Source organism: Papio anubis, chromosome 11, assembly GCF_008728515.1.
Source record: "Papio anubis isolate 15944 chromosome 11, Panubis1.0, whole genome shotgun sequence".
Taxonomy (NCBI): Eukaryota; Metazoa; Chordata; class Mammalia; order Primates; family Cercopithecidae; genus Papio; species Papio anubis.
This window is the reverse complement of record NC_044986.1, coordinates 76419246-76561402: the sequence shown is the minus strand read 5'-3', so window position 1 is coordinate 76561402 and position 142157 is coordinate 76419246. Positions and strand designations below refer to the sequence as shown.

Here is a 142157-nt window from a genome sequence, read left to right as displayed (position 1 = left end):
AATTAGCTCAGCAGGGGTTTGGTTGGGATGAAAGGCATGGGGTGGGAACTTTAGAATAACTTCATGCCTGTGGCAAATTCCCTAGAGTAAGTATGACTCAGGCACAGTGTAAGAGGCAATGTGACAGACACCTGGTCCCTGGCCTATGAGGTCTTCTTCCTTCCTACCATAATGCCTCCATGAGGAACGTTTGGAGAAAGAAGGAACAAGGACTGTGTTCTGAGTTTGGTTCACTTCGGCTCAAATGTGGAACAGTGTGGGTAAATTAATAATTCAATGGGAAGAAGAAATCAACCCAAGGGAACAGGAGAGTTTACAACCTCAACAGCGGAGTCCCTATGATATGGGAGGTTTGTCAGACCCTTATCATGTGACTCTCATGGGACGGGATGAAAAGCAGAAGCCAAATAATTTGCTGTCTTAGTCTTTTCAGGCTGCTATGACAAAATAACATAAACGGAGTGGCCTACAAATTAGAGAAATTTGTTTCTCACAGTTCTGTAACTGGATTTTGAGAGCTGGGTGCCAGCATGGTTGGTTCTAGGTTGCCTGGGGTACAAATAAGCCTTCTCCTGCATCCCCTCACATGGCAGAAAGGGTGAAGGAAATTTGGGGTGCATGTGATAGGGGCACCAATCCCATTTATGAGGGCCCTGCCTCTGAAAGGCCCCATCTCCTAATATCACATTGGAGGTTAGGAGTTCAACATCTAGATTTAAGGAGGACTAAAACTACTGACTCCTGCTTACTTGCGAATCTGATTTCTTAAAAATGAAATTCTTGTGCATTAGGAAAAAGCCACAAGTAAGGGTAAAAGATAAGTGACAGAGTAGAAAATATTTGCAATCTGAATGGAATGAACCACAGCTCAATAAGAAAGCCATACGAGCCCCAGTAGGAAATGGAAAAAACTAGATGGATAGGGGGCCGGGCGCGGTGGCTCAAGCCTGCTCAATCCCAGCAGCACTTTGGGAGGCCGAGGTGGAAGTGAGATCAGTCAGGAGATGAGACCATCCCACAAGCTAACACAGTGGAAACCCCGTCTCTATTAAAATCCTAAAAAAAAACTAGCGGTAGGTAGGCGAGCCTGTAGTCCCAGCCTGGGAGGCTGGGAGACAGAAGAATACGTGAACCAGGAGAGGAGCAGGTGAGCTAGAGATCCGCCCTGCACTCCAGCCTGGTAGGCAGAACTCAAATCTCAAAAAAAAAAAAAAAAAAAAACTAGATGGATAGGAATAAGTAAATGTAATCAAAGAAATGGAAAGTCAGGAGAAAGGTTGCTCAATTGTACATGTTTCAAAAAATAAACACTTTAAAAAATGCAACATTGTATTTTGGCAAACAGATGGCAAGAGAGAAAGGAAAGAAAAGAAATAAATAAAAAGTTTTTTAAATCCAGGACTGGCAAAGATATAAGGAAATAGACATCTAACACCCAGTTGTGGGTATAACAATTACAAACTTTCTGGGTGAAAATGTGGTTCTTCTTGAAATGTAAATGTCATGTTTGCCTAGTTTGACCTTGGAGTCAGAGGTGGCATCAAGACAGAGACAAACACTCTGCTCCCAGGCCTAGGGGATAGGACCCCGGGAGGGCAAGGTCAGTGTGTGCTGAATGGACTGGGGGATGGGGTGGGTGGATCTTAGGAAAGCATCCATTCTGGGCCACCAAAGCAGGAGGAAAGCATCCATTCTGGGCCACCAAAGCAGGGCTTCTCTCCTGCCCCAGGGTTGAGGTGTCTGCCTCTAGGGTGTTTTCAGGAGTGCCCACAGAAAGGCCCTGGGACACAGGGTCTGGCTGGGAGGAGCCCCCTCCTTCACAGGCCAAGGCTGCAACTGCGGAGCCGATCACAGCAGCCTGAGAGGACAGGAATTCCCTTCCTCGGAGTCTGTCAGAATCCCAAGTTACCAGGAGGAAACTGAGGCTCTGGCAGGGGAAAACACTTTGGAGGACCACCCACTCAGAGAGCAGGTTGTGTCTGTGGGCAGGATGGGAGCTAAGAGTGGGAGCCAGCTGGATCTCCCTCCACTTCCTCGAGATCTGCTCAGGACACTGCCTGGTTCCCGCTGCTCTGGAGGGACTGTTCCTGAGCTGTGAAGTCCTGGGATCCTGGGCTGTGAAGTTCTGCGATTCCTTTAGTTCTGAACTGCATGTATTCTCCAGCAGGAGGGGCAGTCCTGGACTCCCGGGCTCTGCCCAGGCTTCCCAGGAGCCTCTCTGGGAAGAGTGGGGGCCACTGCCTTTCCACTTCCCATGGCAGTCCCTGGCCCTGGCCTCCTCCAGGGCTCTGCAACCCTCTCCAGGCCCCCTGGCATGGTACCCATGCCCTCCTAGGGAGAGTAGGTGGGGTGGGGTGGGGTGGAGGGCTCGACCTGTATAGATGACCCAGGGCTGTTCCATCTTCACCCTTGGGCTAAAAGTAACCCAGCAGCAGCTTCAGGGACCCACCTCCCAACCCCCACCAGGCCAACCCCACTCCCACTTCCTGGGCTTGCCCGGCCCCTCCCAGCAGGCACCTCCAGCTCTCTCCACCTCCAGCACTGAGCTCTACAAAGCAGCTCTGAACTTAGTTCTCTTCTATGTCTTTGGTTTTCTGTTTGTTTTCATCTTTAATTGTATATTTCTGCTCCTCTTTTAAAAGAAAGGAAAGAAGCCATTTTTAAAATTGTGTTTGGATTTTTGCATCAAAGCCTTCACAGTTTGAGATATTTTAATTCGTTTTGATCTCATTTCTATTTCTCTGCTTTCCTTGTGTTTCTTTTCCATTTTTAACTTTCTGAGCTGCATGTTGGTTTTGGTGGCTTCTGGATCCAAAATGGCTTATGGGGGAGTCATAAAATGCCTATGTGGTTGCTTTTCCTCAATTTTTCACTCATTTCTAGTTTCATTGACAGGTTATTAATAGAAAATAATCTCTATTATTTGTACTTTTCAAAAACATTTTTGAGATTTTCATTGTAGTCCAAAATGGTGAATTTTAGTGTTATATGATCACCTGATGTTATCAGATTTGCATTTATTTCAATTTGTTAAATATTTAAAATTATATAATATATACATGTATATTTTTAATTATATATTTCAGGTATTTTGTGAACAGGGATTTTTAACTTTCCTTAGGGAAGCAACTGACAAGAGAGAACAAGAAGTGTGAATTCTGAGGAAGGGCAAGGGATGGTTTTGGGCCTCATCACTCACTCACTCACTCACTCAGCTCTTCCTTCCTTGCGCGGCCTTCCTTCCTTCCTTCCACCGAGCGCCAAGTCCCACCCCGGGCCCGTGGGGCCTGGTAAGGAGCGCAGTTATTTTGTGTGGATATAAGTGTGCTCCACGCCAGCAGCCAGAGGAAACCTTCCGGGCAGAGACACCAGGGTGCTCTCAGGATGGGGAGGGTGCTCTGGGCCCACAGGAGTGGGTTCAGCAGAGGGCAGGGTGGAGGGTGTGACTCTATTGTCGCTGTGCCCCCACGCCTCTCCAGTGATAGTCTGCCCTGTTGCCAGGCACAGAAGTGGTTCTGGGCGCACCCTGGTCAGTGGTCTCAGTGTTTTGGCCCAGCTGGCCATGGTGGCTGCAAGAGGCTCTGCAGCAGCCTGGGAAACGGGGGAGGAGCTTCAGCCTCGCATGAGTTGCTTTATTGGTGAACCCGGCGGACTCCATGGAGCTTGTGGCAGAAGCAGGTGAGCACAAGTTTCATTCAGCCTGGATCACCCTTGGAGGTGGTGAGGGTGTCATGGTAATTGTGTGGTGACAGTTCTCTTGTTTTTGACAGACTTGTTTAACCAGGAGATGAAAGACATTCTGTGCAGAGATCAGGGACGTGTCACTGCAGTCCAGCACTGGTTCAGTGGAATGTAAAACCCTCACCCAGCTTCACCTTGGGACAGAGGAGGTCAAAGCCCAGGAGTGCCTGCTGCCCTGGACGGGTCCAGCTTGTGATCTGGAGCTACAGAAGGTGACTTGAGGCTCTTGAAGAAAAGCTGGAGGGAACTGCTTCTTCTTCTCAAAGCCACATTCTGTGCCTTGAATGGAAACTCATGATCATTGGTGGAGAGCATGGGAGGCTGAAAGAAACCTCATCATCTCCAGACAAGAGGCACAGTCCTGAGGCAAGGAAAACGGACACAGTGATTCCCCGAGTTTCTGGACGTGGATCCTCAAGCAGCTGATAACCCAGATGGAGCGTGATTGGGGGCATTTGCCCTCTGACCTCCAGGCATGGACACAGCCTCCTCTGTCACTCCCCTCCCTTCATACCCCACCTCAGCTACCAGCCTTTCCCCTGCCCTCTTCTTCTCCATTCCCAGAGCCTATGTTTCCAGTGAACTCAAATGTGGAGTTTGTGGGAAGGAGACGTCCTCTTCTGTCCCCTTCTCCAGGAATCCTGGGTGAACTCCTGAGCCAGCTTCCATGAGGGGCTGCTATCCTCCTTATCCCCACTCAGGGGCTGGAGCCCCCACCCAGAAAGTGGAAAGGAGTTGCTTTGTGGCTTCTCATTGAGCCACCATATGACCCTGCTAGTCCAAATGCCCCATTACCACCAGGCCTTACATGATTTCTCACGTTTTCCCAAATGTGTGTTTGAATTATTTATGAGGGGGCTTCAAAATTCATGGAAAATGTATATTATGAAAAAACTGTGCATGGACTTCACATTTTTTTGTACCAAAATAAACTCACACCAACTTGTTATAATATTTCTGAATAGGGTCTAGTTTGAGGCACTGGGAAGGATCAGACATTGGCTTGACAAGAGCGCCTATCAGAGCAACATGAATTCTGTGAAAATTGAAGTAAAAACAAACATTAAATTCATGGTGAAGCTTGGGTGGAAGAATGGTGAAGTCATGGATGCTTTACCAAAAGTTTATGGGGACAACATCCCCCCCCGCAAAAAAAATCAGCAGTTCATAAATGAATAACACATTTTAAGAAAGGAAGAGATTCAAGACCAGCCTGGCCAACATAGTGAAACCCCATCTCTTTTAAAAATACAAAAATTAGCTGGGTGTGGTGGCATGCACCTGTAATCCCAGCTACTTGGGAGGCTGAGGTAGGAGAATCACTTGAACCCAGGAGGCAGAGGTTGCAGTGAGCTGAGGTCACGCCAGTGTACTCCAGTCTGGGAGACAGAATGAGACTCTATCTTTAAAAAAACAAAAAAAAACAAAAAAAAACAAACAAAAAAAACCAAGATGATGTGGAAGATGAAGCCCACAACAGCAGAATATCCATATCAATTTGTGAGGGAAAATATTCATCTTGTTCATGCCCTAATTGAAGAGGACCAATGATGAGCAGCAGAAAAAGACCCAACACCATGGACAGATCAGCTGCAGACAGGAGGGGAGATTTAGATGAAAATTTTAAACAAGTGGGATTAAGATCCTGAAGCATTTCTTCAAAGAATTGTAACAGGAGATGGAACTTGGCTTTCCCAGTACAATGCTGAAGACAAAGCACAATCAGAGCAATGGCTACCAAGAAGCAGAGGTGGCCTAGTCACAGCAAAAGCAGACAGGTGAAGAGCAAAGGTCAGGACAACAGTTTTCAGTGATGCTCAAGGCATTTTGCTTGTTGACTTTCTGGAAGGCCAAAGAACGGTGACATATGCTTATTATGAGTGTTTCAAGAGAGCCACAGCTTTAGGAGAAAAATGCCTAAGAAAGCTTCACCAGAGAGTTCTCTATCATGACAATGTTCCTGCTCATTCCTCTCATCAAACAAGGTCAATTTTGCAAGTTTCAATGGGAAATCACTAGGTATCCACCTTACTGTCCTGATTTGGCTCCTTATGACTTCTTTTTGTTTCCTAATCTTAAGAAATTATTTAAAGGGGACCAGTGTTTCTCCATTTAATAATGTAAGAAAGACTGCCTTGACATCAATTCCCAGGATCCTCATTTCTTTGGAGATGGACAAAATGGATGATATCATCACTTAAACAAAAGTGTTTTGACCTTGATAGAACTTGAGAGAAATAAAGTTTATATTTTTTATTCTTGTCTTTTAATTTCATTTTCCCACAAACTTTTAAAAGTCCCCTTGTATTTGTTTTTAATTTAAAAACCTCTTTTATACGTGTTTTACTTTTCCTCAAATGATAGATCAATAGTATTATGCATAGATGAATAAAATTTGGTAAATAATGGTTATTTAAATTATTCTCATTAAAAGTTCTAGAAAACAGAAGAAGTTAATTTTAATTTTATGATGTAGTCCATTATTTCCAAAACTATGCTATTATCTGGGAGTATTTCAACCACCAGAAACATTTGAAATATGAGAACACTTCCTCTCTGCCAATGCTCCTGTGTTGCTCAGTGATAAGAGAACAGTGGAGGCTAGTTGTCAGTCTCCATAAATGTAAAAGAATGGCTTGGCTGTGCTGACATTCTGAAGGGTAGGTGGCTCCTGGTCTGGGCCCAGCAGGGCTGCTGCCCCCTGGCTGTCGAGGTCCTGGCCAGAGCTGGACTGAGCTTAACTGTTCAAGGCGGTGAGAGATTGGTACAGGCTGGGAGTCCTCCTCACCAGGGCATCTGGCTTGCTGGACCCTCAGACTCTTCATCTGGGGTAAAAAGCCTGCCCCAGTGTCATCACCATCTGTACAATGCATGTGCTAAAGGCCTCAGGGCAGCCTGGGCAAAGCGCTGCGGTGTCTGCAACTTGAGGACTAGGGGTTGGGATGCCGTGCTGAGCCAGGATCAAGCATGCCCAGGGATAGATATACACACCTTATAGGTAAAGAACAAGGCTGGAGCCTCAGGGTGATACAGTGAGCAATCCTAGGACCTCAGGTTCAGACCAGGTCCACCTTGCAGTGTGAAAGGCCAAGTGAACCTCACCAGGCAGGGCCTGATGCATAGCTATGGTCACTGTGGACAGAGCATGCTCTGGCATCTTCAGGGAAACCTGAACGGAGGCTCTGGGGTCAGGGGGAACAAGGTTTGAAGCAGGCTCTAGAATCTTCAGGCCATGCAACCTCTGAAAATCTGTGGAACCTCACTGAGAACAGTGAGTTTCCCTAGCTGTTACAAGGGAATGAAGATGGACCCTGCCTTGCAGTGAGCTTGGGAGGGATATGGTAGACAGAAAGAGTCTAGCTAGTGCCTAGGACCTAGCAAATGCTCAGCAATGGATAGTGCTTCACATCATCCTTCTTCAGGGACACAGAACTGAGCTGGCCTCTGTGGACAAATAAGGATGAGACAGCCAGAAGAGCCATGAAAAAAGATGAAGACTCTGTTCCTATCAGACTAGGCCATTGGGAAGCAGGGGAAGTACGGGAGAATTCATGCAGATACAGCCTTGGAGACACCGAGAATTAAAATTATGCCTCCCGTCCTATCTTGGCACCTGATACAAAGCAGCTCTCCGTGGATGAGGAATCAATGAACAGGGAGAGTGATGTGTGACATTTATTTGCACATCCTTCAATTGGCTGCAGTTTTAAATTCAGCCAGTAGAGGGCAGAGGTGGCTCACGCATTCTCTGTGGACTGATGAGCGGGTTCTGGGGAGTTCTGTGTGTTCCCATGGGGGGATAATAAGCTTCAGGGCTCAGGGAACCCCATCCCTCACCATCCCTCACCAGGAGGCCTTTCAGAACCCCCGAGAGATCAAGACTCTCCCCAGCTTTCCATCTCTCTGAACAGGGCAGGCCAGTTGAGACAGACACTCCTCTATCAGTCTGACCAGGTTTCCGAGGGCGTTGGTGTGCCTGCGCCCCATCTTGTCCCAGGGACTGTTCTGCCTTTCTCCTTTGTTCAGGGTTGGGTAACCTTTTTTTTTTTTTTTTTTTTTGAAACGGAGTCTTGCTCTGTCGCTAAGGCTGGAGTTGAGTGACACAATCTCGGTTCACTGCAACCTCTGCCTACCGGGTTCAAGCAAGTCTCCTGTCTCAGTAGCTGGGATTACAGGCATGCCCTGCCACCTCACCTGGCTAATTTTTGTATTGTTAGTAGAGATTGGGTTTCGCCATGTTGTCCAGGCTGATTTCGAACTCCTGACCTCGGGTGATCCGCCCACCTCGGCCTCCCAAAGTGCTGGGATTACAGGCATGAGCCACTGCGCCCGGCCGTTTGGGGAGTACTTTTCTTAGGAGGAAAGGATAATGCACATGAGTGCTTATCCCATACCGTTCCTGCAACCGGTGTCTGTCAGCTGGCAACTAGCTGTTTATGCCTGTTTTACAGACGTAAGAACTGAGGCCCATTGCAGGGTCACCGTTATCAATAAGGAGCAGAGCCTCATTAAGCATGGAGTGACATTTGATGTGAATATACATTCTTTGTATTTCCCCTGCCCTTTGGCTTGGATGCTAATGGCTGGTTACCTCGATGAAGGAAGAAAAAGGGTGGCTGGCTCCTCCTCCTGTGGTAGAGAAAGGGATGGCTGGCATCAGGCTCCATTGACCCAGAAACAATTTTTTGGGGGGGGGGGCCAAAATGCTCCTCTTTTTGGGAGAGGGTTGTGGGATTGGATGCCAACCTTCGCATGGGACCTTGAAGAGCCTTTCTGCTGGAGGACACTAGCCCACGTCCCCCCTGTGGCAGAGACTCCCACCTCCCAGGGTGCTATAATGCTCTGTTTAGGACTGACCTGTCTACCTTGACTACAGTGGATCTGTAGGTGGGTGCAGGCCTCATGACAGGTGCAGCAATGCCACATCTAAGTGTAGGTCGGCTCTCTGCTGGCCTCTTGCTTCCCTCCAGCTGGTTTCTGGGTTAGTGCACTGCTCCCTTCTCTGGTTCTTTTTTTTTTTTTTTTTTTTTTTTTGAGATGGGGTCTTTCTCTGTCACCCAGGCTGGAATGCAGTGACGCAATCTCGGCTCACTGCAACCTCCGCCTCCTGGATTCAAGCGATTCTCCTGCCTCAGCCTCCTGAGTAGCTGAGATTACAGGCACACGCTACCACGCCCGGCTAATTTTTGTATTTTTAGTAGAGACAGGATTTTGCCATGTTGGCCAGGCTGGTCTCGAATCCCGACCTCAGGTGATCTGCCTGCCTCAGTCTCCTAGAATGCTAGGATTATAGGTGTGAGCCACCGTGCCTGGCCCCCAGGTTCATATTTATCCCTAACATGTGTCCTTGAGTAGCTGTGTGCTACCGGGCCCTATAGGGAAGGGCCAACTGGTCATATAAGCTGGAGTCCTTAGTCCTTCTCCTTCTGTGCTCCTGCTGTTCCTAGGACCAGGATGGATGCCGATATGGATTTCATACAGATTCCTTGTTTGTCCTGTGGATGTCTGCAGGGCCATGAGCAGACAGAGCCAGGGCAGTGGGCACAGCCCCAGGAAGAGTGATGCTGGGTTATCTGGATGAGGCTTTGTGGTGGGAGCAGAGATGGCTAGTGGCCAGTGTCTCTGCCATGGTCACTTGCCATCGTTGCACTCCAGCAGGCCCAAAGGTCCTTTGTGAAGGTCCCTCCAGGCGTGGCTCCTATCTCATGGCCTGGAGTAGTCACAGCCCAGTCCATGACCCTTGGGAATATCCATCCCAAGGGTATATGTATAACACAAAAGATGGCAGCAATAAGCCCAAATATTTCTGTTATCCTTATCAATGTGAACTGGCTAAACTCACAAATTAGAAGTAGAAACGGGGTTTCACCATGTTGGCCAGGCTGGTCTCAAACTCCTGACCTCAGGTGATCCACCTGTCTTGGCTTCTCAAAGTTCTGGGATTACAGGCGTGAGTCACCACACCTGGCAAATTTTATTCTTTCAGTTTTCAGATGATCGGCCAGGTGTCTGAACACCCTGCATTGAGATGCTTCCTTTGTCCCATTCTCTGTTTCTGTATGGATTTCTGTCTACATCTGGACTTGCTCTTCTATTACATTTATCTGTCTGTCCATACATACACATTTACTACACTGTTTTAATAAATGAAGCTTCATAACTGAATTGCCTTTAATAAATGGTACCAGCTCCAATACCAATTGCAGCAGAAGACATGTCCCCTGTATTAGGTATTTGAGGGCAAGATGGATGTTCTGGGTGCTCGAGCTGAGTTTGTTTCTCTATGCCAGGCCTCCTCTTTACTCTTAGAGAAAGGTACCTCATTTTATAGATATAGAAAGTGAGGTGGGGTCAAGGAAGATCAGTCCCCAACTGTGCCAGTTCTGAATTTTGCAGGGTTAGGAGCACCCAGCCTCATGTGCCCATTTGTGAATGAGAAAACTTGCTCCCGGTGGAGATAGAGACATGTAGAGAAGACAGATCTGATGACGCATTATCACTCAACCACTCACTCATTCACCACTTCACCCCAGCACGGACTGACCATGTGCTCAGGCCAAGCCTTGCACTGGGGCAGAGAAGGGGCTGCTCCGTCCCCTGGGATCTCACGGTGGGCTGGAGGGAAAGGTGAGGAAGCACCAAGGGACAGGAGGATGTGACTGTGGTGGGAATGAATAGAGGGAGGAATGGGGCTGTGGGCAACCAACATGGGGCCTCTTGGTTTTAGCCCAGGCCCCCCTTCCAATGCTGAAAGTAGGATGTGTGCCCAGGACTTTGCAGCAGGAGGATTATTTAGAAAAGTGAATCCAGGGAGCAGAGTGAGGGTCTGAGAAAGTAAAGGAGGAGACAAAAGCTAAGGGTATACTGTAGAGATGACTACATTGAAGGCAACTGAGGCTTAACCCAGTGTGATCTCTAGGATAGCATCTAGAAACTGCATCACGGCAGGTGCAGTGGCTCACGCCTATAATTCCAGCACCTTGGGAGGCTGAGGCAGGCAGATCACCCGAGGTCAGGAGTCTGAGACCAGCCTGAACAATATGGTGAAACCCTGTCTCTACTAAAAATACAAAAATTAGCCCGGCGTGGTAGTGGGTGCCTGTAATCCCAGCTAGTCGGGAATCTGAGGTGAGAGAATTGCTTGAACCCAGGAGACAGACGTGGCACTGAGCCGAGATCGCGCCACTGCACTCCAGCCTGGGCGACAGGGCGAGACACTGTCTTCAGAAAAAAAAAAAAAGAAAGAAAGAAAAAGAAAGAAGGAAGGAAAGTGCATCAGATTGTGCATGCCTCTCTCTCAGTGAAAAAGGGAGAAACATTTAACTCCACGTTCCTGTCTCCATTGGTTGAGGGCTGTCCTATGGGAACAGGCAGAAATCCACCAGGGATGCGTGGATCTGGTGACGGCCAGCACGCGTGGACTGTTTGCCAGACCTGTGGCTGGAATCTGGAGCCAGGTGAGACCACATGAGACTGGACAAGGGCTCTCGGCCTGATTCCCAGGTATGGGACTTGATGGCCACCTAGCTGGCCAGGATGGGAAATGCAGCAGGGACCACGGCAGCGAAGGAGGCTGCTCCGGGTTCCCCACCCCACAGAGGAGGCAAACCTGAGACAGGGCAGCCCTTTCCCCTGGAAGTCCCTCCTTCAGGGACAGACCCAGAGGCTCCACAGAGCAACCCAGCCACAAGGGAGGCCTGCGTGTCCCCATGTGATGGGCTTTCATTGCACTGGGCCCCAAGGAGGTCACGGCCTTGGAGTGCAAGAATTCCTCCCGCCTCCTGAGTCCCAGGACTACCTGCCTCTTCTGTCCCCTCACCTGGGCCATCTGCCCCCCTCCACCTCCTGCAGGCTCACCCCTTTGTTCCCTGCTTTCTCTTTCTCTGCTTCTCTCTGCCTGCCTCTTTGTCCTCCTTTCTCTTTCTGTGACCCTGTCCTCAACAACTCTTTCCCTTCCTCTATTGTGCTGTTTCTCTGTGATTCTCTCCAGCCCCCTCTCCCTGTCTCAGTCCTCTCCATCTCTCTTGCTTCCTGTCTCCATTCCTCTCTTCTCTTTTTTTCTCTGCCTTTCCCTCGGTGTGTGGATGACTGGCCAGCTCTCTGGACATCTCCCTCCCTCCAGCTCCCTTGGTTCTCACTGTGGGTCCTTCTGTCTTTGTCTCTTCCATTCCTCTTCTCCCCCTGGGCCCAAATCAACTTCTCTCCATGACTCCATCCTCCCATCTCCATCCCTCTCTCTCTCCCCTCACCCCCCACCTCCTCTCTCCCTTCTCTCTCTCTCACTGTTTCAACCCCTCTTTCTATCCTCCTTGTCTTTCTCCTTTTCTCTGCTGTTCCCCTCCCTCTCTCATCCCTTCTCTCGTCTCTCTGCCTGTCCCGTCCTCTGACTGACCTCACCCCTGCATTCTCTACTCCTCTCCAGTCCTGCTCAGTGAGCCTCTCACCACCAACCTCTGCCCATCACACAATTTAAAAATTACAGGAAGATGGTGGGGGGCACAGGACTTATGGAGAAATGTCTACACCCAACTCAACTTCCCTTAGAGCCGCCTGGAGTTGGTGCTCCCGGGGGCAGCTGGCTCAGTGGGGAATGGGCTCTGACAAACCCTGAGTCTCGGCGAGGCTCCTCAGGGGCTTCACAGCTGCTGCTGGGCCCCCTTCTATTCCCTGTCAGGAGAAGTTGGCCACCTCATGGGGATGGATTCCTGTCCATCTGCTCACAAGGCACCACGGGCAGTCACTAGGAACACAGTGACTATTTCTAGAATGAATGAGCACAACCTCCACCCATGGCTGGATACAGGATATTCCCCCATCCCAGAAGGCCCCCTCGGGCCCTTCCCAGTCAACACTAACCCAAAGGGTAACCCTGCTTCTGTGGCCAGCAAGGCAGTATCTGCCGGAGTTTGAACAGTGTATGAGGAGTCACACCTGGTATACCTTGGGGTGTGAACTGGTCCTCCAGGAAGCGGACACCCAGAAAGATAGGACTGCAAATGTTTATTAAGGGAAACACTATGGAAATGAGAGAGAGAGGAGGGAGCACGGGGCATGGGGCATCAAATATGGTGGAGACTTTTCCAAGGTATCGTGGCCAAGGAGACTCTTCAAATTTCAAAATTGTCCTGTAAGGTAAAAAGATTTCGGTTTATTTCCAGGTGACCTTCTTTTGACCAATGTACATTTTGTCTTCTCTGAAATATCTGTGCGCCTGCTGAATACGTCTGTGTGTGGCCGCATCTGTGTCTGTATGTCATGGAGAATAATTATCCACAGATCGCAGATGTAAATCTCAGAGTTTAACTGTGTATGCATTTTTAGAATGTCTTCATCTCATAAGGATCTGAATTCTAATCTTGGAGACAGGGGCTTTCCCTTATCTTTTGAAAGAGAAACTGGAAATCCCAGAGCCTGAGCTATTACACCCTAAGGTTTATTAAATGAACTTCAATGAACATCTTTTGCTGATCTTCTGACTGGGAATATTTTCATTTAACCAGCGGGAGGGGTGAGGCTCTACCACCTACCAGCTGTTTTGCAAGATACTTTCCTTATGAGCTTGGTCTCCCTGCCCTCACCATGGCCTCACAATCACATCATTCCCAGCTCATTTCTGAGAAAGCTGGGGCTCTGAGCCCTACTGAGAGTTGGTGTCTGGGCCTAGGCAGCAAAGACACAGGGAAGGGGAAACACTTTGCAGGCCAAGGTTGGGAGATGCAAAGCTGAGAGTCGTGGGTGGGAAGGAGAGGGTGCTGGAGATCAGAGGAGGCCAGAGCAGCTCAGGATTGGCCTTGAGTTTCCGGCCAGAGTCAGCCTCATTCTGAAGGCCAAGGCCGCAGCTCCACTGAACCAGACCCATCCTCATTGCTAGTCTCCTTGGGCCATAAAAACTCAGGGACACAGGTTCCCCTGACAGAACCAAGCTAAATTTTTCCCCTGACAGAACCAATGCCTAGACCTCTAGGCATTCATTTACCCTGATCCAGAGCCTTCACACACCCAGGGAAAGAATCATCTTTCTGCCGATAATGGACTAAAGGCTGTAGGGCAACAAGGAAGTGCTGTGGGGGTAATTCCCTGTGCACACTGTGCTATCTGAGCTCCCACGGTGGCTCTGTGTGGGCCTCACGCAGCCTCCACGCTCCTGCTCACACTGCTTGCCTGGCTAGGAGGAGCCTTCCAGCTCCATCTGAGTTCAACAAACCCCCATGTGACACCTCCCTGCTTCATCTTTCTCTTCCACAGCCCCCTGTTTACTCCCAGGAGATTCTGTCTCCTCCTTCTGCACCCTGCGTCCCTTCACCTGTGCTTCCACTGGGTGGTCAGAAGCTCTGTGCCCTTCAGTGTGGGTCTCTCTGCTGCAGGACACAGGATGCCCTGCCAGTCAGGGACGGGTCTCATCCCTCACAGAGCTGGCCATATGGCCCAGGTTCCATACACGCCTGTAAAACTGCTTTTTCTAGCTTCTATAAACAATCTCTGGCTGGGCGCAGTGGCTCACACTTGTAATCTCGGCACTTTGCGAGGCCGAAGTGGGCAGACGGCATGGCTCCAGGAGCTTGAGACCAGCCTGAGCAACGTGGTGAAACATGGTCTCTACAAAAGGTAGAAAAAAAAATAGCCAAGCATGGTGTTGCACACAGGTAGTCCCAGCCACTCTGGAGGCTGAGGTGGAAGGATCACCGGAGCCCTGGAGGTGGAGGTTGCAGTGAGCCAGAAGTGCACCCCTGCACTCCAGCCTGGGTGACAGAGTGAGACTCTGCCCCAACCCTCCAAAATGAAAGAAACTCTTTCCTCATCTACAGAAGATACCTGCTGCCAAGGTCATAATGAGGACATAATGCAAATGACTTGTAGTCTCAGAAACTTGAGCAAAGTGACCACATCCTCAGCCAGCGCTACCCTTGTATTGCAAAGCCCTGCAGTACAATCTGTGACATTTCTATTCATTCAAGAAAGAAAAGATGAATCCATTTTGCAACTCAGTTCATACTGTTCAGATAAACACACCAAATGGTACATGTGGAGGTGGTGGTCGAGGCCACAATGGGTAGGGAAGCTGGTTGAGGTCCTGGAGGAGTTGGTTCAGATAGCTGAGGCCAGCCAAGAGGAGAAGATGGCAGATGTACTACAGGAGACCCTGGTGGAGGAGGTGGCTGAAGTCCCAGGGCCCACGAGTGGAGATTATTGAAGCAGCTGAGGAGATTCATGTGAAGGTGGTTACTGAGGGGCCAGACGCCACCCAGAAGGGGTGGCTGAGGATCCAGAGGTTACTAAGTGGAGATGTAGTCAGAAGTCCCAGAGGCCTTACAGAACAAAAAGGTGAATGATGTCCCAGAAGAAGGCAGCTACAAAAGATGGATGAGGTCCTGGAGGGAGGACACATGCTGGACGTGGATGAGGTCTGGGAGGACCAAGAGCTGCAGGAGGTGGATGAGTTCCTGGAAGATAGACACATGTAGCATGTTGATGAGGTCCCAGAAGACTTACAAGTCCAGGAGGTACATGAGGTCCTGGAGGACCAACAGCTGCAGGAGGTGGATAAGATCCCAGAAGACCTACAGCTGCGGGAGGTGGATGAGGTCTGAGATGACCACCAGCTGCAGGAGGTGGGTGAGGTCCCAGAAGACCTACAGCTGCAGGGAGCGGATGAGGTCCCAGAGGACTGACAGCTGCAGGCGGTGGATTAAGTCCCGAAGGACAGACGCATGCCACGGGTCAATGAGGTCCCAGAGGACCAACAGGTGCAGCAGGTGGGTGATTGAGGTCCCGGAGGATTGACAGCCGCAGGTGGTGGATGAGATCCGGAAAGACAGGCAACTGCAGCAGGTGGATGAGGTCCTGGAGGACTGACAGCTGCAGGAGCTGGATGAGGGCCCGGAGAACACTCGAGGGGAGGAGGAGGTTGAGTTTTCAGGGGACTCTCTAGTGCAGGATGTGGTTGAGTTCCCAGAGGACAGTCGAGTGGAGGTGGTTGAGTTCCCAGAGGACACTCCAGTGGAGAAGTTTGTTGAGGTCCCAGAAAACCTCCAGATGGAGGGAGTGGTTGAGTTCCCAGATGACATCCAGGTGGAGGAGGCGGCTGGCAGCCCATCAGTGATCCTGAAGGGCCAGCCATGAGATCGGGCAACTAGGGCCATTCTGAGAAAGGATGAGGAGAATTGACCTGCAAGTCAGGAGGAGAAAATGTTTTGAAATATATGAATATGATGGACAAAAACACCAAAACCAACACAAGCTGCACCCTATGCCGCAGGTGATAGTCCCTTGTACCTTTCCCTCCTCCAGGTTTCAAAATGGCAGCATCAATGTCCCCCCCCAAAACAAACCTCCCTTCAACTGAGTCCTGCCGATGGCAGGGGAGTGAAGAAAAGTCATGGGGACAAACTGTTATCCCCACACACCACTCTGTCTGCAAATGTAGGCAGGCTGGGGGCCTGTCCCTGGGAAGACAAAGTCATAACCCAGTAACAAAGAAGCATGTTTCTGACACAGGGGTGTCTATGTCTATCCTCATTCCTCCCTCACCACCATCACCAGAGCATGTTCCTTGCATCAGATAAACAGAGAGAAAGAGAAGCATGAAAAGCCCATTGTCCACACATGAGTCGCGGCTACTCTTAAGAGAATGGCCTCCAGGCTTTTCATGTGCTGTCTCTGATTCTCAGAAATCTGCAAGGTCAGTGTGACCACCCTGCTGCAAATCTAAGAAAACAGAGGCTCCCAGAGGAAGGAGAAATTTCATCCAGCATCACACAGCTGGCAAGAAGCAGAGTGGAAGTCCATTCCAGCTCTGCCTGCAAGACCCTCTCGTCCCCCTTCTGCTTCCCTTCTTGACAAAGGGTCTTCCGCACTTTGGAGGTGCCATCTGTGGGCACAAAGAGCTCTGGGGAGATGGGGATTCCTGAAGAGCTTCAGGGGAACTGGGAGAGGGTTTTCTGATAGAATAATCCTACATACAGATATCAGTTTGGCACGGCTATCATATTTCTTTAACTTCTAGGTAATACCAAATTTTAAGTGCACTATGACATAAAGGATAATTTTGTCCATGGAAAAATGAGGTGGGAATTCTCAACAACAGAAGCAGTTTAAAACTGTGTTTGATTTCAAGTGTGTAAGTCCCATGATGTGTGATCAGAGGATTCAGCAGCTGTCGGAGACACAGAAGCCACACGAGAACCAGCTGGGCTGAGCATCAGTTAAGGCCTTCATTGGGAATTGTGCCTGTAGGCAATGAGTGACGTCCACTCTCCATCACCTCACAGCCGGGGCACATTTTCTATTAAAATATGGAACCTCTGACACTTAGAATATTAGATCAAGGGCAACACTGGGTGAGGGTGGGGCCGTTTTTGCTCAACACAGTTAAGAACAGACGGGACTGTGATGAACTATGGAATTGACTTTGCCAAAGAACATTCAAAATTGCACAAAGCACATATTAACGTTGGATCAATGAGTTTTCACTTCTGGGATTACGGCGGATATTCTGAAGGTTAATTACCTACCTTATTGCAGAAAAGAAAATCCCAGCAACAAAAAGAAACCCTGCATATTTTGGGAAGGGGACTCCACACCATCGTGAGTAAAAGGGATCGGCAGGGTCTACTGGGCCGTAAGACCGACTGCAGTGGAGCTCAACGGCATCCTCTCGTTATTTCTGGAAACAGAACAGTGACAGCCCTGCAGCCCTCAGCCCTTAAGCCTTTATGGCTTCCTGACTCATGTGTCTCTCTGGAACTCCTTGCTTTTCCATCATTTCCCATCTTGAAGATAGAGAAAAAGAATTGACCTGAAGAATTAAAACACCATGTTTTTTACTAGACACTCAAAAGTTCATCTTAAAACAAAAACATCCTTAAAATTTGTCCATCACAGTTACCTACCTGTGCTGCTTGCAGGCAGCCTTCCTCTCTGCCGTCTCCCTCTGCAAGGCTTGGGCACAGAGCTGTGGGGAGAAAAATACATACATGTCCTGACTTGGCCCAAAAGCAAGGAGGGGGAAAAAAAAAACTTACCCAGTTGTTGAGGGCCTTTCTTGCAGCAGAAGGGGCGATCTGAAAAAGCCAACACCTGAGAAAGTGTGTGTTGAGAGAGTCTAGGGGCTGTGGCACCATCTTCATGAGCGCTTAAGGATCCTGCAACTGCAGAGAGGAAAGCTCCTTACCTCGCATCTGTAGGAGTCCTCTACCCACCGCCGCAGCTCTTGTCTGTCTTGAATCGTTTTCCTATGATTTAGAATCACTTTCATCAGACAAAGCATCATCTTCAGCATGATTTTAAATAATCTGCCATGTTCCTGATGTCCTCACAACTGACCCCTTCCACAATCTATCTGTACATAGAAAACGTATTTCACATGGTTATAAAAGTACAGTATGATCAAAACTGTGGCTGTAATGCTTCCTCCTCTTTTACTTAATGCCTGCTGGGTTGTGAGTTGACAATTTCCCTACCCATTTTCAGTATGTCCCTAATTCGTCCTTCATTGGGCATCTTTTGTCATGAAGCTCCATTCTCCTGGAATTAATATCCTTGCCATATTTCACAGGGCAGACACAGCTGAGCTGATGAACAGGCACAGTCCTTTTGAAGGATGCGTTGATCCTACAACAACACGCTTTCCTAAGGATGATGACAACTCACACCACCCCTAGAACGGCTGGTATGAACCGAGTTTCCACACAGTCTGGCCGGCATTGCAGTCAGGAGATACTTAGGTACTTCACGTGTTTTGATCACTGGTAAATCTTAAGGTACTTTGTGTTCTCTTGTGTGAATTCTCTCTCTCTGGATCTCTTCTGACCATTTGTTTCCATTTCTGTGTTAACTGGGTCTAAACATTGTACAAAGATTTAAAACAAAACACCCCAGCGGGGCTTTCCCAAGAGGCTGGTGTGGGTTTCTGAACTCACTTGCAGATGGGTATTTTTTCTAGAGCCAATTTCCTGGTTTCTTCCACCTCTGACAGCTGCCTCTCCCTTTCTGCTCACTCACATTCTTTCATTCTCAGTTTCCTTAGTTGAGAAGGGAGACAGATGCACGCACATGATCCGCTGGCCTGTGTGGAATTCCTTCTTCCCTTCCGGCATCTGAAGGCCGTGATTCAAAGGTCCCCTGACAACCTTCCCATAAATGAGCCAAGTGATTGTCACAACTGGAGGGAGAATTAACACCTTCCATGGAGGGACAAAGGAAAAGCACACTCTGGCCTGCTGGTAAGTCACCTGTCATTTCCAGCTCATCTTCATCGCTCTGTATTCCTACTCTTTAGTAAATATGAACTATTAAAAGCTTCTATGAGATGCACTATGTGTGCTTCTAGGATCTGCCTTGTGCTTGACATAGCGAAAGCTCATTTTAGTTCAGTGTGGAAAACCAGACCTCATCAGCTCATCATAACTAAACCTGTAAGGACGGAGCAGGGGATCGCTCCTCGTCTGACTCCTCCCATAGGGAGACCTGATTCTCCATCAGAAGCTGATGCCAGAACCCAGACAATCAGCCTCAGAGAGATCCTTCCAGGACATGCTGTCCTTAGCCCTGCGGTTCACTGCTGCACATGTCCATGATTCAGGACTGGAACTCTTCTCATCGACTTTAAAGATCCTAGTTGAGAGAAAAGGCCAATCTGAGTGCTGGGTGCATCTACTGAATTGGAAATGATCGAATGACTCTTTAGTCAGGGTGTCCTGAAAATAGGTGACAACTGCAAACCATCCTCTGGTGCTGAGTGACTTTAACAAGGTTTGGTTCACAGAGAGTGAGGGCAGAAAAAGGAAATGGCTGAAAAGGTAGGTTTGCTGTGTTGCCCTCACACTACTTGATTCATGGTTCTGATTTTAAAAATCTCACTTGATACTTGATTTCATATGAAGGAGTGTAAACTGCCAAGAACTCTAGGAAACGGGGGCAAAAACACTTCAAAGAGAAAGTTCATGCACCTGTTTCTGAGCGCCCAGGGCACCCTTCAGCACATGCTGTCTGGAGAGGCCTGAAGCAAGGATGTGTTGTAAGGTGCAGAGGATGCAATGGGAGCAGGATCCCGTCCCCACCCTAAAGGGGTTCACAGTTTAATGCAAATGAGAAGCCAGTGAGGACATCACTACTCCTGCTGTGCACTTGGGAACTGGAAACACAATACCTGAGTCTGGAGGGAAGCTAAGGAAGCATTCTATTCCGGAGCAGACATGAGTGCGTGTGAAGCTTCTGATCTCCCATGAGAACAATGGGGACGTGGAGCAGAATCTAAAACCCATGACTAAAAGCATCAAATTGCTAACATGGCAGTAAAGAGACGTGAGGCCAAGATGGAGAAGAAGGAAACCTAGGACGAAGGTCAACCTCACATTTGGGGCTCATTTCTCTGAGTTTCATCACTGAATTCCAGAAGGGACTAACTGAGATGCAAAGAAGCAAAGCAGCTTTTGCACCATGTGGAGGATTGAAAAAAAGCAGATTGAGGCTCTGTCAGTGAAGGTGAGCCCTACTGAAGTCCACTGGTTCTGGATGGGACCCGGAAGAGTCACATGCCAGGAAAAGAGGTGGACAGGAAATACCCTGACCTTTGCAGGGACTGAACCTGCACTGATAACCTCAATTGCTGACGGTATAGAGGGTGTGTAGGTGTGCTAGGACCCCTGACCACCCCCAGAAATAGACACCCATCTTTTCTGCAGCAAGATAACATGCTAGTAGGCCTCAATTCATTGCTAAATATTTTTTAACCAGTGACTGACATTCAGCAAAAAAGACTAGTCATGTGGCAGAAAAAATGCAATGTCATATGACCAAAAGCCAAAAGGCTGTGAAAATGAATCCAGAGGTGACGGAAGCATTGAATTTAACAATGCCAGTACTTGGACCACCTCCTCCCACTGAAACATTACAATCAAGTATGTAGGAAGGGAAAGGAAACATGAAGATTAATCAAGCAGGAAGGACAAGCTCAATTTTGCACCCACTGAATTTGCCACAAATATTGTGGAAAATATTCTCAAGGCCATTGCAGTTGTCTACTTTGGTTGGCACATGGTTCATACAACAGTATTTGTGTCAGTGAACATCTTACTCTTCCTCGACAGTCTTTCTTTGCCCAAAGATTTCACAATGACTGTTGACCTTCATCGTCACCTCTTGGACTTCAGCTTGCACTTTAGCTTCCGTAGATCTCCATGACATGGAAAAGTACGGTTAGTGTGTAGAGAGGAGAAGGGGAGAAACCTGAGGGCCAGAAGCTGTTCTTTGCCTTAACAGGGCAAATTTATGTCCACACTATGGGGACTCCCACAGACAGCATACCTTCCTGGCTACGGCTGTTGGACCTCCAGGCTTTCCCCTGTCAATCCATGGATCTGTCATTGACATTTCGTGACTTTAAGACAGACTTGAGAAAAGACATCTAGGAAACAATAATGGAACAAGGATGTGAATATACTTCACACAACCGAACTGTACATTTCAACAAGGTTAAGATGGTAATTATCATGTTATACATATTTTACCACAAGTTAAAATGTTTCACAATTTGAAAAGAAAGCAACTACCTTCCCTTCAGTTCTCTGAGTTCTAGAATTCCTAACATTTCACTCCCTGCTCCTTCCTGATCTTCTGCAGAGCATCTACTCAGAGTCCCTGCTCTGCTCAGAGTCCACTTTCCCTCCCTGACACCAGCTTCACTGAGGCTGGTTGGAACCTAACGCAAAACATTCTCAGTAATGCCTCAATTCCCACAAAGAATTCCATATAGACAGCGTATGAGTTGAATCTTCTAAGACATGAAATATTTTTTCTCTTCTTGGCTAATATGCAACGCAAATCCTGTTGCAGATGTGCGTCATATACCTCTGAAATTCCTGATGTATTCAATGAAATAACATCTTTAAAGTTCTTTATAGAATGTTTTTTCTGATTTCTTCATATAGGATAGAAAAAAAAGAACATGTACTAGGAGTTCGATAGAAGCAAAGAGTGATCTACAAAGATGAAAGAGCAGCGACCGCGTGCGCCCCACAGCTACTGCTGGATTTTATGGGGAAAGCAGCTGGCCCAGTTTGGAGCTAGGAGACATGTCAAACACATGAAGAAATGAGAAGCAAAGAAACACTGTGAGGCATGAACGTTTCATGGCACCCACGATGTCCCTGCTTGTGAGATAATGAGACAGAGGAGTAGATAACCAGGAGAAAGATGAGAAGGTGCAAAGTGGTTCAAGTCAAACAGCTCAGCTGAACTTTCCTTAATGAAATATTTAAAAAGTGGTACATTAAAAAATTTCCCCAATTCACATCAAAAAAATTCTCTTCAGGACTAACTTGGGTAGAGACTGTTCAATGTGCCTAGTTATCTTCATAACTCATATATTTTCTGTTTTCTGCATATCTTGAAGGGCAGTGCCAAACGATGTGTAATTATCTAGGTTGTAAAAATAAAACATACTTCCTCTTGCCTTGAGGATAAAAAGGCATTGTGGTATTAGCACTTTTTTCTTGGATCATTGTTCAGAAGATGTTTAAGCCCCTAGACACCCACACTTTTACTGTCATGAACAGCAAGAGAAAACGTAGAGCTCAATTTACTCAATGGACAAAAATGCTCAAAAGCCAAATTATGGCACAATTTAGCAGCCACATTCTTACCCAGTACAGACTTTTGACATACTGATCCCTCTGCAGTGGCGACCGGGAACATGGACTTTGAACGATGCCATTCGAAATGACCACTCATTACCCTGCCCAGACACACTTTTCACTGATTCTTCAGAGGGCAGTTCCAAGAGATTCTCTGGGGCTTTCTCTGCATCATGAGAGGCAGTGCAGTTCTGCCCTTCTGGAGTTTGTCGCCTCTTCCTCATGATCTCAGAGGAACTTTGTCTCAGGCCAACTGTTTGTTCCTTGGGCTCTTTCATTTCCCCTGAAAATCATTTGCAGCCCTGCCTACATCTCCATCTCCCTTTTCTCTGAGAAGAGGGTGCTCTTTAAGCATCAATCATCTGGCCCTTCTTGCCGTCTCATTTTTTGACTGGCTTCCATGTTTATGCCTGTTAATGAGGTTCCATGTTTTCCTTCTCCTGTTAAGCTGTCTGTTGTTAGTACTTTGCTGCAGTGAACCGTTAGAGAGGAGAGTGGAAGCTTTCCTTCCACCCGCACAATAGAACTATAAAGCAGAAAAGTTTAGAAAGAATTTCCTATTTAAGTGCTGAAACTTTTTAAAAATTTTTTTAAAAATCTGCCATAATTTAAATAGCAGATTTTTCATAATTCTTATGCTAATAAATCATTTTCCTGATTTTTAAAATAAAGCCCAATATTCCTAATGAAGTCCGGAACCACAAATTGTTTTAAATAATTTCTTATTTGTGATTATAAGCCCACCTCTAGGGGAAGTTAGTGTACGCACACCAAGGCTAGTTCTCCTGAAGAAAATGGCAAGTGTAGAAATTCCCAGGGACACAACAATAATAATAAGCATCCAAGGAATTCCAAAAAAGTCGAGCCCAGGAAGAAAATGCCCAGGCAGAAAATTGATGGCATGGAATAATACTAGTTGACATAATGATGAGGCTCAATGACATTTACAATATTTCAATTACAAGGAACCAGCCTTAGAAACCCTCAACCTCCTCCAAGAGTTAATCACACCCCTCAGATATCCCCAGGCAATTCCACTGCTTCAGGAAAGATTGGAAGTTTCCAGTCTCATGTTCCTTGCATGGCTGGTTGTGTTTTTAGGCATGCAAATGTGGGGTGTCTGTTTTCTTGGTCTGAAGCAGGGCTGTCCAATCTTTTGGCTTCTCTAGGCTATATTAAAAGAATGAGAATTGTTTTGTGCCACACATAAAATACACTAACAATAGCTGATGAGCTAACAAAAAAAAAATCACAAAAAAAATCTCAGAATGTTTTAAGAAAGCTTACTAATTTGTGTTGGGCTGCATTCAAAGCTGTCCTGGGTTGAATGCACTCTGTCACCCATGGGTTGGACAAGCTAGGTATAAAGTAATTATATTTTCTTTAAAGTCATTTACTTATTTTTTTAATTGACATATAATATTGAATGTATTTATCATGTATCACATGATAAAAGAATCTCTCTGGATCCCACTTCTCTCTTGAATTACAAGAATCTTTGCAATTTAAAGAACATAAGTAAAAAAAAAATACAATTAAGAGATGACTTCATTCAGAAATAAGTATCAAATTTTAGTGCTTAAAAATAACCAAGGTGGAGGGTGGGTGCGGTGGCTCATGCCTGTAATCTCAACACTTGGGGAGGCCGAGGTGGGTGGATCACCTGAGGTCAAGAGTTTGTGACCAGCCTGGCCAACATGGAGAAACCCCATCTCTACTAAAACATACAGAAATTCTCTGGGCATGGTGGCAGGTGCCTGTAATCCCAGCTAATTGGGAGGCTGAGGCAGAAGAATCACCTGAACCCAGGAGGCACAGGTTGTGGTGAGCCGAGAGGACACCACTGCACTTCAGCCTGGGCAACAAGAGGAAACTCCATCTCAAAACAACAAATAAATAAATAAATATTTAGAAATTTGTGTTACATTGGCAGGGCACGGTGGCTCATGCCTGTAATCCCAGCACTTTGGGAGGCTGAGGCGGGCGGATCACGAGGTCAGAAGATCGAGACCATCCTGGCTAACTTGGTGAAACCCCATCTCTACTAAAAATACAAAAAATTAGCTGAGGCCAGGCGCAGTGGCTTCGCCTGTGATCCCAGCACTTTGGGAGGCCGAGGCGCGCAGATCACGAGGTCAGGAGATCGAGACCATCCTGGCTAACATGGTGAAACCCCGTCTCTACTAAACATATAAAAAAAATTAGCAGGGCGTGGTGGCGGGCGCCTGTAGTCCCAGCTACTCGGGAGGCTGAGATAGGAGAATGGCGTGAACCCGGGAGGCAGAGCTTGTAGTGAGCCGAGATTGCGCCACTGCACTCCAGCCTGGGCGATGAGCAAGACTCCATCTCAAAAAAAAAAAAAAAAAAAAAAGCTGGGCATGATGGCGGGCGCCTGTAGTCCCAGCTACTTGGGAGGCTGAGGCAGGACAATGGCATGAACTCGGGAGGCGGAGCTTGCAGTGAGCTGAGATCTCACCACTGCACTCCAGCCTGGGCAATAGAGTGAGACTCTGTCTCAAAAAAAAAAGAAAAAAAGAAAAAAGAAATTTGTGTTACATTATTTGTAATATATCAAAAAATATGTCCACATTGTATGGTGGAAGAATGAGAAAAATATAAGATAAAAGTCTTAAAGTTATAGGTGGCAGTCTTACACTGCTGGGGTCATCAGAAAGGAACTGCAAGGAAAATAGAAGGGAACCGCCAAGCAGATATTGAAGTCAAAAGAGCGGCAAGGCAGGACCCTCCATTAGAAATGCTTATAGAAGGACCCCTAGTATGGGGTAATCCTCTACAGGAAACCAAGCCCCCAGTACTCAGAAGAATAAATAGAATGGGGAACCTCACGAGGACATAGTTTCTCCCCTCAGGATGGCTAGACATGGAAGAAGGAAAAATACTTTTGCCTGCAGCTAACCAATGGAAATTACTTAAAATCCTTCACCAAACCTTTCACTTAGGCATTGCAAGCACCCATCAGATGGCCAAATTATTATTTTCTGGACCAGGCCTTTTCAAAACTATCAAGCAGATAGTCAGGGCCTATAGTGTGCCAAAGAAATAAGCCCCTGCACTGCAGGCCATACATTTCAATCCCTGTATCTTTAACCCCCTTGTTAAGTTTGTCTCTTCCAGAATCAAAGCTGTAATACTACAAATTGTTCTTCAGATGAAGCCCAGATGCAGTCCATGACTAAGATCTACCGCAGACCCCTGGACCGGCCTGCTAGCCCGTGCTCCGATGTTAATGACATCGAAGGCACCCCTCCCAAGGAAATCTCAACTGCAGAGCTCCTACTACACCCTAATTCAGCAGGAAGCAGTTAGAGCGGTTGTTGGCCAACCTCTCCAACAGCACTTGGGTTTCCCTGTTGAGAGGGGGGACTGAGAGACAGGACTAGCTGGATTTCCTAGGCCGACTAAGAATCCCTAAGCCTAGCTGAGAAGGTGACCGCATCCACCTTTAAACATGGGGCTTGCAACTTAGCTCACACCTGACCAATCAGAGCGCTCACTAAACTGCTAATTAGGCAAAAACAGGAGGTAAAGAAATAGACAATCATCTATTGCCTAAGAGCACAGTGGGAGGGACAAAGATCGGGATATAAATCCAGGCATTCAAGCCGGCAACGGCAACCCCCTTTGGGTCCCCTCCCTTTGTATGGGAGCTCTGTTTTCACTCTATTTCACTCTATTAATCTTGCAACTGCAAAAAAAAAAAAAAGAAAGAAAGAAAGAAAAAAAGAAAAGAAAAGAAAATATGACATAAAGATATGCTTACATCTACACAAAACTGAGAGTGGACTGCTGCTATAATAATACCTGGGTTATATTCCAACAAAAATAATCACAGATTGTTGTTTAGCCCAAGTTTCTAAAAACATTAACTTTTGAAAGTCAGTGTTCACTTTGCTGCTGACACAGTGCACGTCACGTCAGATTTTCAAAGCCAAAAAGAATTTGCATAGCAAAGTCTTTTAGGAATCATTATTAAAAATGTGAGAATTGAATTTAATTAAAAATACAACACAGGCCGGGCGCGGTGGCTCACGCCTGTAATCCCAGCACTTTGGAGGCCGAGGCGGGCGGATCACGAGGTCAAGTGATCGAGACTATCCTGGCCAACATGGTGAAACCCCGTCTCTACTAAAAATCCAAAAATTAGCTGGGCATGATGGTGTGCACCTGTAGCCCCAGCTACTAGGGAGGCTGAGGCAGGAGAATCACCGGAACCCGGGAGGTGGAAGTTGCAATGAGCTGAGATCACACCACTGCACTCCAGCCTGGCGACAGAGCAAGACTGTCTCAAACAAAACAAAACAAAACAAAACAAAAAACACGAAGTAACCAATAACAAGAGTTCACCTTCATATTTTAGAGCATTGCACCTAAAGCAATCAGTAGCAACCTTGGAAATCTACCTGGAAAACAATATAAATGTTCTGGAATGTATGGCCACCACCACAAAAGGCACACATACTATTTTACAAGTACTAGATTTACAAGTATTGGGGGAGAAAGTAAATTCAAAATGTAACTAATCCACACACCAAGACTCAGTTTTGTGCAAATAAAACCTCTCTGGAAAGCAGCCTTTGACTTCTGTAGCACTTTTGTCTCCAGCCTCACAGTGGAGGTGAGTACAGCCTGGGCTCCTGGGAGGGATGCGCTGTCCCTGAGGAGCCCCCGTCCGAATTGGAGTAGGAGCTCTGCGCACAGTGGTTAAAGATGTGGATCAAATGCACAACAAGGATAAAGGCCATCTTGTCATTGACCAGGAATTCATCCCTTCTTGGGCACTCTTGTCACACCTGACAACTATCTGGTTGCAGGTTATCAGTAGTGGGCTCCTACCTAGATTAGGTCCATTGGGGCCAGTAAGAGCTTAGGTTCTGACAGTCCATGGCCATGAGCAAGGCTGAAAGTAGAAAATGCAATGAGGAAAATGTATCCAGGCCTTCAAAGGTGAAGTAGGGAAAGAGTGTTTAACTGATCTAAGAAAATGCAGCCAGGTAAATGGGAAAAAATTCCAACAAAGATTCTCAACACATTTCCTCCTTCATAGCCTCAAAAGAAACAATAGATTCTTTCATTGGAGGCATTCATGTGGGGTGATTCTGCCTGATGCAGTGGTTGCTACCCATCACTAGACTTCCAAATCTCTCGCTAAGAATCTGGTGCATGCCAGTCAGAACAAGTATTCTCGTCTCCATAAAGCGTCCTCTCCTGAGTGTAGTGGAGAGGTTTTATAATGCCAGGGTGAAAGCTTTCAAAGTAGAAACCTGTCATTTCTTTGTATTTGGACAATCATAAGCACTTTAAGACCCTTTCTGGTTTGGGTAAATCAAAGGTCTACACAAGACACATTTTACAAAACAAAGGACAATACAGTCCTCATTCACATCCTGGTCTTGTCACTCCTAGTGACTCCTGCATTGCAAACATCCCAGCAGGGTGCAGCCCTTTATTCTCTCATCTGGGGGGCTTCTTGGGCTCCCACACTCTGATTGGACACAGACTCCCTGGAGGCTGCTCCCAAGAGCAGAAGACACGGATGACTCAGAAGTTCCTAAAAAGTCACCAAACCAGATGACATAAAACTCAGATTACATTTCACTTTTGTTTTGTTTTGTTTGAGACAAAGGTCTCACTGTCACCCAGGCTGGAGTGCAGTAGGGCGATCTTGGCCCATTGCAATCTCCACCTCCTGGGCCCAAGCTATCTCCACCTCCGCCTCTCCACTAGCTGGGACTACAGGCAGCGCCACCCGGTCCGCCGAATTTTTTTTTTTTTTTTGGAATTTCTGGTAGAGACGGGGTTTCTCTATGATGCCCAGGCTGGTCTCAAACTCCCAGACTCAAGCAATCTACCCTCAGTCTAAAATGTTGAAAGAATTGCATGGGTGAGCTGTAATTTCATGCAGTGACACAGCAAAGGGAAAGGGAAAACCTGTAAGGTCAACGTCATGGCTGGATTGGTGGTTGGGAAGCAGCAGGAGCAAGAGCAGTCACCATAAAGATCCTCAGAGCCAGGGCGGCCAGGACAGAGGTGGGGCGGCTTATGGTTGGGGGAGGGACAGGGAAGGGGATGGGGCGGGATCAAAGTTGGGGGTGGGAGCAGGGGGAGGAGGGAGGGAAGAGGGGAGAAGGGGAAGGGCTGGTGCTGGAGGAAGATCAGTTCGGCAATCCGACGTTGGTGGGAGGCTCAGCTACAGGTCAGGGGGAAAGTCGATCAGCGGAGCAGCAGGAGGCGCGGGGCAGAGAGCAGGAGGCTCAGGAGCAGCTGGAGGGAGACCAGGGCTCTGGCTTCCGCCATCCCTTCTCCTGTCTGGGCGCTGCCTAAGCAATCCTGGGGCTTTATATTCCCTCTCCACCAATCCCCTGCCTTGGTACGTGGTGCCTCACAGTGGACATTTCAGGTGTCGGCGTGTTCTTCCAACGCCCCCTTCCCCACCTGAGCCTCACAACCGGCATCCCAAGGACAGGTCCTCTCTGGAATCTTTGCAGACCTTCTGATTTCTGGTCTTCCCCAACCCAGCTTCCTGTCCCTGCTTCTAGGCAGCTCTTTCCTTCCTGAACTCTCAGGGTTCCTCATGGGCAATCCTGGCTGCAAAACATGAAAAACAATGATGGCAGGAAGGCAGGAAGAACCTCATAGACAAGCAGCAGTGGGAGGCTCCACAGCCCCCTCTCAGCAATGCATGTACCAAGCAACAAAACACCAGTAGGATGTAGAAGGTCCGAATAGTAAACCATTTCCATCACATCCATGTAACCATCCATCCCTGTATATTGGGAATGAATGTTGGAGATACATTCATTTACATACATGGTACATTTACAAAAATTAACCCTACTTACTTTGTTCATCAAGCAAATCTCAATCTATTTCAGAGAAATCAAATCACATAGCATGTTTCTGATCATATAATTGTGCTGGAAGTGAATGATAAAAAGCTAACCACAAATTCTCACATGCCTTGGAAATTCAAAGTGTCCTTAAAAGTAAAAGGTGAAGCCAGCTAGACTTCCTGGGTGAGTGGGGACTTGGAGAGCTTCTGTGTCCAGCTAGAGGATTGTAAATGCACCAATCAGTACTCTGTAAAAATGCACCAATCAGTGCTGTGTGTCTAGCTAAAGGATTATAAATGCACCAATCAGTACTCTGTAAAAATGCACCAATCAGTGCTCTGTGTCTGGCCAGAGGATTGTAAATGCACCAATCAACACTCTGTAAAATGGACCAATCAGCACTCGATAAAATGGACCAATCAGAGCTTTGCAAAATGGACCAATCAGCAGGAAGTGGGCAGGGACAAATAAGGGAATAAAAGCTGGCTAGCCCCCCCAGCCAGCAGCTGCAATACCCTTCCACCGTATGGAAGCCTTGTTCTTTTGCTTTTCACAATAAATCTTGCTGCTGCTCACTCTTTGGGTCCACACCACCTTTATGAGCTATAACTCTCACCACGAAGGTCTGCAGCTTCATTCCTGAAGTCAGTGAGACCAGGAACCCACTGGGTGGAGCAAGCAACTCCGGACACACCACCGTTAAGAGCTGTAACACTCGCTGTGAAGGTGTGCGGCTTCACTCCTGAAGTCAGCAAGACCACGAACCCACCGGAAGGAAGAAACTCCAGACACATCTGAGCATCTGAAGGAACAAACTCCAGACACGCCATCCGAAATTCCCAGTTCTACTTAGTGGCACAAGGTTGTGTGGTCTTAAATCATCCCTAATCTACCTAGGCATTTTAACATCTGAAACGGGGTAATGATGTCACTTATCTATGTCATCTTACTGTCTGTGAGCGTGGACTTTAATTTTTAAACCCTAATGTGGGGAAGAAAACAAGATGACTCTCATGATTGACCTCCCGGGGATGTCCAAGGAATCTGCGTATTTCAAGAGACAAAGTTCATCAGCTTCTCTCCTGGGGGATTTGGCCACAACACCCAGAGGGCTTGGCAGCACCAGGAGTGATGGGTGGGGAGTGTCAAGCAGGTGGGCAGGACCCAGGAGCCTGGTGACCAGGAGAGACACCCCGACTGGCCATCAGCTTTCCTGGCCTTGTCCTCAGCTAAACTTCCTAAAGGCCTTCTTCTGCCTAATCACACAGAGTGTGACCAAACTCACTCAGGCCTCTGGCAGCCTAAAACCACTGCTCTAAATCCCTTCACCATTTATGATGACACGAAGTTATTGTAAACAGGAAATATTATATCACCATTGTAAATGGAAAGCCAGTGCCTTTACCATAAATAAACAGAAACACTAAGAAACAAGCAAAACAAAACAAAAACAGGGACAGCAAAACAATGGAATTAAATTCTATTTGTGTGCTGTCACCTGCATAAACAGCCCCGGATTTGAGTTGTCTCAGTTGTAAAAGGAAAGACCAAGTAAGGGGAGTTGAAGTCAGATTAGCCCAAAAGTGAAGGGGAGACCCGTGATGTCCATGAAGTGTTGCGGGATCACCTTGATTATAGCCCAAGCAGAAAGAGGGAAGGGAAGGAGAAGTGAACGGTTTGGACCTTCAGACAAGGAGAAGCCATTCATGTAGCTCAGGAAACACCTCCTCAAAGCCAAAGTCAACCTCCCTTGCCGGTGGGCCCTTCTTGGTCCCTTGGAGACTTGACCAGGAGCCCTTGGCAGGACGAGACACCTTGGTTGTGAGACCAGCTGTGCTGGTGACCAGCTGTGCAACTTTGGGCTGGCTTCCTTCTGTACAACTGGAGAGCTAATGGCTGTGTGCAAAGACTATCAGAAGACAGCAGGAAGTGGTTGAGCAATTGTGTACCTGAGCATTGTAACCTCCCAGGGGCATCTTTCTTCCCAGAACTGGCACCCTGGCAGGTCCTTGGCCACTAAAGGCAGTGATGATGATAACCACAGCCCCTCTTGTCACCACTGTGCTAAACACAGTACTTCGCAGGTGTCATCTCCTGAGATCCTGAAGTACCATCACTGTCCCCTTGCACAGATGGGGATCTAGGTTCAGAGTGGTTGGGGGAGGGGGTGTATCCAGGCAGAGAAACAGATCTGGGGGAACTTGATTCTCGGAGGGGACATTAAGAGAAGGGGAAGCTGGGGCTGGAGACTCCCCAGGAAGATGGGGCCACAGAGATGCTTTGCCCAGGACCCAGCGTTGCCCTGGTCAGCCCTGCTCAGATGAGGCCCAAGCAGGTGGCTGTGTTCCCAGCCCAGTGCCTCCACCTGTGAGTGAGCGTCAGTCATTGCGGTGATGATGGCGATATAGAATGTTCCTCATAGCATTACTGTGAGGCAGAGAGCACCAGCCCACTCAGGCACAGGACATGGTCCTGGGGGCACATCTGTCTGTCTCTCTTGACCTCTAGATCTACTAAGCACCATGCAACACCCCCACTCTAAGCATACCCAGACAGGGTCCCCAGCCCAACCTTGTGCCCCTGTTCCCAGAGTCACCCAACCCTGGCCTCTCTCTGGCATCTTAGGACCCAGGCACAGCCCTTCTGTAGGCCCTGGAGGGGGCACATCCCCAGCCTGAGTTTGAAACCTGGAAAATATCTTCTTCCAAGAGAGCTCAGAAGGGCCAGGTCATGCCTGGGTCTGTTCTCTCCACTGGCCCCAGGAGTGCCCTCCGGAGTGCCACCTCTGAGATTTACTGTGTGGGCTGCCCGGGGTCTGGGAGTGTGTGCATGTTTGGGTGTGTAAATCTGCATGTAAGCGTCTGTGCGTCTGAGTGCCTGTGTCTGTGATTATGTCTCTGTGTAGCTGTCTCTGGATAGCTCTGTGTTTTTTTCTATCTTTGTATGCATTTGGGTGTCCTTTTTTCTTGAGTATGTGTTGGTTGTGCAAATCTGTGTTTGTGTTTCTGATTGTGTAATGTGTGTGTCTCTGGCGTGTGTGCCCCCTGTGGGAGTGTCGGTGTATGTCTGGCTTCTGTGTCTTTATGTGTTGAGGTGTGTGCATGTGAATTTGCTTCTCCTTTGGGTGCCCTTGATTGTGTCTGTGTGTGTTTATTTTTCTCATAGTGTCTGTGTTCTAAGTCTGATTCTCTGCCTGTAGGTCTGTGCCAGTCTGTGTGTGCGTGTGTATGTGCACATGTGCATGTGGGTGTCCATTGTGTGTAGAGTCAGCCCTGTGGGGCTGTGTCTCATGGTCCTGTGTGTGTATCTGTGTCCTCCTGGTGTGTGTGTGTGCCTGTCCATGGGCCATACTCCTGAGTGCCCAGGTGAAGCTGGGGCGGTTCTGTGCCTCTGTGCTTGTGGTATCTGTTTATTTCCCTGTGAGTTCCTGGTTCGTGCACCTCGGAAGTTGGCAGTCACAGAGAGGCCTCTCCAATGCTGACCTCCAGAGGTGGGTGAGAAGTGGACAGTATGTGCTTCTCTCATCCCCAGGCTGGGCCTTCTCTGCCCCCTGCTTTTCTGAGCCTCTGGTGGCCCCCTGGTGGTCCCCCTTAGGTCCCAAGGAGGGATGGCATGAAAGAGTCAGGTCACAGGACTGTGACCAGGGGTGTGAGGACTCTGGGTCCCCAGAGAGGGTTATGTTGAAAGAAGGAAGATTGTCTGTGGTGGGGGATTCTGGGTTGGAGGGAGCCTGGGCCCTGGGAGGGTGAATGAGTGGGGTCCTCTAGGAAGGACTCAGGGACAGAGCTCCTGGGTCACCGGGAAGTTCTGATGTGTAGGTGCCTACAGGGGATAGCTAGGGGCAGGGCTCCTAGGCCCCAGGCAGGGCTAGAGGAGTGCTGGGTGCCCAGAGGCTGGGGCCCTCACTCACACATGCCAGGTTTAGGCTGGGGCACATGTGCACATGGGCATTATTGGGGGACACAAAGGACCATTGGGTGGGGGAGGCCGAGGTGGTTTGGCAGGCAAGTATAGTCCCCAGGCCAAGGCTGACCACCCTGGACATCTGGCTGCCCCGGCCTTGACGCTAGGGGGCCTGCGGCTCATATGGCACAAGCAGGTGCCTGGAGCCACACAGGGGCGCACCTCCTGGACCCCTGTGTCCCGGCCATTGAAGGGTGCTTAGGGCTACCCTGAGAAGCTGGTGCCAGGAGGGAGAGTCTGGTCCCAAGATATTTCAGGTTGTGGATTAGGGAGAATTACAGGGGGAAGGCATTTAACACAGGTTCATTCCCAGAATAAATGCTCCACACAGGGTATTGTCGAAATTAGTATTTTATTACCTGCAACTCCAATCTGAGTACTCACCTGGGAAATTCTAAAGACACAGAGAGGACTTGGAGGAAGCAGAATAACTGAATGTAATTTAAAAGAACAAAAACAGGCCGGATGCGGTGGCTCACTCCTGAAATCCCAGCATTTTGGAAGGCTGAGGCGGGTGGATCACCTGAGGCCAGGAGTTCAAGACCAGTCGGGCCAACATGGTGAAACTCTATTTCTACTAAAAATACAACAATTAGCTGGGCTTGGTGATGGGCACCTGTAGTCCCAGCTACTCAGGAGGCTGAGATGGGAGAAGGGCTTGAACCCAAGAGGGAGGGGTTGCAGTGAGCCAAGAGTGTGCCACTGCACTCTAGGCTGGGTAACAAGAATGAAACTCTATCTCAAAAAAAAAAAAAAAAAAAAAAGAAAGAAAAGAAAAGAAAAAGAAAAGAAAAGAAAAGAAAAAGAAAAACATTGGAAATGTGGCACTCCTGATACTTTTCCAAATCAACCCTCTCAATGTCCCATCATCACCCCGCCCTAGTGGGGAGACTGAAGTGGCCAGGGATTTGCCCAAGGTGCACAGTGGGTTCCAAGTTCACTGCTGATTACATCTGACCGAGCTCCTTTTCCGAATTTCACTTTGTTTAATCTTTCCAGTGACGGTTTTCAGCAGCTCCGGGACAAACTCCACCTGGTTAAGTATAAGGGAAATCCACAGTGACTTAGTCCTGTTGTCATATCCTACCAATTCCCCACCCTCCTCCTCTGCCCCTCTACAGTCTCCCACACAGGCTGACACCATATGGTGGCCTTAATGGAAGCCACCGAGTGTGTCAGGTTCTCCCCTTGGCCCTCTGAAGGTGGATGTAGCCATGTGCTGTGACTCAGGAGCTGTGAGTGGAAGTGAAGCGTGTCACCTCAAGACAGAAGAGTTGGGAACCATTGAGACTGGCCACCCTCTCCTCCATCTCTTAGAGCAGCTGACAGGTTCTGCATGGAGGCTGCTCCTTTATCCTGTTGGTGGATGAGGGGATGTGAAGCACAAGGCCCAGCAGAGCTATGGTGGACGTGCAGCATGAGCAGGATAAGAACCTTCAGTGTTGTAAATTTCCATCGTCTGGGGCTGTTTGTTACTTACAGTGATATCTAGCCCATTGTAGCAGGCATGCACCATCTATTTCATGGTCTGTGAAGCAGACTAGCCTATCCTCCAAACATGACTGCTTGTCAGACACACGTAGGTTTCAGTTTCAGCTCTTCCTCTTATTGACTGCAACCTTGGGCATTTGACTTTGAGTCTCTGAGCCTCAGTTTTGTTTTTGTAAAATGGTTTGCTATGCTATCTCAGGTTGAGGAGAAGATTTAATGAAATAAAAATGCATGTAAAGCATTGAGCCCAGGGCCTGGCACACACAGTGAGTACTCAATCAGTGTTAGCCATGTAGTTTCACAATGTGTACTCACTGTCAGTACTCAGACAACGTAGTAAAGTATTACAAAGAAGTAAGTGTTCACTTTTTGGCATATGTATCTCTTTGCACTTTATTGTCAAACAGATAATGCCACGTATGCTTTTTCAAAGTATAATTTTTTTCTCTTAATATGTGTTGAGATGTATGTTAAATATAAAAAAATCTGAATCATTTTAAATTGCAGGATTATATTCAATTTTATGAAAACTTTATTTCTCTATTGTTTGACTTTTTGTAGGTTGCACAAGGCATTGAATTAAAATAAACATATCAGAATGAATTGCATTTATAAAGATAAATATCATTCTATTAATTTTTGTTTGTTATATGTATGTATATATATTTTCAGTTGCAAAACAGAACATATTTCTTCCCATGAATCGTGTTAGAAAAAGTTTGGAAGCTGATTTGGATTTCTTTTTTAATTTTTACAGGATTGTAAATAACCTTTTAAAAAATATCCTTGGGCACTTGACTGATTTTTGCCTTTAGGTTAATATGCCAGCAATGATTCCTTTTGGGTTTCTGACACAAGATAGCAGTTTCCATCCAAATAAATCAACTATGCCATCCCATCCCTAAGCCAAACTTCTTCTTCTACAGAAGAAAAACCCAGTACTGTGACTGCCTAAGCTTCCCCCTGCACGGCCACCCTATGAGACATGGGGCAGGAGCACTGGGAGCTGTTCAGGGGCACCAGACCCCTTCCATCTGCCCTCACTCACCTTCCTTGGGGACTTGCATGAGACTGTCACTGACTTTACATGTTGCTGCAACTCCTTGGTCAGCTGGTCCTTATCACGGGACAGAAACTGTGGTGTCAGGACAATAAACACCTTTACCACCTGCAGAACGAGGGCAAAGGCTTACAGTGAGCGTCAATCTATTACATAGCTTAAAAAGTCAATATTGGTCGGGTGCAGTGGCTCACACCTGTAATCCCAGCACTTTGGGAGGCTGAGGCAGGCAGATCACTGGAAGTCAGGAGTTCGAGACCAGCTTGGCTAATATGATAAAACCCCATCTCTATCCAAACTACAAAAATTGACTGGGTGTGGTGGTGCACACCTGTAGTCCCAGTTACTTGGGAGGCTAAGGTGGGAGAATTGCTTGAGCCCAGGAGGCAGAGGTTGCATGAGCTGAGATTGTACCATTGTACTCCATCCTGGGCTACAAGAGTGAAACTCTGTCTCAAAAAAATAAAATAAAATAACAAGAAAATATAGAGAATTTCACCAAATACCTGGAATTTATTTTTTAAGGATTAAAAAGATGTATAGAATTGAGAAAAATAACAGAAATTAAAAATCCAGTAGGTGGATACAAGAGCAAATTAGACAAAACAGAAGAGAGGATTAGAGAAGTGGAAGTTAGGTTAGTGGAAAACACTGAAATTGAAGGTTAGAGAGAGAGAAAAAGATGGGAAACACAGGAAAGTTAACAAGAGACATGGAACATATCAGACAGGTCTAACTTGTGAGGAATTAGAGTGCCAGAACCAGGAAAGGAAGTGGAACAGTACCTCTATTTAAAGAGAAAATGGGGTTGGGTGCAGTGGCTCACCCCTGTAATCCCAGCACTTTGGGAGGCCAAGGCGGGCAGATCACTTGAGGTCAGGAGTTTGAGACCAGACTGGACCAGACTGAGACCAGTCTCTATCTTCTCCATAACAAGAGGTAGAGAGCGCTTCTACTAAAAATACAAAAATTATCCGGGCATGGTGGTGGGCCCCTGTAGTCCCAGCTACTCTGGAGGCTGAGGCAGGAGAATTGCTTGAACCTGGGAGGGGACGGTTGCAGGGAGCCAAGATCGCACCACTGCACTCCAGCCTGGACCACAGAGTGAGACTGTCTCAAAAAACATAAATGAATAGTTCGGGCACTGTGGCTCAGGCCTGTAATCCCAGCACTTTGGGAGGCCAAGGCGGGTGGATCACGAGGTCAGGAGATCAAGACCATCCTGGCTAACATGGTGAAACCCCGTCTCTACTAAAAATACAAAAAATTAGCTGGGCATGGTTGTGGGCACCTGTAGTCCCAACTACTAGGGAGGCTGAAGCAGGAGAACAGCGTGAACCCGGAAGGCAGAGCTTGCAGTGAGCCGATATCAGGCCACTGCACTCCAACCTGGGTGACAGAGCAAGACTCCGTCTTTGAAAAATAAATAAACACACGGTGCGGTGGCTCACACCTGTAATCCCAGCACTTTGGGAGGCCAGCGGGTGGATCACAAGGTCAGGAGATCCAGACCATCCTGGCTAACACGGTGAAACCTGGTCTCCACTAAAAATGCAAAAAATTTGCCGAGTGTGGTGGCGGACGCCTCTAGTCCCAGCTACTTGGGAGGCTGAGGCAGGAGAATGGCGTGAATCCGGAAGGCAGAGCTTGCAGTGAGCCGAGATCACACCACCGCACTCCAGCCTGGGGGACAGAGTGAGACTCCTTCTCAAAAAAAATAAAATAGGCCGGACGCGGTGGCTCACGCCTGTAATCCCAGCACTTTGGGAGGCCCAGGCAGGCGGATCACGAAGTCAAGAGATAGAGACCATCCTAGCCAACATAGTGAAACCCCGTCTCTACTAAAAATACAAAAAATTAGCTGGGCGTGGTGGCGGGCACCTATAGTCCCAGCTCCTTGGGAGGCTGAGGCAGGAGAATGGCATGAACCCGAGAGGCGGAGCTTGCAGTGAGCCGAGATGGCGCCACTGCACTCCAGCCTGGGAGACAGAGCGAGACTCCGCCTCAGAAAATAAATAAATAAATAAAATAAAATAAAATAAATAAGTAAATTTTAAAAAAGAGAAAATGGTCCCCCACAAATCTCAAAGCAAATAAAAGACATTAATTTACAGAGAGGAATCTCTACAAATCCTAAGCAGGCAAATAGAAAAAAAACATGATTCAAAAGATAAAAGGAAACATTCAAAAGCAACCAGAGGAGAAAAAAAGACATATTACTTTCAAAGAAACAACAATAAGTGGGAGAAGGACTTTTCATCAGAGACTACAGAAGACAGAACCCCATGGAATGACATTTTTCATGTTGAAATGAAAAAAATCTGCCAACATCGAATTCTACCTACTGAAATATACTTCAAAAATAAAAGTGTAGGGTTCTAGAAAATGGCAGCAATGGCGATGGTGTCGCTTTTAAATCTCACCTCATCATCACATACCAACGGAGCAACTAGGCAACAAAACCAAGACCACCTGCAGGAAGGAGCATTCTGCATTGACCCCAGGAGGATAAAAAATGTAATATACCTGAAACAGAAAGGGCAGATGAAACGAATGTAAATTTCTAAAGAAGGAACACAAAAAAACCAACAATCCAAGCATTCCAGCTTGGGAAACAGCAAAGAGAATTGTGCCAGTTGTTGAAATGGACAAGGAAGATTAGCCAGAAAAGGGTCATGCCTTGAATCCCAGCACTTGGTATTCCCAGGGGACCACCGCTGAGCTTAGAGTTTGAGACCTTGGCACATGGTGAAAGCCCATCTCAAAATTCTTTTTAAAAAAAAAGAATGGGGCCGGGCGCTGGTGGCTCAAGCCTGTAATTCCAGCATCTCGAGGTCGAGATGGGCGATCACGAGGTCAGGAGATCGAGACCATCCCGGGCGTAATCGCGGAAACCCCATCTCTACTAAAAAATACATGTAAAAACTAGCCGGGCGAGGTGCATGGCGCCTGTAGTCCCAGAAGCTACTCAGGAGGCCGAGGCAGGAGAATGGCGGAACCCGGAGGCGGAGCCTGCGAGCCGAGATCCGCCACTGCACTCCGCAGCCCGGCGACAGAGCCAGACTGCCCTCAAAAAAAAAAAAAAAAAGAATGGGTAAGAATATTCAGCAAGAATGTGGGATACAAAATATAAAAATCATTCTCATTTCTAGCAGCCACAAACAGAAAAGACAAATTTTGAAAAGATACCATTTATGGTTGCAATAAAGGATACAAAATGCCTAAAAATAAATTTAACAAAAGATGTGTAAGTGGAAAAAATTATATATCTTTATGAAAGTTATTAAAGAGGCCAGGCATGGTGACTCACACCTATAATCCCAGCACTTAGGGAGGCCGAGGCAAGTAGATCACCTGAGGTCAGGAATTCGAGTCCAGCGTGGCCAACTTGGGGAAACCCTGTATCCACTAAAAATACAAAATTAGCTGGGCATGGTGGCATGTGCCTGTAATCTCAGCTACTGGAGAGGCTGAGGCAGGAGAATCTCTTAGAACCTGGGAGGCGGAGGTTGCAGTGAGCCAAGGTCGTGCCACTGCACTTTAGCCTAGGCGACAGAATGAGACTCTGTCTCAAAAACAAAACAAAAACCAAAACGACAAGAAAAAGAGAAAAACATTAAAGAAGTCTTAGGCAAAAGGGACACAGGCCATATTCTAGCTTTTATTTGAAGTTCAGGAGTACATGTGCAGGCTTACTATATAGGAAAACTCGTGTCATGGGAGTTTGTTGTACAGATTATTTCATCACCCAGGTATTAATCCCAGTACCCACTGGTTATTTTTTCTGCTCCTTTCCCTCCTCCCACCCTCCATCTTCCCATAGGCCCCAGTGTCTGTTGTCCCCTCTGTGCATCCATGTGTGCTCATTATTTATCTCCCACTTCTACATGAGGACATGCAGTATTTGGTTTTCTGTTCCTGCATTAGTTTGAAAAGGATAGGGCCATATTCATAGATTGGGATATTCAGTCCATTGAAGATGTCAGTCTCCCAACTGATTTATAGCTATAATGTGTACTATAATTCAAACAAATACTAACGGTTTGTTTTTTGTTTTTGTTTTTGTTTTGTTTTGTTTTTTGAGATGGAATCTGGCTCTGTCACCCAGGCTGTAGTGCAAAGGCGCGATCTCAGCTCACTGCAACCTCCGCCTTCCAGGTTCAAGTGATTCTCCTGTTTCTTACCTCAGTCTCCCTAGTAGCTGGGATTACAGGCTCATGCCACCACGCCTGGCCAATTTTTGTATTTTTAGTAGAGACAGGGTTTCCCCCTGTTGGCCAGGCTGCTCTCAAACTCCTGACCTCAGGTGATCCACCCGCCTTGGCCTCCCAAAGTGCTGGGATTAGCGGAGTAAGCCTGTAATGAAATTTGATAATCTATTTTAAATCTTATTTGAAAGAGCCAAAAGCCAAGATACTCTTGAAGAACAAGATGGGTAAGTTACTTTAGCAGACATCTAGCAGATAACTAGAAAGCTATAGTAATTAAGACAGACTGGTTTACACAATTACACCGTGATAGACAAATTAAATAATGACACAGAATAAAGAGGCCAGAAACCAACTCTCCTTTACATGGAAATTGGATTCATGACTGAATTGTAACCGCAGATCTGTGAAGAAATGATGGGCTCTTCAATAAGTAGTACAGGAAAAATTGTTATCCTTATGGGGGAAAAAGGAAGTCAGAGCTCTACCTCATACCATAGAAAAAATTTGATTTTGAATACTTAAATGTGAAAAAATAAAACTGTAAAAATTTTTAGAAGAAAATATCAATCACGAGAATGATTTTTTTTTTGAGACAGAGTCTCCCTCTGTCACCCAAGCTGGGGTGCAGTGGTGCGATCTCGGCTCACTGCAACCTCTGCCTCCTGGGTTTAAGTGATTTTCCTGCCTAGGCCTCCCAAGTAACTGGGATTACAGGCACACACCACCACACCTGGCCAATTTTTGTATTTTTAGTGGAGATGGGGTTTCACCATGTTGTCCATGCTGGTCTTGAATTCCTGACCTCAAGTGATCCACCCATCAGCCTCCCAAAGTGGTGGGATTACAGGCGTGAGCCACCATGCCTGGCCTTCCAAGAATGATTTTTTAAGCTCAGAAGGTGAAATAAATACAGAAAAATGCTGATGAATATAACTACTGCATTTGTTTGCTATTGCTGCATAACCAATCCTAATTTAGCTGCTTAAAGTCATCTGTTAGCTTGTGGATCTGTAGGCCAGAGGCCCAGGCGTGGTGTGGTTGGGCTTTCCACTTGGGGTCTTGCCAGCTTCAATCAAGGTGCCGGCAGGGCTGTGTTCTCACCTGAAGCCCTGAGTCCTCTTTCATGCTCACATGCTCATGGCAGGTTCATCTCCCTGAAGTTGTGGGATGGGGTCCTTGTCAGCTATCAGGCAGGACCTGCTCTTAGTTCCTGGAGGGCATCTGCACGTAACCTCCTCCATCTTCAAAGTCAGCCTTGGCCAGGCACAGTGACTCACTCACAGCCTGTAATCTCAGCACTTTGGGAGGCAAAGGCATGCGGATCACTTGAGGTCAGGAGTTCGAGACCAGCCTAGCCAACATGGTGAAACCCTGTCTCTACAAAAAAAAACACAAAACAAAAATTAGCTGGGCTTGGTGGTATGCGCCTGTAGTCCCAGCTACTCAGGAGGCTGAGGCATGAGAATCACTTGAACCTGGGAGGCAGAGGTTGCAGACAGTGGAGATTGCACTAGTGCACTCCAACCTGGGCCACAGAGTTAGACCCTGTCTCAAAAAAACAAAACAAAACAAAACAAACACACACACACACACACACACACACACACACCAGCCAGATTTGCTTGCCAAGTTTTCCTGCAATTTGAAACTCTCTGAAGTTTTCTGTCTCTGGTCCCTAGACGCCAGATTGAAGGGATCATGTGATGAGTTTGGGCCCACCTAGATAATCTCCCTCTTGATTAACTCATATGCAACCAATTAGTAATCCTAGTTACACCTGCAAAATTTCTTTTGCCATATATGCAGCATGATTACGGAAGTGACATCCTGCTATAATCACAGGTTTTGTCTACTCTTCAGGGGGGCATCATAAAAGGGGGAGGGATAGTGAGAATTCTGCCTACCACAGTTACATTATAATTAAAAACTTCTATTCTTCAAATGACACAATAAGGAAGTAAAAGGGCAAGCTACAGAATGGGATGTAAGATTTACAAAACACATAACTGATAAGGGAGTTGTTTCTACAATACACATTTAATTTACTTATTTAGAGAGGATGTCTGCCTCTGTCACCCATGCTGGACTGCAGTCGTGCAATCATAGCTCACTGCGATTTTCACCTCCTAGGCTCAAGTGATCCTCCAACCTCAGCCTCCCAAAGTAGCTGGGACTACAGGCTCATGACACCATGCGCAGTTAATTTTTATGTTTTTAGTAGAGACGTGGGTCCCACTATGTTGCCCAGGCTAGTCTCGGACTCTTGGGTTCAAATAATCCTCTTGCCTCAGCCTTGCAAAGTGCTGGGATTTCAGGTATGAGCCACTGCATCTGGCAAAGAATATATATTTTAAATCTTACATATTAATAAGAAAAAAGACAACAATAGAAAAAGAGACAAATGAAATAAACATATTTTCACAGAAAAAAACTTAAAATATCAATAAATGTATGAAGACATGTGTATTTTTTCTTTATTTTCTTTCTTTATTTTTTTGAGATGGAATCTTGCTCTGTGGCCCAGGCTGGAGAGTGCAGTGGCATGATCTCGACTCACTGCAACCTCTGCTTCCTGGGTTCAAGCAACTCTCTTGCCTCAGCCTCCCAAGTAGCCAAGATTACAGGCGTGCGCTACCACACCCAGCTAATTTTTGTATTTTTAGTAGAGCAGGGTTTCACTATATTGGAAGGCTGGTCTCGAACTCCTGACCTCAGGTGATCCGGCCATCTTGGCCTCCCAAAGTGTTGGGATTACGGGCATGAGCCACCACACCCAGCCATGTGTATTTTTAATTGTGGAAAAATTGGGTGTCCAGTGCTTGGTCTTCCCTGCTCTGGGAGGCTCAGGTGACTCTGCCTCAGCCTGTGTTACTCTGTGACCTGCAGGTACTGGGGGATCCACAGGGAAGACACTGGGACATCCTAGAAGCTGGGAAATCAAAAGAAGAGTGAAGAATGCAACCACACATGGATGGATGGTCTTTTCCATAACACAGTGCCTGCCTCTCAGGCTCCAATTCCAAAGAGAATCATTTACAAGTTAATTTCTGTCTCCCGGGTTGATCATTGTCCCTAATCATCACTTGCTGCCCCTCAAAGGAATTGTCTACATTCCCTATCTCCTCCTTACCCTGTGAAAAAGGGTATGTCAGCTTCTGTAGCCCATTGGGAGGTTGGGAAATCACTGACTCTCCCCTGCCCCAGACATTAATACATCTGTATGCCTTTTCTTCTATTAAAAATAAGTGAAAACTGGCTCACGCCTGTAATCCCAGCACTTTGGGAGGCTGAGGCGGGCGGAGCACGAGGTCAGGAGATCGAGACCATCCTTGCGAACATGGTGAAACCCCGTCTCTACTAAAAATACAAAAAAATTAGCCGGGCGTGGTGGCGGGCGCCTGTAGTCCCAGCTGCTCGGGAGGCTGAGGCAGGAGAATGGCGTGAGCCTGGGAGGTAGAGCTTGCAGTGAGCCGAGATCGCGCCACTGCACTCCAGCCTGGGCGACAGAGCGAGACTCTGTCTCAAAAATAAATAAATAAATAAATAAATAAGCAAAAACTCAGTAAGACACCATTTTACCCCACTGTATTAGCAAACCTTTAAAAATCTGACAATTTCAAGCCTTTCTAGTGAATCATAGTGTTACTGGTGGTGAATCCATAGGGGGCTGCAGTAACCTCAATTCTTTTTTTTTTTTTTTTTTTTTTTTCAGATGGAGTTTCGCTCTTTTTGCCCAGGCTGGAGTGCAATGGAGGGATCTTGGCTCACTGCAACCTCCGCCTCCTGGGTTCAAGCGATTCTCCTGCCTCAGCCTCCCACATGGCTGGGATTACAGACATGCACCACCACGCCCGGCTAATTTTGCATTTTTTTTTAGTAGAGACGGGGTTTCTCCATGTTAAGGCTGGTCTCAAACTCCTGAACTCAGGTGATCCGCCTGCCTCGGCCTCCCAAAGTGCTGGGATTACAGGCGTGAGCCACCGAGCCCGGCCAGCAACCTCAATTCTTGCCTCCTCAGCAGAAAGAATTTGACCAAGGGCATAATAAGGCAGAGTGAGAGCCCGAGGCCAGTTTTACAGCAGGAGTGAAAGTTTATTAAAAAACTAGTCCAGGCTCAGTGGCACATGCCTATAATCCTAGCACTTTGGGAGGCCGAGGTGGGCGGATCACTTGAGGTCAGGAGTTTGAGACCAATCTGGCCAAAATGGTGAAACCCCGTCAAACTAAAAATACAACAACAACAAAAATTAGCTGGGTGTGGCGGCGGGTGTCGGTAATCCCAGCTACTCATGAGGCTGAGGCAGGAGAATCACTTCAACACGGGAGGCGGAGGTTGCAGTGAGCTGAGATCGCAGGGCTGCACTCCAGCCTGGGCGACAGAGCAAGACTCCCTATCAAAACAACAACAACAACAATAACAAACTTTGGATCGGGACCAAAATGAAGTAAAGTACACTTGGAAGAGGGCCAGGGGGCGACTTGAGAGATCAGGTGCACTGTTTGACCTTTGACTTGGGGTTTTATCTGTTTATCTGTATCTGTTGACACAGTTCCAGGGTTTTACATCCCTTCTCCCCTGATTCTTTCCTCGGGGTGGGCTGTCCACATGTGCAGTGGTCTGCTAGCAGTTGGGCGGTGAGCATGCAGTGTGTTTACTGGAGTTGTGCGCATGCTCACTTGAGGCATTCTTCCCCTACCAGGTGAATGTCCCCAGAAGTTAAACTCCACCGTTTTGCCTCTTAGTGTGCATGCTTGAGCCCACTCTCCCAACTCCTGAGATCTTACTGGGAAGCTGCTGATCACCAGTTTCAAGTTTTTTCTATTAGGAGACTGCCTTTCCCTGGTGCAGGCTGTGACCCATTATTAGAGACAGTTTAACAATTGCCTGATAGTTGGTGACATTACTGGTGGGGGTGGGGTGGGGGTCGAGCCCTCTCCTGCCCCTGCTCATGCCTGACTAGTTACCTGTAACAATAGGAACTCACGTACTTGTGACACAAATTTAAATTAGTGCAACCTCTTTGGATAACAAATTGTGATGATCTATAAAGTTGGAAATGTACACCCTCTACAATCCAAGAGTTTCATCCCTGGGTATGTAATTGACAGAAATGCATGCATGGCTGGTTACAGTGGTTCATGCCTGTAATCTCAGAACTTTAGGAGGCTGAGGCGGGAGGATTGCTTGATCCCAGGAATTCGAAACCAGCCTGGGCAACATGGCAAAATCTCCCCTCTACAAAAAAATACAAAAATTAGTCAGGCATGGTGGTGCATGCCTGTAGTCTCAGCTGCTCAAGAGGCTGAGTGGGGAGGAGCAATTGAACCCAGAAGGTCAAGGTTGCAAGGAGCTGTGATCATGCCACTGCACCCTTGCCTGGGTGACAGAGTAAGACCCTGTCTCAAAAAAAAAAAAAAAAAAAAGAAGAATAAGAAGAAATGCATGCACATGGATGTCCAAGCCAGAAAAACAAACCTGGAGACAATGGGAAATAATTTAAATGTCCATCAACAGTAGAATGTTGTAAATAAATTATGTAATAATATGTAAATAAATTATAGAATACTTTAAAGGTAATCACATGGTTCTATTTCCTAAAGTTGGTGGATCCCACAACACAGGTGTTTGTTTCACTCTTCCTTCAAGAAGTCTTTCCAACTCGTCTGTCCCTTCCCTTGACCAGAAGTCAGAGGTGGACAAGCGCTTAAAGATCAGGAACTCACCCCTCGGCTTCATAAACAAGGGGATGAGGTAAGGAGACACATGTCAGGGCTTCCCTTGACACCCTCCTCTTTGTCTGCATAGGATGCCCTCCTCTTTTCCTTCTCAGTACCCATCTGTCAACATCCTCTTCATCTTCTAAGGCCCTTCCTCTGAATCCTTAGAGATCACCCTGGTCAATTTACCTTTTGAGAAACCCAAGTTCAGAGAGGTTGAAGGATGAGCTTAAGGCATGCAGTCACTGAGAGGCAGCCTTGGCTCTCTGGAATCTGTGCTCTCTTTATCAGCAACATCCAGAGCTAATTTATGTCTGTAGCCATAGCACACTTGAAGACAGTTACTTATAAACAGGAGGTGCTCAGTAAATGCCACCTCCTCCCTCCGGGTCTTTACTGAGTTTAAACAAGAGCTTTATAAAACTATGGCTACTTTGATGCTGCTAACATAGAAAATGACCGGCAGATGGCAGCATTTAGCTTTCCCAGCTCTCAACTTTGCAATTGCCAGTTTAAGGCGAGAAAAGTTGGTTTTTCTTTTCCGTTCTCCAGACTCCGCTTGTTGTAAGTACAATGCCCACTGCTCCCATTGGAGGCTTCATCCTACTACCCACTTGCTGAAAAAGCATCTTGAGCATCTGCAGAAGCTCTGGTTTGAGACCTGGTGACAGGAGGGGATACATGGACATGCAATGAGAACATGAATGCGGTTTTTTTTTTTTTTTGAGATGGAGTCTCACTCTGTCACCCACACTGCAGTAGAGTGGTGCAATCTCAGCTCACTGCAACCTACGCCTTGTGAGTTCAAGCGATTCTTCTGCCTCAGCCTCCTGCGTAGCTGAGATTACAGGTGCCCAACACCATGCCTGGCTAATTTTTTGTATTTTTAGTAGAGATGAGGTTTCACCATGTTGGTCAGACTGGTCTTGAACTCCTGACCCTCAGGTGATCCGCCTACCTTGGCCTCCCAAAGTGCTGGGATTACAGGCGTGAGCGACCGTGCCTGGCCAAACATGAAAGTTTTTCCTCTCCATAGAGCCCAGTGAAATGCTGATTCCCACTACAGCCCTGGGATACCATGGGCTGCAAAGGCATCTTAGGGCTCTGCTTTTCAGCTGGGGAAACAGACTCCAAAAGGCAAGGTGATGAGCTCCAATTCACAGCAAGTTCAGATTTTCTGACTGGCAACCCTGTGCACTTTCCTGTGTTAGTTTTCGAAGGTGAAATCTACCCTGAAGGCATGTTCCACCTATAATATGCGCAGAAAGGAGGCCAGAAAGTGTTTTAAAAACCAAATGCTTCATCATAAATAATAAAGGAAAAGCAGAGAAAAGAGTGTTGGGGCTCAGAGAAGCAGACTGCACAATTTTCAGGGCTGGGGTGTGTGAGAAATTACGGAGTCAGAAAAGAACTGTTGAAAACAGGGGAGCTCTCACCCTTAAAAACAGTCAAGATATGCACAAGAAAAGGAGCAATGGTGGAAATTCTAGATCAGGATGGCAAATGTATGGCTTGGGGCTGCTACTCGCTTTCACCTTCCCCTGTCGCCTGGCCCCCATGCCCATGACAGACATCAGTAATCAATCATGGGATTCTCTTCCCTTGAGCTCAGGGCCTGACCAGGATCCACTGTGCACAGTGCTCCTACCAACTCGTAGGAGATGGCACCAGAGGAAGTCTGTTGCTCCTCCTCACTCTGCCCTATTGCCTCCCTGGTGGCCACAATTTATTGTGCACTTACTGTGTGCCAGGAGTTGTGCTGAGCTCCTTACACATACTTTCCATTTAATTCACTTACCACATTCTCAGGAGTTAGGCATCCTTCTGGTTTTACACGTAAGGAAAATGGGGCACAGAGGTGTTAAAAGCTTCATAATGGCAGTGTCAAGATTCAAATCCAAGCCCACCTGTCTCCAAAGCCCAGCCTGGGAAACTGCTAGATAGGTGGGATAAGCCAGTATGGACGAAGACCTGTGGTTTGGGCCTTGTTTAGACCTGAAGATCAAGACTAACTAGACCGCAGTGGAGCCTGAGGTCCAGAGAACGGAGGACACTAAAGATGCTTTTGTTTGTTCATTCATTCCTCAACACAGGTTTATTAAGTCCCTGCTACATGCCAGACACCTTGTAGATCCTGGGGGATAGTGGTCAAACAAGAGAGACAGAACACCGCATCCTCAATCGGGGGAGACTAACAAGCCAGTCAAATGTGTGATATGTCAGGTGATGTATGTGCTAAGGGGAAAAATGCAGGCTGGGGAGTGGTGGAGAGAGTCACATAGAGCTATATGCGGACTCAGGCCTAGGAGATAAGGGAAGGGATGACTCAGGGGCCTGAGCTTCTTGGAGTGACTGATGTATATCGAGATAAAGGCCCTAAGGAGATGGGTCCTGATGCTCTCAGGGAAAATAATGATGGTGGGTGGTGGGGGAGGAAGGAGGGATTGCCAGGAACAGTTGGAGTTCCAGGGGTCTTCTTCACTGTGACAATGACAATGTGGCCGAGGGAGAGGGAGTCTTACCCAGAATACCCCCAGCTGCTGGGCTCTCTCCTTGCTCTGGCAGATGTGGGATGGAGGCAGAAAGTCCCACTCATGCGTCATGCATTTTTTGAGCATCTAATGAAATAAATTTCCCCAGGTGCAGTGACTCAAGCCTGTAATCCCAGCACTTTGGGAGGCTGAGGCAGGTGGGTCACCTGAGGTCAGGAGTTTGAGGCCAACCTGGCCAACATGGTGAAACCCCATCTCTACTAAAAATACAAAAATTAGCTGGGCGTGGTGGCATGAGCCTGTAGTCCTAGTTACTCGGGAGCCTGAGGCAGGAGAATTGCTTGACTCTGGGAGGTGGAGGTTTCAGTAAGCCGAGATCACTCCACTTCACTCCAGCCTGGGCAACAGAGTGAGACTCGGTCCTAAAATAAAATAAAATAAAATAAAAAGACTGGGCATGGTGGCTCATGCCTGTAATCCTAGCACTTTGGAAGGCCGAGCCGGGTGGATCACCTGAGGTCAGGAGTTCGAGACCAGCCTGACCTACATGGTGAAACCTCATCTCTACTAAAAATACAAAAATTAGCTGGGTGTGGTGGCGGACACCTGTAATCCCAGCTACTCAGGAGGCTGAGGCAAGAGAATTGCTTGAACCCAGGAGGCGGAGGTTGCAGTGAGCTGAGATGGTGCCATTGTACTTCAGCCTGGGCGACAAGAGTGAAACTCCATCTCAAAAATAAATTTAAAAAATAAATAAATAAATAAATTTCATTCCTCTGCCCACTGCCAGTATCCAGCCCCACTGATGAGGTTGGGGTGAGGTGGGACGTAACTTTTCAGCACCTGGGCCCTTATGTCCAGCAGGACCATGAACAGGGACTTTCTGTGCCAGGAACAATAGAAAATATGGCAACTGGTGTTTGCCACTATCAACGAGGAACTTGGAGTTTCGCTGAAGGAGGAAGACTGTAACCGCCCAAGGGGTTTACCTTGCCCGCTGCCTCGACAGAGCCGATTGATCAAGACAGGGAATTGCAGTAGAAAAAGAGTAATTCACACAGAGCCGGCTGTGGGGGAGACTAGAGTCTTATTATCACTCAAATCAGTCTCCTTGAGAATTCGGGAAGCCGAATTTTTAAGCATAACTTGGTTGGGGGAAGCCAGTGAGCCAGGGGTGTTGATTGGTCAGGGATGAAATCATAGGGAGTCGAAGCTGTCTTCTTGCACTGAGTCAGCTCCTGGGTAGGGGCCGCAAGATCAGACGAGCCAGTTTCTCCATCTGGGTGGTACCAGCTGATCCATCAAGTGCAGGGTCTGCAAAATGTCTCAAACAGTGATCTCAGGAGCAGTTGAGGGAGGGTCAGAATCTTGCAGCCTCCAGCTGCGTGACTCCTAAACCATAATTTCTAATCCTGTGCCTAATGTTAGTCTAGTCCCCAGACAAGAAGCAGGTCTGCTTTGGGAAAGGGCTGTTACCATCTTTATTTAAACTATAACTACAAACTAAGTTTCTCCCAGAGTTAGTTCAGCCTATGCCCAGCAATGAACAAAGACAGCTTGGAGGTTAGAAGCAAGATGGAGTCGGTTAAGTTAGCTTTCTTTCACGGTCTCAGTCCTAATTTTGCAAAGGTGAAGGCGGTTTCAAAATAACTATCCATGAGTTTGTAAAATAATCCAGGATGCCTGTTGTTCATAGCACATAGCCTACTGTGTGTCTAAGCTGATAATCAGCTAGACTTTGGAGAGAGAAAAATGCCAAAAGAAAATGGCCGAGGATTGCTGCTGGAGGTGTCACGGACGTTAATACTGCTTTGCAAGAAGTGCTGAAGACCACCCTCAGCCACGATGGCCTAGCATGTGGAATTCACGAAGCTTCCAAGGCCTTAGACAAGTGCCAAGCCCACCTTTGTGTGCTTGTATCCAACTGTGATAAGCCTATGTATGTCAAGTTAGTGGAGGCCCTTTGTGCTGAACACCAAATCAACCTAATCAAGGGTGACGACAACAAGAAACTAGGGGAATGGGAAGGCCCCTGTACAACTGACAGAGAGGGGAAATCCTGTAAAGTGGTTGGTTGCAGTTGTGTACTAGTTAAGGACTACGGAAGGAGTCTCAGGCCAAGGATGTCATCGAAGAGTACTTCAAATGCAAGAAATGAAGAAATAAATCTTTGCCTCACACATGGAAAGAAAAGAAAAAAGGAAGGAAGGAAGGAAGGAAAGAAGGAAGGAAGGAAGGAAGGAAAGAAGGAAGGAAGGAAGGAAGGAAGGAAGGAAAGAAGGAAGGAAAGAAGAAAGGAAGGAAGGAAGGAAGGAAGGAAGGAAGGAAGGAAGGAAGGAAGGAAGGAAGGAAGGAAGGAAGGAAGGGAAAATGTTTCTGAAGAGGCCAACCCATATCCCCTCCAAAGTGCGTCAAGGGAGTCCCTGCAGGCAGAGTCAAGATTCTCTTCAGGAGGAAATCTGAGAGTTCCCTAACAAGGCAATGAATGGGTAACTGATTCCCCACAATTCCACATCATAAAATGCAATGGCAATACAAATTAGCCCAGAAAAAATGTAAAGCAGGCATGTAACCGTATATCCTGTTTGGCTACACATCCACATATGCGTGTGCACACACACACACACACACCTGCGGCACATCTAATTTTGAGCAATAAACCCTGTTAAAACTGGTTGTGAAATGTACACCCAAAGTAACTAAATAAGATGATTTATTGTTTATTATTATTTCCTATAAATCTCCCTAAAGTTGGAGGATTTCCATTAAAATGATTATTTCAGATCCAGATGTGGTAGCCCTTGTTTCTGGAGGTCATTAGATAGCAGTATTCATTGTCTACTAAAACTACTCCTAGTCCATGATACCCACATCAGGTTATTTGCATTCAAGAGAATGCTTGGCCTTCTGTGCTCCATTCCAGAGCAGGGTGGCAGGGCTCTACCATATGCAACAACCTGCAGGGCACAGACACTGACCCTTTGGAGCTGATGCTGGTCAGTGGCCTGCACTGTGCCTAACAGTTGTGTGGGTCAGTAGGAAAGCAAACTAATGGGCTATCTCAGTGTGGTTTCAAGTTAAAAATAAAAGAATAGAGGACACATCTTTGTTTTACCCAATTGGAAATTACAAGCAGGAGAGTTCATATTTTTGCTTATATATTGTGTCAAAGGCTAGAAGAGGATCAACAAAAGTCACAAACCATTTAATATGATTTTTGGCAGGTGGTGTCACAAGATCATACAAATTATAGCAGATGACTGTGTTCCCAGCCTGTGAGCTATGAATATAGGTCAGGCTTGCAAATTATTAAGCAAAGCCATGCAAATAGATATTACCTGCACATGCTAGAATAGGACTAACTAGTTCTGGTTTGGCAGAGATTTTTCTTATTTTAGTACTTGTCTTAATCTATTAAGTGTTGCTATAGAAGAATACCTGAGGCTGGGGAATTTATAAAGAAAAGAGGTTTATTTGGCTCACAGTTCTGCAGGCTGGGAAGTTCAAAAAGTATGGTGTCAGCATCTGCTCAGATTCTGATGGGGGCTTTTTGTGCTATGTCATAACATGGTGGAAAAGTTCAATCATGAGTGCGATGTGGGAAGAGACAAAACCCGAAGGGCATTCTGGCTTTACAACAACCCATTCCTTCAGGAACATTGCCATGAGAACTAAATCCAGTCTCATGAGAGAGCTGGAGTTCAACAAGTCATTCATGAGGGATCTGCCCCCATGACCCAAACACCTCCCACCAGGCACACCTCCCGACACTGCTACATTGGGGATCAAAGTTCAACAGGAATTTTGGTGGGGACAAACTCAAACCATAGTAGTACTGACTGTCCCATGTCCTGTGAAATGCCTTGGTCCCTGGCAAGTTAGGAAGGTTGATCACCCTTGCTGGAGGCCTTCCTCCCAGGTGGTGACCCCTACCTGTGTATTCACATTTGGGGATGAGGCACAAAACACTGACTGCAATCTCTGCAGGGGAGCGGGGCTTGTTGACTGATGGAGCTCGCCACAGAGTGTCTGAACATCCGGTCAGCTCCTCATTGAGGAAACCAGCACACATCAGCCACTGGAGGCCCTTTGTCTGGGATGCTCCTTTTCTCCACAAATGAATCCTCCGGACCCTGGCCTGTAGATTGTAAGTTAGGTTGCTCACTCTCTGGGGACTGCGGTCCCATCATTCAATATGTAGATGGTGGCTTAATCCTTGTGTTTAAACTTGACCTTACCTCCTTCTCCCAAATCTGTGTGGCTCAGACCTCCCATTCTGCAGTTTCTTCAGTTCAATTTATATGACAAATAACTCTCCTTTCTCCCCTGGGTGGAGGGGACCCCTGGCCGAAGAGGGTAGAGAAAGTGGCCTAGGGTTTCCACTTATGCCCCTGTTTTCCTGTTTACAGACTCACCCTGTACCTCACCTCTTAAGTGTGGATCCTTTCTGGGACTCTGGGGGTGAATTAGGGAGAATCCGTTGGCTTCTTCTTATTTTCTCCCTCTGGGGCATCCAAATTAGAACATGCACCATTCTGCCAAATTACCACTCCTTTGTATACTATCTCCAAAATACGTGTTGAAATTCTTGGTTGCTGTTTTCTCCTCTCTTATCCCTATTGTTCTTGAAAGATTTTACCTGTGCTCTTCCTCTACTGTCATTTTATTAGGATTTGGGGAAGGAGAGGAGATAAACTTGTGTTGCAAACCAGCCATGTTTCACTGGACATCCATTTCTCTAGCAGTCTCTCTTTTGGTAACACCCATTGGGTGGATGTTGGCACTTCTGGAACTATCTTCCATGTCTATTATCTTCTCTTTTCTTTTCTACTTTCCATTTATTTATCCCAGTCTGCTGTTTTCAGGGAGGATTCAAATCTTTCAATTCACTAATTAGCTCTTCAGCTGCATACATTGCACTACATAGCTCATCCACTCAGGTGGTTTTATTTGTTTAAACTATGAATATATTTTTTGTTTTTTATTCCCATGATCAGTAATATAAAATGAACACATTGTTCATCTCTAACATCCCTAATTGATTCTTTTCCATCCTTTCTTACTTAAGAATATTCATTATACTTACTTCAAAGCACATTACTGGTTGTCTATTTGTTTGGTTTAATCTTCAGATCTGGAGCCAGACAGCTGAGGTTAATCTGTGGCTTCTCATGTTAAGCTATGTGACTTTGGACGAAGTTACTTAATCACTTTCACTTGACACTTTAGTGTCACATAAAATCGTCCCACTTTATGTTTGCCATAGTGCCTGACACATAAATGCTCAGCAAATATTGGCTACGGTTATTATGTTTCTTCATGGTGGTGCTTCTCAAATGATATTTTTTGACAGTGAACTCATCTTTACACATGAGATTTTCTGCAAGAAATCTGCTGGCCTAGCTTGCTGTGAGGGAGGGCTGGAAATCACTGGATGAGCTTGTGCTCCATGTTGCTTTCAAGGAGAGTGCAGAACAGTCAGAGGCACCATCAGGTGGATTAGCTGTGCTCTCACAGCTGGTCTTTGGGGTGTGGCTGCTACTTAACTCTTCCTTGGCTTTGCCAGCCTATGGGGCCCTGATCTGTCTTTCATTCCCTTACACAGCTCATACCAGGAGACAGTCACTGCTGTCGTGGTCATCTTGTCCGCTGGGGTGGGGTTGAGGGAGATATTCAGCGTCAATTCATCTAGCTCCTTCCATGGGCGTACTTGTCTAACCCTCTTGTTCCCGTCTTGTTGCAAGCATTCACCACCTCTGGGCATGGAATGCCTTGTTGCTGCTCCCATTATTGTAGTATACACTGTTAGTACACACTGTAGTACATACACGCAAGGATACCTACAGTATGTCCTTGGCCGCTGCTCATGAGCTGGGTTGCAGTATCAAATCACATCCTGTCCGCATCTGGCTTCTCAGACACGTGTCAGTGCTTCTGATTTTCTGAACGTTTTCTGTTATCTTTTTGAGAATACTAATTTTTTTCCTTCCCTGTCATTTCTGGAGGACGGGCCTGGGTGGAGAGACGGCAGCATGTGCTCAGTCCACTATCGTGAAAAGGGAAGTCAGAGAATGCATAGAAAAGATAAGAATTAAGCAGAATCTTGGAGAATGAGTAGGAGCAGCCAAAGTGAAAAGAGGAGAAAATGCCATTGTAGGCTGGGGAGATGGCCTGAGCGAAGGTATGCAGACAGGAGACCACAGGGTAGGGCGAGGGGACACAAGCAATGCGATGTTTCAAGAGAGGTAAGACTTGTAAGGGAGAAGCAGGGCATGATAGTCTTATGTATCAGGGCTTAACTTTGTTCTGGAGAGCCTCTGATGGTTTAAGAAAGTGACATAGGCTGGGTGCAGCGGCTCATGCCTATAATCTCAGCACTTCGGGAGGCTGAGGTGGGAGAATCGCTTGAGCCCAGGAGTTCAAGACCAGCCTGGGCAAAATACTGAGACTCCATCTCTTAAAAAAAAAAAAAAAAAAAAAAAAAAAGAAAGAAAGAAGGTGACAAAGTGTCAGATATGCATCTTGTCCACTGTGGAAGTTAGATTTGAGGGGCGTGAGACTAGAGCCAAGAAGACCAGTTAGAAAGCTCCTGCAGGCCGGGCACAGTGGCTCACACCTATAATCCCAGCACTTTGGGAGGCTGAGGCGGGCGGATTAGGAGGTCAGGAGATCGAGACCATCTTGGCTAACACAGTGAAACCCCATCTCTACTAAAAAAAAATACAAAAAATTGGCCAGGCATAGTGGCGGGCGCCTGTAGTCCCAGCTACTCGGGAGGCTGAGGCAGAAGAATGGCGTGAACCCGGGAGGCGGAGCTTGCAGTGAGCCGAGATCATGACACTGAATTCCAACCTGGGCACAGAGTGAGACTGTCTAAAAAAAAACAAAAACAAAAACAAAACTCCTGCAGAATTCCAGACTAGAAACTACAAGGGCCTGAAAATTACCACAGCAGTATGTAAAGTATGTAAGGGATGGAGACAAGGAGTCAGATTCAACAAATATTCAGGAAGCAAAATCTATAGATAACGAGGATTTTCTAATACTGTTTTCTTTAGCTATCATAGAAAGACACTTCAACCTTCTTCCACTGTGACCATAGGGTTTTTTTCTTTTCTTTTTAATTGCATTTTCTGCTTAAGTCGGCCATATGCTTTTTAAAAATTTGCAGAAGTGGCTGGGCTTGGTGGCTCATGCCTGTAATCCCAGTACTTTGGGAGGCCAAGGTGGGCGGATCACGAGGTCGAGAGTTCAAGACCAGCCTGACCAACACAGTGAAACCCCATCTCTACTAAAAATACAAAAATTAGCTGGGCGTAGTGGCGTGTGCCTGTAATCCCATCCACTTGGGAGGCTGGGGCAGGAGAATCACTTGAACCCAGGAGGCGGAGGTTGCAGTGAGCCGAGATTGCACCACTGCATTTCAGCCTGGGCAACAGGGTGAGACTCCGTCTCAAAAAAGGAAAAGAAAAAAAAAATTTTGCAGAAGTCAGTTATTATAACTGCAGATAGTGAATCCCATTGGTACTAGCATGTACATTTTTATGACTATAGTTAAAGTTGAAAATACTTCTATCAAGTTTCATATATGAGCTATAAGATTACCGGGCATTTTGAGTTTTCTGTGCAGTGTCTAATCTTAATACTTCTCGAATTGATAGAAGCATTATCCAGTTTATCATGGACGGTCTTGTTGTAATAGTGGATTGAGTTTTATGTTGTCTTTTAGATGTTAGTATTTCATACCAAGTTATAAAATTTAATCTCAGAAAAGGTCCTAGAGGGTCTCCCTGTGACAAGCATTGACCCTTTTTTGCCAGATCAGAAGAAAGTCAGGGGTAGAGGCACTGTGGGGTCTCGGGTGAGCAGCTATTTACCAAGCAGCATGGAAGAATTCCAGTTTGTAATAATTTATAGCATTTTACTGACGTGTTCTAGATGAATATCCATTTCAAGGGCATATGTATAACACAAACGATAAGCCCAAATATTTCTGCTATTCTTATCAATGTGAACTGGTTAAACTCACAAATTAGAAACAGAAACTCAGATGAACTTTTTAAATCTTGTAAAAAAAAAAATGTCATTTCCAAGAGATAAACCTAAGTAACAATACAGAAAGAGTAAAAAAGGAGAAATAAAATATATACTAGAAAAATGCAATCTCAGGATAACAATATTAATACAAAAAGTAATAAAATTGAATAAGTCAAAAAGGATAAAACAATGTTAATTTGTATGAGCCTAATAATTTGCTCTCAAAATTGTATGGCTGGCCGGGTGAGGTGGTACATGCCTGTAATCCCAGTCACCTAGGAGGCTGAGGCAGGAGGATGGCTTGAGGTCAGGAGTTTGAGGCTGCAGTTATAATCACACCTGTGAAGAGCCACTGCATTCCAGCCTGAGAAACATGGTGAGACACTGCCTCTTAAACAAAAATCAAAAAACCACACACACAAAAAAAGTAGAAAGCAAAATCAGACTAAATTAGAGGGAGAAATTGACAAACTACAATAAAAGTGGGAAATGTTAAATCCACTCTTTCAGAAATCAATGGATTGAACAGGAGAGAAAAAAGAAAACACAAAAAAACCCCAGGAGATAAAAGATCTAAATAACCTGATTAGCAAGCTAGACGGAGAGCTATAGAGAGAGAGAGAGAGAAAAAAAACACATTAAAAAGTGAAGACACATTCACAAAAATTGGGACAGCCAAAAAAACCTGTATATGAGGCCACAAATAAAGCATTAACAAATTCTAAAAGAACACATTTCCTCATGTCCAAGCAGTAAAGTTAGAGATCAACAATGAAATGATTGGTTTACTTTTATTTAAATTTTATTTATTTATTTATTTTTTGTAGAGACGTCTCTCACTGTGTTGCCCAGGCTGGTCTTAAACTCTTGGTCTCAAGCGATCTTCCCACCTTGGCCTCCCAAAGTGCTGGGATTACATGCCTGAGCCACTGGGCCCCTCCCCAAATGATTATTATTATTTTTTAAAAAACTGAAGTTTGAAAACAAAAAAAGAATGGAAAATATACTTCTAAATAGTCCATGAATTAAGTGTACAATACTAACATAAAAAACAAAATATTGGCCAGGCACAGTGGCTGACACCTGTAATCCCAACACTTTGGAAGGCTGAGGCGGGTGGATCACCTGAGGTCAGGAGTTGGAGACCAGGCTGGCCAAAATGGTAAAACCCCATCTCTACTAAAAATATAAAAATTAGCTGAGTGTGGTGGTGCGCACCTGTAACCACAGCTACTCAGCAGGCTGAGGCAGGAAAATCTCTTGAACCCCGGAGGTGGAGGTTGCAGTGAGCCGAGATCGTGTCACTACAGTCCAGCCTGGAGGACAGCGCAAGACTCTGTCTCAACAACAACAATAAATATAAATCCAAATATTTATAACTAAGAGATAACAAAAGCATAGCATATTAAAACTTGTGGGCCGGGCGCGGTGGCTCAAGCCTGTAATCCCAGCACTTTGGGAGGCCGAGACGGGCGGATCACGAGGTCAGGAGATCGGGATCACGAGGTCAGGAGATCGAGACCATCCTGGCTAACCCGGTGAAACCCTGTCTCTACTAAAAAAAATACAAAAAAACTAGCCGGGCGAGGTGGCAGGCGCCTATAGTCCCAGCTACTCGGGAGGCTGAGGCAGGAGAATGGCGTAAACCCAGGAGGCGGAGCTTGCAGTGAGCTGAGATCCGGCCACTGCACTCCAGCCTGGGCGACAGAGCGAGACTCCGTCTCAAAAAAAAAAAAAAAAACTTGTGATATTCAGCTAAAGCAGACTTTTGAGGGAAATGATAGTCATATATACTCATTAGAAAACAACAAAAGAGGCCGGACGCGGTGACTCACATAAAATAAAAATTTTTTAAAAAACGAAGCTTTATACACCATACTACTCAGAGCTATATAGCAAGTCACCATTTTTTACCAGGCACTCACCTTCCCTTACCTCGTGTGATGTTTCTATGAGCCCTGGGAAACAATGAAGCAGGGTGATTTTACGGATTTTTATAGGTCACGTTGAAGATTTTATAGGTGAGAAAGCCGAGGCTCGGAGGATGCACGACTTGCAAGTGTCAGAATCACAACTAGAATAGATCCCACACATTTGAACGCCGAGTTTGGTGTCTTTTCCTTCACAGCGCGTTCTCTGGGGGTGCCTGGGCAGTGACCCCTGCCATTGGCTTTGAGGATTAGGACCTCAGCTCGGGTCCTCTGCAGAGGCTCCTCAGTCCCTAGTAGCTTGCTGGCACCTAGCTGGGGCTAAACGCAGGTTAGTTGAAAATTATAAAAGGGTAAGCCCAGGGGTAGCTATTCACCATTCTGGGTTTGAAGAGCTCTGACGCAGAAAGGTGTATACATCCAGCAGGAATTCCACCCTACGTGATTTATTATCAACTTGGTATTCTAGGTATTCGCTCAGCCACGGAGAAAAATGGGCCATTCAAAGACGCTGGCCTTCGCGGTCGCTGTGGGGCTGCAGAGCTGGCGCAGGCGTCCATGCAGGGGGGCTGGGTCGGCGCCAGGAGTCCTTCCCGGACCAATCCCCGGGCCCAGAGAGAGCGCCTGGAGACATTACCACTCCAAGGAACTTCACCCAGTTTCTTGGAGGCTTCACACCCGCGCCCTCAGTCCTGCCATCTCCTACGCCGCAGCGGGCGCCGCCACCAGGGTAGTAACCCACTCTGAGAGTCTTTCTGGTGGTGCCTCTGACCCTCTGCTCTTCAGTTCCAGGCGACGTTTTCTCCGAGCCGCTCTGGAGACTTTGGCCTGAATTTCACCCTCACTCGCGGACTCATGTCCAAAAAATGTGGTCCAGCCCCGAAAGAGAGCCGCGCCTGCCTGTTGGTGGGGGTCGGGGGTGTTGGAGCGGCCACGGAATATGACTGAGCGCTCAGGGCGGGTTGTGAGGCCAGGGCCAGGATGCCCCAAGGCAAGGCGCTGTTCCTGCCCGGCACCAGCACACCTGCCCAGACAGGGAGAAGGTCAGAGCCTCCCCTCCAGCCCTTCCCGCTTTTATTGTTCGGAGCGACTTTAAAACGCAAATCGGGCCGGACGCAGTGGCTCACGCCTGTAATCCCAGCACTTTGGGAGGCCGAGGCGGGCGGATCATTTGAGCCCAGGAGTTCGAGATCCGTGTGGCCAACATAGTGAAACCCCGTCTCTACTAAAAATATGAAAATTAGCCGGGCGTGGTGGTGAGCATCTGTAGACCCAGCAACTCGGGAGGCCGAGGAAGGAGAATTGCTTGAACCCGGGAGGCGGAAGTTGCAGTGAGCCGAGATCGTACCACTGCACTCCAACCTGGGCGACAGAGGGAGACTCCATCTCAAAAAAAAAAAAAAAAAAAAAGGAAAATCGCACCAGCAGCTTGTTTGTAACAGTCGAACATAGGCAACAACCTAAATGTCCTTCAGTAAGGAGCTAGGTAGTGAAGAATGGTGAAGTGCACGATGGCGCGCAGTGTGCAGCCGATGGGAAGAACTAGGTCTGTTCGGGAGCGCTTCTATGGAAAGACCCTCCAAGATATAGTGAGTAAAAACACATGTTGCAGAAAAGTACTGCAATATTGTTTTGTAAACAATATGTTTATGTAAACACACACACACACACACACACACACACACAGTATTGAAGAGAGATATTTTGGAAGGACACGCCTAAGAGTGGGCTGGGGGAGTGGAGAGAAGAGTGAATCTCAATTTTTATTCATTTTTTGAATTTTTTATTTTCGGTTTTTTAGAGACTGGGTCTCACTATGTTGCCCAGGCTAGTCTGGAAGCCCTGTCTTCAAGCCATCCTCCTCTCTTGGCCTTCCAAAGTGCTGTGAGATTACAGGTGTCAGCCACCACACATTTAAAAAAAAAAAAAAAATTGCATACCTACCATATATGCATATATTACCTGTGTGACCTTTTAAAAATAAGCTTTTTTTTTTTTTTTTAGAACGTCTTTAGATTTACAGAAAAAGTGTGAATACAGGGAGTTCTCATAAACCCGAGTTTTTCCTATTACTAACATCTTATATTGGTGTGGCGCTTTTGCCACAATGAATAAACCAAAACTGACGCACTAAAGTCCATATTTTATTCAGTTGTCCTTAGTTTCTACCTACTATCTGTCCAGGATCCCGTTCAGGATACCACTTTACATGTCATTTTTATATCTCCGTGGGTTCCTCTTGGCTGTGACAGTGTCTTACACTTTCCTTGTTTTTGATGACCTTGCTAGTTTTCAGGAGTACTGGTCATGTATATGGCAAGGGCCTCAATTGATTTGTGATGTTTTTCTCATGATTACAGTGGGATTAGGTGTTCTTGGGAGGAAGACCACAAGCGGTGCATGCAATCAGTATGATTTACCCCTGTCGAGGTCACCTTGACGGCTGGGTGGTTGGTCAGGTTTCCCATGATAGTCACTGACCGCTCCCTTCCTCACATACTGTGCGTGACCTTCCCCCCTCCACCACCACTGAGTGTTGATATGAAAGAAATGTGTTTGACCTTTTCAGTGTAAAAAGTTTTCTTTACCTTAAAGAGAGTCACTAACGACGCACACGGGGCTGGAGAGGATTTAGGAAATGCCCACCCCTGCAGGAGGGCGAATGCGGCTCTGCGCTGCACCGGGCGCTGCAGGGGGTTAGGGGCGACAGAGGGACCTCCAGAGCCGGAGACGTCCTGGAGCAGCTGCGCAGCCGGAAGGGCGCTGCTGCTCGCGGGCCCGCCCTGCCCAAGCCTCATCTCGGGGCGGGGCCGCGCTCAGGCCTCGCCCCTTCCCTGCCCTTCCCCCGGCGCCTGGGGCAACCGCGCCCGCGGAGTTTTCCGCCCGGCAGGCTCCTCCTCCCGCCCCGCCCTGAAGGCTGCGGCGCCCGCGACTCCCCAGTGCCCCGAGTGCCCCGCGAGCGGGAGTGGGACACAGCGCCAGGCAGAACCCAGGCACGGCGTCCGGGACGCCCGCGGAGAGAGCCACTCCCGCCCAAGTCCCATTTCGCCCCTCGCGTCCCGAGTCCCCGTGGCCAGGTGAGTGAGGGTCCCGGGCCGGCCGGGGGCCTGGGACCAGGCGGCGGCAGTGCACCGCGGCACCGCAGGTGAGGCCCGGGGCTGCCCCGCGCCCAGCCCAGCGCGACCCTGCTGCTTCCTGGTTGCATTACAGGCGTGGAGGTGGGGGACAGAGGAGGCGTCGGCGGGTCCAGGGCTGGCCGTGTCGGCTTGGCAGCCCCCTCAATAAGCTTCGGCGTCGGGGGCTGCCCCCTCCTGTGCGGTCGGGGTGCACTCGCCGGCCCCCCGCGGGCTCAGGGGTCAGGGTCTCAGTCTGGGCTTGGGTAAGGCCGGGGGCCGTGACCCTGGGCGGAGGAGGCAACGGGTGGCTGGAGGGATGCCGGAGGCCGAGCCCCGCAGCCCCGCGGGGGCCTTCCGGGGTGTGCGCGCTCTTTCAGGCAAGGCTGGGGGAGAGCAAGCAGACAAGGCTATCTTCAGGAACTTTCCTCCGTAACTGGGAGCACGCACATTCATGGGAGCTGCTACCATTGCAGTTTATTTGTAAGGAACTCTCCCCAATGTTTGAGAGAATGCGGGAGCCATCCCCGATGTTGTGCCTCCCTTCGCCCCTTCCCCAACTTTGATCCCCAGTTTCAGGAAGGGATTCCTGGACTTGTATCTCCCCATGGGTGCAGGCCAGGCCCTTAAGACTTAGAAAGGTAAAACGGTCTGTTGGTTTAAAGGAGACACGCGAAATTTGTCACCTAGAGACTTTGGAGGGGAAAAGTTAAGGCAGCCAGTGCTAGCCCAAGCTGGAAACAGTCGGCCCGGGGCATTTCTGTCTCTGCCCTCCAATCAGTGACCTCTCTGTAGAGATAGGGCGTTTGTGGTGGTTCTCCCATCTGTTCTCTGCCTTAGGCATGGAGTGGAGCTGTGAGGCGGAGCCCCTGCCCTGCCCACGCAACAGGGACTAAAGGTTTGCAGGGCATGCTCACCCTTCACTGGCTCTCTCATTGCTTTCCTCATTCCTTTTATGCGGCAGTCAACTGTTGGGGATTCCAGGAGGATTAACAGGCCCCCTTTCCTAAACGCATTCTTTGTGCTGCAAGGTGTTCCCTGACAAGAGAGGCCAGGTGAGGTGCCAGGGCAGTTTGTTGCCCTGGCATTGGGTGCCCACTACTTCAGGCTCCTGCATACCTTGCTATCTTGTCTCTGACTATTGTCTGTGCTTTGGTTTCCTCATCTGTAAAATGGGGGTAATACTAATCCCTGCCTCACAGGTTTGTTGTGAGATTCAGTGCATTCATTCATTTAATAACCATACAGCGCTCAGGTACGGACCAGTCAGAACAGGTGGTGACTGCTGCACCACACTTGTGTGTCCCAGATGGGTGTCACCCAGATTAGCCATAAAGTGTGTGAGGCAGGCCTGGGTCATAAATAATCAGGTGTAAGGGTCAGTAAATAGTAGCAGTGGAAGGTTCAGCTAAAGTTGAAATGCGCTTCTCCTGAACCATCTTTCTGGCTTAGCTCATGCTAAGCTCATGCTGTCTGTCTTCCTGGAATGCCCTCCCTCCCCGTCTGGCCCAGGATTCTCCACCCTCCTGGGAGCCATCCCGGTGCCTGCTGCCCAGCAGGAGGGATGGGATATGCTCTGAGCTCACTCAGCCCCTCCAGCACTGACTCAGTTCTCATCTCTCGCCTTGTGCGTAGTATTTGTGTGGCCATGTGGCTTATCTCTGCCCTATCTTCTGACTCTGGAGGGTGGAGGCTGTTTCTGACTTACCTCTTGGTGGTAGCACTCAGGATGGGCCTTGCCTAATGTGGGTGCTTAGAAAATTAGTTGTCGTTAGTTGAACAACAGAGGCAGCACAGGGAAGTAGTTTCCCTGTGGTTAAAGTATAGGACCTTGAAGGCTGGATTTGGATAGGCAGAGAAATGTGGGGAGGGTGAGATGGAGATGAATTGGGACTAAGAGATGGGAGTGGAAGCCCCATCTGATGCCTTTATGCATGATATTATAGAAAGGGCCCACCCTGGGTGGACGTGTCTAGAAGGCCAGGATTGATTAGTGATGCCTAGTTCACTTGATTGGGGAGGTGATGTGTGACTTGGGATGACAGGAGTGGGAGTTGAGACAGAATAGGTTAGTGTGGGTTCTTCTTGGGAACTGTAGAATAGAGAAAAGAAACTGATGTGGGCAGGAGGTGAATGTGGAACCAAAATGCATGCTGAATGCTGGAACATCAGAGGTTTCAGGACCTTTCTGGTGCACCCCCTCCTTCCTCCTGGATTCACCCCTCTTCTTCCTCTGTCTTTTTTGTTGTTGTTGTTGAGACAGATCTCATTCTGTCGCCCAGGCTGGAGTGCAGTGGTGCAGTCTTGGCTCACTGCAACCTCTGCTCCCGGGGTTTAAATGATTCTCCTCCCTCGGCCTCCTGAGTAGCTGGGATTACAGGCATGCGCTACCATGCCCGGCTAATTTTTGTATTTTTAGTAGAGACGGGGCTTCACCATGTTGGCCAGGCTGGTCCTGAACTCCTGACCTCAGATGATCTGCCCGCCTTAGCCTTCCAAAGTGCTGGGATTACAGGAGTGAGTCACCGTGCCCGGCCTCCTCTCTCTTCTTTGCCACCGTCTTCCCCCATAAGCCTGAAGCAGTTCCTGGCACTGGGTCCCATGGGGAAGCGTGTGTGCAAGGGTGTGCTTCACCAGCACTGCCAAGGAAACAGACTTTTCACTTTCTGTGGATTTTTCTCTGCAGCACTCTCTGATCCCATTACTCCCGGAATAGTGGGAATTTTGAGTGATACCTAGATAGGAAAGCTCTTAGGATTCATGAAGAAACTGAGGTTTTCTTGGTGGGCGTTTGTGCTTTTAAAGGGAATTGTTGCAATTCAGTGGAACTCTCTGATAACCGCTGAAACTGTTACACATTAGGCCTACTGATCCTGTCTCCTATAACCCATGAAATAAAGACCTGATAGTCACATAGTTGTTTGTTATTTGGGAGGATCCTAAAAGTACAGCCTGAACAGTGACCCAGACCACAGCTGGCCTTGCCCATGCTGAAGTGAGGAAGGAATGGGTGGGGGCAACCAAGAAATTGGGGGACAGAGTTCTCTGTGCTGGGTATCCTGGGACAAACCACCCAGCCACACTGAGCCTCCCACACACAGAACAGTTCTGGATGATAAAATTCCTGCCTGGAATGGAGAATCAGATGAGAAGATGTTTGCAAAGGGGTTTGAGATCAGTTAGGGGGTGGTAATGACAATGTTGATATAGTGGGTGTGTGACTGCCAGGAGCTGTGAAGCAGGGGGTGGAGCATGCGGTGGTCAAAGCTTGGTTCTGAGATCTCTAGTTTTCCAGGGGCTTAGGCTCCGCCTTAGCAGAAAAGAAGGAAAGGAAATTGAGAGGGAAGTCAGATGTCCCCTGCCCCTCACACCTGGGGGTGGCTGACTTGGAGGACTTGAGATGGGGGGAAATCTGAGTGAGGGCAGAGAGGAGAAATGTGGAGGCTACCCACGGGGAGGCTGGAGAGCATATGGCACATCCAGCCTGGGGAGTGGCACCGCTGGGGGAAAGGGTGCATGTGTCAGTGGGGAAGGAGTGGTGATAGCAGATGTGAGCTTGCTGTGTCCACTAAAAAGGTCACGGCTATTTTTAGGAAGTAGGTGACAAGGCATGTTCCGGTAGAACTGCTCATTACTGAGAACCCACTGTTGGCCTCACCCTGCATGGTGTGCTTAAAAGGAGAGACCGCCCCCACTCACCCTAGAGTCATCCCCCTGGTGTCCCTGAGACATGGGACACTGGATGAGGACCAGGTTTGGAGGATGAAGAAGATCATGTATTTGGTTTTGGACATACTGTGTTTGAGGTATCTTTGAGATACCAAATAAGCTGGTGGGTCTGGGGCTCAGGAGGAGTCTTGGCTAGACAGACATTTGTCTAGGTTGTGTTTGTGTTTGAAGTCATGGGCACAGCGAGATGGAAGAACTCACCTTGAACAGCTGAGTAAAGGAAGATGAGCCTATAAAGGACCCAGAAAAAGAGCTGCCTGAGAGGGGCCCAGAAAGCCAGCACAGAGTTGTATCCCAGGAGCCAGGGTGAGTCTGCTTCGTGGGATGGAGTAGTCAGCTTGGCATCGCGGCTGTGGTGAGTGACATGGAGAAGATGCAGCTGCCTTCGCTGCTTTGGTGGGATGATGGGAGCAGAAGCGAGGTTGGAATGAATGGGTGAGGAGTAGCAGGACATGAGGATCTGATGATAGTAAGTTTAGACAGGCTCTGAAATGGTGGCTTTGAAGGCGAGGAGGACGTGTTTGACCCTGTTGCCTCGATTTACCCTCCTGCTCCCTTTCTAATCCCAGAAGGGAACATGTGGATGGCCTGCCACCGACATCCCTCCCCATGGCACTCCGTGCTCAGGCAGACCTAGGTGCCTGCAAGGGTTTGCTCCTTTCACAAAATGGATTCATTTTCATGAATGAGTGAATGAGTGAATGAAGCATGTTGCCCAGGCTGGTCTCAAAACCCTGGCCTCAAGCAGTCCCCCCACCCCGCCTCAGCCTCCCAAAGTGCTGGGATTACAGGAGCCACTGCACCTGGCTGGTATTAAATTTTCTTTGTGGCCAACTGCATGATAAATATTAACATGTTTCATGGGCGTGAAAAGAGAAAATAGGTACTCTGCGGGACACTGATTTTAGATAGATCTCCTAACTTCAGTTGCCCTTATATCCCTGCTTGCCTGGCTGTCAGATTCTGAGAGGTATAACAAAAACTCTCACTGTAGTTTTTTAAAGTCCAGCTCTATTTATATTTGTGGGAGTTCTAGCCTTTTTAATTTGGCTTTTGTATTTTGTGTATACATGCTAAACAAGCTGATCTTCCTACCTTGTGTCATTTGCTGGTTATTTAATGCCTTTGGTCTTTGGCCTTAAATTCCATATTGTCTATGTTTTAGGAGAATACGTGGCCAAGGATCTGGAAGAATCTCTTTTCTTTATAGTCTTAAAATTAATAAATAAGTGCATTTTATAAGATAATAAGTGAAAGGCTCAGAAATTTTAACGCAGGCATCAGAGGACATTCAAGCCATGCCCCTTTAGTTTCTGTTCAGGCTCACACGGAGCAGTTAGTAATCAGGTCTCACTGATGATCATGAGCTCCCTGTCCTTGGCTGTCCTCATGGTCCCCATGATAGCCAGATTTTTAGGAGGGGTGGATAAAGTGAGATTTGCTTGCAAACTCCTGGGACGTTGCCTGGGAGCCTCTTCTCTTACTTTGCAATTCTTGCCCGCTTCCTGTAGGTCCAAGGAGCGGACTGCTGTGCCTCTTATTTACGCATTTCCTTCCTCATTCGAGGCAGCAAAATGAGCTTTTGACAGAGTAGCCAGTACAAACACTTCCCAGGGCAGAGGTCAGAAAGACGTGGGCCCCAAGTTGTAAGCTCGTCTCTGTGCTTGTGTTTTAAGCCACATAAACTTTCTCAGCGGGCTGGACTAGCCTACGCCTTGTTGTACCCTGAGATCCTAGTGAGTAGTTCTCCAAGTCCTGTGTTTACAGATAGAGGCAAATGCCAGAGAGAAATGGCTGGAAAACCCCTTGGCCTGCTAAGGCAGGATTATTGAAAAGTCTTCCACGTATGTACTTTTGAATTTTACATATTTTTTCATTTTTATTTATTTTGAGACCAGACTAAGTTTTGTATTTTTGGTAGAGATGGGGTTTTGCCTAGGCTGGTCTCAAACTCCTGGGCTCAAGTAATCTGCCCACCTCAGCTTCCCAAAGTTCTGGGATTACAGACATGAGCCACTGCACCTGGCCAACCACTGTGCCCAGCCTATTTTTAATATTAATATTTCCACCTCTGGTTTTTCTTTGCATTTATTTGGTATGTCTTTGCCCAACCGTTAGTTTTAAATATCTCTTTCTCACTTAAAAAAGTTTATCTAGGCTGGGCGCTGTGGCTCACGCCTGTAATCCCAGCACTTTGGGAGGCCAAGGTGGGCGGAACACGAGATCAGGAGATCAAGACCATCCTGGCTAACGCGGTGAAACCTCATCTCTACTAAAAATATAAAAAATTAGCTGGGCGTGCTGGCGGGTGCCCGTAGTCCCAGCTACTTGGGAGGCTGAGGCAGGAGAATGGCATGAACCCGGGAGGTGGGGCTTGCAGTGAGCCGAGATCGCACCACTGCACTCCAGCCTGGACGACAGAGCGAGACTCGGTCTCAAAAAAAAAAAAAAAGAAAGAAGTTTATCTTGAAAATGGAATCTTCATAAATAAAATTTGTTTCTCTTATAATCAGCACATGGTTGAGGGTGGATGGAGGTTGACAGAAGGCAATGATAACAACAACAAACCTAATTGCGTGGTTTCTGTCTTTGGTAGAGGAATTCTGACTGTTCACATGCCAGATATACTTGATTTTATTCTTTACATCTTGCTTATTATTTATTATACTTGCATGTTATTCCTTTCCTGATTTTTGCTGTTTGGGTTAAGTTTCTCATCATCATCTTCCCCACGCCCCCTGTATTACGTTTCAGATTTGGCTGTGAATGAAGAGAGGATCCTCTCTCTCTCTCTCTCTCTCTCTGTCTCTCTCACTCTCTCACTCTTTCTTGAAAAATCAGTCGAAGTTAAGTGAGTGTTCTATGAGGTTGTCTAGGCACCAGGCTCCTTACAGACTGTTGTCCCTAGCATTCTTGAGGGCTGTGGTTTTCAAACTTGAGCATGTATAAGAACAATCTGGAAGGCTTGTTAAAGCATAGATTCTTGGACTGCACCCTGAATCATTCTGATTTGGGAGGTCTGTGATGTGACCTGAGCATTTTAATTGCTTACAGGCTCTCAGATTGTGTAATGCCGCCAGTCTCCGGGCCACATGTTGGGTAGCACCATCAGGTGCTTCCCTTACCTGCATGGCCCAAGACAGCTCACTTTCACATCCTCATGGCAGGCCCTCCTAGCTGCTAGGGGTCTGGGAAACAGTCCTTAGTTGGGGCTGCTGTGTGCCAGGCTATGGTGAGTGTTCTGTTACTAAAGCAATAGAGAACAGATGGTTGAGGAGGACAACCAGAAGTTTCTGGAACACCACCCACTGCTCTCCTGAATTTGAAACTACTACTGTGCTTATCAGTCTTGCTATTGGCTAAGCGTGTGTTCCTCAGGTTAGGAAGTGGGAATGGTTTCTCATGACAGTGGCAAGCCCGCAGGCAGTGCAAGAAAGGCAGCTTCTGTTCCTGTGGGCTGGTGCACAGACTGGCAAGCTGCTGTGGCTTTGCCGATGCCCCGAGAGTCGTCTGCTGCTCCCAACCATCAGGTCTGGCATCCACATGCTCCATCGCTGCAGCCACCACCAGATCTTCCAGACCCCATGGGATCCAGGGGCCCCCTCCAAGACCCAGTGGGATAGGGGTTATTTTTTTGTGCTACCTCCTCCCAACTTGCCTTCTTCAACCCCAAATGTGACACCTATGTGACTGTTTCTAGGAGAGTTTGAGGGCAGAGGCCCTTTGAACCCTCAACTGAGGTGGGGCTGATGTTCGGTCTCCATGGCTGGAAATATCCTTGAGAGATCAGAGCAGTGGTTGCCAACCCCCATTCTCTGTTGTCATAGGGAGGTGTTCTGGAGAGAAACAGGGTCATAAGACTCCTGTGGAGCGGCTGATTCTTTTCTGTGTGGCTTGATTATATGGGACATTATTTGGGAGGCAGCAGTTACTTTCTTCTCTCTTTCCGGGGTTTAACTTTTGTAATTCTCAAGTCCATTCTCCAGCCTGAGAAGGTGGGATGGAGCTCAGAAATACGCTGAGTGGTGGGGGACCCGCCTGGTTCGTAATGCACTGGCCTGGAAATCCAGAGATGTGGTTCTAGTCATTGTCCTGCCCCCAGCCAGCTCTGAGACCTCAGGCAGAGTCCTTCTGCTCTCTGGGCCTCAGCTCCCACCTCAAATAAAATAAACTGGTTGAATGAAGTGATTCATGAAGGCCCCTTCCAGCTCCAATATTTTAGGATTCTTATGTAATCCAAATGCTAGTGCACTGGGGATTGACTTTATCTTGAAGAAGTGTCTTTCAGAACCTACTTGCTTAAGTTCAGCCCCTTGGTGAGGCTCCAGACGCTGCCGTTGCCACTCTCCCAGCCTGTCTTGCCTGGAGTTTCTCCAGGCTGAGCTGCCCCAGGTGCCAGCCCTCAGAGGGAAGGTCTGAGGCGCAGCCTGGCTAATGATTAACATAGGCTGCAGCTATTTTAGTTCTTGGTATGTGGGTGGGGAGTTGAATGCTTAACAGCACCTGTGTAGATTTTTTGTTTCATGCCTGGGAAAATACGGTCAGGATTGGTGGAGTGCTGCCCTGAGGCTAGCTGGCTGGCTTCGGTGACTTAATGGCACCTGTGACCAGCAAGGGCAGGACACTGGGGCTCTGGAATGCCCGCCCAGGGCCCCCACCCCCTTCTCAGTAGAGCTGGGGATGTTCATACACCCACTTACATCATTTAAGGTCCTGCCTTGGGGTGGGGGAGAGAGGGGAATGTCCTAGATGTGTCCTCCCTGCCCCCAGAATTCCTGGGGCCTATGTAATAGAGACACCAAATAGGTGCCACCCAGAGAGTGGAAGAAATGAGTCAGGGTCCACCGGGGTTCCTGCCAGTATTCAGTATGTGTCAGGGGCCTCACAGTGCAAGCCCTGTGGCAGGTGGTGGTGGGGGACAGGAAGAGAGGCCTGTCCTACAGCCTGTAGCACGGATGCTCTCATGGGGAGGCCTGGGAAAAGAGTGTCTGGCTCTGGCACTTGGGTGTGTGACCTTTGCATGTCAAGAGTCAGCTCAGCCTTGGTTCCCTTGCTTATAAAATGAGGATGATAATACCTATCCAATAGGGGCATTGTGGCAGTTAATGAGCTAATATATAGGGAGGTAATATGTGTATCTATCCTAGAAGTTAGAAAAAGGGGAGCTTATTAGAACACTAGAGAAGATGGAAAACATTTTAGGACAAGTGCTGGGAGAGTTCCAGGAAGAGTGAGCATTGTGGCTGGGAGATCAGGGTGGGTTTCCTGAGAGAGATATGATATGGTTTGGCTGTGTCCCCACCCAAATCTCAAATTCCCACGGGTTGTGGAAGGGACTTGGTGGGAGGTAACTGAACCATGGGGGCAGGTCTTTCCCATGCTGTTCTCATGATAGTGAATGAGTCTCACAAGATCTGATACTTTTATAAAGGGGACTTTCCCTGCACAAGCTCTCTTCTTGTCTGCTGCCATATGAGATGTGCCTTTCACCTTCCGCCATGATTGTGAGGCCTCCCCAGTCACGTGGAACTGAGTCCATTAAACCTCTTTCTTTTGTAAATTGCCCAGTCTCGGTTATATCTTATCAGCAGTGTGAAAATGAACTAATACAAGGTGGAACTTCATCTGGACTCAGGGAAGGCCAGGAGACAGGAGGTCAGACCAGCTAGAGGGACCACCTAAGCAGAGGTGTCCTGAAAAGGGAAAGTGCTGAGCTGGACTGGGCTAAGGACATGCATTTTCTGTGCTTCTCTCCATCATGCATGTCCCTGAGGTACCTTCTGTTTTCTTGCTGTTCCTCAGTGGCCCAGTGTGAATGACTCTTGGCTCCAGACTGCTTGACACAGCTTAGGATGCCAGCTGCAGAAGGGTCAGCCCATTCCCAAGTGAAGGTGTTCTCTCCTCCAGAGTGAGCTGCAGGTCCCTCAACTTCCTGCTGCATGTGGCTGACTGGGGAGCTTGTCACCATCTGAAGAGCAGCCCTTGATAAGGGATATTTGGAAAGGTTTCCTGAGGCTTCTAAGCAGAGCAGGGGTGCTCAGCCATTTGGAGCTGGAATATACACTCTGTTAAGTCTCCCAGGCTTGAAGGGGCTGAGCTTCCAGAGTGGTTTGAACAGGCCCGGAGGACTGGCTGATGGGCATCAGGGCCTCTCCAGGAGAGGCCAGGGGATACCCTGCTGCCATCACACTCTTCAGTCTTCTTCACTTCTCTTCCTCAGCCTGTGGTGAGAGAAGGGCCTGTGCTGGCCATTCATAAGGAGATGAGATGGCTCATCACAACTGGAAGAGCCCTGGTAAACCTCTACTCCTGTGATCACAAATGCAGATTCCTGCAAGGACAGCCCCGGCAGCTGAAGGAGAGAGGGAGGGAGGTGCGCAGTTGTTGCCAGCCCTAGCCGAGTGTCACCATGCAGAAATGTGGGACCCTTGTTGCCAGAGTTCCCGTTTTAATATTTTTGAAAGATTTAAGCCAGAGTCTCCCTTTTGCAGCCCTTTCCTCCCTCCAATGAAATAATGCTATTGAGCTCCAAAACCTTCAGGAGCCCCAGGTTCTGAGAGGCAGCATGCAGACCCCTGAGGCCCTGCAGGCGCACTCACTGAAAATAGGTGAGGTAGACGAGGCCGGGAGGGCTTAGGTTTGCCAAGGCCCCTCAGAGTGAGGCCAGTTTCTCAGACGCCCCTATGCTCCACTCCCAGGGAACACATTTTCTGAATTCTTTGTCTTCCCCCGCACTCTTCCTGGGAGTGGCTCTTAAATATTGTAGTGTGTGTTTCCTGGAAGTGCGCTATTGTGTTTATCTCCCCATGTAGTTGGAAAGCATGATGCAGGCCAGGACTTTATTTTTTTCTTCCCTATCCCGGGGAGTCTAGCCCAGCCCCTGGTGCCTCCATAAACCCAGGTGGGATTGCTGTGAAGCTAATGAAACGGAAGCTTCAGGCCCCTGGACTTGAAGCACCCTAGTGAGGGGCCGTGGGAGGGGCACTAGCAGTGAGTTCACAGAGTCCTATGATTTGTAACATTCGCAGAAAACTAAGATGTTTTGTATTCTTTGTCCTGAAGAGGGCTGCTAACATTGTGTAAGCTTACGGCCCCACAAAACCTGGACCTACTGCAGATGCTGGTACCAGTCTCACAGATTGGCTGCTAGTGTTTGATTTTAACTTTCCCCTAAAAAATATGTGCCTGTTTTTTCAGAAAGCAGTTGTAGAATGTAGTTCACCAGGCTGGTCAACATGGCGAAACCCCATCTCTACTAAAATTACAGAAATTAGCTGGGAGTATAGGCATGCGTCTCCGCACCAGACTAATTTCTGTATTTTTAGTAGAGACGGGGTTTTGCCATGTTGGCCAGGCTGATCTCGAACTCCTGACCTCAAGTGATCTGCCCGCCTTGGCCTCCCAAAGTGCTGCGATTACACTGCGCCTGGCAGAAGTAATATTCTCTTTCTAAAGTTAGATAATAAAGGATGCTTATTTTATTATGCTTTATAATTCATCTATATGTTGTATTTATTGCTATATTATAAACATTTTATAATAAAAAATGAAGAAAGCCAAATATGTTGATCCAAAAGGCTTATAATGAAGCCAGCAGTCCCGACACATCCTTCCTCTTTCCCTCTTTCTCCAGAGTTAACCATTTTTAACTCTTTATTTTTAATGAATAGGCTTATATGACTGTTTCTTAATTTATCAGTTTTGAAATATGTTGACTTCCTGCTTGATAGATTAGGAACCAATATATACATCAATATTTAATGTCTGCATTATTGTGACCATAAATTGTATTGTTCGATGCTGTGCCAGTATTGTGCTGTGGTCACACATTAGGAGTACAATCCTTCCTGTCCCATTATTCCTCAAGTGGATGCTGTCCCTGCTTGGGGGCCTGATTTTCTGTGTATCTATTGTTCCAAACTGGCCTAGTTGCTCCCCAGGCCTGCTGCTCAGCTGTTGTCCAGGGACATCTTTTTACAGTCTTCTGTGTTAGATTTTCCTGTTCCTAGATCCTATATATTTTATTTTCTTTATTTTCCTTATGTATGTTCTCATTTTGCTGAAATCATCCAGAAGTTCCTAAGAAAAGTGCATGGAAGGTAGATTTTGTTTCGTTTTGTTTTGTTTTGTTTTTGTTTTTGAAGCTTGTGTGCCTGCAAATATCTCTGTCCCTCCCTAATGGATAGAAATATCCATTCCAAATATCTCTATACAGTAGTGGTTAATTTAGCTGGCTATACAATTATAAACTGAAAATAATTTCCTTCCCAAACACTGAACACATTATTCTGTTATCTTCTAGTTTCCAGTCTGGCTGTTGAAGTCCAGTGTCCTTCCAGTTCCCCTAAAAAGGACCCTTGTTCTTTCTTTTCTAAAGTTTTAGTATCTTTCTTTTGCCTCTTGTGTTCTCAAATTTCACAATGATTGCTTTGCTGACCTTTTTGCTTTGTGGATATAATATTTTCTCTTCCGTCACTGAGGATATTATTGATTATATTTTTGTCCTCTGCTTCTCATCATTGTCTGTTTCTTTGATTCCTTTTCTTCTGTTTTGGTCTCTCCCTTTCTTGGTATAGACTTTCTCAGATGTCCTGTGACCCTTTGCTGTCTGTATGAAGAGGGAGACCATAAAAATCTGATTAAAGTACATAGGTGAAATGTACAGGAGGGGCAGGATTTTATCACATCTCTTCCTCCTTCAGTGTGTTTCCTGGAAGGCAGTCATTCCCCAATATTGCAAAATTAATCTCTCCTCAGCCCTGGTCTTCCCACTGTACCTGCTGTTGCCTCGGGCAGGAAGCAGCAACCCAGGCTTGAACTCTCACGGGCTGCCCGCCTGATGGAACAAAAAGAATCATCCTAAAGAACTGGGCCTGAGTCTGCCAGCGGCTCTGAGGACAGGAAGCCTCTCCACCCACCCACCCTGCCCTGGGAACGACGAGCTCTAGCCTGGGAGTGGGGATTGGGCATCAGCCCTCTTAGGCTCCTGCTGTATCACCTTCGCATGCCACATGCCAGTTTTCCCGTTTGTGAAATGGGGTGAGGTGGGGTTGGTGGGAGTGAACTGAGTCGTCTCTGAGGTGCTGAACTGGCCTCTGGCATCCCGGTTGCGAGGTCTTGGCCGATGGGGTGTGATGGCCCTGCCTGTGCAAATCTGACTGGGCAAATGCTGACTGGCAAATGCTGACTGGGCCTGCGTAGACTGGCCACACGGAAGCCACTGAGGGCCCAAGTCCCCTGGTGACTCATGTTGACTGGTAATTCAAGTTAACACACCTGTAACGAGCCTGTTCCCGACACGTGGGAGAGGCAAGCACCTGGTTCCTGCTTCATTGTTGGAAAGGGTTTTTTTGTAGTGTTGGTGGTTTAATACTTCCCTTGTTGAAGAAAGCTGGCTGAGTTAGGTAGACGTGTTCACAGAGCTTTCATGCAAAGAGAAGAGAGGCCCTTGGAAAGAAAATGCCATAGAAGGATCTGGAAGGGAAGAGAGAAGGAATGGTCACTGTATATATTAGTTTTCTTTAAAGTTTTTGTTGTTGTTGTTTGTTTGTTTTTGTTTTTTGAGACAGAGTCTTGCTCTGTCACCCAGGCTGGAGTGCAGTGGCACAATCTTGGCTCACTGCAACCTGTGCCTCCTGGGTTTAAGCAATTCCTGAGTAGCTGGGACTACAGGCATGTGCCAGCACGCCTGGCTAATTTTTGTATTTTTGTTTTTATTTTATTTTATTTTGAGACGGAGGTTTGCTCTTTTTGCCCAGGCTGGAATGCAATGGCATGATCTCGGCTCACTGCAACCTCCGCCTCTCAGGTTCAAGTAATTCTCCTGCCTCAGCCTCCCGAGTAGCTGGGATTACAGGTGCATACCACCATGCCCAGCTAATTTTGTATTTTTAGTAGAGATGGGGTTTCACTATGTTGGCCAGGCTGGTCTTGAGCTCCTGACCTCAGGTGATCCACCTGCCTCGGCCTCCCAAAGTGCTGGGATTACAGGCATGAATCACTGTGCCCGGCCAATTTTTGTATTTTTAGTAGAGACATGGTCTCACTATGTTGCCCAGGCTGGTCTCAAACTCCTGGCCTCTTGCAATCCACCCACCTCGGCCTCCCAAAGTGCTAGGGCACGCGTGAGCCACCGTGCCTGGCCAGTAGTTTTCTTTAGAAATTTTTTTTTATTATAAATTAACATTTATAATATGTCAATTTATGGTGTACAAAGTGATGTTATAATCTACGAATACAATATGAAATAATTAAAGCAAACTAGTTAATATATCCATCACCTCAAATAGTTTTCAACAATTAGTTTTCCATTACTGCTGTAACAAATTACTACAAACATGTGGCTTAAAACCATGCAACTCTTTTTGTGGTAAAAATATACACAACATAAAACTTACCATTTTACCCACTGTTAGGTGTGCAGCTCAATGGTGTTAAATACATTCACTTTGTTGTGCAACAGTCATTACCGTGCATCTCCAGAAGGTTCTCATTTCCCAAACTGACTCTGTACTTATGAAATGTAAACTCCCCATTCCCTCTTACCCAAGCCCTGGCCAACAGCAGTCTACTTTCTGTCCTTATGAATTTGACTACTTTGGAGACCTCATATAGGTGGAATCAGAAGTATTTGTTCTTTTGTGTCTGGTTTGTTTCATTTAGCATAATGTGTTGAAGTTTTATCCACGTTGTAGCATATGTTAGCTTTCTTCCGTACTGAGGCTGAATGATACTCTCTTTTTATGTGGAGATCTCGTTTTGTTTATCCATTCATCCATCGATGGCGCTTGGGTTGTTTCCAGCTTTTGACTACTGTGAATTAGGCTGCTGTGAACATGGGTGTACAAATGTCTGTGGGAGTCCCTGCTTTATTTCCTTTGGGTATATAGGTTGAGTATCCCAAATCTGAACTATTCCAAAGTCCGAAACTTTTTGAGCTCTAACATGATGCTCAAAGGAAGTACTCATTGAAGCATTTTGGATGTTGGATTTTTGCATTTTGGATGCACAATGGTAAGTATGATGCCAGTATTCCAAAATCTGAAATCATCTGGTCTGAAGACCAGCATGTCTGAAACATTGCTGGTCCCACATATTTTGAGTGAGAGGTACACGGCCTGTATGCTCAGGAGTGAGATTGCTGGATCATACGTATGGTAGTTCTATGTTTAATTTTTTGAGGAATCTCCATACTGTTTTCCATAGTGGCTGCACTATTTTACCACATGGCTTTTTTATCTTAACAGTTTTATCTAATGGTCTCTTGGATGTCATGGTGCTAAAATCAAGGTGTTGGCAGGGTTGTGTCTTTGTCTGGTGGCCCTGGAGGTGAATGCTTCCTTGTCCTTTCCAGCTTTAGAGGCCATCTGAGTTCCGTGGCACTTGGTCCCTTTCCTCCATGGGTGGAATCCCTCTCATGCCTGGACTCTTTCCTGCTTATTCTTCCTTTTCATCCTTAACCCAGAAACAAAGGCTCTCTGCTTTGAAAGACCCTTTTCATTGGATTGGGCCCACCTGGATAATCTAGGCTAGTCTCCCCATTTCATGGCGGATAACCTTAATCATGTCAGGACGGTACGTTTTACCATGTAAAGTAACGCATTCACAGGTACCGGGGATGTCTTTGAGGGACCTAATCAGGGAAGCTGATGGTAGCTGAGTTTCAGGCTCTGAAAAGCCCTCCCTCTACCCCTTCCCTTACTAGCATTTTCCTGAGACCCCGGGACCCTAAGGGTTGGCTGGACACTACCCTTACTGTGTGGGCTGGGCTGGTCCCCTGGCGGAAGCCTGACACCAGATGAGGTTAGTGTGTGCCCAGCATCTGTGACCCTTTTCTCCCTCTCCAAATGTCAAAGCCTGGCCTCTTTGGCCACTTGGGAGAGATCAACACTAGGTATGTTAGTCACAAAGTGAAGATAACTATGTCCTGCTTTACAAAGCGCGTTCCTGTTCTTTTTACTTTTAGTCCTCATAGTAATCCAAGGTGTACCCCACCAAGGTGGGGTACATCAGATCTTTGCAGACAGAATGGAGGTTCAGAGAGGTTAAGTTGCCCAGGGAGGGTCACACATTAAGCAGTTGCTTTAGGAACCAGACCTTGTCTCCAGGCTAATGCCTCCTAGGGACTGAGTTAAAATTAACTGAGCACCTGCTGTATGCTAATACCTGTTGTAGAGCTATATATATATGAATACTATATTCTCACAGCTGTGTAATGAGATGGATGCATTTTTCCTCTTTTTACAGGTGAGGAGGAAGGCTCAGAGAGGTCAATCTTTATGTCCAGGGTCACACAGCTAACAAGAGGTAGAGCTAGAATGGAATCATTGTCATTGGACTCTGAACCCTGTGTGCCATCCCGGTAGCCCAACAGCAGTGTTAGAAGATGATATCAGAGCTGTGTGGGCTGTGGTAAAACTCATGCAGCAGAATTGAGAAGTCCAGTGTGACTGTCCTGTGATGTTTGGGGCTCTTGACGGGGGAGTGTGGGCTGTGAAAAGATGGGGGAGCTGGTTTAGAGTGTGTGAGAGAGAGTAATTGGGGTGGTAGAAGGGCCTACCGAGAATCTAGGGGTAGACATTGTGAAGCCAGTGTCAGTGAGACTCAGGCCCTGTGTCTTGGGTAACCTGCTGAGCTTCCCTTTACCTCACACCGCAAGATGAGGGAGGGGTTTAGAGAAGTTTTTGCTTCCTTCCGGCAGAGTTGCTGGAAGGGTTGTCTTGTAGACAGTAACTGCTGCAGGGCTTGGAGTGTGGCACGTCCCTGTGGGCCCAGGAGCTCTGGGAGGAGCTGGGTTGGACTTTGCAGTGATTGGAGTGACCTGACAGCTAAGAGGGGTGGGATTGACAGGGAAGCCTCAGCCACCCTGGGACTTGTGCCTGATTGACATCAGCCCACTACCATTGTTTTGTTCGTCCCTCCTAGGCGGGCCCTGGGAGAAGCTCCCTCTGCTCAGGTGGTGTAACTGGCAGTGGCTTCCCCATGCGGAAGTGGGCAAACAAAGACAGAGACCTGCGTCCCCTCCCCGCCCCTGCCACCTGCACTTACAAACACAACCCACTGTTTCCCTTTTTGGGAGTAAGTGTGTGAGTGTGTGCGTGTGCATCCATAGGTTCCGTCTAAATCCGTTCAGGCTGCTGTAATAAAATATCATAGACCGGGTGGTTTATAAACAACAGAAGTACATTGCTCACAGTTGTGGAGGCTGGAAGTTGAAGGTGAAGGTGCCAGCTGACTCAGTGTCTGGTGAGGGCCCACTTTTTGGTTCACAAATAGGATAGTACCTTCTCCCTGTGTCCCCACATGGTGGAAAGGGTTGGGCCCTCTGGGCTGTCTTTTATAAGGGTGTGAATCCCATTCATGACAGCTCCAACCTCATAACCTTCCAGAGGCCCCACCTCCAGATGTCATCACATTGGGAGTTGGGATTTCAATAAATTGAATTTTGGGGAGACAGAAGCATTCAAACTATAGCAGGTCTTGGCCACACTTTGGAGTCAGAGCTTGGGTGGGGGGCTTTTTCTGTCACTGCCACTATGTCTGTTACAAGAACCTCAGCGTCCTCCAGGACCTGAGTGCCCATCATATGCTGGCCTGCGTGGCAGCCAGATACTAACACTGTGTCTCTGTCACCTTCTTCCTCTGCTGCCTACTTTCCACTCCTCAGAAATTCTGAATCGGACTCAGCATTTGACGGAGCATTGGCTCTTGTGTGAGCCCATTTGGTGTGAGTTACAGATGACTCTGCCCACAAAGAGGAGTGGCCCAGCTTGCAGGGAAGCCTGCTCTGGAGGAGCGTGACAGAGAGAACTGCGTGTGATGCTGTGTGCTCTCGGCCTGCCTCATATGGAGAGTGAGTTCCTCCTCACTTGCCCCCACCCCCCTTCTCAGCACCTGGTCTGAAAAGGCAGGCAGTAGGAGAGAAGATGGCCCCGTCCGTGCCACGCCTCAGTGAAGGTTCTGAGGACAGGCTCCAGTGCCTGCAGGGTTGGAGCTTCTTGCAGGCCAAGGCCCTGCCTCTGTGGATCCCTCTCCCAGGCAGGTTTCCTCTCCAAGGGTCTTTCAGATCTCCCTGCCCTGTGGCCTCCCTCCACCATCAGTCTTGCCTCCACTGCCCTCTCTACTACTGGAGTGGAGCAGGCCCCCAGACACCCAGGCACGTGGAGGGGATGGAAAGAAAACAGTGCCAATTTCCTGTTGGTGCTTTCTCTATTGGGAGGCTGGAAAATCTAACACAGCCATGCCAGTGTGCTCCCCACTCCCATCCTCCACCTGTCACGCTGCCCTGACCCTTCCCAATTCCGTGTTTCTCTCCCACCCTTTCCCTTCCCCCTTCAGTCCCCACAGTTCTCATCCTGGGCATTATCAAATGGCCCGGGCTCCTCTCTTTCTTATTTTGTTTTGGAGAAACAGGATGTCATGATATGTTACATGATATAATGGGAAAAAAACTTGGTATTAAACTGTTACTATCCCCATTTTACAGATGGGGAAAACTGAGGTGCAGAATGGTCATGTAAACCGTTAAGATCGCATAACTGGTGGGGAGCAGGACTGGGATGTGAACCTGGGTAGTCTGGCTTCAGAGTCCATGTTCTTCTCACCATCCTCCACTGCCTTCAATGAAGTACCTGGGGTCATACAGTGAAACCAGACTTAGAAGCCAGGTATCCTGATTCTGAATTCCATGCTGTTTCATCATACCAGTATTTCTAAAGCTCTATTCTTAAAATACTAGTTCCTGGGGCCAGTGGGCACTGTGAGGAAGTATAACGTAGTGGTAAAGTCCTGGGCTTTGGAAGCCGACTGCCTGGCTCAGCCATTCAGTAGCTATAACCTTGAGCAAGTTACACAGCCTCTTTGTCCCTCAGTCTTCATTTCTGATATGAGAAGGATAATTTTAGTATTTGTCTCATAGGGTTGTTGTAAAGTTCAGTTCCACGTGAAGCACTTAACACAGTGCCTGGCACATAATAAGCATTCAATAAATGATGACTATTACTATGGCCTAATTAGTTTGGGAAATTTGAGGATAGAGTTAAGCAGGCACCTTTGTTCCAGGATTTATCAGAGCTTTTATTACGCTATTGCAAATTGGCAGTTTCTTGGACAGGGGATGTGTAGTTATAGTACATAACTATACGTAGTAAGCATTTTCTAAACTTTTCGAGCAACTAATCTCTTGCTCTTGTCTGCCTGTCTCGCTCCTTAAACTGCGTGCCTTCTAACTTCACAACTTGCAAGATATGAAGCTGGCATCAGAGAACACATTCAGGGCAGCACTGAGCTGCCCATCACACTGCTTGCTTCTAGGTGAGGCTGAGCTGGGCCTGGGCATCCCAGTTAGATCTGAGCAAGACTTTTGGGGGCAGTAGATGGTAGGTGTTCAGAAGCAAACAGACTTATAGTGAAAATGAACAGACCTGATGCCTAGAGGAAATGTCTGGAGCGTGTATGTTCTGGATACTTGGAGCTGTTCAGCTGTCATCAGTTGACTGTCACGCACTAGGAGGGTCCTGCTCTACAGAAGACCAAAATGCATATTATGGGAGTGTGATGTTCTTGCTGAGAGCCTTGGATTTATAAGTGTTTATTTTGCTCTTCCTTGCCCTGCAGGCCAAATACATCCTATTTGATACTTAAATAGTCTTAGGAGCCAATGAAGGAAGAGGTTATAAAGGAGAAAACTGACTAACTGGCAAAGCAGAAGCCAGTCCCCAGAACTCCATCTATTCTTCCACTCAAGCTGCATTGATGAGGTGCACATTCAGCCAGATGCTTGGGTAACAGTGGGGAACAAGGCTGTGGGACTGCATTTTCAATCTGGAAAACAACATTTGCAGATGATTGGCAGCATCACCACTAGGTAGAGCTCAGTGGTCCTGGAAGAGTCCTAGGGAGGTTGGTTTCCTGGCCCTCTTGTATTGACAGGCGCCCCCTCAAGCATTCCAAGCTCGTACTCTTCCTAAGGTGAATCAGCACCTGAGTCCTTTGCTGGTGTAGAAGCCTGATCTTAACTTAGAGTCCCAGCTGTATTAGTTATATAAACTCTCTCTGTCTGTCTCACACACACACACACACACACACGGTCCCTGATTCAAGATGGTTAAACTTACAGTTTTTCAATTTTATGATGGGGTTACATCACTTTAAGAAGAGCTTATCGGGATGTAACAAGCTCCTCCACTTATGATGGGATTACAATGAGGCTACGATTTTGATTGAGTGCATGTCACTCTTGCACCATCATAAAGTTGAAAAATTGTAAGTCGAACCATCATAAGTTGAGGACTGCTGTGTTGCCAGCATTAAATGCATTTTCAACTAATGATGGGTTTATTGAGACGTAACCCCATCATAAGTCAAGGAGCATCTGTATGTCTTTTGTAAAGACAACGTCTCATTATGTTTCCCAGGCTGGTCTCAAACTCCTGAGCTCAAATGATCTGCCTGCGTCAGCCTCCCAAAGTGCTGGGATTATAGGCATGAGCCACTGTGCCTGGCCTCTTCTTTTCATTTTAAAGAATATATCAGCCGGGATTATTGGACCTGCATGGTTTAAACTAGTGTCTTAGTTCATTTTGTGCTTCTCTAACAAGATATCACAGACTGAGTAATATATAAGCAACAGTAGCTTATTTGGCTCACAGTTCTGGAGACCGAGAAGATCGTGAGGCTGCATCTGGCAAGGGCCTTCTTGCTGCTTCATAACATAGCAGAAGATATCATGTGGGTGAGAGAGAGCAAGAGTGAAAGAGAGAGCATGTTATACTTTTGTAACAAACACACCGGTGTGAGGAGCCCACTTCCTCGGTGACACCTTAATCCATTCATGAGGGTGGAGCCTCTTAAAGGTCCTGCCTCTCAGAACCGTTGTACTGACCATTGAGTTCGCAGCACATGAACTCTGGGGGATACATTTAAATAATAGCAACGATATATTTACATTTTATGGATGCAGCCTTATGGGGAAAGTACTTTAAAAAATAAATTTGTGTGTGTGTGTGTGTGAAAACAGGTTAAGGATCTAATGTTTGAAAAAAAAAAAAAGAAAAAAAACTAATACACAAATGAATATTCCAGCCACCAGGCTGGGGAAGGCCAGTGGAAAATCATTCCACGAAAGCATCCATTTTAGTCCAGGCCTGCTTGGTTTGCTGCTAGGCCCTGAGGGGCAGGGGGTGTCACTGCTGTGTGGCTTCTGGCCCAAGATGATGTTTCTAGGCCCTTGCCTCTCAGCATTAACCTGGTGTAGGCTCTGTTCCCAAATGAGCCCGGTGCTGTCCCTCTGGGGAGGACAGTCCAGAGTCCCAGTCATGGCACTGACACCATCCACCCCTCCTTTCCCTTCCGTGTCCCTGAAGTCAGGCAGGACACCAGCAAATGTGCATGGCCTAGCCTTGCTGGTGGCTGGAGCCCTTATCTCCACCTCCCATTGTTGGGTAGAGACACAGCAAGGCTTCCCTTTTGGTAGGGGGATGACTGAGTGGGGGAGTGAGGCTCTTCTTGCTCTGGCAGTTGCTTCCTGTCCCAGTGTAGCATTTCTAGATTCCTGTGTTAGGGGACTCCGGCTAGTACCCTTTTAGAGCCTGTGGAATTGAATGGTACACTTACGTACACAAAACACGGCTTTAGGGAACAGGCCCTTTTGCAACCCCTGAGAACCACCCTCAGATAGCTGCTCTATGCTTTTGGCATTCACCGAACGCTTTGAGGCTGGCTTCTGATGCAGTGCTGTCATGCCAGACTCCTGTCGACTTTAGTAGGGGTGGCACCATGTTTGAGAGGCCGAAGAAGAGACCCCAGCGCCAGCGAACAAGGCATAGGGCTTATTGAGGGGACTTATATATGGGGCGGTCCAGTGGTGGTAGGCTGGATGGGAGGACCACTACTGGTTGTAAAAAGCATGCAGTTTGGGCCGGGCGCGGTGGCTCAAGCCTGTAATCCCAGCACTTTGGGAGGCCGAGGCGGGCGGATCACGAGGTCAGGAGATCGAGACCATCCTGGCTAACATGGTGAAACCCCGTCTCTACTAAAAATACAAAAAACTAGCCGGGCGTGGTGGCGGGCGCCTGTAGTCCCAGCTACTCGGAGGCTGAGGCAGGAGAATGGCCTGAACCTGGGAGGCGGAGCTTGCAGTGAGCCGAGATCGCGCCACTGCACTCCAGCCTGGGTGACACAGCGCGAGACTCCGTCTCAAAAAAAAAAAAAAAAAAAAAAGCATGCAGTTTGTATGGCAATTTTTTTTTAATGGAGTCTCGCTCTGTTGCCCAGGCTGGAGTGCAATGGCACGGTCTCGGTTTATTGCAACCTCCACCTCCCGGGTTCATGCCATTCTCGTGCCTCAGCTTCCCGAGTAGGTGGGACTACAGGCGCCCGCCACCACGCCCGGCTAATTTTTTGTATTTTTAGTAGAGACATAGCATTTTAATTTAGCATCCTCCTTCCTAACCACCACCACCTGGCAACCTTCATTTAAAGTAGAACAAAGGGCCTTGATCTCCTGTATGGCCTGCATCCCATGGAATGGCTTACGGGTTCTGATGTTCCTTATAGATAAGGAATGGATCTCGAGGTTGGCCACAGTTCCTTAGCTCAGAACTCTGAACACACGTTCTTCTTAGACTGTAGGGTCGTTCTGGGTATGCTTAAGTTAAGTGATTGCTGTCAGGCGCATCTGCCATACAACTGTGGGGGTGCCTAGGTCTAGTGCCTGTCCCTAGAGCTTGCTATTGTGAAGAAGAGTGTGTTAGTCCGTTCTCACACAACTATAAAGAAATATCTGAAACTGGATAATTTGTAAAGAAAAGAGGTTTAATTGGCTCATAGTTCTGCAGGCTGGGCCTTTCCCAGGTTGAAGGGCCCAGAATATGGGAGCCAAGGGACCGGCATTTTTAGCAAGCTCTCCAGGTGAGGGAAAGCATGATGCTGGCATCTACTTGGGGAGGCCTCAGGAAACTTACAATCATGTGGCAGGCAGATCTTAACCTGGCTGGAGCAGGAGGAAGAGAGGTGTGGGGAGGAGGCGCTACACACCTTTAAACAACCAGATCTCACCAGAACTCTGTCCTGAGAGCAGCACCAAAGGGGGAAATCTGCCCCCATGATCCAGTTAACTCCCACCTGGCCCCACCTCCAATGCTGGGAATTATAATTTGATTGTATTGTAATTACAAATTACAATTTGGGCAGGGACACAAATCCAAACCATATCAATGAGTGAGATCAGATAAGCTAGAGAGTGTCCAGTACCTTAAAGGAAAGGGTGTTTCCTAGAGTGTGGACCGCAGAACCAGTTACATCAGAATTACTGGGGACTAGGGGGTATGTGTGCTTGTTTACACTTCAGATTCCTGGGCCTATCCCTGGTTAAAAGGCCCAGAATGGGCCAGGGCAGTAGAGTGTTTAGCGAGCTCTCCAGGTGATTGTCATGCATGATGAAGCAGTGTGGCCTGCAGGCAGGCAGCATCAGCATCACCTGGGAGCCATTGGAAATGCAACTTCTTGGGCCCTGCCCCAGAGACACTGATTTAGAGACTCTGGAGGTGGGGCCCAGCAATCTGGGTTTTAACAAGCCCTATAGGCGACTGTTTTTCAGAAGCACCGATTTAACTGGAGAGGGCCCCAGCTGGATGAAATCAGGTGCACAGCTGCAGGTGGATGGTCGCAGTGCGGAAGGAAGGGCAGTATTTGTGCTGCAGCCTGCCCTGAGAGGCAGGACCAGAGGCCAAAAGTTCCCCAGAGACAGGTTTCTAAGAATTGGACCAATCCCTAAGGAGGCCGGCTGCCTGCTGTGTGCAGGAGGCGCTCTCCATTGAGTCCCCGTGTCAAAGGGCTGTGATCAGAAGCAGGCATAGAGCAGGGGACATGCCCCAGCCATCAGAATTGCACCAGCAGTGTGAAGCATGTCCCTTGCCCCATGCAAGGAAAGAAGGAGGAGAGAGGCGTTGGTCAGGGTGGAAGGTATGATTCTCATGGATGCCAGAGAGAGAGCGAGCAGATCTGCTGGATTATAGCTCACTGTGTTGCCTCTCTCCTAGAGAATGGGGGTTGAACAGGCTAGGGAGGGGGACATGAGGGCCTTAGAAGTCCTGCCGAGCCCAGATTTGGCAGCCCTGGGGTGCCAGGAATGACTCCTCCAAGGACAGTCCCTTGTGGTGGCCTCTTTTGAAAAAATGCAGAGGTCAAAGTTACCAGAAGACCGGACCGTGAGCAGATTTCTTAATTTTCAAAGAAAAGGAGAAGAATGCTGCTTCTGTGAGTCAGAGAGAGTGTGCTGATCCTGCAGCCTCTAGCTTCCTGGAACATGGATAGCTGGGGGGAAGATTGGTGGGCACTGGGAGCCTGTGTCCACCTGAAGATCACCCCTGGCTATTGGGCTGCGTTTACTTTTCTTCTGGGGGTAATTAGGCAGATAAACAGGCTCTCTTCAGAGTAGATGTGCTAGAACCCTCACTTGGGCACGTGGAGAAATGTGTACTGGGTGGTGGCAGTGAGTTGGGGGAGAGCTGGTTAAATGCCTGCACCCACATGATGCCTGGTGTTTGGTGTTGAACTGGGGAGTTCTGAGTATGACAGTTCTGTAGTGTCCCTCGTTGGTCCTTTCATCATGGTTACTTGGCAGAACACAAATGCCATGTCTGTTGCGTCCGTGGATGTAAAACAAAGCTGAGAGAGAGGGGGAAGATGTTTGATGTTGAGCAGAATCCCAGCAGGTCTCAGCAGACTGGAGCAATGGGCAGAATCCAAGGGAGAAATTTCACAGGAGCCCACAGAAGGTCTCTGTGGCCTGGAAAACCCACATGTACCAGTCCAGGGAGGTAGGGAGTAGCATCCACTGGAGGGAGAGGAAGGTCCTGCCCTGCACTCTTCAGACCATACCTGGGGCCTTTGGTTCTGAAAAGAGAAAGATAAGAGTGGGGTCAGGCCAGGCATGGTGACTCACACCTGTAATCTCAGAACTTTGGGAGGCCGAGGCGGGCGGATCATCTGAGGTTAGGGGTTCAAGACCAGCCTGGCCAACATGGTGAAACCCTGTCTCTACTAAAAATACAAAAATCAGCCTGGCCTGGCATGGTGGCAGGTACCTGTAGTCCCAGCTACTTGGGAGGCTGCGGCAGGAGAATTGCTTGAACCCAGGAGGTGGAGGTCACAGTGAGCTGAGATCGTGCCGCTGCACTGCAGCCTGGGTGACACAGTGAGACTCTGTCTCAAAAAAAAAAAAAAAAAAAAAAAAAAAAGAGTGGGGAGCAGACTTGAAACTATTTCAGGCAGAGAATGGTAGAGGGAAAAATGAGGCTATTCTTTCTAAGAAGGGAGGACTAGAGGTGTATCTTCGGGAGAGGGGAAGACCTAGGGTTTCAGGACCACAGCTCACAGTGGGGTCGACCTGCCCTGTGGAGCTGTGCAGGGCAGAGCTCCTAGCCAGGAGGCAGATTTTGACTCCTGCTGGGAAATCCCTTAAAAGCCACCCCAGGAATGAACTCCACGAGTGCCATCAAGGCTGGCCTGCAGGCCCTCCAGGGTTACCAAGGCTGCCTGGAACTGAATGGACCCTGTGTGTGTTCTTTTAGTCTGGGAAGACCAGCCAGGACTTTGGGGGCCAAAAGGCTAGCCTCAAGTGAGCTCAGAAATCCGCACCTGAATTGGGCCTTTTTAGAAGTTTTTTAATGGGCAATACATGTGTGTGGCAGAAAGGCACAGGAAACAGATCTAAACCGGAAGCCTCATTTTCTAGCCCCAGCTTTCCTCTCGAGAGGCAGCTCGTGTTAGCTCGTTTCTTGTGTGTCATTCCAAGGAGGTCCGTGCACGTATGCACACAGGAACCATTTAGTTTGCATGTTTCTGGGTTTTTTATTAGCTTAGTACATTACAGTACTGCACCTTGATTAATAATGGTGATCATTTCATCTTTCCATGTACAGAGCTGGCTAATTCCAGAAATAGCTACAGAGTATCCATTGTTGGATCTCTTGTGGTTTATTTAACCAGCCTCATTGGTGGAGGTTTAGGAGTTGTTGCAGATAGGCTGTAGTAAAATTCATGTCTGTATGACATTTCACACAGGTGTGTGTCTAGGAAAGACACAGAAGTAGAGTTGCTGAGTCAAAGGTGTGTCATTTTAAATTTAAAATTTTGACATCTCTGTATTTTATTTATTTATTTATTTTGGAGACAGAGTCTCACTCTGTCGCCCAGGCTGGAGTGCAGTGGCGCAATCTTGGCTCACTGCAACCTCCGCCTCCCAGGGTCCAGCCATTCTGCTGCCTCAGCCTCCCGAGTAACTGGTATTACAGGCACCTGCCACCACGCCCGGCTAATTTTTATATTTTTAGTAGAGACAGGGTTTCACCATGGCCAGGCTGGTCTCAAACTCCAGACCTCAGGTGATCTACCCACCTCAGCCTCCCAAAGTGCTGGGATTACAGGCGTGAGCCACTGTGCCCGGCTGACATCTGTGTATTTTTAATTGGTGATTTCCTCAGCGCATTGGTGAAGGTAAACGTCTTCAGCTCCTTTTCTGTAACTGCCAGATCTGTTCACATCATTTGACAGTTTCTCTAATGGTTGTTGATCTTTTTCTTATTATATTAATAAAACTTTTTCCCTAAGTTTTTTTCTCATCTTTTTTTTTTTTTTTTTTTTTTTTTAGTTTGTCTCTTATGCTGAAATTTTATTTTCTGCCTTTGGTTCTTGGGGCTACTTCTTTCATTGCATTCTTTGGTCTGGCTGGAATTTACTTGGTGTAAGGAACAGGGTGGTATCCATCTTTTGTTTCTCGGGTTTTTTCCCTGGCCTGGCTGTGTATGGAGCTTTTGGCTTCATTTCTCTGAGAGGAGGCTAGGAGTGGAGAGTGTCTTTGGTGCTCAAAGGTCCTGCCTAGTGGTGTCTCCAGAGAGGAAGGTGACAGAGACACCATCCCGGCTCTTCCTGCTCACCTGTGGGGCAGTTCCTCCTAATAGAAGGTTCCTGGCCCACTGGTCGTTTACATCCCCCAGGTTACCTCCTCACCAGTGAAGTCAGAGGGTTTGGCAGAGTCTGGGCAAGAAGGATCAAGTTGGGGCCGGGACGGGGAGGGCTTTGTACTGACAGCCCACCCAGCCTTAGGGACATGAGTCACACCCTCTCTGAAAGTGATGCCACCGGGGACCTCATCCACCACGTGCTTAGGGGCTCAGAGAGACCGAAAGCTGTGCAAGGAGTAGGTCCTTGGTCCACCCTACAGGAAGCCAGTTCCAGCTCTCTCCAAAGCCGTAGGGCTTTGCCTACAGTCACCCCTGGACCCACTGACCCAAACAAATGACTACACCCATAGGGCTGAAAACCAGATCCACCCTATGGGGACTGGTGGTACCTTAAGGAAGTTCTTAGCTTCCTTAAAAACAGCATGTAGGCCAGGCACGGTGGCTCATGCCTGTAATCCCAGCCCTCTGGGAGGCCGAGGCAGGCAGATCACTTGAGGCCAGGAGTTCAGACCAGCCTGGCCAACATGGCAAAACTCCATCTCTACTAAAAATACAAAAATTAGCCAGGATAGTTGCGCCCTCCTGTTGGAGGCTGAGGCACAAGAATCCCTTGATCCCAGGAGGCGGAGGTTACAGTGAGCTGAGATCGCACCACTGCAGTCCAGCCTGGGTGATAGAGTGAGACCCTGTCTAAAAAATAAAAACAGGCCAGGCGTGGTGGCTCATGCCTATAATCTTAATACTTTGGGAAGCCAAGGCGGGCAGATCACCTGAGGTCAGGAGTTCGAGACCAGCCTGGCCAACATGGTGAAACCCTGTCTCTACTAAAAATACAATTAGCCAGGCGTGGTGGCGGACACCTGTAATCCCAGCTGCTTGGGAGGCTGAGGCAGGGGAATCACTTGAACCCAGGAGGCAGAGGTTGCAGTGAGCCGAGATCATACCATTGCACTCAGCCTGGGTTATAGAGTGAGACCCTGTCTCAAAAAAAATAAATAATAAAAACTTAAAAAGAGCAGCATAGGCTGGGCACAGTGGCTCACACCTGTAATCCCAGCACTTTGGGAGGCCGAGGCCGGTGGATCACAAGGTCAGGAGATCAAGACCATCCTGGCTAACACAGTGAAACCCCATCTCTACTAAATACAAAAAATTAGCCGGGCATGGTGGTGGGCGCCTATAGTCCCAGCTACTCAGGAGGCTGAGGCCGGAGAGTGGTGTGAACCCAGGAGGCAGAGCTTGCAGTGAGCCGAGATCGCGCCACTGCAGTCCAGCCTGGGTGACAGAGCAAGACTCCGCCTCAAAAAAAAAAAAAAAAAATAATAATAATAAAATTAAAATACTCAAAAAATAATAAAATAAAAAGAATAGCATATACCAGCCTGGGCAACATAGTAAGACTCTCAAAAAAAAAAAAAAAATTAGCTGGGTATGGTGGCACATGTCTTTAGGAGGCTGAGGTGGGAGGATTACCTGAGCCCAGGAGGTCAAGGCTGCAGTGAGCCATGATTGTGCCAGTGCACTCCAGCCTGGGTGACAGAGAAAGACCCTGTCTCAAACAAACAAAACCCAACATGCCCAGTTCTTCAAGATAGATATGAAGGGCAACTAGACTCTTATAGTTGGATAGCATGACCAGAACAGTGGTCTTCAAAGTGGGTTCCCTGGACCAGTAACATCATCTGGGAACTTGTTCAAAATGCAAAAACTGGTTCTACTGTCTCAAACTCTTGGTGGAGCCCAGCAATGTGGTTTAACAATCCCATCAGGTGATTCTGATATGCATTGCAGCGTGAGACCCAGTGTGTAAAAAGAAACCACATACCCGAGACGAGCAGGTGTGATTGTTGAGGGAGGCTGCAGGTTTCCTCACATGCCTGCCTGCCATTGGGTGTCTCGGCAAACTGCAGCAGCAGCTGCTATTAGCAAGAGCAGGTAGGTTGCACAATGTAGCTGGTGTCCCTCCTTGCAATTTAACTGGTAGGACATTGCCAAGGGATCCATGTTCAGAGGGACTTCATGAGAGCAGGTGTCTCACCTCGCACCTGTCCAGGCCTCTCTTCTTCCCTTACTGACAGATCTGCAAATCACTTATTTCTCTTAGCAGCCTCTGCTGCAGAAACAGGGTGGTGCTGCCTCATTTGCCCTGGTTCGTCACCCTGCATCAGATGAACCTCCTGAGGGCCCTTTTTGCTTCTAGGAATGATGATTCCATACCTTACCAGGTCCCCTTGCCTGATAAACCAGAGGTTGGAGAATGAAGAGAGACAGGGGCCTCTGACTTCCCCTGTTGCTGAAGGGATGGCAATAAGGACACAGGAAGACAAATAGACAGACTTGGAGCCCTGAGAATGAGGCAGTGCGTCTCTAGCTCTGAGGTGGGAGAACAGACCCAGAGGCACACTGCACCCTTGCCAGCAGAGGCAGGAGCAAAGCTTCAGTGAGAGGGACTTTCAAGGGAACAGCCTGGTGGGCAGTGAATCCTGTTACTGTGGGTGGGGCCAGGGGTGTGGCCGCATGCTGGTGGGTACTGTTTCTAGCTGGAGGCGCCAGCAGGGGGCAGTGAACGGGGCAGTGAACTGGGCTGCGACAAGCAGGGCAGATGCAGCAGCTTCTCCTGCAGGGTCCCAGTTGTGGGGGTGGCTGCCCTCTTGAGAAGCTGGCTCTCACAGGCCAGCAGGGGCTCCCAGGCAGAGCCTGAATGTGCTTTCCTCTTCTCTTCCAGATCTAACCATGAGCTACCCTGGCTATCCCCCACCCCCAGGCGGCTACCCACCAGCTGCACCAGGTAAGAGGGTCTGGGGTAGGGAGGAGAGTGAATACTGCCTCTGTACAGTGGCTGGGAGTGGAGAGGGGAGAACAGTAGTTTCCTCCCTCCCCTCCTCCCCTCACAGCACAGCCCAGCAGGGAAGGAGAGGACAACAGGAGCAGAGAGACAGCCAGCGGGGGCAGGGGCTGGAGAAGAGCATTGAGGCTGAGGCCATGGGAGGCTTGGGTTTGAAACTGGCTCCAGAAAGCGCTGGCCCAGGCCCAGGGCTGGGTGTCTTGCCTTACTCTCTAGTAACAGTAGGCAACTGCTGTCACTTTGAGACTCAGTTTTCTTCTCTGCAAAATTGCTTCAAGGATTTCTCCCTCATTAGGTGGTCCTGGATACTGATGAGATAGGCAGGCAGAGCCTCTGACGTGGTGCCCTCCAAAGCATTGCTAGGTGATGGTTGCCCCTTGCCACCTCTCCTACCCTCTGCTCAAGGTGTATGGGTTTGCAGCAACAAGATCCCCCTTGCCAAGAGAGGAAGTGGAGGCAGATGCTAAGGGTCAAAGGTCACTCATTCCCTGTTTTCTGCAGGAGCTGTGGGTAGTCACATGGAGAAGTCGTCTTCTCTGGCCCTGGCCCCTTTTGGTCCTCAAATGAGATTTGGTCCCCATTGTGGGAAAGGAAATATGAGGGCTTATGGGACCAAGGGGAGAAAAGGGCCATTCCAAGGCTGGTCATCCTGAGGGTGCCTGAGCCGCTGCCCCTCGCCCCAGGGGCCCCCCAGGCATCATTCATTTCTCTGGAGCTGAGGTCCTGTGGTTTGAGCACCACTGATCTGCAGGCCATTTACCTTCCCTCCCGTTCAACAGGTGAAGAACAAACTCAGACCGAGAGGTGGCTCAGCTGCTGTCCCAGAGCACATTAGGGGCTGAACTGGGCCACTGCCCTCTGAACAAGCCCACCCCAGGTTGGCTGGCACTGGCCTCAGTTCCCTCTCTGTAGTAGAAATCCTGCCACTGCCACCTTTGCTAGCACAGCTGAACAGCCTCTGAGTAGCAACAGAGAAGGAGGCAGGAGATTTAGGGAAGGTTCTTCCTGGAGGGTCTGGAGCCCTGGAGATGAAGAGCTGATCCGAAGCTGCCATGGACAGGAAAGCATCTAACAGGCCAGAGATGTCGAATGCCCATCGGGCACCCAGCTGAGCCCTGCAGGCGTTAACTCAGTCTTCGTCACAGCAGTCTAGGCATACACTCACTATGAGCCCATTTGTCAGCTGAGGAAACAAGCCTAAGGAGGGTGAAAGCCTTGCCCCAGGGCACATACCAGTCCTGCTGGTTTCAGAGTGGGCTTTTCACCTCTGTTTCTTCCTGTCCTCTTATGGACTAGTATCTGTGTTCACCATGACCCAGCCCCGTCTCCCTCCAGCCTCTTATCCTGCTTCTCCCTGCCTTTTACAGACTTGTAATAACCAACAGCCAAAGCCCCTCCCGCCAATGCCTTCGCATTACTGAAATCTCAGAGCTCCCTATGGTCACCTCTGACATGGGCTCAGCGTGGTGTCCCACAACAGTCTGTCTTTGTCTGTCCTCCCGCTCCATGATGGTGAACTCGGAAGGGCAGAGCCTGCCTGGGCTTTCCCAACCTCCTTAATACCCCACAGAGGGTCTTGGGAGTGATTGGGGAACTCCACCTTCCTCCCTGGGAAGAGGGGAAGGTGTCCCCTCCTCTGCCAGTGGGCTAGGGGGAGACTTTCCCCCTGGTGTTTTCATGTGGTCTGTGGGGTCCCGAGGCTCGAGGCTCTACTGGGCCTCCCTTCCTGACCACCTGGGAGCTTGCATCTCTGCCTTTCCCCGTGTGGTTGGGGGACTGGTAGGGGCCAAATGGCTTGATGTTGCTTTCAGGTGGTGGTCCCTGGGGAGGTGCTGCCTACCCTCCTCCGCCCAGCATGCCTCCCATTGGGCTGGATAATGTGGCCAGCTATGCGGGACAGTTCAACCAGGACTACCTCTCGGGAATGGTGAGTCCAGCCTTCCTGCTGAGGCAGCCCTGGGGCCACACCTGCGTGGCCAGAGGAATCAAAGCTGCTGGCCTCTGGGGCTCCAGAATTGTCTGTGTGTGTGTTGCTGTGGTATGTAGTGTGTTGAGCTGTACCTCAGAACAGGGTTTTCATCAGGCTTCTGCCACCCGCTCTCTGCCCCTGTCTGGGTCTCACTTTTCCCATCTGTAAAATGGGGGGGGGGGAACCAGATGATCTCACAGGTCCGTTTTAGCCCTGCGGGGTTAGGGTCGGGAGGGTGGTGAGGGTGTGTGCATGAGTGTGCATGCACGTGCTATATATGAGTATCCACATTCATGTACCTGCGTGTGTGTGTGTGTACATATGGAGGGCTCTTGTGGTTAGGCCTGGGTGGGTGTGTGGCAGGTGTCTTGGGCAGACATGCTACTTTTAAAATTTGTTGTTTTGCTTTTAAAATAATACATTTTATGATTTGAAAACAAACGTATGCTTAGAGGAAATTATGCAACCAGTACACACCCTAATTTGTGCCAGGCCCAGTTCTAGGCACTGGGGATATGTGAATAAAATAAACAAAAATCTGGACCATGCTGCATTTATCATCTATGGGGAAAAGACAAGCAGTAACTTAAGTCAACGATGTGATGTTATTGAAAGTGTAGGTGCCATGGGAACAAGATGAGCAGGGTAAAGGGGTCAGGAGTGGGGGTGGGGTGATGGAGGGATGATGATTTTAAGTTGGCAGTAAGGTGGGTCTGGCTGAAAAGAGGATGTGTGAGCAAAGACCTGCAGCAGGGGAAGGAAGTGCTGTATGGATGTCTAGGGAATGCCAGTGCCCTGAGGTGCCAGGGGGCCTGAGGTGCTTGGGGACATGGAGGAGAGGCCAGTGTGGCTAAAGTGGAAAGGCGAGGGGATGAGATGAGAAATGAAGTCTGGGGGTCCAGCTCTTGCAGGGTGTAAGAGGCTATTCATCCTAAGGATTTAGGCTTTTATTCCTGGTGAGTGCAGATTCACCTGAACATGCCTGCCAGAGGTGTCTGTGGGTAGCAGGCTGATGTGATGGCGGTGCCCCCAACCCTGAGTATGGGACCCACATGCCTTCTTGGGCAGTGAGCTCTTAACCTTCACCCAGGTGGTCTGGGATGGGAGGAGCAGCCATGTGGAGAGGGAAGGCATTTCCCCTGCAGAAGGGGGTGAGGATCTCTGGTTTGCATCCAGCCGCACTGTTTACTGGCTGTGTAGCTTTGAGCAAGTAAACTCATTCTGTGGTCTGTGAAATAGGTATAACGGTACTTCATGTTCCACAAGCGGAGACGCTGTGAGGACTGACTTGGCTTAGATATGAAAAAGCGTGGAGGGACAGAGTGCAATGGGGCCTGTTGGCCTCATTCTCTGCTTTGTGTCCTTGCAGGCGGCCAACATGTCTGGGACGTTTGGAGGAGCCAACATGCCCAACCTGTACCCTGGGGCCCCTGGGGCTGGCTACCCACCAGTGCCTCCTGGGGGGTTCGGGCAGCCCCCCTCTGCCCAGCAGCCTGTTCCTCCCTATGGGATGTATCCACCCCCAGGAGGAAACCCATCCTCCGGGATGCCCTCATATCCGCCATACCCAGGGGCCCCTGTGCCGGGCCAGCCCATGCCACCCCCCGGACAGCAGCCCCCAGGGGCCTACCCTGGGCAGCCACCAGTGACCTACCCCGGTCAGCCTCCAGTGCCACTCCCTGGGCAGCAGCAGCAGCCAGTGCCGAGCTACCCAGGATACCCAGGGTCTGGGACCGTCACCCCCGCTGTGCCTCCAACCCAGGTGAGTGTCAGCCCACTGCCTCCCTCGGCCCAGGCCTGGGCCCCAAAGACTGGAGACACATGGTCCAGTAGATGGGGAGACAGGGAAAGGCGCAGGCCTCCAGCTGCAACTTCTTGTTTTAACAAAGAGTGTCGGCCAGGTACAGTGGCTCGTGCCTGTAATCCCAGCACTTTGGGAAGCTGAGGTGGGCAGATCGCTTGAGCCCAGGAGTTCAAGACCAATCTGGGCAAAATGGTGAAACCCTGTCTCTACTAAAAATAGAAAAAAAATAGCTAGGCATGGTGGTGTGCGCCTGTAGGCCCAGCTACTCAGGAGGCTGAGGTGGGAGGATCATCTGAGCCCAGGAGACAGAGATTGCAGTGAGCCGGGATCATGCCACTGCACTCCAGCCTAGGCAACAGAGTAAGACCCTGTCTTTAAAACAAACAAACAAACAACAACAACAACAACGAGAAACAGAAAAACAAAGAGCGGCACCTTCTTGCAGACTCCCCACCTCTGGGTTGTGTTGCTTAAGGCCCAAGGGAGCTGCCCTGTTTCTCCCAGTGTGATGAGACACTCCACATGCGAGTTGGGTCAGAACGCTCCTGGCGAGGACTCCTTATTCCTCTGTGTCATTCACTGCCTGGGCTGTGTGTTTTGTAAGAACTGCCCAGGCCACCTGTCTTAAGCCTTTGTGCCCAACAGCATCTCCAGTCCTCTTGATATGCGCCCCCCACAGATGGGTTTTTGAGGATTCTTAAAATTCCCTTTGGGTAGGGAAAATGTTGGCAGTTCCTCCAGGGTTGATCTTGGCTCATTTTGGAGAACAGTTCATGTTTGCAGAGCCTAGAATTCGTTGTCATGGTTATATGGCCCAACCAGCCAGCACAGGGATATGGTATGTGCTTGATGACTATTTTTAGACAGAGGGTCTCCTTTCCTCCTTCCCTTTCATACCCACACGTTCCCCCACCCCTGTGCCATCCTCCAGCCTCCCTCCCTTATCTTTTCCCTGAGCTGCCCCCATAATTGTGTTATAACCAGTTTGTACCAGCTCCTAGGAAGACAATCCACTGGGAGACAGTATAACCTGGAAAGTTCAAATTTGCTGGGTTGTGCAGCTGTCAGGGTCTGGAGGAAGTCTGGCAGGTTTTAGTCTAGAGAACAGTGCCAGGGAACCAGTGCTAGATCAAGAGGTCGTCAGGCTGCCATGCACAGTTGTGGAGTCTGAATACCTGGATCTGCTAGAGGGTTCACATGGGCTAGCCAGCCCAGTTAGGAGTACCCACGTGTGCTCACGTGCTGTGGAGACCAGTCATCTATGAGAGAGGCCACAGCCCCTGCTCCTGAGGCTTGCCCTTCATCGGGAGCCTGAGCCCCAGCCCTGGAGGACCTGGGCACTGGGCAGATTTACAGCGTCAGGTTTCAGCTATAGGTGGGCTCCCAGCCACTGGAGCCAGGAAAAAGCTTCCGTACTAGAACACAAGGCCAGATAACAGTCAAGTTAGGCAGACTTGGCGTAGAGTCCTCTGCGTTGTTGACTGTGGGTTCCTTTAGATACTCCAACTCTTAGAGAAAGGGCTGTTCCCAGAGTCTAGGGGTGGAGCAGTCTTGAATCTGGGGAAGGTGGCATACGTATCATCTTACCTGTGACTGTTTGTCCGAGTAGTTTGGAAGCCGAGGCACCATCGCTGATGCTCCTGGCTTTGACCCCCTGCGAGATGCCGAGGTCCTGCGGAAGGCCATGAAAGGCTTTGGTAAGAGACCCTGGGTGGCTCAAATCCTACCCCCTGCCCCCTATTCCCCAGGCAGTTTCACAGTGGCTCTGTGGGCTAGGGTAGCTGGGGGACGAAGACCTGGCCCCAGTGGTAATAAAAGAGAAGATGGATGTGGGATTGCGGCTGGCATGCCCAGAACAGTTGAGGCACCCAGGCCAGGGAAGTCTCAGCTGCAGAGCATCTCATAACCCCTGCCCGACCCACCCCTGCTGCCTCTTCCTCCAGGGACGGATGAGCAGGCCATCATTGACTGCCTGGGGAGTCGCTCCAACAAGCAGCGGCAGCAGATCCTCCTTTCCTTCAAGACGGCTTACGGCAAGGCAAGCTGCGGGGTGGGGGCGCGGGACAGCGAGGCGTGTCCTGAGCTCAGCACAGCCCTGCTAACCCCTGCTTTTTCTTGGGTGGGCCCGGGTCTCCCGGATGGACAGTAAGGAGCAGGAGGGCATTTCCTTCTGCCCACCCAGCGGGTGACATCGTTGGGAGGTGAAGGATGCCACAGGGTGCCAAGGTTGGCTGAGAGGCTCCAGACATCTAGCCCTGGGTTCTAGCCCTTGCTCTGCCACATCTCACTAAGGTTGTGGCCACATCATTTTCCTTCCCCTGCCCTCTTCATGACCACCCTGGGGGGTTTAGCTGATGTAAGAACTTTGCAGGGAAAGGCTGTGAGCACTGCCCAAGTACGAGGGGCATGTATGAGCGCATTTTGAACTTCTGGGGTTTTGAATCTTAGAAAGGTAAACATTGGGTAAATATTGATTAGATTCATGTTCTAGCTAGCCCAGTGCTTCTCACACTTCAATGTGTCACCGATCCCCTGGGCATCTTGTGGTCTCTGATTCGGGAGGTTTGGGGCAGGCCTGAGAGCAGGCTTTTCTCTCGGGCCCCTGGGGGATGTCCGTGCCGCTGCTCCTTGAATCTGGGATATGGCTCTTAGTAGTCACCTCCTGTGGATTTTTAAAATAGACTTTTTTTGTTTGTTTGTTTGTTTGTTTGAATATCCAATCAGGATTTGATCAAAGATCTGAAATCTGAACTGTCAGGAAACTTTGAGAAGACAATCTTGGCTCTGATGAAGACCCCAGTCCTCTTTGATGTATATGAGATAAAGGAAGCCATCAAGGTGTGTACGTGTGTGTGTGTGTGTGTGTGTGTGTTCATGCATTCATGCATGTGGACACACAGCCCAGAAGGAGGCCTGGACAGTGTGCTGTGTTCTAGCCCACTCGTTAGTTGCTGTTATCAGTATGGCTCCCAGGCCTTCCTGGGTTAGAGTCCACGTGCTGTAGAAAAGGGAATTCCCTGTGATTTCCCCAAGAGGCGAGTGATGCACCCGTCATCATCAGGGAGCCTTAAGTCTCTCTCCATCTGGTCTCTCTCCATCTTAAAGAAATGGTGGAGCTAGGGTTTGAAGGTGGCAAGTCTGTGGTAAGCAGAGGGGTAGGAGGCCATGGTTGGTATCGTTCCCATTCTTTAGGACTCTGCTACTAGCAAATGACAGAAACACAGTTCAGTTTAAGAAGAACAAAGGTGGAGAATCAGTTATGTGGGTAAAGCCAAGATGCCTGGCATGGAGAGGGCCAGGCCAGATGTCTCTCTAGTCTCTGCCTCTCCTGAGCGCCTGCTCTTCTGTCAGTTTCTGTGCTTCTCCTGCCATGGCTGCTTCATGCGGGGTTGGGGAGGGGTGCCTGTTGACCTCTCTCCGAGTACCTATGAAACCCAGCTCCAGAAGAATCCAGCAGGGTCTCCAAACAGGGGCAGGTTCTGACGGGCCCAACTTGGGCTCACTGTTTCCTCCAGTCCTGTGGGTTTTGACTGAGGGGCGGATCCTGTCCATTCTGTGCAGTCCCACAGCTCTGTGTGCACCCCGCGGGCAAGGGCAGGCAGCACAGTCCCCCAGCTCTGTGTGCACCCCGCGGGCGAGGGCAGGCAGCGCAGTCCCGAAGCTCTGTGTGCACCCCACGGGCAAGGACAAGCAGCACAGTCCCACAGCTCTGTGTGCACCCCGCGGGCGAGGGCAGGCAGCGCAGTCCCGAAGCTCTGTGTGCACCCCACGGGCAAGGGCAGGCAGCACAGTCCCGCAGCTCTGTGTGCACCCGAGACAGGGGCAGGCAGCGCGGTCGAAGCTCTGTGTGCACCGCGGGCAGGACAAGCAGCACAGTCCCACAGCTCTGTGTGTGCACCCAGCAGGCGAGGGCAGGCAGCGCAGTCGATGCTCTGTGTTACCGAGGCTGAGGCAGGCAGCAGTCCGGAGGCGCGGCGCACCCAGGTGCAGGGCAGGTAGCAGTCCGTGGCCGAACAGGAGCGAGCAGCGCTGGCTCTGTGTGTGTGCACCCAGCCAGGCGGGCAGGCAGCACAGTCCGCCAGCTCTGGCTGTGCACCCAGCGGGCCGGGCAGGCAGCACAGTCCCGCAGCTCTGTGTGCACCCGGGCGGGGCAGGCAGCTGGTGCCAGCTCTGTGTGCGCGCCCAGCGGTGGTGGGCAGCACAGTCGCGGCTCTGTGTGTGTGCACCTGTGGCGCTGGGGCGAGCAGTACAGTCCGCGGGCTTTCGTGTAACCCAACCATTTGCAATGGCCTTGGACCAGCCAGTACCCCTCTCTGATGCTCAATTTTCTGATACATGGGCGTGCCCTTTGTGTGAACCCTATTCATCACCGCTGCCACTGTCAGTGTGCTTGCCTGGGCTGTGGAGAGGAGGTGACTCCCTTAAGCCTGGGAGTAGCCAGAGGGTATGTCTGTGTGTCAGGGGCCTCTGTTGCTGGGGTTTGGCCCTGGGGTCCGGGCAGCAGCATGGCCCCCACTCTTCTTCCCGGGTGCTGGTGAGGCTGCTGGAACAAGCGCATGGTTGGTTGTATTCTCTGCCCCTGCAGGGGGTTGGCACTGATGAAGCCTGCCTGATTGAGATCCTCGCTTCCCGCAGCAATGAGCACATCCGAGAATTAAACAGAGCCTACAAAGCAGGTGACACCACTCCCTCTGCCCTCTTCCCTCTGCCCTCTGCAGATCTCTGTGCTCTTGGGGCTATGGCCACACTCTCTCCTAGGGCCTCTTACTCCTTCCTGGCCTTCTTATCAACCTATCTTCTGCCATCCCCAACACACGGGGCTTTGACCCAAGACCCAGCCCTTCCTTCTGTGTATACATGGTGCAAATGACTAAAGTAAGGGAGCACCAGGGGAAACCTGGATGTGGTTTGGGCCGAGGCTGACTAGAGCCCAGGTCAGCGTGGAGGTCGCAGGCTTGTATATCCCTGGAGGGCCATGTGGGCTGTTTGCTCTCTCGAGCCCGAGCCGAGACCTCCAGCCTTATTCTCCCCACTACAGTGTTTTGCAATGGGCAGCTCCATAAACAGAGCTACAGGGTGGACCTTCCTTGCTTCTCCCTTTCAGAATTCAAAAAGACCCTGGAAGAGGCCATTCGAAGCGACACATCAGGGCACTTCCAGCGGCTCCTCATCTCTCTCTCTCAGGTACTTTTCCCATGACAGGGCTCGGGGCCCCCAAGCCATGGAAGTCAAAGAGATGGGATCCCAGCAATGAGGAAAGGGAAAAGAAATGGGGAAGGAGTGGGCTTGACCATACACCTGCTTCCTTTCAGGGAAACCGTGATGAAAGCACAAATGTGGACATGTCCCTCGCCCAGAGAGATGCCCAGGTGAGTGTGATGGCCAAGCCCCTGGACTTCCTAAAGCAGGGTGTACCTCGCTTTCTTGCTTCCTGAGAGAGGTGCCCTAGCGTGGAAAGAACAATAGATAAGCAGTGGGTTGCAGATGCCACGAGTTTCAGACGTGCTGAACTGCTCAACTGTATGACCTAGAGCAGGTCGTCTGACCTCCTGGGCTTCACCTTCCCCACCTACGGGAAGGAACATGTGAGATAATTAGTATTTCAGCAGTTGATAGATCACGGTTTTGGATGTGGGATTTCGTGCGACTGCGTACTTTCCCCATGTTTAGTTGCACATACCATTGTTTGCAAAGGGGCAGAATTTGCACTTGCCTGTTAGTTTTTTGAGGGTTTGAGCCTAGAAACCAGCTGCCACATTAGTTGAGCAGCCTTAGAATTCTGTTGTCCACCTTGTGAGTTGCAGACAAAAGGGGAAAAGTCCAAGCAAAGTCCAGGCATCGGAGCTACTCTCTCGAAAAGTTTGGGTTTCCCACTAATGAATTTCAACTGTAGTGTTATGGCAGGGCAGAGCCATGACTTCCTGATGGGGCAGAGTTAGCCATACCTCTCTGTCCCCCTTCACTGCCCTTGTCATCCATGGCAGGGCATTCACCCGGAGCTGCCAGTGGTCTAATTATCTCTACCATCTGCGGGTTTGGAATGAGACCCCAAGGAGTGCCCCCTTGTTAGGACTGGAGGAGAGCTACTCTTCTGGACTGGTCCTTTTGCTTTCCAGATGAGGAAACTGAGGCTCAAAAAAGTTGAGCACTGTTCCTAACTGAAAGCTAGAGGCAGAGCCCGGACAAGGGCCTATACCCCTGGCTCGGTCCTCCGTGCCCAGTTAGCACCTGCCTCTGCCCTGGTCTCTGCCCTGCTGCTCCTGCAGGGGTCTGCCTTATTCAGTGTCTCTCTGGCTGGTGACATCCATTCCCATTCTGGGAGTCAGAGCTGGACACCCCTGGGGCTCAGGGCTCTGGCTTTTGCTCCAGCGAGAGTTTTGCGTGCCAGTTTTAGCGGGGCAGAAATTGTCTCGTGCTCTGCCTTCTCAGTCCAGACCTGCTTTGGCGTCATCTTGACCTGTGGGATCTCAGCCCCTGATTGCTGCTTTCTGCTCTTTTTCAGGGCTGCTACCTGAGGCCTAGCAGGCACGTTAGAGGCCATCTAGTTCAGAGGTTGCAAATTGGCAAATACTTTAGGCTCAAACCTTCAGAAGTTTACCAGGCTCTCCTGGGTGACCTGGGCCTGGGGTCTGGGTGTGGCCTGTGCCGCATGTACATCTTCCTCTCTCTCCAGGAACTGTATGCGGCCGGGGAGAACCGCCTGGGAACAGACGAGTCCAAGTTCAATGCAGTTCTGTGCTCCCGGAGCCGGGCCCACCTGGTGGCAGGTAAGTCAGGCCAGGGTCCCCCTGAGGCCAGTTAGTTGAGGGCAGTCGGGATGGTGGGGAAACAAAGCTATGGGAACACTTGGCAGTTCCTCCCTGCATGGGGCTTTCGCCTCCTCAAAAAAGCCCCCTGGTGGGGATTTAAAAGACACTGTCAGAGGGTTTCCTGAGTTCTGCAAACATCCAGTTCTGGAGGTTCCACCGGTGTAGAAACTTGGTATCTTCGTATGTGGGAATGTGGAATGTCAGAGTTGGGAGAGTCCTTCGGGAGCACCCAATCCAGTGTTTTCCAAAGCCTGGCATAAGAAGCAGTGACAGCAATAATACTGGGTGCCATTCATTTACTCATTCATTCAACAGATGTAAATCTCACTTCCCTATGGGTCAGTCCATCAGGTGGTGGAGCAGGTGTGGGGCCACGGTGGGGGGCAGGGCACTGCAGAGTCTGTGTTCCATGGGCTGCACCTTCTCATTTGGGGAGACAGACAGTAAACAGCAATGAAATCAAATCTGTATCAGATAGTAACTTCTGTAGAAGAAAACAGCTGGAAACAGGTAGGGAGTGATGGTAGGGTCCACCGGGAGGTGCTTGGGCCAGTCCCCACTGAGGTCAGGACATTTGATTTAAAAACCTAAAGGAGATGCAGGGGCAGAGGCCTGCCTGGGGCTCCCAGCACGACTGAGAACAGTGAAGGGGGACCATGTGGAGCAGTGGAGTGAGCGAGAGGAGTGGAAGATGAGGGCAGAGAGGGGAGAGGGCCCTGCTGATGACTTCCCGGAGTTGGGTATTTATCCTGAGCAAAATAGGAAGCCAATGGAGGGCTCTGAGCAGAGGAGGCTATGCAGAATCCCTGGCTGTGGTGCGGAGAATGGAGTGAAGGGTGCAAGGCCAAGCAGCGAAGCCTATCGGGAGGCTGCTGCAGGGACCCAGGGAAGGAATGGTAGTGGTAGGGGCTTGTGGTGAGGAGGTGTCAGGTTCTGGCCATGTTAGCTGATGAATTGGACACGTGGCGTGTGGGGGAGAGAGGGGTTGAGGATTACACAGGGTTTCTTTAGGGCAAGCAGTGGGAGAATGGCCCTCAACTGAGACAGGGGAGCTGTAGGTGGAGCTGGCTTTAGGTGCCTGCAGGGTGGAGCTGCAGGGAGGCTGCTGGGTTGCTGAGTGTGGAGGTCAGAAGAGGTCTGGCCTGGACGTGAAAGGTAAGGGAACTGTGAGTAATCGAAGGTATCCGAGGCTCTGGGACTGCAGGAGGTCCCCTCGGGAGGGAGACTGGGGAGCCCACCTGTGTGAGGAGACTAAGAAGGAGCCGCTAGGGAGGTAGGAGGACCCAGAGGAAGGGGGTCCTAGAGGCCAGTGTGAGGTGGCAGGCAAGGACAGAGGATGGTGACCACACTGAGCAACTGGTGGGCTGTGGCCAGGGCTGCTCCAATGGGCAGTGAGGATGAAAACCCAGCAACCGCTCTGTGCTGCACACAACAGGCACTGTAGCTGTCCCCATTTGCAGCTGTGGAAGCAGGCACAAGGTGGTAGGGAAGTGGGGGTGCACAGCTAGTAACAGCTGAGCTGGGATTTGAACCCAGGCCACCCGACCCCAGAGCACACTTTTTAACCTCTGCACTATCTTGTAATGGAGCCTGAGTGAATGCATTTTCATCTTAATCATTATTTCTTTTAATGAGTACGGAACATGTAAGTAGTGCATCAAGCCCATGGCTTCACAAACATTACTTAGGAGAAAAGAGGAGCTGATTTGAAGAAGATATTGAGATAGATGCAGATAGAGCAGAAATCACGACTTTAATATGCAAATGGAAGCTGAGACTCAGGCTGGGGAAGGAGAGTTTTATGTCCTGGGTCAGAGCTGGAGTCAGGACCCAGGTTTCCATCATGCTGCCTGCCTCTCTAGGAGCCAGCCGTCCACTCCCATGGGTGCTTTGCGTGTCCTAGATCGAGCTGGGCTGGCAGGGGTGGGCAGAAAAAGCCAGATTGGCTGGGGCAGGCTGGGCCTCAGCTCCCAGGCAGGCTGAGGAAGACAGATGGATGCATGAATAAAGCCAAGGAATGGCAGAGACTGCAGGTGTGGGGGATTTGAGAAGAGGGGACACTATGTTGGGATGCGTGGGAGTGGGCCCTGGAGGGGTATTAAGGTGCGATTTGCTTAAGTAGATTGGCAGTCCTGAGAAAAGGACCACACAGAGAGGGACATCAGGTGGTGTGTGTGACTTGTGACGAAATCTCTGGCTTCCTTGAGTGCTAGGCAGGCCTGGGGACGTGCAGGGTGTGGGAGCAGAGTGGGAGGCGGGGGATTTGGGGGCAGAGGCCACCTCACGTGAGTCCTCTGTTAGTCTGCTCATGCTGCCATGACAAAATACCACAAACTGGGTGGCTTAAGCAACAGACGTTCATTTTGTTGCAGTTCTGAAGGCCGGATGTCCTAGAGTGGGGTGCCGGTTTCTCCGTGGCCTCTTCGTGGCAATCAGTGTGCTCACAGGGTCTTCCCTCTGCATGTGCACATCCCTGAGGTCTCTGTGTGTCCTAATCTCTTCTTCTAAGGAGACCAGGCGGATTGGATTAGGGTACACCCTAGCAGCATGTTTTAACTTAATTACCTCTTTAAAAATCTTATCTCCAACTACGGTTGTATTCTGAAGTCCTGGGAGTTGGGACTTCCACATATGAACTTTGAGGAGACACATTTCAGTTCATAAAATAAGCCTCTGTCATCGCCCTAGTTTTCAATGAGTACCAGAGAATGACAGGCCGGGACATTGAGAAGAGCATCTGCCGCGAGATGTCCGGGGATCTGGAGCAGGGCATGCTGGCTGTGGGTAAGTGTCTCAGGTTTGCCTGCCCACCGTCCAGGGGCTAACGTGTCGTAAGTGTTCAGGCTGCTCGCCTGTCCTCCAGCTGATGGGTGACATCGTGAAAGGACCACAGGATCCAAGATCAGTCAACCCAGAGTGTCCAGATGCTGGGAAGTCATGCCGCTTCCCGGGTCCCTGTGCAGTTGAACCCCTAGCTGTCCTGGAGGTGTCTTGTGTGTGTTTGTGGTGCAGCTCTGGAGAAGGGAACTGCAGTGTGGGTATTAGTGGGAGGGCATCCAGCTGCTCTCCCGGAGAAGTATGACTCATATGCTGCCAAGTTTCCTCTAAAAATACATCCCTGCAGGCAGTTGTCAGATGTTTGTGATGGAAACGCGTGGAAAGATTTTTACTTGCAACAGCGAAACAGGCCCATGCTGAGGAAAGCTGGCTTGGCTCCGGGATGATAGTGTGCCTCTTACATTGCCCATGTCCTCTAGCAGGGCCCGGTGGGCTCCAGGTCCCTCCCACTGTGCAGAGTTGGGTCCCCGCCCTGAGGCCCTCACAACCCCTCTTTCTACTCACCTGGGAAAATCAGTCTGCCCCTTTTTTCATTATGCTTTTTTTTAGAGTTTTCTGGATGGGAGAGATGGAAAATCCTCATTTCCCTGCCTGCCCCCCACAGTAGGTCTCGTGACCTGGGAAGCCTAGGGAGATGCGCATTCCACTCGGCCACAGTTTCTCCATGAGGGTCATGGCCTCTCCAGTCTGCCCCTCCTGCCTGAGCAGCAGCGCACTTCCTCGTCACCATCTGCAGCTCCTCGCCCCACTAAGACCCCCGCCCCTCTGACTCTTGGTCCTTTCATCACGGTGGTTGCCAGGAAAGAGGGTGGGTTGGTGTCCAGACTCTGCGTGTTTCTGTTCCAAAGAGCTGGAGCCAAGATCATGGGATAGTTGAGCCTGGAACAGAAGGAAGAGGAGAAAAGATGGATGCAGTGATGGATTTGGCATCTGGGCCTCTAAGAGGACACTTGTAGACTCCATGCCCTGCTTGGGCTGAGAATTTTCTGCAGATCTGGTTATGCTGAGTTTCTCTCTTCTAGTGAAATGTCTCAAGAACACCCCAGCCTTCTTTGCGGAGAGGCTCAACAAAGCCATGAGGGTATGTAACTTCCATGTGCAGGTTGCGATACCTTAGCCCTGCTTGTGCCTAGGTCCAAGGGCTGAGGGTAGAAGGCCTGGGGAGAGCCAAATCTCAGCCGAGAGTTCTGAGGACTTGGGTAGGGAGGGGACTGGAAGGCCCAGGGCGGGTGGGCAGGTGAGGAGGCCTGGTGCTCATGCTCTTGGGGGGACTCTCTTTAGGGGGCAGGAACAAAGGACCGGACCCTGATTCGCATCATGGTGTCTCGCAGTGAGACTGACCTCCTGGACATCAGATCGGAGTATAAGCGGATGTACGGCAAGTCGCTGTACCACGACATCTCGGTATGGCCCTGCTGCAGGCAGACTGGGCTCCCTTTTGGCATCCCAGTCACCTGTGGAACCTCCCTCCTTAGAGTGGCCGTATGCTTGGCCTCTGTGCTGTGTGTGGGCATCTTGTTTATGGACCTCAGACTTGCTCATCCCGTTGCCACTAAACTTCTGAGGGCAGGTGGGTCATGACCTTGCTGTCGTCCCCACCTTGCATCCCCCAGCAGCATCAGAGAACACTCGGGACCTCCTCAACCTTGACCACGACCTTCAGCGTCCCAACCACCCTGTGATTCCTTGAGCTGTCAGTGAGAACTCATGTCCCAAAGGCTCTGTGGAGCTCTGCTCTCACTTGCTGACAAAGCACTTCTTGCACTCAGCTTTATGGCATAGGCCACATAGTAAGGCTGTTCAGAGCGAAGGCCGTGGGGGTCACGCCACTTGGAGTCCAGCTTTTCTACTTGCTAACTGTGTGACCTTGAACAGCTTCCTTAAACCTCCCTGAACCCCAGCTCCATTGTCTTTAAGATGAGAAAATAATTGTTCCTTCCCAGGAATGTTGTGAGTATTGAGTGAGGCGGTGCAGGTCAAGTGTCTATTAAACACTAGCCACTCTTGTATCGCTGTGCGGCAGAGCCAGTCTGACAAAATACATTCTCAGCTACGTGGTCTAACACTCAAATTCTGATCTCATGTGAGCCTTGAAATTGCACTATGGGGACCACATCCTCCCACCTTAGACTCAGTAGCATTTAATGATGGTGGGCATGTCATCACAGGAAGCTTACTTTGTTTCCTTGGCTGTATGAATGAAGCCGTTGCTAGAGAATTAGTAATTCTAGGCTGGGCACAGTGGCTCACGCCTGTAATCCCAGCACTTTGGGAGGCTGAGGCAGGTGGATCACTTGAGGTCAGGAGTTCGAGACCAGCCTGGCCAACATGGTAAAACCCTGTCTCTACTAAAAATACAAAATTAGTTGGGCGTGATGACGTGTGCCTGTAATCCCAGCTACTCAGGAGGCTGTGGCAGGAGAGTTGTTTGAACCCGGGAGGCAGAGGTTGCAGTGAGCTGGGATCAGGCCATTCCACTCCAGCCTTGGCGACAGAGTGAGACTTCATCTCAGAAAAAAAAAAAAAAAAAAAAAAGGTTAATAATTCTTTACAGAGTATCTCCTGCATGCCAGCAGGCTGTGGACATCTGGAAGAAGCCACATACCTTGCCCTCAAGTTGCTTAGGGTGGAAGGAAATGATTAGAAATGAGCCAAGCCAAGCCTGCACTCTTGGAGTAAGCGTAGTGACCTCAGACAGAGGAGATCCCTGGGACTGGGAGGTCCGAGCCTTCCACTGGACAGTCATGTGTGAGGAGATTGCGTTTCCTAAGCAGGACACTGTGTTGCGTTACATTGGTAACCCCAATTTAAGGCAGCATAAATGCACTGGGAAAAGAGCAGTATTGGTTAGCCCTGGGAAGTGGTTTTTAGGGTGATTATATATATTTTTTGTGGATATTCATTTGACTTGGATAGTTGTGGTGAGTGCTGCTTTCCGTCTTCTGATGGGGGCCTGGGGAAGGCTAAATTCCATTTTTTAAGGTCTGTGCCACCTGCTGCATGACCTGCAGCAGGGGAAAATTCCCCAGGATGGGGCTTCCTCCCTATAAGGGTGCTCAGGGCTGAAAATCAGGAGCCAGAAGGCTGAAAGTGACCGTACCTCCCTTAACGGATGTCTTCCTTGTTTCTGTGGCCAGGGAGATACTTCAGGGGATTACCGGAAGATTCTGCTGAAGATCTGTGGTGGCAATGACTGAACAGTGACTGGTGGCTCACTTCTGCCCACCTGCGGGCAACAGTGGTGCCAGGAAAAGGCCAAAAGAATGTCTGTTTCTAACAAATCCACAAATAGCCCCGAGATGCACCGTCCTAGAGCCTAGGCCTGTCCTCCACCCCTCCTGACCTGTATATTGTGCCACAGGACCTGGGTCAGTCTAGAACTCTCTCAGGATGCCTTTTCTACCCCAGCCCTCACAGCCTCTTGCTGCTGAAGTAGATGTTTCATTTTTCTGACTCATGCAATCATTCCCCTTTGCCTGTGGCTAAGACTTGGCTTCATTTCGTCATTTAATTGTGTATTTTTATTTGGAGGCATATTTTCTTTTCTTACGATCATTGCCAGACAGATGCATACAAGTCTGTTTGCTGCGTACACATTTCTGTTGAGGGCAACTGGTTGGGTGAAGTGCCGTGTGCTCGCTGAGGAGAGAAAGGGAAGCATGCCTGGGAGGGTAGCCTGTGCATCTGGTGAGTGTGTCACAAGCTTTGTTACTGCCAAACTCACTCCTTTTTAGAAAAAAAAAAAAAAAAAAAAGGGCCAGAAAGTCATTCGTTCCATCTTCCTTGCAGAAACCATGAGAACAAAGCCAGTTCCCTGTCAGTGACGGGGCTTCTTGTAATTTGTGGAATGTGCCTTAAACCTGAATGTCTGTAGCCAAAACTTGTTTCCACATTAAAAGCCAGCCAGCTCTGGAATGTTCTGGAAGTGTCTTCCTGGTACCAACTTGTTTTCTTCTGCTTGATTATGCCCTGTGGCTCAGAGTTCTCGCCTTATCAGCCAGTGAAAATTCATGTAACCTTAGATAGAGATTTGTGTGCAGGAAACCCTGAGCATACAATAGTTTGCGGGGACTCATTGTAAGGACATGGGAAGGGAGGTTCCCGAAATCCATGCAGGGCACCCAGACACCTGAAAGGCAAAGGGATCTTGGTTGGTTGCAGGTGCAGTGAAGTCCACTGAAGGTGTGGTAGGAAAAATGTAGTCCTTAACCCAGGTCCCAGGCGGGAAGAAGGGTGTGTGCTAATTCCTGGTGCCCCTCGACGGGGGCCAGAGAAGGATGGAGACAACCCAGAGAGTCACAAGACCAGCGCCTCCCCTCAGGGTGCCTCCAGGCTGAAAGGGGGTCCTGGCTCTGGTCTCTGGGGACCCTGTGCCCCTTGGTTGGTGGTGTGGGGGAGAGAATCCATAAGAGAGTTTCTGAGAATTACAGTGTCATGTCCAGAAGCTAGAGCTTGCCTTGCATCAGGGGTCTCTACTCACTGCTTTTCCAACCTCCTGTGTTGAGGTTTAGAAAAGAGAGAATCGACTAGGCACTGTGGCTCATGCCTGTAATACAAGGACTTTGGGAAGCTGAGGTGAGAGGATTACTTGAGCTCAGGAGTTCAAGACTCGCCTGGCCAACATAGCGAGACCCCTGTCTCTAGTAAAAAATTTGGCCAGGCATGGTGGCTCACGCCTGTAATCCCAGCACTTTGGGAGGCTGAGGTGGGCAGATCACCTGAGGTCAGGAGTTTGAGACCCAGCCTGGCCAACATTGTGAAACCCCGTCTCTATTAAAAATACAAAAATTAGCCAGGCATGGTAGCACATGGTGGCTGTAATCCCAGCTATTCAGGAGGCTGAGGCAGGAGAATCACTTGAACCCAGGAGGCAGAGGTGGTAGTGAGCTGAGATCACACCACTGCACTTTAGCCTGGGTGGACAGAGTGAGATTCCGTCTCAAAAAAAAAAAAAAAAAAAAGTACCTGTCATTGTAGTGCATTCCCTGTAGTCAGCTACTCTGGAGGCTGAGGCAGGAAGATCCCTAGAGCCCAAGAAATGGAGGCTGTAGTGAGCTGTGATTACACCACTGTACTCCAGCCTGGACAACAGAGTGAGACCCTGTCTCAAATGAGAAAAAAACAAAAAGAAATGACAGAATCCAGAGAAACTAGGCTAGATCAAGCCTGCTGGGTCCTGGCAGGAGCCCCAGGGAGTAGCTCATCTGCAGACCTTTGCTTTAGTACTGTCCCTTAAACATAGAGGAAGAATGACATCCAAAGGATGTGGAGCAGCCATGAGCTGAGAACTAGCCTGGTCTACCTGGGATTGATGGCAGGTCCTGGTCAACACGTCAGATCTGCATCACAGTCCATGCCTGAAGCCCGAGCTGAAGCCCCATCCCTGCTGCTCTCCCAAGAACTCCTCTGCTAGGGCAGGCCCCTTGCCCTTGGGTGCCAGGTGGGACTTGCCTGATGGGATGGGGTGCTTGCCATATACAACTTGCCATGAACTCAAGGTGACCCAGGTGGCCTTCTGAGTTGTGATGGGGCCTAGAACCAATGTGCTCTGATGTGACCATATTCTGTGATGTTGCCTTGCCCTGTTTACTCCAAAGTTCCCAGCCTGGTGCCCAGCAGGCAATTTTGCACTTACAGACACATTTACTTTGGCTTGCAAAGTGTTTTTAGACATTTGAATTTGTTGCCAACATTTAAACATTGAGAGATTTCATATTTTTAAAAATCTGGAATTCTGGCTTCTCTTGAAAACTCAGAAATTCTGGCACCACGGGGCTTGCATTCCTACATGGCTAGAGCTGAGTTGCAGCTGCCGCTTTAGGCCTGTACCCCTTATTTACCATAGGCTCCCTCTTGTGTTACACTGAGCCCATGTTACCCATTTGGCTCCTGCAGGCCTTCGGGTTTGAGACCCTGGTCTACACACTTGGGGACCACCTGTTGTAAGGTACGTGGATGTGCTTTGGTCAAGAAATAAGACCAAGGTGGACATCCAGGCCAGAGTGACTCAACGAGTTTTGGTCAAAGGCGTGTACTCCACTTGTTATGTAACCTGTTTGTGTAAGTTCACACTTGGTTCAAAGCCACTATTGTTTGGAAAAGGTATAACTGCCCTGCTGACGCTGTACAGACGTTCTTGGGCTTGGATGGGCATGGCTGCACATGGCATGCACTGGCACCCAGAGAGTGAAGCTACTGACCACTGTAAGGGAGAGCGACCATCTGGCAGATAGACAGAGGGGAGCCAGGACACGGCTTGGCTTGTGCCCAGATGGGGAGTTAAGCCGCTGACCCTGTAGCTGGCCTTGCAGGCCAGGGAGTGCACCTGCAAGCATGGCGGCTGCAGGAGCCGCAGAGCTGGCTGCTGAGAGGAGCCGCAGATCTGGAGAAGACAGCCAAGGTAAAGGTGGACAGTGTGAGAGCTGCTGGTGAGATAGCTGCTGAATAAAACTAACATTTTACCTGCGTACGGCCCGCCAAGTTTTCTTTCAGCTATCGCCTATCCACCCACTCCCCTCGAACCTCAGCATGGGCTGGAACCTGACCCTGGGTGTGACATTTGGCATACTGACACCTCTGTCTGTCCCAGTCCTGGTTCTCCCTGCCTTCCTGTTCCTCTCCCTGCCCTCATGGTCATTCCCAAGGGGTCCAACCCATGTTGAGTATGGGCTAGAGGACTTCATGAATGCCTCCTGATCTTCCCAGAGGCAAAGGCACCTCCTGCCTTCCAAGGTCAGTGGGAGGCTGGGATCGACACTGTTTATTATGCTTACGACAAAAAAGATAGGGAGAAAGACATGCAGCCTTACAGGTCATCTTTCTGGGATAGAACACAATGGGTTTTTTCCTGCCTCCTGAATATGTTAGTCAAGGCCAGTCCATGCTACACATCTAATCTGACTTCTAAAATAGCAAGTGGAGGGTGAAGCACCAGATGAATTCAGCCCTGAGAGAATTTTCAGCAGCCGTGGGGGCACTGGAAGAAACACTATTAACTAGTTTTGTACCTGAGACAAATGGCCTCGCTCGCCTCACCCTAGTCCTGGTGGCATTTGTCTCAGATGCAAAATTTAAGAAAGAAACTTTGGAGTGCTCACCCTGTGGCTGGGTAGATGATCCTGAAATGGTGGTTTTCAAGCCTGAGTGTGTATCGCGATCATCAGAGGAGCTTGCTAAAGAGCAGTTCCTGGGGTCAGACCCTCACACATTTTGAGCAGGTGTGGGGGCTGGGAAACTGCGTCTGTAACCCTCTGTAATCTAATGTTTATCTAAATACTACTGTGCTCACACAGAGAACTCCCCAAAAGTCGAGGTGTTCCTCCAGAGGGCAGATGAGCAGATGGCAGACTCTGGAATTCAGTCAGGTGATGAGAGATGAGATGAGGCACTCCTAGGTTTGGGAAGAGGGAGCTGAAAGATGAACCTTTGCAGGTGCCCATGGTCAAAGTGGTGGTTTAATGCCATGCCATGCCCATCTTCTGTTGGCCTTGGCAGGGAATTACAGTCCTAGCTTAGGACCTGGCCCCTTATTTCTGCTGTAGGCTCTTTCCTGCCCTGGCTGAGATGGAGTGGAATGAGACCTAGAAACAGATCAAGCTAAATGTCCTCAGACAGATAAAGGTTTACATTTTCACCCCCATCCAATCGGAAAGCTCTCTGCCTGTGTTTTTCTAAGGGACAGGGACATCATTACTCAGTCCCCAACCTGGCCTCATATAGGGTCCCCTGTCAGTAAAGGAGTCAGTTAAGCCCACCAGGTATACCAAGGACTCTTACCTTCAGCCCCTGCTCCTTGGAAAGCTGCCTAATATTGGTGTTTAGCCTGAGCCTGACTCCTTCTCAACACTAAGAGCTGATGAAGTCCTGAAGCAGAAAGAGCTCTGACCTGAGAGTCAGGCATCCTTATTCTGATCTCAGCTCAGCTACTGATTTGCTGTGACCCTGGAAAAGTCACTTCCCATCTTTCTGACCCTATAAAATGAAGGGTAGACTAGAGGAGAGCTTCTACAACTTTAATGTGGTCAACGAAATGGAATAGAAAATTCTACAAGTCTGTCCTTCCACAAAAGCAGCAAATAAGGTGGCAAAAACTCAAACAAATGTATGGGAATTCTGGAAACGAATTGAAAGTTTACAGCAATCAGGTGAATACCTAAGAATAAAAGCTGGATTTAGTAAGAGAGCTTTGTTGTGTTTTAGCTTACATTGGCCCCAACCCCCACTCCCCAGCATGGCAGCAACATCAAAAACAATATCTCTCATTCCCTGTATAGGTTCCTGTCACTGGAGGTAGCAGATTAGACCTTATTCTCAAGAAGTGTGTTTATTTTGATTTGTCAGGTTGCTCCCTGAAGGACTGGTTCAAATGCCTTGCTTTTATTTTGCCTAATTTGGAACTCTCCCAAAGTGAAGATGGCAGCCTGGAAAGACATTTCAAGGTCAATGTATTAGTGGCTCATGCCCAGGGAAAGGAATAACATTTGGAGCAAACAGGAGACAAATTGAAAAGTTTCAGGAGGAAAGTCTAGGAAATAAGATTGTTTGAGGGAGAATAAGGACTTTAAAGAGCTTCCACATATTCCTGGGAATCTAGAAGGCCATACACATGCCTAAGGCTGGGCATGTGCTTGAAAAGACTTGAGAGGGCCCTATGCTCTCACCTCTGCCTGACCTTCAGGCTCTGTGCACGCAGGAAGTGAAGGCTAAGGCATAGTTATAAACTGCATGGGTGAAAGTTGAAACGTGTGTCCCGACACAGAACACATCTGCAAATACTAGGAGGCTTTTTGTTGTTCAAAAGAAATCTTTTGAATCACTAGCTGACCACTAAGCTAACCAGAGACTTAGTGGTCACACCTGACAAAGAATACAAACGAAAAAACTGAAAACATAGTTCAAGAAAATAATAGGTTGGGCATAGTGGCTCACATCGGTAATCCCAGCACTTTGGGAGACTGAGGCAGGTGGATCACTTGAACCCAGGACTTCGAGACCAGCCTGGGCAACATGGCAAAACCCCATCTCTACAAAAACTACTAAAAATTAGCAGGGCCTGGTGGCACACACCTATAGTCCCAGCTGCCCAGGAGGCTGAGGTGGGAGGATCACCTGAACCTGAGAGGTCCAGGCTGTAGTGAGCCATAATCCTGCCATTGCACTCCAGCCTAGGTGACACAGTGGAGGAGTAATTTTATTTCCAAACTTGCTACGTTATAAATAATATTCAAAATGTCCAGTTTTCAACAAAAATTACGAGGTATGCAAAGAAAGTGTGGCTCATACATAGAAAAAAAATCTGCTAATAGAAACTGAGGAAAGCTCAGACATTGGACTTAACAGGCAAGACTTTAAGTCAATTATTTTCAAAAAGGTCAAAGGGCTAAAGGAAACCAGGAGAATGATATCTCACCAATATTGATAAAGAGACTGGAATTATAAAAAGGAACCAAATAGAAGTTCTGGAATTGAGAAGTACACAAATGAAAAATTCACTGGAAGGGTTCCAAAGCAGACTTAAAAAGGCAGAAGAAAAAAATCAGCAAACTTCAAGATAGGTCAATTGAGATTACCTATTCTGAGGTGCAGAAAGAAAACAACAACCACAACAACAGAGTTAACTGAGCCTAAGACACCTGCAGGATACCATCAAGTGTACCAACATACACCTAATAAGAATCACAGAAGAGTGAATGTAGAAGAAATTTTTAAAGAAACAATGGCTGAAAACATACTGAAAGACATTAATCTATGCATACAAAGAGCTCAATGAATTACAATAGGGTCAACTCAAAGAGACACTCAGTGTGACATTGAGACACGTTACAATCATACTGTCCAAAGACAAAGCAAATCCTGAAAGCAGAAAGAGCCACTTGACACGTACAAGAAATCTTCAATAAGATTAATAGCCAATTTCTCATCCAACATTATGGAGGTGAGAAGGTAATGAGGTGACATATTCAGTGTGCTGAAAGGAAAATCTTGGGTGGGCTTGATATTTGTAGATATTCATCTGTGTCTGAGCATTGAAGAGTTAGGTATTTATCGTAGTCTTCACAGTCTGTGCTTGTTTGTATCTGTCCTTCTTGGGAAGGCTTTCCAGATATTTGAATGGCTTGGGTGTTGTGATCTAAGCTGTATCTGCTTAAGGATTCACCGCAAGCCCAATAACACTTTGGTTTTTTTTAGCCTCATAGAGGTACTGCCTTGATGGTCTTGAACAAGATTCAGGATTCTCTGGATTACCATACAGAGACTCTTGTTCTATTCCCTTACTGTCTCCCAAACAAAGGGAGTCCCTCTCTCTGTTCTAAGCCACCTGAAGCTGCGGGTGAAAGGACATAAGCACCCCTGTGGCCACCACCACTAGGACTGCACTGGGTCAGACCTGAAAGCCAGCACAGCGCTGGATCTCACCCAAGGCCTTCTATTACCACTCCCTGGCTACTGCCTATGTCTGCTCAAGGCCCTGGGGCTCTACAATTGGCTGGTGGCAGAGCCAGCCAGGCTTGTGTCCTTCCCTTCAGAACAGCAAGTTCCTCCAGGCCCCAGGTGGGTCCAGAGGTGCCATCTGGAAGCCAGCAACTAGAGTAAAAAGTCTTAGAAGTCTACCTAGTGTTCTATTATACTGCAGATGAGCTGGCACTGAATCCACAAGATGCAGTCCTTCCCTCTCTTCCTTCCCCTTTCCCAAGACAGAGGTGCCTCACTCCACGGCCACCCGCCACCACAGGCCACAGGGAGTGCTGTCAGACTGCTGCTGATGTTCCCTTAAGGCCCAGGGATTCTTCAACCAGCTTGTGGTGAATGCTGCCTGGCATGGGACTCACCCTCCAGGGCAGTGGGCTCCCCTCTGGCCCAGGGTAGGTCCATAAATGCTATCCAAGTCCTGGAATTGGCAGTCCGAAGAACCATGTGGTGCTTTACTCCCCTGTGGCTGAGCTAGTACCTAAGGTGTAAGACAAAGCCCACTTTACTTTTCCTTTCACTTTTCTCTAGCAGGAATCTCGCCTTTTAACCACCACAGCTGGGAATGTGCTGGCTGAATCTGAACCTGAAACCAGCAAGACTCAGAGTCTCACCCAAGGCCCTCAACATAGTACCCGGGTATCTCTGCTGGTTATTCAGGGACCAAGGGCTCCTCAGTTAACAGGCAATAAATGCAGCCAAGACTGGGTCCTTTCCTTCGAGGCAGTGGGTTCCCTTCCAGCCCAGGGTGTGTCTAGAAATGTTGTCCAGGAACAAAAATCCTGAACAACATGCTAGCAGACTAAATCCAGCAGCATATTAAAAGCATTATACATCATGACCAAGTGAAATTTATCCCAGGAATGCAAGGGTCGTTTAATATATGAAAATCAGGCTGAGTGCAATGGCTCACTCACGCCTGTAATTCCAGCACTTTGGGAGGCCGAGGTGGGCAGATCACCTGAGGTCAGAAGTTCAAGACCAGCCTGGCCAACATGGCAAAACCCTGTCTCTACTAAAAATACAAAACTTAGCCGGGCATGGTGGTGGGTACCTGTAATCCCAGTTACTCGGGAGGCTGATGAGGCAGGAGAATTGCTGGCACCTGGAAGGCAGAAGTTGCAGTGAGCTGAGATCGTGCCACTGCACTCCAGCCTGAACAACAGAGCAAGACTCCATCTCAGAAAAACAAACAAACAACAAAGATGTAATGCATGTAATTAATAAAATGAAAGGGAAAAATCACACATGATCATCTCAACTGATGCAGAAAAAGCATTTGAAAAAACCCAACATCCTTTCGTGATTGAAAAAACACTCAACGAAGTAAGACTAGAAGGAAAATATCTCAACCTGCCAGAATGCATCTATGAATAAGCCACAGCTAATATTGCAGGTGGGAATGTAAAATAGTACAGCTGCAATACAAAAGAGTTTGGTGGTTCTTCAAAAAGTTAAACATAACAGTTACCATGTGACTCAGCCATTTCATGCCTACATATAGACCCAAAACAAATTAAAAAACAAATATTCACACAAAAACTCATATATGGATGTTCATAGCAACATTATTCATAATAGCCAAAAAATGCAAACAACCCAAATGTCCATCAATTGATGAATAAATGAATAAAATGTGGGCCGGGTGCAGTGGCTCATGCCTGTAATCCCAGCACTTTGGGAGGCCGAGGCAGGTGGATCACCTGAGGTCAGGAGTTTGAGACCAGCCTGACCAACATGGTGAAACCCCGTCTCTACTAAAAATACAAGAATTAGCCAGCCGTGGTGGTGTGCACCTATAATTCCAGCTACTCGGGAGGCTGAGGCAGGAAATCGCCTGGACCTGGGAGGCAGAGGTTGCAGTGAGCTGAGATCATGCCACTGCACTACAGCATGGGTGACAGAGTGAGACTCTGTCTAAAAAAGAAAAAAAAAGAATAAAATGTGGTATATTCATATAATAAAACATTATTCATCCATAAGGAATGAAGTACAGATACATGCTACAATACAGATGGCCCTTGAAAACATTATGCTCAGAGAAAGAAGCCAGATACAGCTAGGCTACATATTGTATGATTCTATTTACAGTAGTACCCCCTTACCTTCAGGGGATGAATTCAATACCCCTAGTGGATGCCTGAAACCACAATAGTCTCTAATCCTGTTATACTATGTTTTTTCCTATGCATGCATACCTATGAAGTTTAATTTATAAATGAGGCACTATAAGAGATTAGCAACAATAGCTAAGAATAAAATAGAACAAGTAGTACAATATGCCAGCTTCTGTGAAGGGAGAGTTGCATAAAACACAACAACCATATGCCAGCGGCTCTGCTCTTCCACTTTGGGTCTTGATTAAGAAAAAGAAGAGTTCCTGGAACAAAAGCACTATGATACTGTGGCCGTTGATCTGATAACTGAGAAGGCTGCTAAGTGACTAACAGGCAGGAAGTGTAGACAGCGTGGACCATGCTGGACAAAGGGAGCATTCATGTCCAGAGTGGGATGAGGTGGGATGGCGAGAGATTTCATCAGGCCACTTAGAATGATGTGCAATTGAAAACTCATATATCGTTTATTTCTGGAGTTTAATGTTTTAGGACCATGGTTGACTGCAGGTAACTGAAACCACGGAAGGTGAAACCACAGATAAAGCGGGACTACTGTATTTAAAAAGTCCAGAATAGGCAAGTTCATGAAGACAGAGACCAGTGGTTTCCAGGGTACTGGGAGAGCAGGAATGGGATGTGACTGCTTAAGAGATACAGAGTTTCTTTCTAGAGGGAGAACAACGTTCTGGAACTGGTGGTGATGACTGCACAACTTCTGAATGTACTGGAAACCACTGCATTTGTGCAATTTATTTATTTTTAATTTTTTTTTTTTTTTTTGAGACAAGGTCTCTGTCACCCAGGCTGGAGTGCAGTGGCATGATCATGGCTCACTGCAACCTTGACCTACAGGGCTCAGGTGATCCTCCCACCTCAGCCTCCTAAGTAGCTAGGACTACAGGCACGCGCCACCATGCCCGGCTAATTTTTGTAATTTTTGTAGGGATGGGGTTTCACCATGTTGCCCAGGCTGGTCTCAAACTTCTGGGCTCAAGTGATCCTCCTACCTTGGCCTCCTAAAGTGCTAGGATTATAGGCGTAAGCCACCACCTCCAGCCTTGTACAATTTAAAATAGTTAAAATGATGAATTTTACATTGAATTTCACTTCATAGGAAATTTTTAAAAAAACAATAACAAACCACTTTAACGGACACATAAATGCCCTGGGGGTCTCATTGTAATGCAGATTTGGGAGTCTGGGTGGGTCCTGAGACCCTGATCCCCTTGCTTCTCACCTATGGCCACATTTTGAGAAGCAAGGCCACTCGAAGGGCCCCCACCTGTGTGAGTCAACCCCTGCTCCATCTGCCTCTGTAAATAAGGAGGGCTAAAGCACAGATGGCGGGTGTGGGCGTGTCCCCAACTCTGAGCCTGAAGGGGGTTGCAGGCCTCCTCCAGGCATGGAAGTGGAGGGAGAGGGGGCTATAGTTAAACGGGTTACTCTGTCAGCAGACACAGAGGAGACCAAAAGAATAGTTTTTATTTCACATGAAGCTGAGGAAGGACGGCGAGAGGACAGGGCTGGCTCTGTGGGTGCTGCCTGGCAGGTGCACCACCTCCAGCTGCTGGGCTCCAGCTCCGGGGGCTCAGAAGCCATCTGAAAGAAAGCAGAGGCCTCCAGTGAGCAAGCTGGGGCGCTGCAGGGTACCCGCCCCCGGGGTGTCCAGCAGTTCTTTCCCTTCCCTCCCTAGCCCCCGGGAACTCCTGTGCATGAGACACAGGGATCAAGGAGACAGCAGAGTGCAACCCCATCCCTGCCTGATCAGTAGGGGTTACCCGTCTTCCCTGAGAGGGTTTTGGGGTGGAACAGGAGTGGCTCCTCAGGGGGAAATGAAAGGAGTTAAGGAACTCCAGTCGTGAGAAGGCCAATGAAGGAGGCAGTTTCTCCGCGCCGGGGTTGTGCTGAGATGGCATCTAGGGCTGGCTCTTCCAGAACCTCATTTGACACTGGGCGGCAGCGACCGGGTGGCGGGGGGCGCGGGGTGGGGAGCAGGGATGATGCCGTCCCTCTTCCGTCCCCAGGGAGCGCTGGGGCCCTCCCTGCCTGCCAGGCCACACCTGTGCAGTGGAGCAGCCGTCCCCGTCTCGCCTGCCCAGCCCCAGATGACAGCAGCCCAGAGGCGGTCCTCTGCCACCTGCACTGCTCACCTTCTCCGAGGAGGTCGGGAGTGGGGCTGAAGGGTCCCGGGGGCAGGTTCCAGGCCAGCTCCTCCAGCAGGCCCAGCAGGCCTTTTACCTCTGTCCCCAGGTGATCCACGGTCTTCTCTACCATCTAGAGTGGGAAAGGGGGTAAAGTCGAGGACAGGAGTGGTTCCACGTTCTGCTTCATCAGCCAGGTCCTAAGAGCAGCTGGCGATCCAGTGCGGTGCAATGAGAAAGGACTAGGCGCTGCGGGACCTGGGTTTCCTTCACTCAGGCTCCTCCCCTACCTGCCTCAGTTTCCCCAGATGACAATACCCTGGGGGGCTCGCTCTCTAAGGTTCCTTCCTTTTTGGCACTCAGTCACAGGTTTGGATGAAGCGCCTGTGGAATACTCTCCCTTTTTGCCTTTGCAGACTGGAGCTCACATTCCTTTTGTTGTTCTGCCCCCTGGTGGTGTCTCTGCCAAATGACAAGTTTAGGATTCTGAAATTTACTCAGGGTTCTTAATGATTTTTCCCTGTGTGTGCCATGGATACCACTGGCAGTGTGGTGAAGCCTACAGACCTCTTCTCAGAATAATGCCTTAAATGCGAAAAATAAAACATATAGAATTACCAAGGGCACCAATTGCATTAAAATATTCAAGTATTAGGCCGGGCGTGGTGTCTCATGCCTGTAATCCCAGCACTTTCGGAGGCCGAGGCAGGCAGATCACTGGAGGTCAGGAGTTCGAGATTAGCCTAGTCAACATGGTGAAACCCTGCCTCTACTAAAAATACAAAAAGAAGCCAGGTGTGGTAGTGCCCGTCTGTAGTCCCAGCTACTCGGGAGGCTGAGGCAAGAGAATCACTTGAACCGGGAGGTGGAGGTTGCAGTGAGCTGAGACCACACCATTGCACTCCAGCCTGGGTGACAGAGTGAGACTCTACCACAAAAAAAAAAAAAAAAAAAGAAAAAGAAAAAAGAAAAAAAAATTCAAGGATTTAAAATTAAACTTTTTGGCACAGCATGGTGGCTCCCGCCTGTAATCCCAGCACTTTGGGAGGCTGAGGTGAGATCTCTTGAGGTCAGGAGTTTGAGACCAGCCTGGCCAACATGGTGAAACCCCATCTCTACCAAAAGTACAAAAAATTAGCTGGGCATGGTAAGTACAAAAAATTAGCTGGGCATAGTGGTGCATGCCTGTAGTCCCAGCTACTTGGGAGGTTGAGGCACAAGAATCACTGGAACCTGGGAGGCAGAGGATGCAGTGAGCCAAGACTGTACCATGCACTCCAGGCTGGGTGACAGAGACTCTGTCAAAAAAAAAATTAATTTTTTGAGTAATATATGTATTGGCCGGGCAAAGTGACTCATGCCTGTAATCCCAGCACCTTGGGGGGCCGAGGTGGGTGAATGGCTTGAGCTCAGGAGTTCAAGACCAGCCTGGGCAGCATAGCAAAACCTTGCCTCTACAAAAAAATACAAAAATTAGTCAGGCATGGTGGCACATGTGCCGGTAGTCCCAGCTACTTGGAAGACTGAGGTGGGAGGATCGCTTGAGCCTGGGAAATGGAAGTTGCAGAGAACCGAGACTGCACTACGGCACTCCAGCCTGCTAGACAGAGAGAGACCCTTCCTCAAAAAAAAAAAGAAAAATGTATTTATTAACTCACTAAATCACATGATTTAACATCAGGCCTGCCCACAACTGAAATTTTGACACAAGGGTAAAAATGATATGTTGAGATATTCACAACTAGAGGCAGATGAAATTATCTGGATTTCTATTGATGACAAAGTTATAGTACTGTTAATACCACAGCTTGCTGTCTGTATTTATGATGAATGGGACACTCAATTTCAGTTAAAGTCTTGTGACAATAAAGATGTAAACGTTTCCCCACACAAGTTAGGAATCATGACTATATAACAAAACAGTGACTGAATTTCCACCTTCCCATCCAGTAACGATGTTGAAATATCCGGCGGGGGGGGGGGGGGCGGATAAGCAAGGCCTTAGGAGAGGCAGAGTCCACTGGGGGCTGGGCAGCCTGGCAACCCAGATGCGAGGATGATGTTGGACAAGGTGGTCACAGGGCAGGATTGGCCTGGATGTCCTCACATTCCAAAGCAAGCCTGCATCTGCCCATAAAAACACCATTCTAGGTCCTGAACCCGCATGCCCTTCCAAATCACCCTGTTACCTCCTCCATGACATCTAGACGGCGTTGCACAGCCATATGTCTGTCACACACTGTGCTCTGAGCTGAATCTCCTCGTGGAGGGCTGAAGGGTTCTGCAGCTGTGGAAAAACGAGTCTTTTCACTGTGGGACCCTTAGTTTTCCATAATGCCAGAGACTCCTGTAAACACTGGGCTCAAGTGGGGTCAGTCCTCAAGGCAAACGCAAGAGCAAGCAATGGAAGGCCCAGGTGGGGGTCAGTGTACGAGTGTCAGCCATCTCAATCCCACCAGTCTCTACAGTCACAGCCACCTACAGACCCAGATGAACTTCCTCAAGGAGGTGAAGCCCAGGGAGGAAGGGAGTACGGGCTTCAGCCAGGGAGCTGCAATGATGGAGGGGTCTGAAAGAGCATGGCTCACTGTGTAAACCCTGCAGGGAGCCTGCAGTGGCTGGAGATACAGGATGGGCGGGAGAGAGACTGGAGAGGGAAGTCTTGGAAATGAAGCCAAGGGGGTAGAGTTTTAACCCAGGGGCTTTAATAAACCAGTTCTGATGCTTGTTTTGTTTGTTTGCTTGTTTGTTTGTTCTGAGACAGAGTCTCGCTCTGTCGTCCAGGCTGAAGTGCAATGGTGCAATCTTGGCTCACTCCAACCTCCGCCTCCTGGGTTCAAGCGATTCTCCTGCCTCAGCCTCCCAAGTAGCTGGGATTACAAGTCCTGCCACCACGCCCTGCTAATTTTTGTATTTTTAGTAGAGACAGGGTTTCACCATGTAGGTCAGGCTGATCTCAAACTCCTGACCTCAGGTGATCCGCCCGCCTCGGCCTTCCAAAATGCTGGGATTACAGGTGTGAGCCACCATGCCAGGCCAAGGGAGTTTATTTTAACAGAAAAGTAGCAGGGTCAAACATGAATTTTTAAAATAGAGGGAATAGATTGGAGGGAGATGCCTTTGAAGGCAGGAGGTTACTGCAGCAATCAGGATAAGAGGGGTGAGGGAGAAGTGATAAGCAGAAGCAGGAGCTGTAGGAATAGTGAGGAAGGAAATGAGAGGAGATATTTTAGTAGCAGCATTGACGCTGGAAACCCATTAGTAACAGTTGGCATGTGATGAGCGCTTACCATGCACCATGTAGGGTGCTAACTTAACCTCTCCAACAACCTGTTGTTATGCCCAATCTACACATAGGAAAACTGATGCACAGAAGGGTGAAAGGATGTGTCCAAAGTCACTACTCATAAGCAGAGGATCTGCCATTCAACTCGCTCAACTCCTGATTCACCATTGTTCTTCTTGAGTTAGCTCTTCCAGGCACCATCAACCCTCATAGCAGAAGTCTGAGAGCCCTGATTCCAAGTTCGGGTTTCAGAGTTGGTAACCCTGAGATGCCTGTGGGGCATCAGGGTGGCTGGAACCTTGGAGAACGCTGACACTCAGGAAGGAGGGTGCTGCCCCAGAAGTCAAGAGAAGCCAGGAGCTTTGTAGATTCTACAGAGGATGAAAAGGGTCAGCATGACCAAAAGCAGCGGGGAGGTGTAGCAAGTTAAGGACTGGAAAGAGAGCACAGAAAGGCCCTGCTAAATTTTACCCCAGCACTTTTAGGAGTGGTGGAAAAGCAGAGTTTGGATTACTGGGAGATGAGAAGGGAAGGTGAGGTTGGGGGTAGAAACTTGGAATCTGGAAAATTCCATGAAGCTTGGCTGTGAAGGAAGGGAGATTGGATCGCAAGGTCTAGAGAAGTATTTATGGTTGTCATTTTTTTTTTTTTAAGTATTGGAAAACACAACCATGCTTACAGCCTGAGGGACAGGAGGAAGACAGGAGAACCCAAGGAATGCACTTCCTGAACTGATGGGAGGCCCTGGATCCAGAGCAGGGGGGACCACATCTGGAAGGAAGACAGAGGAAATGCAGCAAAAACAGGCAAAGGCAAACCATTTAACTAGGGGCCAAAAAGTGGAGTGAGCTCCCACCTGATGGCCTCTGTTTACTCTGTGCAATAAGATGGAGATCACGTAGGGAGGAGAGCTAGATGTTACAATGACAAGAATTCTTTGAGTAGGTTGCTAAACACAGACATTAAAATAGTGACCATGGTGTCTGGAAATGGCAGCTCGTGCCTGTAATCCTAGCACTTTGGGAGGCCAAGTGGGAGGATCGCTTGAGGCCAGGAGTTCGAGACCAGCCTGGTCAACATAGTGAGACCCCATCTCTAAAAAGAAAAAATTTTTTAAGTTAAAAAAAATGGTGGCCATGATGGGAACATTTACACCACTGAAATCAATGACCCACACCCCTTTTTTTTTGAGAGCCAGTCTATCAGTGCACCACTAGGTAAGGGACTTGAATAAAGAGAGGGCTTCGAAAGAGGATGTGCAGAATGAGGGATGCAGTGTGGGAGGACCATGCAGAATGAGTTGGCATCAACAAGGAATCCTGGAAGCACGAGTCCTCCCCCAGCAATGCTCCATAGTCTGGGCGTAGAGCAGCAAAGACAGATGGCTGGATGGAGCTGAAACCTAGGAGTCTGCAGGATGGATGTGGTGGAGGCAAGGGGCCAAGGAACTGAGATTTGGCCAGTCAGGGGTTTAGGACAGGAGCCCTGGAATCCAGCTGGAATAAGGAAGGAAATGAGGCCAAGAAGGGGGCCAATAAATTGGGAGAGACGGGGGCTGAAGAGACGGAGGTCTTAGGAATCACACAAGGAACAAGAGGTAAAGAATATTGCAATTTTAGCTTTTAGAGGTAGAGCAGCTTCAGATAGTGACAATATTAAGGCTGTGGCCATGGATGTGAGCATCCAAAGCTCAATGGGGGGAGACAGTTATGGAACTTGATCTCTCTACGTGCAATGCTTGTAGCTGTAAGGCCTTGGTGTTGGAAGGGTTGGCCAAGGGGCCACCTGCAGTTGTCTAGAAGTGGGGCAGGTCTTGAGGTAAGACAGAGCTGGTGATGGATGTGTAACTCTGAGAGGCCGAGTGATTTGCCCAAGATCACACCATCTGCAAATGCCTGGACCTCAGGCACCCTGACCTCCCGGCCTCATCTCAGCAAGGTGGAGCCCCCTACCCTGTGAGTTTCTGATTCCAACTCTATCTAGCTCTCAGCTCTTCCACTCAGGGATAAGAACAAGACCACGGACAAAATGTCCTTCCACTCTGAGCATCTTTTGTGGAGAACAATCTGTTTTTCAAATTATCCTTTCCATTATTTCCCTCCACTGAACTTAGAAAAGACTTTTCAAAAGATAATGGTGTTATTGTTGAATCTGGGGAGGGAGGAGGACATCATAATGGTGCTTTGGTTATTTTTTTAAGGAGAGTCCTTTAAAGACGTATACTGAAATATTTACAGATGAAAGGCTGTGCTGTCTTGGATTTACTTCCAAAGTAAATAATTCAGGCCTTGGTGGGGATGGGGGAGAGGCATGCGTGGATGTTTAGAGCCAACAGGATGGGCTGAGAGTTGCTAATTGTTGAAGCTGGGTGATGAGCACATGGGGTCGCATTCAGCGATTCTGTCTACTGTTGTGTGCACAGTTTGAAATGTTCCATAACACAAGTCTGATGGGGTTGTCAGCAGAAAGCAGCAGCCATCGTGGGCTGCAGGCATCCATGTAAAATATTCAGAGACAGAGAGGCCCCTGGAGGCTATGCTCTATCCTGGCCCCACATCCTGAGAAGGCCCTTGAGAGGCAGGAGCAAGTCTAGAGGAGGCTATGGGAAGGGACTCCTTTTTTTTTTTTTTTTCAGACAGAGTCTCACTCTGTCACCCAGGCTGAAATGCAGTGGCACGGTCATGGCTCACTACAACCTCTTCTTCCCGGGTTCAAGCAATTCTCCCACCTCAGCCTCCAGAGTGGCTGGAACTACAGGCACACACCACCATGCCTGGCTACGTTTTGTAATTTTTGTAGGGATGGGGTTTCACTGTGTTGCCCAGGCTAAGCTCAAACCCCTGGGCTTAAGTGATCCACCTGCCTCGGCCTCCCAAAGTGCTGGGATTATAGGTGTGAACCACCACACCCAGTCTGGGACTCCAAATTTTAACTCCATTGTCTCAGCTAAAACTGGGCTGCTCAGCTTGGAGAGGAAAAGCTCTGAGGGGGCCGGAAGAGCTGTTCCCCACAGACAGAGTGGCTGTCCTGGGGGAAGGCCTGTCGTCATAAGTCTGTGGATACCCATACCTCCTGCTGGCTCTGTCCAGAGGCCTTTGGCCAAGCCTTTCCCCTGAGGCTCACCTGCCCTCTCCCAGACCCTAGCCACTCTCCCCTCACATACTTCCTCCAGGCTTAGGCCAGAGGAATGCGGTGTGACCCTGCCAGCCAAGTGGGAGTCTGGCGGCTTTAGAAGTCAGGAACAACCAGAGCCTGCTTCTCTCCACTGGCCTAAAACACCCTGTTCTCTACATGTCTGTGATGAGGTCTAACTTGGCTCCAAAACCCCTCCAGGGAAAAGGCTGGGCTGAGGTCACTCCCAACATGGCTCAGCACTAATCCTTCACATCTGGACAAAACTGTGCTCTGTGCACCCCGGAGCAACTGTCCATGAGCTCATCGGGGCCTCCACGGAGTGCATCTGAGAGAGCAAGCTTGGAGCAGGGCCTGACATTGTACTGCCTGCTCCCTCCACACCAGCGTCCTCACCACAGCGCTGACTTGAACGCATCATGGTAGAAAACAAGCTGGAGACCCCTGTTCTCAGCCTGGTTCAGCCACTAATGATTGTGGGATTGTGAGAAAGTTTCTTCTCCTCCCTGAGCCTCTGCTGCCTCCTCCATAAAATGGGGTAGGGTAGGCCCGAGGCCCTGACTCCCCTGTGTAGTGCATCCTTAATTCTTCTCTGTCTTTTGGAGGCTGCAGAGAGGCCTCAAGAGGCCTACAAGAGCTGGGCTCAGTGGTTCACACCTGTAATCCCAGAGCTTTAGGAGGCTGAGGCAGGAGGATCACTTGAAGCCAGAAGTTTGAGGCCACCCTGGGCAACACAGTGAGATTCTGTTTCTACAAAATAAATAAATAAATAAATAAATAAATAAATAAATAAATAAATAAATAAAAATAAAAAAATTAGCCTAGATTGGTGGCATATACTTGTAGTCTCAGTTATTTGGAAAACTGAGGTGGGAGAACTGCTTGAGCCCAGGAGTTTGAGACTACAGTCAGCTACGATTGCACCACTGCACTGCAGCCTGGGTGACAGTGAAAAACCCTGTCTTGTAAAAAAAAATAAATAAATAAAAATAAAATAGTAGACACGCATATGCACCCACAGGGCTGTCAGTGGCTCAGACAAGGGGAGTGGAAAAGGCTGAAGGATTATGATAATTAACCCTGAACAGCCAAGGCTGTGGCTCCGCAGGGCTCCCTTCCTTCCTTTCCTCCTGCTCTCCCAGGCCCTGCCAGTTGGGAAATGGACCTCCTTGGATGCTGCGTTGTTTTCTCTGGCCCGGCTCCTGCTTGGGGCCTGATGTGCACCCTGGATGGTGGCCACGGGCGGGGCATCCTGTGCTGGTGAGAACAGGCTGCTGTGGGGCCTGGAGGCCCCACGGGAGGGCTGGGCTGGGCTGGCTGCCCCAGTTGAAGAGACGTGGCCGCTGGGTCCCATCCTCTGAGGCGGAAGTACCGCTCCTTCTACTTACAGGCCTTACAGGGAGACCTTTTTTATCTGGACCCAAACAGTAAGAAAGTGCCACAGCGCAGATGATTTCTGCATGTTGGGTGATGAGAAATGTTTTCTCAGTGGCATCTCTGAAAGGTGCTGCTGTATCTTCTGAATTGTCAAAGTCACACTCTGCTTTGAAAAGCAACCCTGGCCACTTGGTGGTTAATTATATTTGACCACATTCAATATAATAGAATAATAAATTTACCACATCCAATATTTGTATTAAAATGTATGATTCATTCAAAATCATCCATGGGTTTTGATGATTTTTGAAAGCTGCAGAACACTATTCTTCAAGTGATTCTATAAAAAACTCCAAAATATTCTTCAAGTGATTCTATAAAAAACTCCAAAATACAGGCCGGGCGTGGTGGCTCATGGTCTAAAAAGCTATCAGGGATAAAGTTTTCTCTGAGTGCTGTTAAAAGAAACCAAGACTGCGGCCCAGCGTGGTGGCTCATGCCTGTAATCCCAGCACTTTGGGAGGCTGAGGAAGGCTGATCACTTGATGTCAGGAGTTCGAGACCAGCCTGGCCAACATGGTGAAACCCACCCCCGCCGTCCCCGTCTCTACTAAAAAATGCAAAAATTAGCCTGGCGTGGTGGTGCGCATCTGTAATCCCAGCTACTCAGGAGGCTGAGGCACGGGAATTGCTTGAACCTGGGAGGCAGAGGTTGTGATGAGCCAAGATCACACCAGTGCACTCCACCCGGGATGACAAAACAAGACTCTGTCTCAAAAAAAAAAAAAAAAAAAAAAGAAAGAAAGAAAAGAAAAGAAAGAAAGAAACCAAGGTTGGAAGTCGGACATGCTAGAGATAGCTCTCCATTTATAGAAAATATAAGGGGTGGAGGTATTTAAATGACATCAAAGGGATGCAATTAGCAAAATCTAAAAGTGGAAAACTTTACAGGACAAACTTAGTTTCTTCAACAACAACAAAAATTTAAGTAAAAAAAAGGGGAGAGAAAACTTACATATTTAAAGAGATCTAATAGACATATTGACCAAATGCAGTGTATGTAACCTTATTTGGATTAAACAAATGAATTGCAAAAAGATATGACACAATCAATCAAGGACATTTGAACAGTGATTGAATATTTAATGATATTCAGTCACGGCTTTTGGAGTGTGATCATGGCATTGCAGTTGTGTTTATTAAAAGAGTGTTTATAGATGAAAATACATGATGCCAGGCCAGGCGCTGTGGCTCACATCTATAATCCCAACACTTTGGGAGGCCGAGGCGGGGGGATCATCTGAGTTTGGGAGTTCGAGACCAGTCTGGCCAACATGGTGAAATCCTGTGTGTACTAAAAATACCAAAAGTAGTCAGGTATGATGGTGCTTGCCTGTAGTCCCAGCTACTTGGGAGGCTGAGGCAGGATAATCAGTTGAACCCAGGAGGCGGAGGTTGCAGTGAGCTGAGATTGCACCACTGCATTCTAGCATGGGTGACAGAATGAGACACTGTCTCAAAAAAAAAAAAGAAGGAAGAAAAGAAAAGAAAATACACAATGCCTGGATTTCCTTTAAAATAATCCAGGGAGGGGAGAGAGGGTGGAAACTATAGATGAGATAAAACTGCCTATGAACTGATACTTGTTGAAGTAGGGGTGATAAGTACCTTATATGATTCTTTCATATACTATTATTTTGTGTCTTTTTGTATCCAAAAGTTTTCTTAATCAAAAGTTAAGATATGTCATCTAAAATCTGAAAGATTATGCACAAAAATGTATGAAATCAGTGTGAAATTACACTAATACATGAATACTTTCTTCCTTTTCTTCTTCTTCTTCTTTTTTTTGAGACAGAATCTTGGTCTGTCACCCAAGCTGGATTGCCGTGGCTTCATCTCGGCTCACTGCAACCTCCACCTCCCAGGTTCAAGTGATTCTCCTGCCTCAGCCTCCTGAGTAGCTGGGACTACAGGTATGTGCCACCACGCCCGGCTAATTATTGTATTTTTAACAGAGACAGGGTTTCACCGTGTTAGCCAAGCTGGTCTTGATCTCCTGACCTCGTGATCCCCCCGCCTGAGAGGGAGGTGGGGGGAAGAAAGTGAACAGTGAAAGGCAAGGAACCCAGCTAATGAAGTACCCAGACAGCCTCTCCCTTCGGCACAGCTCTCTACCTCCACCCGGTCCCCGATCTCCACCCATAACAGCTCAGTTCCCCAGAGAAGCTCCCTGGAAACTGGGAGGTGACTTCTTCATCAACCGCAGAACCACCTGAGGCCACCTGGCAGGTGAATAGGTGGCCTTTCTCCTGGGCCCCCCGCCTGGTTCTTTAAGGCTGTGCTGGGCTAGCCTGGGTCAGTCACCCTTTGGAGTCTGGCTTGTTATGCAATGTCCTATAAAGCCAGGCCTGAGCCTCCACTGGCCCTCTGAGAGGGAGCTGGCCTCCTGGGCTGCCTCACTCAGCAGCTGTGACCTCCCACTCCAGATCCTGGCTCCTTTTCTCTTGCCAGCTCTACTCCGGGCATCAAGCTTCTCTCTCTCTCCTTTTTGGTCTCTCTCAAATCTTTCTCTTTTCTTCAATATCCTCTCTCCCTCCACCCCTTGCCATTTCAATCACTCTTTCTCTTTCCTTCTTCTTCTGTCTCTCAAACTCCTTTTTCTTTCTATCCTAGTTCATATTTGTTCAGGGAAACCCTCTTTCTGTCTCGGCCTCTCCTTTTCCTTTTCACTGTTTATTCTTTCCTCTCTCCTTTATCCCTCCGTTGCTCTACTTCTCTGCCTTTTTCTGAGTCTGTTTCCTCTCAATCTTTCTCTCCATCCCTCCCTCCCTCCCTGCATCTGCCTCTCTCTCCATCTCGCTGCTGTGTCCAGCTCTCTCTCTGTGTCGCTCTCTTGCTCATTCCTTCCTCGCCATCTGCGGGTCTCCCCGGCTCCAGGTCCCCTGTCGCGCCCCGTGCCCCACTCACCGGCCAAAGAGCCCGCGGCGCGGAGCAGGGCCAGCCCGGCCAGCGCGCAGAGCAGGGGCCGCATGGTGCCGGCCCGGCAGAGCGCAGCGCCGCGTCTGCCCGCAGCCGCCCTTCCCGGATCGCGCCCGGCCGGCCCGGGAGGAAATGCTCTCAGTTCGAGCCAAAATTCCTGGGCGGCTCCGGGCTTTCTGGCTTGAGAGAACCCGCCCCCTCCAGAGGCCCCTCTGCATCCCATGGGCAGCGCGGAGCCCAGAGACCCCAGGAGCTGAGGCACCGACGTGCCACCTGGGCGCCTCCCGAGGAAGGGGCCGCCCCCTCCCCGAGTCCCCGCGCCTCCTGAGGGCCCGGGGGGTGAGGGGGATTGGGTGAGGTCTTGGACTCAAGGCGACCGAGCCTGGGGTCAGGGGTTTGTTGTGAGCCCGTTTCACAGGCGGGCAGACTAAGATTCGGAGAGAAGTGTGTACCTTGGCATCACTCTCAGCCACGGCACAGGATCTGAACCCCTGTCTCCCGGGAGTGTGGAAGCTTTTCTCTGTCCACCTACGAGCAACAAATTAATTCTAATTACATGGAACAGTGTCTGCCCCTAAGAAGGAGACCCAGAAACTCACTGCTCTGGTAAGGGAGTGATAGCAATGTGAAAAGGTACTTTTCAAAAAAAAAAAGGTAAAATCGTGACTCTTGTAAAGACATGAAATTAGCATATACTAAAGATTTTATTTAATTCATTATTAATGAGGGGACAAGTAAGATGGTACAAGCAGCCCAAAGTTTAGAACACAGTACTGGAAACTTCCCCTGTGGGACATGACCATCCAACAAGTGCAGCAACAAATTGAGTTTTAGTGAAAGCACAAAAGCAAAAAAGCTGCAGCTCTAACTTCTCTGCTGCAGAGCCCTGAGCGCCTTGCCTGGCTGTCAGTGGAACGCTTTCATCACCAAGCCTGGGAGAATGCCTTTGTCCATCCAGGGTCCCCATTGGGGTTGCCTGGAGCCCTTGCAGATCAAGGCTGCCTCTCTGCCTTCTGTGTTCGTGGCTGTGGCTACGCAATTGTCCAAAACAGTCACCACGCTAACCAGTGATCCAGTTCTCACTCCCTCCTCCAGAGCAAGATAATAGCCTCAGACAGAGAAATTTTGGTTCTGAACCCGAGAATGTGAGACAGACTCAGATCTCAATCTTTTAAAAGCCTTCGAGGAGATTATGATGCCCACATGAGCTGGCTCAGAAGAAGAATTTATTTCAGAAATGCCAAGAATTTCTCACGCTTGGTGGTAGGACATTCCTTGATAGTTTAGCCAGGTGGGAAGTTGTCAAAGAACTGCCAAACCCATAAGGATTCTTGTAGCTCAGAGCCAGTGGACTACCTTATATTTTGAATGTAAGATTAAGAAAACACATACACACACACACACACACACAAAACATATACAATACATTATTGTTGTAGTAGAGCATAAAGTAACTGAGTATACAGAGTAAAACATGAAAGTCTTTTCTGTTTTGATTTAATTTAATGTAACTTAATTTAGGAGAGCTAAATAATTAAACATGAGGCCAAAGTACGTAAGAAAGTGGCAGTCTTTTATTGCAAATATGCACACACTCTGGGGCCAGGTTCTCTGGTCCTCAGGTGTGGGGGGCCAGGGAAGTCGCCCCAGAGGCTCTGGGGTGATGTTCTCTGGTCCACAAATGCCAGGGCGAAGAAGTCACCCTGGCTCCTGCCGGTGGCAGACTTTTATGCATTGGTACTGGAAGGGGGAGGGCAGTGGGCGGGATAAGGGTGTGATAGGAGCGTCTCTGTAGGCCTGGCCGGGTAAGTTTCGATCTCTTCGGATTGACATCACCTGGCGCATGCTCGGTTGATCTGCATCTTCCCGGGGCGGGCTGCATTTTCCCCCGCGAGGGAAACTTGGTGAGGAAGAACCCGGAAGCAACATGGATTATGCCTTCTTGTTCACCTTCCTCCATCTTGTCCTTTCTCCTTCACCCATTTTCTTTTTTTTTTTTTTTTTTTTTTTTGAGACGGAGTCTCGCTGTGTCGCCCAGGCTGGAGTGCAGCGGCCGGATCTCAGCTCACTGCAAGCTCTGCCTCTCGGGTTTACGCCATTCTCCTGCCTCAGCCTCCCCAGTAGCTGGGACTGCAGGCGCCCGCCACCTCGCCCGGCTAGTTTTTTTGTATTTTTTAGTAGAGACGGGGTTTCACCGTGTTAACCAGGATGCTCTCGATCTCCTGACCTTGTGATCCGCCGGTCTCGGCCTCCCAAAGTGCTGGGATTACAGGCTTGAGCCACTGCGCCCGGCCGAAAGTCTTTTCTTTTAAGAATTCCCTCTGTCCAACCATTCAGGTCCAGTTCCTTTGACTTGGTAGGCTCTGCCTGTTCCCAGTCTATGCATTCCCCATCTATCTAATGTATAATCAGACACAAACGTATATACATGAGATCAAGTCATAGATATTTTGAAGATTTGCTTTCATTCATGTTTATCTCAGTCATAACGTTAAATCTTGGCTGGGTGCAGTGGCTCACGCCTGTAATCCCAGCACTTTGGTAGACCGAGGTGGGTGGACCACCTGAGGTCAGGAATTTGAGATGAGCCTGGCCAACATGGTGAAACTCGGTCTCTGCTAAAAATACAAAAAAATTAGCAGGGCATGGTTGGGGGCCTGTAGTCCCAGCTACTCAGGAGGCTGAGGCAGGAGAATCAGAATCCAGAAGGTGGAAGTGGCAGTGAGCCAAGATTGCACCAGTGCATTCCAGCCTGGGTAACAGAGCAAGACTCCGTCTTAAAAAAAAAAAAATAATAATAATATTGGAGATCAATCTATGTGAGTACAGATAAATCCACTTCATTCCTTTTAAGAGTTACAAAATATCCCATGAATGGATACAAGCAGCATTATTTATCCAAACAGTCCCCTATTGACGGACATGTAGATTGCTTCCTTTTTCTCTCCAATATAAAATAAGCTTTAATAAACATACTTTTGCATATATCTTTATGTACAAAGTACATATTCATGTATTTCTGAAAGGCTGGAAGAGAAATCATTGCATCAAAGGACTTTTTACATTTTGCCAGGTAGGCCGAAAACTGTTCCCCAAATTGTCACAAAGCCCACAGGAGGGACAGGGGTCTTCCAGCGCTGTTCCAAGGTGCACCTGAGCATATGTTAGTCTAGGTAGGAATTGGGCTGCAGGGGGCGCCATTTACATAAAATACTTCTGGATTGGCGATACCTGAAGTGTAAACCTAGCGATCACCTACATTCTCCAACACTGGATATTTATTATTTAAAATTTTGACAGCTTGATGACGGAAAATGTTACCTTGTTATTATTTTTATTTACATGCTATTTATTATGAGTGAGGTTAAGCTTTATTTGCCTCTTTGATCTTTTTTCTATTTTCCTCCCTTTCCTTGATATGCTCTGATTAATGCAGTGCCTGTTACATATGTTGGCAATGTCTTCTTCCAGCCTTCCATTATCTTTAAGTGTCTTGGTGGTGTCTTTCAGCATTCAGAAGTTTTGAATATTAGATAGCCAAATCTCTCAATGTTTTCTTTTATGGCTTATAGAGTTTACAACTTACTTATGATTCCTCGAATCAAGGCTGTGAAGATATTTCTCTATGTTTCCTTCAAATCGTTTTAAGGTTTTCTCAAGGTCTAATGTCTAATCCATCTAGAATTTTTATGTGGTTGCAAGGAAGGAATCAAACTTAAATTTCTCCCTAAATGAGTATCCAAATGTCCTAATGCTCTTTATCGCCTAGTCCATCCTTTTACCACTACTTTGAACATAAAGTAGTTTGCTAGCTACTCACTTCCAAGGGGAGTTCTGGGAAAATCTCTCTGCATCATGTCTGTCACAAGGTCAAGGAAACAAAAATGCAAAATAGACATAATTTCAATAAATCCTGAAACCATATTTGATTAAATTAAACAGGCCTCCCTAACTTAAAAACAGTAATAACAACAAACTTAGGATAAAAATAAAGGAAATAATGGGACATTTCCTTAACAAGATAACTCTTTTTAATTTTTATATTTATAGCTTTTCAAATTAAAAAAAAATAAAAATAGAGATGAGGGGTCTTGCTGTGTTGCCCAGGCTGGTCTCAAACACCTGGGCTCAAGTGATCCTCGCCTCAGCTTCCCAAAGTGCTGGGATTACAAGAATGAGCCACCATGCCCGGCCAATGACTTTTATCTTAAATAGTTCATATGTACATACCAGAGAAAGGAGAAATGTATTCTTTATTAAATCAGGAATGAGGTAAAGATGCCATTATTGGCCAGTCATGGTGGCTCATGCCTATAATCCCAGCACTTTGGGAGGCCAAGGTTGGAGGATCACTTGAGCCCAGGAGTTCGAAACCAGCCTTGGCAACACAGCATGACTCCACCTCTACTAAAAATTAAAAAAAACCCCACACATTAGCCGGGCGTTGTGGCACGTACCTATTACTGGGGAGGCTGAAGCAGGAAGATCGCTTAAGCCTAGTAGTTTAAGGCTGCAGTGAGCTATGATCACACCACTGCACCCCAGCCTGGGTGACAGAGTGAGACACTGTTCTAAAAAATAATAATAATTAAAAAATTTAAATTAAATTTAAAAATAAAAAAAATAAAAAAAGATGCCATTATCAACAAGTGTTTGGCTGGGCATGGTGGCTCACGCTTGTAATCCCAGCACTTTGGGAGACAGAGGCAGGTGGATCACTTAAGGTCAGGAGTTCAAGACCAGCCTGGTCAACATGGAACCCTGTCTCCACTAAAAATACAAAAATTAGCCCGGCGTGGTAGCACATGCCTATAATCCCAGCTACTAGGGAGGCTCAGGCAGAATTGCTTGAACCCAGGAGGCAGAGGTTTCAGTGAGCTGAGATCGTGCCATTGCACTCCAGCCTGGGCGACAGAGTAAGACTTTGTCTCAAAATAAATAAATAAATAAAATTTAAGATAAGTGTTTGGAAATCAATTTATTTCCGTATACCAACAGAAACCAGCCCAAACATGTAAAAGAAAACTCCTGGGCAAAATGATACTATGGAGCCAGTGGACCCAGTTAACAAACCTCCTCCTTCTAATATTCTCGAAAGTGACCAGTGAAATTAAAGATAGGGGAGACTGGCATCAGTGGCAGGAACTAGAGAAATATGCCAACCATATGCCAGGCCTCAAAGCAAGGTGGTTAGCCAGTTGGATCTAATCATACCTCTTATTATTTATTATTATTCTATTATTTGCTAAACTTCTCTGAATCTGGTATTGTGCTAAGGCTGTATATGCATTATCCTATTTAATCCTTGCATCAGTAAACCTATCAAGTAGATATCCTTATCCCCATTAAAAAGAATAAGATCTATTAAATATATCTGATTCAAGGGTAGAGGGTGGCTGATCCCAGTTTGGAAGCTAGGTAGATCTGATTCCAAAATTCATGGTCCTCAGCATGATCAGGCCTCTTGACTCTCAAGTCCCAGGAAAGGCACTAAATAGAGAATCTGAAGAAGAGTGGAGGTAAGAAAGGGACAAATGGGATACGGGGGGTGTAGAGTGGCAAGCCCCGTGCAGTTAGGGGAGAACGCTCATAACCACCTGCATGAATAAAGTGCCCTAATGTGCAGACGTTTCTTTTTCACTTAATTCTTCCATGACCCTGGCAGGTAGCCTCACAAACCACGCAGATTGTGACGGTACCTGCCAGGGCCATGGGAGCATACAGAATGTGAGGCTTGGAGAAGTTAGGAGGTGGCCCAGGGCACACAGAGACTAGTTAGGGATTTGGGGATTTGCCTCCCAGGCGCCTGTGCTGCCTCCACAGGCAATGCTACAGGATGTGCTCAGGTCCTCCCAGCCTGACTGGGCCGGGGCACAAGTGGTGGGAAATCTGGCAGGGGCTTTCTCTCCCAACCCATACGCAAAGGGAATGGGCCAAAGGAAACAGGAAATAGGGGCTGGTCATCTCTCTGGGGAGAAAGATGGGGTGAGAGCACAGCCCAATTAAAAGAGCCTCAGTGGCTGAGAGGGCCTGAGCTGCACAAAGCCTTCTTGTCTTCTCCCTTGGGCACAAGAGAGGATTTCCAGAGGTACCAGGAAGACCCATGCCAGGAGAGCTCTCAGTGGGCACAGGGCAAGGCTAGCCCACTCTCTGCACAGATGGAGAGGGGCTACTATACCAAGGCACAGAAGTTATAGCCAGAGAAACTGAGCCAGTGAAGTGTGGATGTCTCTCTTGGGGGAAGGAAAAGGAGGGGGCGACTCGACGGGTTGAGATTTAAATTTTTGGGGGGTTGGATGCAGTGGCTCACTCCTGTAATCCTAGCACTTTAGGAGGCTGAGGCGGGAGGATGACTTGAGTTCAGGAGTTCAAGATCAGCCTGGACAACACAACCATACTCTGTCTCTACAAAAAAATTTAAAAATTAGCCGGGTGTGGTGGCACACACCTGTAGTCCCAGCTATTCTGGAGGCTGATATGGAAGGATGGCAGGAGCTTGGGAAGTCGAGGCTGTAGTAAACTATGATTACTGCATGTCAGCCTGGGCGGCAGAGTGAGATCCATCTCAAAAAAAAGAAAAAAATAAGATTTTTGTTTCTTTTTCTTTCTTTCTTTTTTTTTTTTGGTTCCCAAGTTTTATTCAAGAATTCATACAAAATATTCCAGATAAATGAAATTTAATCCTTGTCTTCCTCCTCTTTCTCGTCCTGGTTAATTTGGAAGTAACGTGATTCATAACTCTCTTTGCTGTTAGCAGCTATGCAAACCAATCATGTAGATTATTCTTCTTCAAATATTTTTATGCAAACCAATCACGTAGATTACTCTTCTTCAAATATTTTTTGGTGTGATATTTCAAATACCTTTGGAAAAAGGCACCTCAGATGTCACGGTGATCTTTCTCTTGCTCCTTTTGAAGGTCACCACCCCTCTGCCAAGTTTCCCAGCTTTTCAGTTCACTTTGATCCTCTCTTGCAGAAACTGCTCCAAATTGGCAGCGTCCATGATTCCATCTTCTACGGGGTGGGTGCAATCAAGAATGAACTTCAGAACCTGCTTCTTTTTTTTTGCCCCCCTTTACCACAAGCTTTTTCACAGGTGCCATGGCAGCAGTGGAGGCAGAAAGAGACCTGTTTCTTTTTAAATTGTTATTAATTTTATAAAATTTCAGTAGCTTTGGGGGTACAAGTTATATTTGGTTACATGAATGAATTGTATAATGGTGAATTCTGAGATTTTAGTGCATGCACCACCCAAGTAGTGTTCATCATACCCAATATGTAGTATTTCATCCAACACTCCCCACCCATCCTCTCCCTTCTGAGTTTCCAGAGTCCATTATATCCCTCTGTATGTCTCTGTGTCCTCATAGCTTAGCTCTCACTTATAAGTGAGAACATGTGGTATTTGGTTTTCCATTCCTGAGTTACTTCACTTAAAATAATGGTCTCCAACTCCATCCAAGTTGCTTCAAAAGACATTATTTCGTTCCTTGTTATGGCTGAGTAGTAGTCCATGGTGTATATATACCACATTTTCTTTAGCCACTCATTGGTCAGTGGGCACTTAAGGTGGTTCTGTACCTTGGGAATTATGAATTGTGCTGCAGTAAGCATACCCCCTTTAATCTGCCCCCTTTCTCACATGTGGCCCTGAATCCTCCCAGGTAGGAGATGTGGGAAGATGGGAAGATCTGCTTGGTACAGGGAGAAGCCAAGTATAGAGTGAGGGTGGAGGTTTAATATTAACAGTTATGGCTGGGCATGGTGGCTCATGCCTATAATCCCAGCACTTCCGGAGGCCAAGGTGGTCGGATCACCTGAAATCAGGAGTTTGAAACCAGCCTGGCCAACATGGCGAAACCCTGTCTGTACTAAAAAAAAAAAGAAAGAAAGAAAAAAAAATACAAAAGTTAGCCAGGTGTGGTGGCACATGCCTGTAATCCCAGCTACTCGGGAGGCTGAGGCATGAGAATTGCTTAAACCCGGGAAGCGGAGGTTGCAGTGAGCTGAGATTGCACCACGGCACTCCAGCCTGCGTGACAGAGCAAGACTGTCTCAAAAAAAAAAAAAAAAAAAAAAAAGATATTGGCCGGGCACGGTGGTTCATCTTGTAATCCCCGCACTTTAGGAGGCCAAGGAAGGGGGATCACTCCAGGTCAGGAGTTCGAGACCAGCCTGGTCAACATGGTGAAACCCCGTCTCTATCAAAAATATTCTAAAAAAATTAGCTGGATGTGGTGGTGCGCACCTGTAATCCCAGCTACAGGAAGACTGAGGCAGGAGAATCGCTTGAACATGGGAGCAGAGGTTGCAGTGAGCCGAGATCGTGCCACTGCACTCCAGTCTGGGTGCAGAGCCAGTCTCTATCTCAAAAATAATAAGAAGAATATTAACAGTTATAATATCAATAGTTATAATCCTGATAGCCAACATTCATGATTTTGACTTCATGTCCAAGCTGGTGTGAAGTACTACATGGTCTGGTTTTTTTAATTTGTAAAAATTTTGTTATAGATTTATTTTCTTCTGATTGAAATATTTTTAATTTTTATGAGTACATAGTAGATATATATTTATGGAGCACATGAGATGTTCTGATGCAGGCATACAATGTGTAATAATTACCTCAGGGTAAATGGGGTATCTATCACCTCAACATTTATTATTTCTTTGTGTTGCAAACATTTCCAATTGTACTCTTTTAGTTACTTTTAAATGTACAGAGAAAAGGTACAGTAAAAATAAAAAGGAAAAACACAAAAATGTACAATAAATTATTGTTGACTATAATCACCTTGTTTTGCCATCAAATAGTAGATCTTATTCATTTTAACTATATATATTTCAACGGTTTTTGGAACAGGTGGTTTTTGGTTACATTGATAAGTTTTTTTTTTTTTTTGACACAAGTTCTCACTCTGTCACCCAGACTGGAGTGCAGTGGCACCATCTCGGCTCACTGCAACCTCTGCCTCCCAGGCTCAAGTGATTCTTCTGCCTCAGCCTTCAGAGTAGGTGGGATTACAGGCACACACTACTACCACCCAGCTAATTTTTGTATTTTTAGTAGAGACAGAGTTTCACCATGTTGGCCAGGCTGGTCTTGAACTCCTGACCTCAAATGATCCACCCACCTTGGCCTCCCAAAGTGCTGGGATTACAGGCGTGAGCCACTGCGCCTGGCCAACATAGATAAGTTATTTAGTGGCAATTTCTGAGATTTTGGTGCACCCATCACCTGAGCAGTATACACTGTATTCAGTGTGTAGTCTTCCATCCCTCACACCCTCCTACACTCTCTTCCCCAAGTCCCCAAGTCTATTGTATCATTCTTATGCATTGCGTCTTCATAGCTTAGCTCCCACTTACAAGTGAGAACATATGCTCTTTGGTTTTTCATTCCTGGGTTACTTCACTTAGAATAATGGTCTCTACCTCCATCCAGGCTGCTGCAAATGCCGTTATTTTATTCCTTTTTATGGCTGAGTAGTATTCCATGGCTACATAGTCTATTTTTCAGTTAATCTTGGCTGCTACCCTATGTGATGAGTTCTGTGATTATCCCTTAGCAATAATAGTTTTCCAACCAGGGTCTTTTGAAGTGATAAATCCACATTTAGAAGAGAAGAAAAGTGGCCTAAATTGAGGGTCCAGCAAAAGAACTCAGCCACCCATAGTGCCTGGTATCCACTTACTTGGTTTTGAGATGTTTTTGCAGTGGATTCACATTGCTAAGTGTCAATTCAGCTCATTGTGAAATCCATGACTATTTCCTGAGAATCCTATGATTCCTGAATTCCCTGTGGGCTTGGTGGGTAGGAGTGGTTTGGCATTTCCCTCAAGCTCTTTGAGAATTTTCTCTGCAATGCTCTCTAGGGAGATGATCTTATTTTGGCTCCTTGAGGTGAGAGTTGAAGTAAAATATAAACCGTCTGAAGACATTGCTTGGCTGACTGTTCAGAGCATTTCTGAATTAGTGTCTCTTAGTAAGGGAGGCAGAGGAACTGAGTTCAAATCCTGACTTTGTCCTTATTGGTAGTGTAGCTTCAGGCAGTTCACCTCCTCGCCCTGAGCCTCACCAACAAAGAGGGAGTAATAATAACATCTATTGTCACAGCAGAATATAAATTCTCTTGCTCACCTGCCTCTAACCTGCTTTCCTGGGCCTGTCCCTATGCTTTCTTTGCTGTATGGACTTGTAGGTTATAAGTCTCCTGAGGGCAGAAAGGGTTGTGAGTAATGCCAGCTAGGCCTGCAGTGGCCCTGGAGGAGGATCAAGGTTTCCAGGAGAGATGACTGGTGACCAAGGAGGAGCTGGCAGCTAACTCTGCTTCCTGAAGGAGGTGTAAAGTAAAGGCCTCACAAAGCGGTCTTTGAACATGAGTAGGAGTTTTCTAAGCAGCGCATCCTGCATGCCATGGAGATTAACAAAGGTGGGTGGGTGACAGGAGAGTGGGCAGTAAATCTGGAGGAAGTTGTGGTCAGATTATGGAGAGCCTCAAATGCCATCTCAGAAAAGTAACCCTTCATGCTGTAGCCAGAAGTGCCAGCAGGGTTTTTGGCTGAAGAATGACACGATCCCATCCGATTCCCTCTTTCTTTTTCTTTTTAAGTCTTTTTCCTTGGAAATAATTTTGAGTTACAAAAAGAGTACAGCAAATTCTTGTACAACCTTCACCAGCCTCCCCAAATATTAACATCTTACATAGCTACAGAATTATCAAAGTCAGGAAATGAACATTAATGCAATACTGTCTGTGAATCTATAAGCCTTATTCAGTGTTGCCATTGGCCCCACTGAGGTCGTTTTTCTGGTCCAGAATGCAATCCAGGACTGCACGTGGCATTCCGCTGCCGTGTCTCAGTAGGATCCTTCCATGCAGAACAACTCCTCAGTCTTTCTCCTCCTCTCATAATTTTGACAGTTTTGAAGTGTCCAGGCTAGTTATTTTTGTCTTTCGTAACCTTGACACTCTTGAAGAGTACTGGCCAATTATTTTGTAGAATGTCCTCCAACTTGAGTTTGGCTAATGCTTTCTCAAAATGAGAATGAGGTTATATGTTTTTGGTGAGAACACTACAGAAGTGAGGCTATACCCTTCCCCATGCATTATATCAGGAGGCACATGTAATATTGTGGCATCCCATTACTGGAAATGTTAACTTTGAGAGATGATGTGGCAAAGATTTCTCCATTGCAAAATCCTATTTTTCCTTTTTTTTTTTTTGAGACGGAGTCTCGCTCTGTCGCCCAGGCTGGAGTGCAGTGGCCGGATCTCAGCTCACTGCAAGCTCCGCTTCCCGGGTCTACGCCATTCTCCTGCCTCAGCCTCCCGAGTAGCTGGGACTACAGGCGCCCGCCACCTCGCCTGGCTAGTTTTTTGTATTTTTTAGTAGAGACGGGGTTTCACCAGGTTAGCCAGGATGGTCTCAATCTCCTGACCTCGTGATCCGCCCGTCTCGGCCTCCCAAAGTGCTGGGATTGCCTACCCATTTGTAAGGGACAATACAACATTTAAAAATAGGCCCGGTGCAATGGTTCACTCCTGTAATCCCAGCACTTTGGGAAGCTGAGGCAGACAGATCACCTGAGGTCAGGAGTTTGAGACCGCCTGGCCAACATGGTGAAACCCCGTCTCTACTAAAAATACAAAAAATCAGCTGGGCGTGGTGGCAGGCACCTGTAATCCCAGCCATTCGCGAGGCTGAGGCAGGAGAATCACTTGAACCCGGGAGGCTAAGGTTGCAGTGAGCAGAGATCAAATCACTGCACTCCAGTCTGAGCAACAAGAGTGAAACTCTGTCTCCAAAAAAAAAATTAATTAATTAATTAATTAAAATAAAGATAGAAAATAACATGATTGTAAAGAACTTTAGCTCTCTCCTAAATAACAAATCTTGTTTCTTTAAATAACCAAGGTCATAATAAAATCAACATGAAAATCAAAAAATTATTCTGTAAAACACCGAATCTTTGCTATCTAGGTAGATTTACATAGAAAAAAAGAATAACCCTTCATAGTATAGGTGAAGACAACCAACAGTAAACTAGGGAAACAAGGCCATGAATATTAAACAAATTTTTCTAAGATTGTTAGTAAATTTCATAGTGTTAAAAAGCATATGATGTGTTTTATGTGCATTATATGTTACAAAATACTATATATTATATATTTTATATGATAAACTGTATGGTGTTATAAAAGCAAACTTATAAAATCTTAATCACATTTCATGTGATTATATATACACACACACACCTATATATATAAAATATATATACGTGTTTATATATAAAATGTAAAAAATACAGGTATATATATAAAATGTGGTTTTATATATACGTGTGTGTGTATATATATACACACAGACATATATATATTTAATTGAGACAGGGTCTCACTCTGTTACCACAAGCTGGAGTGCAGTGGTGCGATCTCTGTTCACTGCAACCTCCG

General features: G+C 48.2%; 3 protein-coding genes and 1 pseudogene across 13 annotated transcripts; 2 read left to right on the top strand and 2 right to left on the bottom strand.

Annotated features, from left to right (window-relative positions):
- Positions 1 to 12726: 12726 nt before the first annotated feature.
- Positions 12727 to 18779, bottom strand: LOC108584013 (A-agglutinin anchorage subunit-like). Its single transcript, XM_031652332.1, is given in 5 exon segments — positions 12727 to 14824; positions 14826 to 14986; positions 14989 to 15480; positions 15557 to 15907; positions 17631 to 18779. Coding segments are annotated over 5 exon segments (1173 nt in total). The 5' UTR covers positions 17713 to 18779; the 3' UTR covers positions 12727 to 14737.
- A 28362-nt stretch (positions 18780 to 47141) lies between these two features.
- On the top strand, positions 47142 to 50392 carry LOC108587555 (annotated as a pseudogene).
- A 10561-nt stretch (positions 50393 to 60953) lies between these two features.
- ANXA11 (annexin A11) lies at positions 60954 to 108124 on the top strand. Of its 10 annotated transcripts, XM_017962849.3 has the most exons (16): positions 61030 to 61201; positions 78633 to 78818; positions 90656 to 90718; positions 92587 to 92702; positions 94114 to 94506; positions 96158 to 96245; positions 96492 to 96586; positions 97273 to 97386; positions 99134 to 99224; positions 99653 to 99732; positions 99861 to 99917; positions 101222 to 101315; positions 104046 to 104141; positions 105218 to 105276; positions 105477 to 105599; positions 107333 to 108124. In XM_017962849.3, the coding sequence occupies exons 2-16, from the start codon at positions 78785 to 78787 to the stop codon at positions 107390 to 107392; spliced, it is 1563 nt and encodes a 520-aa protein (XP_017818338.1). In that variant the 5' UTR covers positions 61030 to 61201; positions 78633 to 78784; the 3' UTR covers positions 107393 to 108124. The 10 variants fall into 10 exon arrangements, with proteins under 10 accessions (XP_009212761.1, XP_009212768.1, XP_017818338.1 ...); XM_009214504.3 differs by lacking the exon at positions 78633 to 78818 and having other exon boundaries at positions 60961 to 61201; XM_009214496.3 differs by lacking the exon at positions 107333 to 108124 and having other exon boundaries at positions 105477 to 106266.
- Positions 108125 to 118241: 10117 nt separating this feature from the next.
- PLAC9 (placenta associated 9) lies at positions 118242 to 130795 on the bottom strand. Of its 2 annotated transcripts, XM_003903702.3 has the most exons (4): positions 129686 to 130160; positions 121110 to 121207; positions 118930 to 119053; positions 118242 to 118378 (listed from the first exon to the last, which is right to left on the bottom strand). In XM_003903702.3, the coding sequence occupies exons 1-4, from the start codon at positions 129918 to 129920 to the stop codon at positions 118368 to 118370; spliced, it is 468 nt and encodes a 155-aa protein (XP_003903751.2). In that variant the 5' UTR covers positions 129921 to 130160; the 3' UTR covers positions 118242 to 118367. The 2 variants fall into 2 exon arrangements, with proteins under 2 accessions (XP_003903751.2, XP_031508189.1); XM_031652329.1 differs by lacking the exon at positions 118930 to 119053 and having other exon boundaries at positions 118242 to 118366; positions 121102 to 121207; positions 129686 to 130795.
- Between the last annotated feature and the right edge of the window lie 11362 nt (positions 130796 to 142157).

Bases quoted from the DNA above. Each gene is read 5' to 3' on its own strand.
- ANXA11 (XM_009214496.3), top strand. From the start codon at position 78,785: ATGCTGTGTGCTCTCGGCCTGCCTCATATGGAGA. The intron at 90,719-92,586 runs GTAAGAGGGTCT...TGTTGCTTTCAG, and splicing joins CTACCCACCAGCTGCACCAG to GTGGTGGTCCCTGGGGAGGT. The intron at 92,703-94,113 runs GTGAGTCCAGCC...GTGTCCTTGCAG, and splicing joins AGGACTACCTCTCGGGAATG to GCGGCCAACATGTCTGGGAC.
- PLAC9 (XM_003903702.3), bottom strand. From the start codon at position 129,920: ATGGGATGCAGAGGGGCCTCTGGAGGGGGCGGGTTCTCTCAAGCCAGA. The intron at 121,208-129,685 runs GTGAGTGGGGCA...GTTTTTCCACAG, and splicing joins CGCCGCGGGCTCTTTGGCCG to CTGCAGAACCCTTCAGCCCT. The intron at 119,054-121,109 runs GTAACAGGGTGA...TTCCCACTCTAG, and splicing joins GTCTAGATGTCATGGAGGAG to ATGGTAGAGAAGACCGTGGA.